The sequence below is a fragment of the Myodes glareolus genome, chromosome 3, assembly GCF_982192425.1.
Source record: "Myodes glareolus chromosome 3, mMyoGla1.1, whole genome shotgun sequence".
Classification (NCBI taxonomy): Eukaryota; Metazoa; Chordata; class Mammalia; order Rodentia; family Cricetidae; genus Myodes; species Myodes glareolus.
In genome coordinates, this window is record NC_142028.1 from 10192757 (window position 1) to 10336263 (window position 143507).

The 143507-nt window shown below is 42.7% G+C and overlaps 6 protein-coding genes across 13 annotated transcripts in view; 3 read left to right on the forward strand and 3 right to left on the reverse strand.

Moving 5' to 3' along the window:
* The first annotated feature begins 831 nt into the window (after positions 1 to 831).
* Gys2 (glycogen synthase 2) lies at positions 832 to 35843 on the forward strand. Its single transcript, XM_087903979.1, has 16 exons — positions 832 to 1166; positions 6972 to 7153; positions 9602 to 9793; positions 11556 to 11738; positions 14718 to 14862; positions 15939 to 16056; positions 16709 to 16829; positions 19684 to 19790; positions 20783 to 20842; positions 21281 to 21359; positions 22321 to 22434; positions 24601 to 24727; positions 29652 to 29747; positions 30615 to 30778; positions 31862 to 31942; positions 34843 to 35843. The coding sequence occupies exons 1-16, from the start codon at positions 1046 to 1048 to the stop codon at positions 35062 to 35064; spliced, it is 2112 nt and encodes a 703-aa protein (XP_087760105.1). The 5' UTR covers positions 832 to 1045; the 3' UTR covers positions 35065 to 35843.
* Positions 35844 to 38612: 2769 nt separating this feature from the next.
* Positions 38613 to 46918, reverse strand: Spx (spexin hormone). The gene is made up of 6 exons (XM_048432857.3): positions 46738 to 46918; positions 46352 to 46432; positions 46170 to 46227; positions 45382 to 45444; positions 43172 to 43255; positions 38613 to 39823 (listed from the first exon to the last, which is right to left on the reverse strand). The coding sequence occupies exons 1-6, from the start codon at positions 46741 to 46743 to the stop codon at positions 39759 to 39761; spliced, it is 357 nt and encodes a 118-aa protein (XP_048288814.2). The 5' UTR covers positions 46744 to 46918; the 3' UTR covers positions 38613 to 39758.
* A 9992-nt stretch (positions 46919 to 56910) lies between these two features.
* Golt1b (golgi transport 1B) lies at positions 56911 to 71035 on the reverse strand. Its single transcript, XM_085687313.2, has 5 exons — positions 70885 to 71035; positions 65919 to 66010; positions 64275 to 64453; positions 61111 to 61192; positions 56911 to 59253 (listed from the first exon to the last, which is right to left on the reverse strand). Exons 1-5 carry the CDS (start codon positions 70907 to 70909, stop codon positions 59215 to 59217), a joined length of 417 nt encoding a protein of 138 aa, XP_085543439.1. The 5' UTR covers positions 70910 to 71035; the 3' UTR covers positions 56911 to 59214.
* Positions 71036 to 71196: 161 nt separating this feature from the next.
* On the forward strand, positions 71197 to 93764 carry Recql (RecQ like helicase). Of its 4 annotated transcripts, none has more exons than XM_048432570.3 (15): positions 71197 to 71233; positions 73131 to 73178; positions 80243 to 80440; positions 81869 to 82048; positions 84179 to 84285; positions 86368 to 86566; positions 86750 to 86916; positions 87612 to 87693; positions 88591 to 88739; positions 88831 to 88948; positions 89420 to 89558; positions 90604 to 90695; positions 91551 to 91770; positions 92065 to 92194; positions 92992 to 93764. In XM_048432570.3, the coding sequence occupies exons 2-15, from the start codon at positions 73163 to 73165 to the stop codon at positions 93133 to 93135; spliced, it is 1941 nt and encodes a 646-aa protein (XP_048288527.2). In that variant the 5' UTR covers positions 71197 to 71233; positions 73131 to 73162; the 3' UTR covers positions 93136 to 93764. The 4 variants fall into 4 exon arrangements, with proteins under 4 accessions (XP_048288527.2, XP_048288526.2, XP_048288530.2 ...); XM_048432569.3 differs by lacking the exon at positions 71197 to 71233 and adding an exon at positions 71240 to 71690; XM_048432571.3 differs by lacking the exon at positions 71197 to 71233 and adding an exon at positions 71245 to 71381.
* On the reverse strand, positions 93681 to 113357 carry Pyroxd1 (pyridine nucleotide-disulphide oxidoreductase domain 1). 4 transcript variants are annotated; one of them, XM_085687311.2, is made up of 12 exons: positions 113201 to 113357; positions 111215 to 111295; positions 109855 to 109974; positions 106428 to 106556; positions 104077 to 104150; positions 100542 to 100702; positions 98832 to 98932; positions 97897 to 98029; positions 96775 to 96884; positions 96118 to 96240; positions 95049 to 95186; positions 93681 to 94153 (listed from the first exon to the last, which is right to left on the reverse strand). In XM_085687311.2, exons 1-12 carry the CDS (start codon positions 113273 to 113275, stop codon positions 93905 to 93907), a joined length of 1494 nt encoding a protein of 497 aa, XP_085543437.2. In that variant the 5' UTR covers positions 113276 to 113357; the 3' UTR covers positions 93681 to 93904. The 4 variants fall into 4 exon arrangements, with proteins under 4 accessions (XP_085543437.2, XP_048288536.2, XP_085543438.2 ...); XM_048432579.3 differs by having other exon boundaries at positions 96775 to 96887; positions 113201 to 113356; XM_085687312.2 differs by lacking the exon at positions 113201 to 113357 and adding an exon at positions 112737 to 112875 and having other exon boundaries at positions 96775 to 96887.
* Positions 113358 to 132591: 19234 nt separating this feature from the next.
* Slco1a2 (solute carrier organic anion transporter family member 1A2) overlaps positions 132592 to 143507 on the forward strand; it is an 82843-nt gene continuing 71927 nt past the window's right edge. For both annotated transcript variants that reach the window (XM_048432562.3, XM_048432563.3), the window contains exon 1: positions 132592 to 132817. The gene's annotated coding sequence lies outside the window, so the exon portion shown is untranslated. The remainder of the gene's footprint in view (positions 132818 to 143507) is intronic.

Below are 143507 nucleotides of genomic sequence, written 5' to 3' on the forward strand. Positions count from 1 at the left end.
AGCATGGTAATATAGACATGGTGACAGTAAACTAAAAAAAAGAAAACACTGTAAAGTACGTGGCTCAAAATTGAGCATATTGTGTGTGTCTTTTAGGAATAACAGTAGTGTGTGGATGTGGGTGGGGGGGTGTGTGGATGTGTATTTGCATGTATGAACAAGCACACTGTCCCACACACAGCTGCACACTGACAAACACAGGGAGAAGCAATATGTGGCATTTACTGGTGGTGCAATCCTGCTGAAAGCTCAGAGCCTCGCTTCTTTTGCAACTTCCTCTCATATTTGAATACTTTCCTCTCCACCGAATTATCAAATACTATCAATCCCGTAATACCTGACATTTAAAATCTACAAATGTGACTAAGATTCATTTCTATCCAGCCATTAAAATGGGGACTGACAATCATCAAAGAGCCTAAATTGCGCTCGTTCTGTGTCATGCACAAAGGCACGGTGGTTTATGCTTTTGTATAAGGAAATAAGGCGGCTCAATAGTCGGCCTCTCAGCACAATGCAGTTTGTCCATGGAGGGTAAAATAAGGAGGAGTACAACTCGGAGAGCCAGAGGAGAGACTGCAGCAAGGTGCCCGGTGCCCCACAGTCTGCAGATGCTGGGAGGGAAAGTCTGCTCCTGTGTCTGCAGATGATGAAATACGTATCTAGGGAGCACTTATTCCAGTAGGAGTTTGGTCTAAAGGACAGGGGCTAAAGGACTGGACTCTTGTCACTCTGTCCTCTGGCTGCCTGCCCCGCTGTGAACAAGCAGGTTTCACTTGCGATTTTTTGGGAGAGGGGGGGAAGGGGAGGTGTCTATGTGGATTTTAACTGTGAGTATTGCCTTCTCCAGACGTGCCCCGAAAAGCAGCAGCACAGGAGCTGGGCACGCTTCGGCCGGCTGCGAGTTCATGTGACCTCACCTTGCCAGTTTGGCCTGCAGAGCAGAATCCAAGGCTGTCACCTCTTAGCCCGTGCTCTGCGCTCATCTTCTGCTACTGCAGTTAGCTGAAACAAGTTCCCAAAGGCACCAGAGGCCAGGAGAAGAATGCTCAGAGGTCGGTCCTTGTCTGTGACTTCCCTGAGTGGGCTCCCTGTGTGGGAAGCTGAAAGACTCCCCGTCGAAGACTTATTGCTCTTTGAAGTCTCTTGGGAGGTGACCAACAAAGGTTTGTGCTGCCCTAACACTGGGCTGTGCTGGGTGTGGAGGAACACGGATTAGGAGACACGGGTGATCCCAGTGACAATGAAATACCAGAGAGTATGGCAGAGTGGGATCTGTAGACGCCTGTAGAGCTCCTAAATTTTTCTCAACAGGCAATGAAAACATAAACCTACGTGCGGGGTGAAGAGGGAGAGAATTGGGCAGGGTAGTGGTGGCTAAATATACACATTTATGCCAACATTTTAAATTAATGTCATGACAAAATAGGAATTTAAAAGTTATTTCTTTTGTTTGTTTGAGCGTTTTCCTCTGGCATAAGAAGCAAATTAGGCAATTCTTTTATTAGATAAAAAGTAGTATGTAGTCAGGACCAAAAAATAACTTACCTCTTTATACTATTAGTGCTTCTGTGAAAAATTCAATAAGTGTTCTAAAAATTCAGGATGAGATTGTATTAGGTTTTAATTTAAATTGTGTTCTATTAAGAAGAATAAAATTAACCTTTCTCCAACTCTATGCATATAGAGAGAATACCAAATAGGGAAGAAAATAAAATTGGTAAAAAAAAAAAAAAGCAAAGCAAAATTCTTTTAAAATGAAGTAAATCAACCTAAATGATTTTCCTAATACAGATACTTATAAGACTATGTGGAAATCGTTTCCTGTCGATTGATGTCTTCTAGTTTAAGGGTGCTGAGACAGGGGGTGGCTGTTCAGTCATGGCTGGCCTGGAACTGACAGAATTTCAAGTGCTGGGACTAAAGGTGTGTGCCGTCACACCTGGCACGAAACTCTCGATTAACAGGCTAAATTCTCCAAGATCATACAAAACCAGGCAGAGAGAAGGGTGGGTGAATGGCAACAACAGGTCTTTGAAATTTGAAGATGGGACCCAAGAATGGGGAACCTATTTCTTTCTTGGACCTGTTGAGAGTCAGCGTAGTGTCCGAGGTAGAATTATATTTGCCAAGACAGGTGAGATAATTCACTCAGTAAAATGCTAATCTTGCAAGCATGAGGCCCAGAGTTCTACCTTCAGAACTCATCTGAAAAATCTGGGTATGGTGGCACATGCCTGATGTCCCAGGGCTGGGGAAGTGGGGACGGGTGGACCCCAGAGGCTTACTGGCCAGTCAGCCTAGCAGAACTGCTAAACTCTAGGCAGCTGAGAGACCCTGTTTCAAAAAGCAAAGCCCTGAGGAAGAGGCCCCTGTTGACCTCTGGCCTCCCTGTGTGTGTGCTCATGCCCTCACACGAGCACCCATGGGAACATGGGCCCACAAGTGCACCACGTGCACCTACACACAAGCTCACGCACACACACACACAGCTGTATTTGAACTCTGTCCTGGTTTCCACTTCATGCTGACTGTCCAAAGTTCTCTGGTATGTATTTAGAAAATACGTAAAAGAAGGGTTAATACTTCTGTTTAGAAGGGCCCAGATGAAGCTCGGAGAACAAGCTCTTCTTCCTCTGTATTAGCAAGGAAGAGCAGAGAGGACCCCATCTTAGCACCGAGAAGGGGAAATGTTACATGCACAACTCTTTCAAATGCCCCTTTCCAGTCACCATTTTTTTTTCTCCAGTTTCTGAGAAAGGCCAGGGCTCCTAGGAACCGGGCCGTTTCTACTACACAGGAATCCATGTGTCTCATGAAAGAAAGGTTTTTCTCTGTAGAGTAGGCAAAAATTCAGTGAGAGATCTTTTGGAGGTGGGAAGCTGGGGAGAATTAGTGCTGGGAATCAGTCCTGAAGAGCCGCGCACAGACCCTTGACAACAGCAGGGTTCTTCTCTCCATTGAACAAACATGAATGGGGCCTTAGAGATCATTCATGAAAGTTGCAGTCCCGTGGGTCCTAGGTGACATTTATGTAGATCTCTGGCTCTAGGGAGGTCCCTGTCATATAGACATGCTCAACTGACTTTTTTTATTTTTTCAAACATTTTATTTATTTTTGTTTCTATGTACTGTATGAATGCTTTGCCTGCATGTGCAGAAAGGGCCAGAAGAGGGCGTCTGTCCTCTTGGAACTACAGTTACCGAGGGTGTGAGCAGCCCTAAGAAAGCTGCAATTGTACCCAGGTAGAGCAGCGAATGCTCTTAGCTGCTGAGCCATCTCTCAGCCCCTGTTAGATGGCTTTAAATGGCCATCTACTCACGTTGACATCTTCAACATATATTTCATATTTTCAATCTAATTTTTAAAGTTCTATTTAGATAGATAGTAATTCCAGCCCTCCCTGACAATTCATTCCTACTGTAGCTCCTCTGAAAAACCTAGCTCGAGGCTGTAGTCCTGTGCAGTTTGTGGTATGATGTGAGGCATCTTTGAGATCATGACCCCCCCCCACTTCATAGCTGAAAGAACACATAGGGGCACCCAGTGACCTCACAAATGGCAGAGATGGGAAAGAACACTTTTGTCTCTTTCGAATCCATATAAAAATTAATTATTAAAATGTCCACTGTCTAAGGAAATGTTCCATAGATGAAAAACTTTGGCTGTCAAATATTAAAGATTTTTGAAGCTGTGGGGTTAAAAAAAATCCTTAGGATATCTAAATATCAGGTACTCCAGGAGTAAAATGAATACAGAATACTCTAGCTATCCTACAGCGATTTGTGGAGGATGAGAAATGTATTCATAGCCAAGAACACAAGACTTTAAAAAAGTGTTTCCTTTTTATTAAATTTATACGTCTGAGTGCTTGCCTGCATGTAGGTTACCATGTGCACAAAGTGTCCATGAAGGCCAGAAGAGGGCATCTGACCCCTGAAAATGGAGTTAGGGATGGTTGTGGTGCTGGGACATGAAATCAAGTCCTCCGCAAGAGCAACAATTGGTCTTGTCCCCTGAGCCATCTCTCCAGCTCACAAGAGACATCTGGGGGGGGGGATAATTCTTCAGTGCCAGCATTTTCCAGTGAATGACATGAATGTGGAAAACACAGAAGGAGAAGGAATCACAGTTATTATAGATTATGCTCAGGCCCCAAAACAACCACTCCTACTTGTTCACACTAGCCTCAAATTGTGGTTTATCCATTGATCTGCATATTATTACAACTACCCAGCTATTTAATAAAAAGCATCAAGTGTCTACTAGGTGTTGATCACTGGGAGAGTAGACAGTCTTGAACAATGCAGAATTTGCTCAGTACTCTGACAGGCACAGGTTCGCGGGAAGATGGTCGTGACTACATTTCCTAACCCACTGTGATGGGTGTGAGGGCAGAAGAACAAGGTTGTGGACTTGTACTGTGTGCGGGTGGTTAGGGTGAAATTCCCAGCCTACTCTAGAGTTAAGGGAAAGTTGTCTACTGGAGAGACATCTGTGCTGAGACCTGTGAACTGAATCACTTTGGGCAAAGACAGTGAAGCAGGCAATAATTCAGACAGTGTTGTGTGTGAGAACTATACTCCCCAAGACTCACTGTGTGTAAACCAAGATACACAGTATGCTCTGTTTACAGACCTGAGAGAGAAAATAGGAGTCTGTGGAGGGAGGAGAGGCTAATCAGGCCTTGATTGTGAAATTCCCGATAAATTATTACCTTAAGATAAACATAAGATCCACAGATGACGGAAAACGTGTAATGCTTTGTTCTCCTGAGTCCAGGCTGTTTTACGCATGATAATCTTCAGTTGTACCAAATCTCCTGCATCGTTTTGTCCTTCACTTCTAATGTGCATTTTTCATTAATTAAATTTGTTCTTTAACAATCCTGCTCACGTATTTTCTTTTTACTCTTGCTCTCACTCTCTTACCTCTCTCTCCCACCTGTCATCTTCCCCTTTCCTTACAGAACATTCGTGCCTTTTTTGTTTGCTGACCACTGATTTTAACCAAGATTGTCCGTGTTTGGAAATATCCACTGCGGACTGATGCGTTAGCTGCTTGGTACACAGCTGTAAGGGTCGATTTTTGAAACAGGCTCTCACTGTCTTGATAAGGTTAGACTGTCTGGCTAGAGAGCACCAGGCATCTACCCATCCATCTCTCCTGTGAGGATCATAAGTCTGTGTAAGACCCTGCATATTCGTGTGGGTCTGTGCAATACCCCGCCTATTCGTGTGGGTCTGTGCAATACCCTGCACAGGACCTCATGCTTGCATGGAAACTCTCTACTGACTGGGTCTAATTTAAGACTTTTTCTGAGAAGAGGACCTGGTATCTTTTTTTTATCAGATTTCCAGATGACCCAGGGATTGATGTAGGAACAATAGTTTATTAGAGAAATGTTCATTTAGATCTGCTGCTCACCATATGGAGGTGATGAGTCTCTATTGAACTGGATTTCTTACATACTCTTGGTATTAATTCTTTATGAGACTAATAATCAGCAAACTGTGTCTTGCACAAGTCTCTGCTGCCTCTGTCAACTGTTTCTTTTGCTAGTTGCTGTGAGTTTTGATGGTATTAAGTGTTAAAATTTTATTTTATTGTGAAAAAGAATGCTTTCTTGATTTGTTTACAGGCAAGCTACTTTTAGCCTATGGAAATGTTACTGCTTTTGAATGAGGACTTTTAATCCTATAACTTCACTGATTTGTTAGTTCTAGTAGATTTTCTAGATAGAAGATCATGCAATCTGCAAATAGCAACAATCTGACTTTCTTTTCTTCAGCTTGGAAACTGGTCATTTCTTTCTCATGTCTTGCTACTCTGGCATAGGCTTCCGTCACCATACTGAAGAGAAGTGATGACTTTATGAGCACTTTCTTACGCAGAGAAACTTTCAGAGTCTCTCCACTGAATGTAATATTACCTGTGGGCACGCTTACCCTGACTTCAACATTGCAGAATGTACAAGTACTGAAATGTCACACACACTATAAAAATATGGTTATTTAGAAAATATAAAAAAAGCTGTGGCTCTTTTTGTTATTCCAAAAGTATCTAGAAAACATGCATTTGCACGCACACATATACATGTACATATGCACACATGCACACACAAATACATACACTCATACACATAGATACATACATTCATACACATATGTGTACACATACACATGTATATACATACAAATACATTCACACGTGCAGACTCATGTACATGAACACACGCATTCCTCTATGCATATACACAAGTTTAACCAGGGAAACAAGAGGGCTCAGCAGATAAATGTGCCTGCAACTAAACTTGGGTCCCACGAGGTGGAAGGTGAGGACCAACATACGCAAGTTGTCCTCTGGTCTTCATAAATGTGCTATGACACACATGCACCCCTCATACATAAAAATAATAATGCAATTTAAAAATTTTATGAAAGCTAAACTCCAACTATCTCATCGGGCTCTTGTTTTCCATGTGGGTTTTTGAGACCACAACAGAAAAACCTTCCGTCATCACACCTCTGAAACCCAATGCCATTTATCTTTTCACGAAACTCTCATTCTCCCCCTGTATCTTTCTGCCCTCGGGGACTTTCAAAGGCCCATCCATTTGCTGCTCCATGTCTTGAGGTATGATCTTACTCTGCTGCCTTGAAGTTGTGGAGTCAGACTGAGCTGGAATATCAACCCCTGTGTGATGACGGGTCCATCTCAAAGTCTCTCCAGGCTTTGCTTTACTCATTTGTGAAAGAAACACAGGATCGTCCCTATAGTGTTCTGTGAGACCTGTGGGAAACTCCTCAAGTGACTGAGAATAGGCCCAACATTGAACTCTTCAAAACACCTTAAATCCTGTTCTTTAAAAGAGTTAAGTGAAATGTGACTTCAAATAGTACAGAAATAGATAGTAATTCATCTCTTGCATCACCAGCTGGAATAATAATAATAGGTTTCTCCTTTTCAGTTGGGGGCATCTGTACTGTGATTCAGACCAAGGCCAAAACAACAGCAGATGAATGGGGAGAAAACTACTTTCTGATAGGTCCATATTTTGAACATAATATGAAAACTCAAGTAGAGCAGTGTGAACCCACCAACGATGCTGTCAGAAGAGCCATAGACACAATGAACAAACACGGCTGCCAGGTAAAAGATTCTGATTGTCCCTTCCCTCTCTACCTCTCAATGAACTGTGATCAGCAAACAGAACATACACACCATCCAACAACTCACAAGAGATCACCATCTGCCTAGCTAAGAAAGGAGAGGAGATTTGCAAGAGAGACAGTGACTGTTCTTCCACAGAGGGCATTTGAGGCACCTTGTGAAGACTAAGATTCTCTAACAGGGCAATGAGTGGGAGCCCCAGGAAGATTCAGAGTTGAGTCAGTCTTAAGAAAGTTGTACATAAAGTGTGGCTAGGTCATAGGAGTTGATGACATTATTCAATACCAGTTTACTAAGTGCACACTTTTGGGCAAACAGCTTCTGAGTTTGTTCCTTTTCTTTTGCTGTGATAGGGCTGGGAATGTAGTTCAATGGTAGATTATTGACTAGCATGCATGAGGCCAGGGATCCTTGTTAGAACCTTACATCTGCAAAAAGTGAAATAATATATTTCATTGCTGAGATAAAATACCCTGTCAGAAGGAAGCTAGGGGAGAAAAGTCTATTATGCCAGTGCCAGGGGATCCAACAGCCTTTCCTGGCCTCCTTAGGAGCCAGGAACACATGACACACAGACATACATTCAGACAAAACCCCCAGACTAGCCATGCCACATGCCTAGCCTCCCAGCACTTCACGGTGTAAGGTAGAAGAATCCCAAATTGGAAGCCCGACTGGATTGCATAACAAGATACTTCTTACATATGATATTAAATCTAATATCTATGAACTCAGAGTCACAAGAAGATAATAAGGGACAGCAAAGCAGAAACAACATGATCCGGACACCTGACTTTCAAATGACCTCACTTAATGAAGAGCAGAACTTGTAGGTGACACAGATAAATAGGTGCTCCCTCCAACTTCAAGCTCAAATGTCAGATGTTATCACCACTCTTTTCTGTGTAGTTTGATGTGTCAATCACACTTTTTGCCATGGGGACGAGTACCTGAGAAGCAATTCACGGGAGAAAATTATCATTTGAGTTAACAATTTTAGTCTGTGTTTAGTTAGCATCATTGCTTTGGGAGGTGTTGAAATGGAATATCACAGTGGTGGGAATATGCGTTAGAGGTTGTTCAGCTCATAGTAGACCCAAGCAAAAAGTACCAAGGAAGGGCTAGGGATTGATAAAAAATACTCCATATTCTTAAAGCTATTTAGTTGGAAATTCATGAGTGAAATCATCCATTGAGTCAGTTAGTACCTTTGTGATCCAAAAGCTTCAAGTTTTCTAAGCTCGAAAACAAGAAACGTATACAAATTTTATTATTTTTATGCAACCTTGTTTTAAAAGCCTTAGCTAGAGCAATAAGACAAGAGAAAGAAATAAAGGGTATCTAAATTAAAAATAATAAAGCCAAATTATCACTATTTTTCAGATGACATGGATCTTATATACAGAAAATTCTAAAGAATACAAACTTCCAAAGGCATTTAACACAAGAACTTGTTATGGAATATTATTTTAACTAGGCATATATGTTATATTTGTTTATGCTGCAGAATATTATTTGAACTGTGTAAAGGTGTGTTACTTTTGTTTATGCTTCATTTGTTTAACAATGTAAGGATGTGTGTTTAATTATGTAAAGATGTGTTACATCTGTTTCACCCTGCCTACCTAAGACACCTGAGCTAGACAGGAGAAAGTATAGGCAAGGCTATCAGGCAGAGAGAATAGGAGAAAGCTAGGCTCAAATATAAAAATAAAGGAGAAAGATGAAGCATGAGAGAAGGAAGAGAGAATGAGGGACATAACCAGGCAAGAAGCCAGACAAATATCATCCAGACAGACATAAATAAGCCGTGAAACTAAGATATAGAGAAGTAAGAAAGGTTATAAACTTCATGGAAAAGGTAGATAAAGACAAATAGGTTAATTTAAGTTAAACAAGCTTGTCAGAAATGCGCCTACACTAGGCCGAGCATTCAAAACTAATGATAAGTCTATGTGTCATGATTTGGGAGCTGGGTGGTGGCCGGAAAGAAAGAGTCTGATACATAAACTTTTGTCTTTGGAGAACGATTTCACATTAACCCTTGGACTGCCACTGTTCTGTGATAAAAACACTCTAACAAGAGTGAGGGAGAAGGGCTCACTTGGCCTGCAGTTTTGGAGGGATGTAGTCCATTGTGGCAGGGAAGACAGGGCAGCAGACAGGACAGCCAGGACAGCGTGCAGGGCAGCCTATAGAAATCCAAGGCTTACCTCTAGTTGGCCTCTACCTACGAAAGCGCCACAACTTTTCCAAACAGTACAATCAACTGGGGCCAAATGTTCAAACAAATGAGCCAATAGAGGACATTTCCCATTCAAATCCTAACCCTCTGCAAATAATGTTTACATCTTCCAAGCCCAAATGTACATTCTTCTCTTATGTTGTACTTAAAGAAACACTGGCTATGTTTTCTTTCTGTATCAGGTGTACTTTGGAAGATGGCTGATAGAAGGGAGTCCCTACGTGGTGCTTTTTGACATAAGCTCCTCAGCATGGAACCTGGACAGGTGGAAGGGTGACTTCTGGGAAGCATGTAGCGTTGGCATCCCTCATCATGACCGAGAAGCCAACGACATGCTTATATTTGGGTCTTTAACTGCCTGGTTCTTAAAAGAGGTACAGTGTGCTGTATAATGACAGAACAGAGAGCAGTCTCCTGCACTGAGGACCCAGCAATGACCCAAGAATTTAGAGATAAGGCTTCTATTGATTGTCATAATGCATTTTAAAAATGATTTCAAGGAAGTATTTGCCATTCCTTAACTAACAACCTTGGCCACAGAATAGTAATACTTATCACTACTTATCTCATGGAATATTTAAATGAAGTCATGCATATGAAACACCCAGCTATATTGCCTGCTCATATAGAAGATATGCAAAATATATGCATAAGAGAGATATGTCACGAAGAATACATATAAATTCTAGGCAGCAGAAAAGACTCAAAACAGTCCATTTTGTCTATGTATGAGTGCAGCTGAACTTAGAGTGACTTCTTGATATTTCCTTCATTCACTGAGGACTGAAGTGGACTCAGCAGCTACTGAGGAGTCCTTAGCAGCAGATTAGTCTAGAGAGGTACAGAGGAAGACCACCAGAAGCCAGTTTCGTAAATGGGTCCAGCCTCTGGTCTCTTACCTTCTCAAAGCACGGTACCAGGATTTCCGCGCGTGCCTCTCATCCCCTTCAGATGGTCAGATCTTAAGGAAGGAGACCCCTAGTAAGGAGGGAGCTAAGGGCACAGTATTGTGATGGTGTTCCCCTTAACACATCTGTCTGATGAAGTCCTATGCAATACTCACCAAGGGCTGACTGGAGAAGGTGGACAGGTGATTTCTTAGTAGTAGCAGAAGGGAAGACAGGGTAGTGATTTGGGAAAAGTCTGTCGTAATGACAGATATGCAGTCCCATGGTATCAGTAAGTGCCACCAACTTTTCCTCTACAGTCTTCCTGTCTGAGCCATGGCTCCAAGTTAGAGACCAGCCACCAAGTGGTATTGTGTGTAGTGTGCTTGTCTTTGGTGTAGGGGTGTGTGTGTGTGTGTGTGTGTGTGTATGTGCGTATGCATGTGTTTAGTGTGGGGGTATATTTGTATGTGTATGTGTGTGTGTTGTTGTGGTGTATGTGGTAAATACGTGTTTGGTGAGGGGTCTGTGTATGTGTGTACGTACGCATGTGTTTGGTGTAGGTGTATATTTGTGTGTCTGTGTGTGGTATACGTGGTAAATATGTGTATGTGTTTGGTGAGTGGGTGTATTTATGTGGGAAGGTATGTGTGTGTGTTTGGTGTGGGGTGTATTTGTGTGTTGTTTTTGTTGTATGTATGTAGTGTGTATGTACTTACTGTGAAGGTGCATTTGTGTATCTTGGGTGAGTATATTTGTGTGGGGGGGTATATTTGTGTGTGTGTGTGTGTGTGTGTGGTGTGCACATGTTTGGTGTGGGATGTATTCACATGCAGGGGTTTGGGTGTGAAAGAAGCTCACACAGGTAGATTCAGTGGATTCCCTTGATTTCCTCAGAAGTATTACTTCTGTTATTGAGTCAGTTACTCAATGAATATTGCTGTCAATTTCGTGTTTATCCAAGTTACTAACAGAGTAACTGATGTTTATTATCTGTTAATCCTATTTGTATTTATTCTGTGGATACAAAAATAAATCTGACCCATTACTAAAAGGGAGGATTAAGACATCAAACCGTACGTATTTGACTAATGAGCCAGTGACTCCTTCCTCTTGCTCAGTCCTCATGCTTCTTCTTTAGACCCCTTTAAGAGGGATACGATTTATACACCTCACATCTGTCCTTCTGCTGTGGGCAATGCTCAAGATCAAGTGACAGTGATCACTAAAGGCTTTCCTTCTGATGCAGGTGACAGACCACGCGGACGGCAAACATGTCATTGCCCAATTCCATGAATGGCAGGCTGGAACTGGGCTCATCCTTTCTCGTGCCAGGAAGCTTCCCATCGCCACAATATTTACAACCCATGCCACGCTGCTTGGGCGGTATCTCTGTGCAGCAAATATTGACTTCTACAACCAGCTTGACAAGGTAAACCACCCACCGGCCCCACTTGTCCCCTTTTCTTCAAGCTCGTTGAAGCCCAAAGATGAAAGGTATTGATCTCTACATTTCAGCTAACAACCACATGGCAGCAATGCCCTTTTAGCTCCTCAGAATTCATGGCGCAGTCTCCCCTGGGTGACAGAGGTGGAGGAAGTTTAACTTTATTCGGGGTACAGTGGAGTACTGAGGCTGAGAGGCCCAAGTTCTGCTCCCTGAGGACAGGGATTGAGACGGACATAACAGAAAGGTGACACTGTACTGCCAGGCACGGGCTCCTCTTCCTCCCCAGATTCAAGGTCTGATGATTGACAGACAGACAGCCGGGATCTTAGGCAGACCCGGAATCTGAGCCTTCTCTCTCTATCCCCTGCATGAGTTATTTATTGAGATGCTTTAAGCAAATGCCTCAGCTTCTTTCTAGAATTCTGGAGTGCACAGGTGAGGTTTTCCAAGGCCAGTGAGCAGATGTCACAAGAAGTGAAGGTGGACACCTCATGGCCTATTTTACCTAGTGCCCAAATCTGTGACCTTAGATCATTTAGTTTTTAATCTTTCTTCAATTTTCAGTTAAACTGTCATGACAGAAGTATCTTCTCAATTTTAATTTTATTTATGTGTCTGTGTGAGTGTGTGTCCAAAACGTGCAAGTGCCCTTGGAGGTCTAAAAAGGACATCAAATGGGCTGGAGAGATGGCTCAGTGGTTAAGAGCATTGCCTGCCCTTCCAAAGATCCTGAAGTCAATTCTCAGCAACCACATGGTGGCTCACAACCATCTGTAATGAGGTCTAGTACCCTCTTTGGGCCTGCAGGCATATACACAGACAGAATATTGTATATATAATAAACAAATTTTTTTTAAAAAAAAGGACATTAAATTATCTGGAGCTAGAGTTACAAGTTGTGAACTGCTCAAGTGAGTACTGGGAATTGAACTCGGGTCCTCTGTAAGAGCAGCACATGCCTTTAGCCATTGAGCGGTCTCTATACCCCCAAAGTATTTTATTTTATAAAGTCAGAAAGATTATCAAAAGCACACATTCGATGGCCATTAATTAAAACAGTGTGCATTTAATATCTAGTTTACTTATCTAGTCAGTTTAGGGCTTAAAGGTTTGATTTCACTATTACAAAAATCAGAAAATTGAAAACTTGAATTTTTAAAAACTTACCCAGCTTAAAGTTTTGGGATCCTATGAATCAGAATGTGTATCTGTGGATGCACACGCGTGAATAGTAATCAGTGTCCAGGGGAGTTGATGCCTCTGTCTCGAACACGTTTGGAATGCAAGGACAGGCCTTCTGAGAGCCCCTGACAGTGCAGACAGCGGCGCTAATGAGAGCTGCCCTACGGAAAGGTCAGCCCACGCGCAGATCCAGGCTTTCAATAAGTCAACAAGGGATTCAGGAAGCCAGGAGACCAAGGAGACCGACAAACAATGTATGGTAACAGTCAACTAATGAGGGCAAACCAGCACCCTGTGGTGAGCACCCTGGCAGTATGTGGCCAGAAGGTCAAGCCTCTGGCCTTACAGACCCCTGGAGCCTGTCATTGAAGACTACTTGGTGGTCTTAGAGATCAGCAATCAATAAAATCTAATAATGTGCAATGGGTGTCTTTTTTAGGAACAAAAAAGCATGTTTATATATATATATATATGCTATGTATTTCAACCCCTCATTCTCGTGAACGGTTCTGTCAGTCACTAATGGATAGCAAGTAGTCAGAAATTAGGTTTTGTGTCATATTTATAAGTATTTTCTTAACTGCAGGAGTACCTGAGTTCACACTAGGTTTAATTTAGGCAATATATAAACATATCAAATTATACCCCTCAACTAAGACATTTAATAGAAACGTGACCCTGGCCAAGTTCCCTGGCCTCTAAAAGGTTCAGATTTCCCTTCTGTAAAATGAAGACAGAACATGTGCGATTTCTGAGAATTAAACATGACAAACAGCAGAGCTGAATGCCGCACTGGAGACACCCGATGACGCCGTATGTATATTTATCATACTTTCTTTTAAAATACTGCCAGTGTCACAGGGAGATATGACCCCAAGTAAGTGAAATGAAAGAAGTTTAAGGGTTCGCTGAGGATTTGGTTTCTGGGTCTTTTTTGTTGTTTTGCTTGTTTTTAGCTAAAATATCTGGAATGTGCCCACAAAAATCTCATAAAAATATTACACTAAGATTGTTATCAAGAGTGACAGATCCTAAAACCTGACATACTATGAAGTGAGCTTACACTCTTTGAAATTAACTTAAAAGGAGTAAGTAACTGAGAAAAGAAATCTCTCATTTTTTCTCTTTCAAATTAAATAGGATAATAATTACACGAACTTTCAGTTTCAAGTTTAGTGTCAGCTTTGTTTAATTTTTTAATTTTTAATTTTATTTGATCGGTATAGGTATTTTGTCTACATGTCTGTCCATACACCATGTGTGTGCCAAGTGCCTTCTGAGGCCAGAAGAGTGCATTAGATCCCCTGGAACTAGAGTTACAGATGGTTGGGAGCTGCCATGCGGGCTCTGAGATCAAACCTGGGTCCTCTGCAAGAGCAGCCAGTGCTCCTAACCACTGAGCCATTCTCCAGTCCCCATTTTTTCAAAACTTTTTTTTTTTTATTTTATGGACCCAATACACTTTTGCTGAATTACTCTGCTACACTGCCTTTTTATAGCTCCTTGTTTGTGGTAAAATATAAAATCCTTGGGGGTTAGAATTATCTGTATACTTATAAACTGTGGAATAAGAAAACATGCAACAAAATGTCAAAATTTTATGGGGATGAAATAACAATCTGGAAGACATGAAGCAAGCAATATTTTTAAAAATACCAGTTTTATAATTTAGCAAGTGGTGTGATATGTACCAGCTGTGAGAAAGAACAACTGTGGACTAGGGGTTCTGTTTTGCTTGTGAAGAGGATGGGGCAAGGAACATGTGTTTGTCTTCCACAGTTCGACATAGACAAGGAGGCAGGGGAGAGGCAGATTTATCACCGCTACTGCATGGAGCGGGCCTCGGTGCACTGCGCACATGTGTTCACCACCGTGTCAGAAATCACAGCCATCGAGGCGGAGCACATGCTCAAGCGGAAGCCTGGTAATCCCGGAGGCTGGCTCTGCCATCTCCTAACACACGCAGCACTCTTGCTTAACTGCTGTGATCTTGCCTGGCATTCCCTTGCTTTCAGATACCACTGGGTGCTAGAGGAGTGTCTTCAATAAATGAATAAATTTTGTCAAAGAACCAAACCAAACAAGTGGAAAACAATAGCCCGAGGACAGAGCAGTGGCAGAGTGGTGGGCTAGGCTGTCTTAATCAGGGTTTCAATTGCTGTGATAAATACAAAGGGACTTGAGGGGGAGAGGGTTTGTTTCAGCGCACAGGTCCTCAACACAACCTGTCATTAAGGGAAGCCAAGGCAGGAAGTGAAGCGGAAACACCGAGGAACAGAAACTATGAGGGACCGCTACTGCTGCTTGATGGCTTGCTTTTTGTACCTTGCTCAGCCTGTTTCTTACACCACCCAGGACAGTTTGCTCAGAGGTGGCACCGCCCACAGTGGGCTGGGCCAGGCTGGGCCTTCTCACATCAATCACTTATCAAAAAGATGAACGGCAGGGCTGTGTATAGACTCATCTCACAGAAGCATTTTCTCAGTTACGATTCCCTCTTCCCAGATATGCTAATAAGTTGGCAAAACCCACCCAGTCAGACTCATTCACACACTCATGGTTCTGAGAGGACATTGGTCAACAAAGTCCGCATTTCTCTCCTGACCTTCCTGTTTCTCTCTGCCCACAGAGCCCCTCTTTGCGCTTACACAAATGCTTTGCTTTTTCCTGTTCTAAGGCGAAGTTTTTGTTTGTGGGGATGCCCTGTTAAAGCGTTGCATGCTGTTGTTTCTGGTTGTTTTTAGTTTTTGTTTTTCCTTACTGCCAAATACCTAGGAAAAGTAAACCACAGTGTCCACTTCTGTTTACCCATCGAGCCTCATATGCTTGTCCTCCCACACTAACTCAAAATTCTCTTTTAAAGAAAGTACAAAGTTTGGGGTTTTATTTATTCAGTCCCCCTAACATTAAAGGTGACAAAGAATATGTATTACCTCTCAGAAAAGAGTCCTGTTTGTTTTTTGTTTTTTATTTATTTATTTTTTTATTTTGCTTCTTCAGATGTAGTAACTCCAAATGGCTTGAATGTTAAGAAGTTTTCTGCGGTGCACGAATTTCAAAATCTCCACGCCATGTACAAGGCCAGAATCCAGGATTTTGTTCGAGGCCATTTCTATGGGTATGTTTTTCTTTATTAAAAGAAAGAAAGAAAAAAGAAAGAAAGAAAAAAAAGAAAGGAAGGAAGGAAGGAAGGAAGGAAGGAAGAAAGGCTGTGGCAGCGCACACTTGTAATCCCAGCACTTGGGAGGTGGAGGCAGGTGGGTCTCTGTGAGTTCGAGGCTAGCCTGGTCTACAGAACTAGTTCTGGGACAGCCAGGGCTACACAAAGAAACCATGTCTTGAAACCACCCTACCCCCCACCTTCCAGAAAGAAAGGAAGGAAGGAAGGAAGGAAGGAAGGAAGGAAGGAAGGAAGGAAGGAAGGAAGGAAGGAAGGAAGCTGCAGAGAAGGCTCGATGGTCAAGGACACAGGCTCCTCTTGCACAGGACCAGGGCTGTGTTCCAAGCATCATATCAGATGGCTCACGACCACTTGAAATTCTAGCATTGGGAGAGGTTCTGACTCCCTCTTCTGGTCTCCAAGGACATGTACAGGCACACACACACACACACACACACACACACACACACACACCTTTTTCAAGGTGTTTTCAAGCCGTGTAGCAAATTCTTCTTTTTCCCCCAAGTCCCCTTAAGTTTGAAGAGACTTCCTCCTGTGGACTTTGGTACTGTTGTTCTGCTTTATTAGAAATTGCTTTGTTTTGTTTCAGTCATTTGGATTTCGATCTGGAAAAGACTTTGTTCCTTTTCATTGCCGGGAGGTATGAGTTCTCAAACAAAGGAGCTGACATCTTCTTGGAATCCTTATCCAGGCTCAATTTCCTCCTAAGGGTAAGGAAGCTCCGGGGCGTGGCACATGGACTTTCTGCTGTGGGATGTAAAGAACCTAGCTTTCAAGAGGGAATTTGATTTTGGTATTTTAAAATGATAACCTTGGGCAGGTAAGATGGATCAGCCAGTAAAGGTACTTGCTACCAAGTCTGATTTCTACCTCTAGAACCCACATGATGGAAAGAGGGAAAGAACCCCAGAAGCTGCCCTCTGAAAACACACACACACACACACACACACACACACACACACACACACACACACGGGGGGGGGGACAGAGACAAAAAGAAGGAAGAGGAGGAGGAGGAGAGAAATGTAACAAAACATTGAAAATGATGTCATTCTGGAAACCTGTTCAGTTTACATGTTGGAGTTGTATGTCACTCACACGTGTCTTCATCCATGACCTAAAGTACACTTTAAAATCACAATTTTGTACTATACATGTTATATGTTAGAAACTCGTTTTAATGCCCCTCTCCTTAAAGGGAGTTTAAAATACAGACACAGCAGTGTCAAGCAAACTAAAAGCTGAAGACCATTTATTAGAAACCAAATGTAAGCCATGCTGACGCACACATTTAATCACAGAATTCACGAGGCAGCAGGGTCACTGAGTTCAAGGGCAGTCTGGTCTATAGAGTGAGTTCCAGCACAGCTAGGGCTGCATAAAGAAGCACTATCATGAAAACTTAAAAGAAAAAAGAAAGGAAGGAAGGAAGGATGGATGGATGGAAGGAAGAAGAAGAAGAAACCAAACCAGATGTAGCCTGTGAGTGATGATAGTGTCCTGATAGATACCACCCTTGGCATCACACCGACAACCCGAATCCAGATAGCTCTAGCTGTGACTGCCCTGCTGCATGTGAAACAGTCAGGTTTCATAGCACTAGCCTTTCACAGAATAGGACAGATGTTGCTCATTCCATTTCTCCCAGCTTTTATCATCTACACCAGCTCCCCAAGGAGATCTCTGATCTCCAACTGTTCATCTCTGAAAGGTTTCACCTCCTGGAAACATCAAGAAGGTTCTACCCCTGATAGTATATTACCTTTGCTCAGAAAGCAGGCCTTAAAAGGTGGAATTCAGCAGAGAAACCCAGGCCAAGGGAGACAGCTGTAGAAAATGGCTTTAAGCCATAGCTATTGATTAAAGTGACTGGTTTCTATTCCAAACCCATCGCACTAAAATAAAAAACAAATGACACAAGAGCGTGAAAGTTCAGAGCTATCGAGACGCAGAGACATTGGGCGTCCGAGAGATGGCTCAGCAGTTGAAGATGCAGGCTTCTCCTTCGGAGCTGCGTTCCTCCACCCACATGGCGGCTCAAAGTCTCCTGTAGCTCCAGTTCCAGGGCATCCAATGCTCTCTTCTGACCTGCTCAGATTCTGTGCCCTTGTGCACACACCCCCACACATACATGCTTAGTTAAAACAAACAAACAGGAAAAGATACTGATACAATCTAAATATTCCTGAGTTCTGCATTATTGTCCCCAAGTTTTTTGGAATATAGTTCTTCTTTTCCTCTCTTAGCAAAAATATTATACCATGTACGATGAAAGACTTCCTAAAACTGCATTATAAGTAAGTGATTAGCAATAATGACACCATGTGCAAAAAAGATTAAAGTGAAATGGATCATTCTGCTTTAATTTTTCCAGGCATATATCCATAAAGCATGTTTTGTAAGTATGCTCATAACTGTATCAAACATGCATCATGTGTAAGGTCATTATTAATAAACCAATCCATACATTTATTAAATGTTCATTTTATTTGTAGACACGAAGTAAATAAAACCTATTGTTATTAAATTAGAGAGAAAAGATAATTATTATACTGAAAGAAACTAAAATACGCAACACAATAGTAGTAGCCTCTTTGATAGTACATTGGCTGCCACCTGCAGTGAGTTTCAAGTCCCATCTCTTCTGTAGATGTCCTGAGTGAACTGTGAGGTTTCAGAGGGCAGAGGCCACATAGCTTATGGAAAGATGTCCCAAACTCAGGACACAGTCTTTCATTTTAGGCCATAAGGATATCCACATGTCCATAGTTTTAACTGAGTTTAGGCTTTTCCTCCAAAGTGTCTTGATATATGCCATTGCCTTTGTGAGAGAGATGTTATGCCTAAGGAATGTATGGAAGAGAACAAGAAAACATAGATTTTTAGATGTTAAAATAAGTATCAGTTTAAATATCAGCTTTTTCCCTAATAGGCTGTGGGTGCTCAGATAAAATAGTACACAATCCGTGCTTCCTTAGTATCAGTAGAAGGAGATGGGTCACATCTAGAGTGTGTGGTGGTTACAGGGGCAGAGGTCAGTTGTGTGTTTACAGTACCCCACACAGCATCTGCTACAACAAAGGGTGAAGCATATGTTTGCTCTATTCCTTTACGTGTTGGCCTAAAAGTCAAAATGCATCATATGGACCATCTAGGAATGAAACAACAACAAGCAAAAAGTCCATTTGTACAACTCAGTAAATTAGATAGAGTTAGAAGAAGAATGAGAAATAAATCCTCATTAAATTTTGGACCTCAACATTTAAAGAACGAATTTTGATTTTTTTTTCTGCCAGGCCCTATGTGTTCTTTAGCCACAGAAAAACACCATGAGTAGCTATTATGATCTATTTTACATATGGGAATATTCGTTACTGACATATCCTGCTTGGAAGTCAGTTAGAAAAGTCTTGGAAAGATATCAGCTCCTGCTGTGGCTCAGAGCTCGGCGTTCTTTCTCTCCTGTGACACAGGAAAACACTGTTTTCCAGGCTTGCGGTCCCTGTGCCAGATGCTTTTTGATCTTTGCTAGGTGACGTTATTGTGTTTTCTGACCCTCCTCAGATGCATAAGAGCAACGTCACTGTGGTGGTGTTTTTCATCATGCCTGCCAAGACAAACAATTTCAACGTGGAAACCCTGAAGGGCCAGGCGGTGCGGAAACAGCTGTGGTAATCTCGCGTTTGTCAGCCTTCTCCAGCAACATGTGAAGGGAGTTTTGCCTAAGTGTACGACCTCAGAGCTGTGCCCTTGAACTTGGTTTCTCTTTGACGACTGTCGCATAAATACTGTGTGGCTCTCTCCTCCTAGCTGCTGCATTGGACTGCGCAGTGCCCGTAATACGGTGGGCGGTGCTAGGAAAACTTTCTAACAAACAGCCACAGAACGAGCGCGTGTTCACTTAGGGGTTTTAAAGATGGGTTGGATGTATACCAAAGCAAGGAGATGAGTATAAGGACTCCCTCTACACTCAGCCCAGATCAAACAGTTACCAAACATTTCACTAAAGTGCTCTGTTCACTGACCCTTCCCTCTCTCAACCGTTCCCCAGTTACCGCAAGCAAAAAGGAATCCCAGCTCTCTAGGCTGTTCAAATGTTTTGTGACCTTAGTCCTGGATTTTTTTCTCAACCAAGCTAAATTAGACAGTTGGGAAATAATCGGAGGGGCTGCGTTAAAAAAATACTTGTAATTTTAAGGAATGCTAATGAGACAACAGCACCTTCACAACAGATTGGGTCTTAGTTCCCTTGCTACTGCTGTGTCAAAGCACCACAACCAAGGCAGCATATAAAGTAAAAACTTAAGTCAGTATTCACAGTTGCAGGGGGTAGAGTCCATGGTGTGGAGCATGGCAGCAGGCAGGCAGGCGTGTGATGCTGGAGCATCAGCTGACAGCTTACATCTTGATCCTCAAGCATGAGGCAGAGGGAGCTAAGTAGGAATTACATGGGCACTTTGACACCTCAGAGTAAAGCCCACTCCCAATGACATACCTCCTCTAACAAGGCCACACCTATGAAATCTTCCCAAAGAGTTCCACCAACTAGGGACTAAGCATTCAAATATCTGAGCTGTTGGAGGTCATTTTCACTCAAGCCCCCAAAGATCAAAATGAAAAGTTGTGATTGCATGTGAATTAGAAATCTGTCTGTGTCAAACAGGGACACTGTGCATTCCTTGAAGGAAAAGTTTGGAAAGAAGCTTTACGATGGGTTATTGAGGTAAGTGCTTAGAACAATTGACACATCAACATCTAAGTCTTCACCATCCACGCAGCCCAATTTAGTCACTTTTCACGCATTTTCTTCTATACATAATGGAAGTTTTGTAGCCTTTGAAGATGTCATTTGAGCACTAGACTTTTACCTTTTGTTTGACAATATTAGTGAACAGCTTGCACGTGGGAGACCATGTGTGCATATGTGCACAGGTTCTCATTCACTGGATACTCATTAATACATCAGTCTGAGACTGAAGGGGATTTTAAGTTCAAATATATATTGACTTAATATAACAAATAAATAGTAAATATTCATATATTAAATCTGTGTTAACATCTTAATAAATAACATTATTATGATAAATGAACTATATATGCCTGGCAGAAAGAACTTAACTAGTGCCAACCATTTTTATTTTAAACACTGTTTTCTTCACAGAGGAGAAATTCCTGACATGAATACCATCTTGGATCGAGATGACTTAACAATTATGAAAAGAGCCATTTTTTCAACTCAGGTAAGAAAAATTTAAAGGAAGTTACAATCTCTCATGATCGTTAAAATAAATCTAGGCAAATTTTTCTTCATACATGTGAAGGAATTTTCCAAGTGAGGAAATTTCAAATCTGAAAGTTGGAAAAATAATTCTTTTTTCATTCCATGCATGTTTGTGGTTGTGAAGCAGGGCATGCATGTGGAGGTCAGAGGACAACTTGAAGGAGTTGGGGTCTTTCCACCACATGGCTCCCGGAGATGGATCTCAAATCATCAGGCTTGAACATTTGACCACTAAACCATTTTACCCACCCAGAACAATACTCTTAGATGGTCACTTGAATGATTTTATTTGTGCTTTTCCGAATTGTTTCTAAGGGATTCTTTAAGAAATTTCACAAAGTCTGCCTTTGAACCTATTTACAAAATTCTTTTTGAGCCAATATACTCAGCTGAAAAATTATTTCCATTATAGCAACAACAACAACAACAAAATAATTTGTGAAAATCTCCAAAAGTACATAACCCCCACCATAGTAGAGAAAATGCTAATGCTTCTCTACTGATGCAAATTGTTGTTTTAAAATGTGCTGTAGTATTCTAGACATGCATGGGGGTCCTGTTAATACTGTGGTTTGCTAGACAATTCCAGTGACTACGTTCCTCCTGGGTGCAGATTCCAAAGTACCTTAGCATTCTAGACATGCCCGGAAGCGTTCATGACGTCTACACCTTTCGCACAGAGGCTGCATGGGGGGGAGGGGGGGGGGCGGGGACCAGAAGCTTTCTGTTCACGGTCTGTGAAGAAGATTCTGGAACTCTTTCCCTTCCCCTGAAATACACAAAGCTTAATCATCAAACCCAGCGTCATCTTAGACAGCTGAGTACCCAGAGGGAGCACGAGATGTCCGTGGCCTTTGCAGAGATGAGTCACAATTCTTCATGCTTCTCACCACCGATGTTTTCTTCCCCTGTTCCCGCAGAGACAGTCCCTGCCTCCTGTCACCACTCACAACATGATTGATGACTCCACGGATCCCATCCTCAGCACCATTAGACGGATCGGACTTTTCAACAACCGTGCAGACAGAGTCAAGGTGGAACTAATTGGTTTGTTATAAACGACTTCAGAATCGCACAGAATAGGCTGAGGCAAAGGCTCAGTTGGTAAAAGGCTGGCCGTGCTTGAGCCTGAGGTCACCCTCCAGCACTCGGGTACAAGCTTGGCCTGGTGCCAAACGCTGGTAGACCCAGTGCTCAGGGAATCCATGGGATCTCTGGAGCTCACTAGCAAGCTAGCCTGGCTTAATTGGTGAGCTCCAGGCCAAAGAGAGACCCTGCCTCAAAAGTAACATGGGGCACTCCTTAAAAACAGCACAAATGTAGGGACATCAAAACACACATGCACACACTAGAACACCTATCGCCACGCTCACATATACAAACAAAAGAATTATGTAGAATATACTTTGGAGGGAATTTATCATAAGCTCTTCATTGTTTTCTGTAAGTGTTTTCTGTAAAAAACACTTAAACATTTTTTAAAAATTGACTGATTCTGCTTCTTGCTTTACATGATTACTCTTAGATCTCTGTCAGCTCTGAGCTTTATCCTAGTATTTGTATTAACTGAACACTGTTAAGAGTAGGCACAAGGAAATTACCTAGTTTTTAGTGATCAAAACATACTCTAAAACTTACTTCAGGAAAGGAGTCTGATAAGTTATGTTTTTAAGTATTTTTCGTTTTCTTTGTGGCATTTCATTTTTAAAATTACGTTTGTTCATTATTTATTTTGTGTGTGTGTGGTGGAGGACAAAAAGTGGCACGGCAGTCGTGACAAGGTCAGAGGGCAACGTCAGTCAGTTTCTCCTCCCGCCTTCGGTTCTTGGGGATCAAGCTCGGGTTGCCAGGCTTAGTGACACACACCTGTACCTGGCGTGTATGGCTGTGTGCCATGCATACAAGAAAGCCAGAGAAGGCATTGCATACTCTGAAACTGGAAGAGATGGCTCTGAGTCACCCTGTAGGTTCTGGGAATCTAACCCAGTTCCTCTGGTGAAACAATTAGTGTCCTCTGCACACAGGCCTTTATGTACATGTATTTTTTCTTTGAGGCAAGCGTGACTTTTGAGCAGAGGCATGAATACCATCTGAGCTATTAACCCAACTCCCCATCCCACCATCGGATTTCTATGTGGGTTCTGCACGCTTGTACAGCCAGCCCTTTATGTATTCCCTCATCTTCCCAGCCTTGTATATACACTTTAATAGCCTTTAATTCAGGAGCCATTTTCTGGTTTCCATTGTCTGGGAGCCTCATCCAGGCACCATGTTCTTTCTGTAGCATCCTTAGTGGCACAGTCTGTTTGCTGGAACTGATGAGTCTCAGTTGGCACATTGCTATCCCTCTAATGTCTTCATACTGGGGCTCACCTTTGGCTTCATTCATCCTGAGTTTGGACAAATGAACAATGATGTGTATTTATCATTACAGTATGATATAGGAAGCTTTGCATCCTAAACACTTTTGTGCTCTGCATATGTCCTGACAATTTTGTCTTCTTCAGAATATCATACAGTGACGATATTTTACATAGAAGTAGATATTTATGATTTGACTTTTTTTTGTTCCTGAACACCGTCACTCCACAGCACACAGGCTTTTATGTACATGTATTTTTTCTGTGAGGCAAACATGACTACTGAGCAGAGATGTGAACAACATCTTTGCAGGGCACTCCACATGTTGTGTGGACTAGAGAGCCTTGGGGAATAAAAGCGAGTTATGGTAGGTGTCAACAGCCTCTAGGTGAGAGGGGATGGTATGGTGTAATCTGGGCAGGACTGTTCCAGCCCCTTCCCTCCCCTGAGGTCTGTCTCCCTCAGCTGACTCATGTGTAGGTCACAGGTGATCCATCCCCTCTTCCCTGCTCAAGTTGGGAACAAACTCACAAACCAGATAGGGATCAACAATTGGGGAACAAGGCTGGAGGAGGCTCAAGGGAAGAGTTTGGTGTGAAAGCAGAGAATGTGAGTGTGACCTCTCCACCCTGTGACCCAGGATTTGGAGATGAAGGCAAAGTTAGTGCAGAACACAGACTTGGAGCTACATAGTGGAGGGAGGTGGAGGATCTAAGATCTTTACAACTTATTTCCCTTCTATCCGTGAACATCAAACACATGAATTCTCTAGGACTGAAATAAAGTAGAGAGGGACTTTGTCTTTGCTTCATTTTCTTCATTATAACTTTCTTTTTTAGGTGATTTTACACCCAGAATTCCTGTCCTCCACCAGCCCGCTACTACCCATGGATTATGAAGAGTTTGTCCGGGGTTGTCATCTTGGGGTGTTTCCATCATACTATGAACCCTGGGGTTACACTCCAGGTATGTGACATATATGATTATGGACAGATTATGATTGGGTTGCACGTTATTTCGTATGTGTATGTATGTTAAAGTTGGCAGGAAGTCTCTACTGAGGCTTTGCTTTCTCTGTTTCTATAAAAAATGATAAGGGATTATACAGAAATGTGTGATTCATCTGTGTTTTCCTTAAACTTTTACTTGGGTGAGAAAGGAGGTGTTCTTGCTTTGTGTATCTCCTTCTAGGATTATTAAAGTTATAGTCTGTGAATTTGCATTGGAAATAGGCAACAATAGCTGTAAAACTAAACAATAAAAAATTCTCAACTGTAAAAAAATGATAAGGGATGGATTCATTCAAGCATAAGTTTTGTGCTTTGTAGATTCTGAGAATGGGGACAAACCTATGAGACTGTGCTTAGAATATACAAGGCCATCCCTCCAATCTCCATCACCACTAAATAAATAATAAATGAAAAAGCAAACAGTTTGCCTGCATTTCAGCATAAAGGAAAGGAATAACTTCCTGTGTCTTCTAGGTAATAAGAAATACCCTTCCTGATCTAGATTAATTCCACTTATTTTAAAACAAAATGCTAAAAAAAAATTATTGACCTACAATTCAAGAGACAACAGAGGACAGGTAAAGGGGCAGTATTAGGTTGAATTATTAAAGAAAAGAACTTTCACAATGTCAATATATTTAATTTTTCATGTGTATAGTTGTTTTGACTACAAGTATGTATGTGCATACAATGTGCATGTAATGCCTTCAGGGGCCAGAAGAAGATATCAGATCCCCTGGAACTGGAGTTATAGTTGATTGTCAGCCACTATTTGGGGGACAGTGGGATCTGAACCCAGGTCCTCTGCAAGAGCAGCATGTCTATGTTTTCATTCTAGAATTTAAATATAGTATCTAGAATTCTATAAGGAGAGACTACTGCCACCCTCACAGTATGAGCAGTCTAAGGGCTCTGAAGCTGTTTTATTCTGATCTATTGTTTCAATCCCATCAAATTACGAGACAAGGATTCTATAGTATTGGAACAAGCACACTGTAAAGGATTTGTTTTTTAATTTTTCCTTTTTTTCTTCATTAGAATTTTCTCTTTCATGTGATTTTGCACCCAGAACTTTTACCTTCCATCCATGTAATTAATCAACAGTAGAAAATTATTAAAACTTTCAGAGACAAAATATGACGACTTCTTGAAATTCAACACAAAAATGCATTTAAATCATTTTTATCCCTTGTAGTTCTAAAGCTTACTATTAGTCTACATTTTTAAAACTGCTTTCCTTCTAAGGAGGATATGTCCACAGAGATTATTTCAATCACATATTTAATAAAGTAATAAACAAAATGCACATTTTACTGATGAACCAGACACATGTTATCCAATCCTGTTCCCAAGATTTCTAGTGTGCAGTGCGATTTTCCTGGAGGGAAACCTACTGTGGACAGAGGAGGAAGAAACAAATGCGCGACTGACTGAGGGGACTGGGAAGACTTGCCCATGAGGGCAGAGATTGTTATAAACCTACCCTGCCTTTCCACTGAATGGTGTTGGTTGTTGTTTGTTTGTTTGTTTGATGTTTTTATTGTTTTTTTGAGGCAGGATTTTTCTGTGTAGCTCTGGCTGTACTGAAACTTGCTTTGTCGAGCAGACTGGCCTCGAACTCCTAGAGCTCCACCTGCCTCTGCTTTCCAAGTGCTGGGATCAAATGAATGCATGACCAACAGCCCAGCAAAGCATCTTATATTTAAGGCATTTCACTTTTATTTTCAGTGTATAAGTGTTTTGCCTGCGTGGGTGCCTGTGCACCACAAGCATGCAGTTCTCACAGAGCCCAGAGCGGCATTGGATCTCCCGGGACTCGGGTTACAGAGGGTTGTGAGACCCCATGTGGGTGCTGAAAAATCAATCCTGGGTCCTCCGCAAGAGCAGCCAATGATTTTAGCTATTGAACCATCTCTCCAGGCTCCCAACACTTCATTTTATAAGACCCCAAATCATAGAGATTTATCTAATGTTCTAAGATGAAGGACAAGGAAGAAGTTATGGGATATAAACAGGGGAAGGAAGCTGTGAGAGTTAACACAGCCAGTGAGTTTTTCTGTACCTTCAAATTGACTAAAATGAGTATGTTAGTGTTTTTCCTGTTGCTTTGATAAAATGTCCTGACAGACAGACAAACAAACAAATAAAAACCCTAAAACAACAACAGAAGCAGCTTATGGAAGAAAGGTGTTTGGGGAACTTGTGGTTTCAGCGGTGTATGGTCTGTCGTGATAGGAAAGATAGGGCAGCAGACATGTAAGGCCTGGAAGCAGGAGTAGAGGGCTGTGTCTGAGCTCAGGAAGAAGAGAGCTGACAGGCAGAGGAGAGAGACTATAAACGCCAAAGTCTCCTCCAGCAAGACTGCACCTCCTAAAGGTTTCATTGGTTCCCAAATTGCACCACCAGCTGTCCAAACATGTGAATCTATATGGCCATCTTCTATTCAAACCGCCAAAGAGACGAGTCACCCTCTAAATTGGTACTTGAAGAAAAACAAGCCTTTCTGTGGCATGGATTTAACTAGAGTACATCATCTCTGGTTTGTTTTTATAACAATAATATGGTGCTGTTCTAACTATAGAAAGCACTCACTAAAGCCAACTGTACAGGTTAAGTTTTTTCCCGTCAACTTGAAATAAGCTAGTTATCTGGGAAGACGGAACCTCACTTGGAAAAAACGCCTCCATCAGGTTGGCCTGTATTGAGAAAATCCCTCCATCAGATTGGCCTGTTTTGAGAAAGTTCCTCCATCAGATTGACCTGTATTGAGAAAATGCCTTCATTAGATTGACCTGTATTGAGAAAATACCTCCTTTAGATTGGCCTGTAAGCAGATCTTTGGGGCATTTTCTTGGTTAATGATCGATGTGGGAGCATCCAGCCCACTGTGTGTGGTGTCAGTCTTTCACAGTTGGGTCTGTGAAGGCTGAGAAAGCCATGGGGAGCAAGTCAGTAAGCAATGTTGCTCCATGACTTCTGCTTCAGTTCCTGCCTCCAGGTGCCTCCCTGAGTTTCTGCCCTGACTGCCCTTCAGGATGGACTGTAGTAAGAGGATATAGTATTACCTAAGGAAGAGTGGGCTGCATTCCGCCGCCTGGCTCCCAGCCGCCCGGCTAACTTAGCCCCCGAAATAACCACACCAAAATTGTATTGATTAAATTACTCCCTGGCCCATTAGTTCTAGGCTCTTATTGGCTAACTCTCATATTTTGATTAACCCATTTCTATTAAATCTGTGTATCACCACATGACTGTGACTTACTGGCAAGATTCTAACCTACATCCATCTCAGACCAGAGATTCATGGCATCTGCCACAGTGCCCTACTTCCCAACATTCTGTTCTGTCTACTCTGCCCACCTAAATTTCTGCCCTATCAAAAGGCCAAGGCAGTCTCTTTATTCAACCAATGAAAGCAACACATAGAAAGAAGAACCTCCTACACCAATGGACTGTGAGACCTAAGGTGAAAAAAACCTTTTTTTCCCCAAATGCTTGCAGTCATGATGTTTAGAACAGCAATAGTTAGCAATAGTTATATACATTGAGTTTCCATGGTTTCCTGGCTTTTACTACAAAATATACTGGTGAATTACTGAATGAAAATGAAAATAAGGGTTTTTGAAATCTCATGACATTTTTAGACAAAAATTTGTGTTTATATAGCTATATAAATTATTCCCGGGAGGAGTCCCAAAATTTTCGGCAGATGTTAAAGAAGTTGGTAGTCCTCATCTATTCCCCTTCTGCTACCTCCCTAAAAGTAAAAAGCACTGCTGTGTGACTGCAGAACTGAGTCAGGAGGAAATACTCACAAGCAGAGGAGACAAAGTCGTGATCTGAACTGAACCACACCACACGACACATAATGACACAACTTTTGCACACATCTCCACACAAGAACCAAGGATATTTCCTTAACTCCACAAATGTATATTACTTGTTTAAAACGTAGATGTTTGGATAAGGAGATGGCTTAAGAGTTAAAGGACTTGGAATGTTGGCATGAGGATCAGCATTCAGAACCCCAAAACCCACCAAATGCCTCATGGGAGTGGCAATAAGCCTGTGATTCCAGTCTCAGAGGAAATAGGAAGGGGGTCCCCAGAGCAACCTGGCAAGTTATACCAGCTATACCAGTTATGGATTTGATTGAGAGACCTTGCCTAAATGAGTAATGTGTAAGAGCAATTGAGGAAATTTCTTTGACACCAGCCTTGCGCATCCACACATGAATGTACACACACACACAGGTTCACACTCTCATACAAAAATGAACAAAGAAAAACCTAGCTATCTTTGAGAGAAAGATATTTTTAGAGATAGCTTAGATTGGAGGAAACAGGTTTTAATTCAAAGGTGAGGGAAGTCTGAAAGAGACCATGAATTTCTTGGACCTCTAAGAGAGTAGCAGGGTTGTGTGCAGAGGAGATTACAGTAGGGGAAAACCTGGCTGTGTCCAATCCCACACCCTCCCCCTTAAAGTCACAAGCAGAGTCACAAGCTCACAATGGAAGAAAAGTCAACCAGAAAACAGGCAGCTGGGCTCAGTCAGTAAAACACAGCGGGTTCCAGCAAGAACTCGCAGACTGGATGGCTCACTTCAGGCCCGGTTCTTCCATGTCCCCCAATTCTATAGAGAGGCCAAGTGACATCAACCCCCATGTTTTAATTTCTTCACCTGTCAGAGAAGGATGAAGTCAGCATCACTTCATGGAACGGTTGCAAATATTACCTGTGTTACAAGTGCAGATAAAGGGTTTATACTATGCAGGGCAGGGAGTAACAATCTACCCCTAGAAAACAGGGCTCTTTCTCCTCCACGTGAAGGTGGGGTTTGAGAGGGGTCTGCAGCTCCTCCTTTGTCCATTCTCTCGCAGCCGAATGCACGGTGATGGGCATCCCGAGTGTGACGACAAACCTCTCTGGCTTTGGCTGTTTCATGCAAGAACATGTGGCTGACCCTACTGCGTATGGTGAGATTTTTTTCTTTCATTGTGTCCTCAGGGTCTTCACAGGGTCTAACGCTAAAGCTGTCCTGTAATGAAATTAAAGTTTATATTTCTCATTTCATTAAAGTAGATTTAAGTAGAAGATCAATAGGGAAGAGTGTTCTTAATGCTAAATATTTTGCTCTCAAGAAGAATTGCAGAAGGGTGGAACTTGGGCAAACTTTGCCTTAAACTTGTTTTTTGATGGTGGTGATAGAATTTTTCCCCTTAAGTCTTAGGAGCAATAAGACAGTGGCTATGGTCTGGGAATATGCATATCAGCCACTCTATAGAGAACACATTTATTCTTTTAAAGATCCATGTCATGGTAGAAAAAAAATCACTTTTTAAAGACTGTAGGACAATTTGCATTTCACTGTGTATCTGCTCATGTTGCATAGCAACAAGACCAGGATGGGTTCTCTGCCTGTGCCTTGAGTCTGCAGAAGGCAGCTCTCCTCTGGTAGTTCTCAGTGAGGTTGTTAGTGGGAACACGGAGTGGAGAAAGGGGAAGCTAACATAGGTTCCATTCTTTGTTTCTGGTTAGCAGCAATTCCTAGAGAATTACTGACCCAGAGGGCTAGATATAAGTTTTAAGGTAAGATTTGTTTTGGTGACAGAAAGTTGATGATGATTTTTAATAATTAGAAGATTGTAGAAAAAATAGAACCTTAGAAGAGAGGAAATAAAGTCGGGGTGGTAGCTTAGACAGGTACTGATGATGGGCAAGTTGTGGTCTTTGGTGGAACCTAGGCAGTAAGTTAGATGTCGTGTTTTGATCTGTGTGAGTGTTCTCCAGGTATTTACATTGATAAAATGGAAGTTGTTTTGATCTCTGTGTGTGTTCTGCAGGTATTTACATCGTCGACAGGCGCTTCCGATCTCCAGATGATTCTTGCAATCAACTGACTCAGTTTCTCTATGGGTTTTGCAAACAGTCACGCCGTCAAAGAATCATCCAGAGGAATCGCACAGAAAGGCTTTCCGATCTTCTGGACTGGAGATATCTAGGCAGAGTAAGAAAGCTCCTCGGGAGCCAGGCAGAGCTCACTGAGATCATATCACCCAATGAAAGCCTTGCCTCTAGTCCCCATCTGTAAACTAAACTAGTACCATGAGTACTGAAATCTCAGGGTGTGTCCCTGTACCTTTTGACTAAATGAGAGTCCTCAAAGCTATAGACCCAAGTCTTCCTGGGTTTAGATATCCATGACATCACATCTTTCAGGATGTAGCATGAACCCAGCATGCACTTGTTTGATGCCTAACAGGCATGTAGAAGTACTTTATGGAGTTGAGAAAACATCAAGAGCAAAGACCTTAGTTGTTTTTCTCTCCACAGATGATGCAGTCATATCCTTCTCTGATGTAGGTGGAAAGGACACTATCTGTGAATGCATTAAGTACAGGCAAAGCCTCCACTCACTTGTTCCATAGGTGTGCAATCATCTAGGTGTTATAGCCTAAAACTGAGTGATTTAATACTAAACAAAGTACCTTAGCTTTCCTGTAATATGGTTTTTTGCATATTATTGAATTCTCCTGGTCAAGAATTGGTGCAGCTATCTGCTGAGTATCTTTATCCAATAATGCTGGTACTCAGGATAACCTAAGTAGTTAATGCTACTCCCTCATTTGAACCAAGAGCAGGAAGGCCAGGGCCTTAGTTCTGTTCCTTATCTGGGTCTGGGCAGGATTAGTGTCCAATATGTCTAGACAAGAAGAATGAAAGTAATTTTCAGTCATGTTTACATTCAAACCAGATCTCAGCATGGCTAACACAACTAATCTCCCACAATGTTTTGTGGTATTTCTGGACATGTATATTGACAGGTAATAAAACCATAGATGGTCAGTTTTTTTTTTATTTATTCTCAATTTGGGACACATAGTTTCCCCAGCTTCAAATATACAACAAGCTATTGGTCAACACAATGTCTGATATGGTCAAATATCACACAAAAAGTACAGTTTTACATAGCAGTTGATATGGATGGAGACAGATTTCCCAGGCTTAGGAAGACAGGACCTTATGCCCTTACTTGGTTACTGAAATACCTCATGTGTTCAGAACATGCGAACTGGCTTTATTTTGACAGTATTACCAGCATGCCAGACACATGACTCTGAGCAGAGCTTTTCCAGACAAATTCCATCTGGAGCCCACCTCACCTCCAGCGGTAAGTATTTAATGTAGTGTATGCTTTTTACAAAAAAATGACATTTCTTATTTGGCGGTTCTAACAAGACCTTTGAATCCGTAAGTAGCTAAATATACCAGTAGTACACCTTTTATGGTGTGGGAACAGTGAAGAATAGAGGCACACAAGCCTAGATGGCTGATTCATATCATCGGAGGCATATCTCTTCATTACAACTCTCTCTGCCTTGATGCTTGGGGGTCGCTGCTAGGTTCTCATTTTCCTGACAGTTACTCAACAATAGAGTGGGTTGATTTAGCAGGACGTAGATTTGCTATCCAAGGAAGTGTTTAAATATAGAATGACCATTTGGCAAGAATGAAATAGAGCAAATTCAAGTTCAGAGGGGGAATTGGACCCTAAGAGTGGTTTTGTTCCATTCATCACAGCCCAAAGGAGTTTTCTTCTAACAACCAATTAGACATCTCTATCAGTGAAAGCATCGTAGTTCACAGGTGCTCTGTTCTAAAGAGAGAGAACAGAGCACACCTGAAGGCAACGTAGACCCAGGCATTTCTCTTTGGCATGATCCATCCTTGCTGGAATCTACACACTGATCCGAGGACTACATATTTTTAACTTTGCATACATCCAAGGACAGGCTCAGAGTGAGAAGTTGAGATCTAGATGTATCCAATGTTTTGATATTGCAATACTGTGCTGTTGTGTACAAAGTTCACACAAGAACTGTACAATCAAGTTAACATACTTTTTAAACAACCACAAAGAAAACCTTACCTTTTTAGAAAATGTTTGTAGTTTTGTGTTGGGCCACATTAATAGCCATCCCTGTTGGCCTCATGTAGCTCGTGGATGGCATGTTGGACACATCGGAATCACTGTTGTATATAAGATAACCTAGGGACATGGACGTATAGTACCGGTTACTCAGGAAGCTGAGTCATGAGGGCATTTGGATTTGTGAGTTTAAAATCAACCTAAGCAACATGGAGCAAGCCTGCCTTAACAAACAAACAAACAAACAAACAGGCTTTGTGTCCTGAAGAAGTATCTTTTGAGCAAATGTACACAAGTTTTCACGATATGCTCAGTATCAAGAGTCAGCAACTTTATCACCCCACCACACACACTATCCATCCCCATCAAGAAGCTACAAATTCCTCAAATCCAGTTGCACTCTGAGTAAAAATCTCAGGCAGGAATCATTCTTACTAAAACAACTTTAATAATATAGCAACAAGCTCGCCTAGCTCAGATTTCCAGAAAAGATGTAGAAGGAAGGATTAGCCCCTAGAGGAGGCAGGAGGATTCCCCTAAACGTCCCCTCTGTCCCGCACTTTTCTGAGAATCCCCACACCCAATACAGGGCGCGCTTCCTGTACCGGACCACGAGTCTGGATCAATATCCTAGGAGTTGAACAGACACACACAGAGAGACTGGATCACTTGCCCAAAGGGTAAATGTCGACTTTATTAGCACATGTCAGGCTTATATACTTGGAGGCAAGAGGATGAGAGCCCCCCTCCCACCTGGGAGTGAGCTATGCCTTTGGTGACATTGTGATCCATGACAACAGCACAGCTGGTGCTCAGCATGTGTTTGCCAAGAGAGCTTCTCAATGATTGGACACATCTGGGTAGTGTCACTAAAGCCTTGTGGTGCCTTCCCACCAACTGTAATGGTGCAATTGGTACAATCTCGAGAATCCGTGAGGTCACCCAGCCACAGGATTTTATATAGTTGTGTCTGTTGGTGGCCTGTTGAGCTGCCCGTGTCCTGGAACTTTCTGAAAGCTCTGCAAGAAGACAGAGTAATGTGTATGGCCATTGAAACTAAAGAAAGACTTAGAGCTGTCACAGACCAGCACTAAATTTTGCCATGGCTTCCACACATCATTTGCTTTTTCTCTCTTTTTCTCAGAGAGGAAGCAGGAAGAATTTATGTGGATAATGTTAAAATATTAAATGATACATTATATGATTATGTACAATTATTATAGATAGTATATATAGTACTTGGTATATTTTAGTGCTTAGTCAAAAATAATCACATTTAATGAGTCTATTTTAACACTGATAGTACCAGAGTCAAAGTTCCTAAGCTCTTGAAGGATCACAGTAGACTACCTAAAAACAATTCAATTTGTATCTATACTGTCTGTGTCATTGAAAATCAAGAAGTCAGGGCTGGGGAGGTGACTCAGCTGTTAAGAGTACTTGCAGCGTTTTCCGAAGATCTGATTTCAGTTGTCAGCACTACTTATGGAGTAATGGCCTGTTAATTTAGGACCAGGAAATCTGATGGTCACATCTGGTATCTGTTAGCAATGTGTGGGGTGTGTGTGTGTGTGTGTGTGTGTGTGTGTGTGCCTGAACATGTGTTTGGATGATAATAAACCTAAGGTGATTTGGAAAAAGATAAATCATGTGTATGGCACATACTTGTATACAAACACACACACACACACACACACGTAATTAAAATCTTAAAAAGACAATTATGTTTATAAAGAGAAAACCACCCAGGTGTGGTGGCAACACGCCTTTAATCCCAGTACTCTGGAGGCAGAGGCAGGTGGATCTCTGTGAGTTTGAAGTCAGCTTCATCTACATTATGAGTTTCAGGACAGTCAGGACTATGTATAGAGACTACTTTAAAACCAAAAAAAAAAAAAAAAAAAAAAAACTGACGATAAAAGAAAACCCAGAAGTCTTTAATTTATTATGTGCTGTGTTCTGCCTGCATGCATGCCTGCAGGCCAGAAGAGGGCACCAGATCTCATTCCGGAGGGTTGTGAGCACACCCACGTGGTTGCACTCAGGACCCCCGGAAGAGCAGCCAGTGCTCTTAACTGAGTCGTTTCTCCCGCCCCGCTGGAAGTCTTTTTTAACATGTGTGTCTTATTTGTCTTCGGCAGACGGATGGGTTTAAGTATCCCAGGCCCTCCTCAGTACCCCCTTCTCCGTCGGGATCTCAGACCTCCAGTCCTCAGAGCAGTGATGTGGAAGACGAAGACGAGGACGAAAGATACGATGAGGAAGAGGAGGCTGAGAGGGATCGGCTAAATATCAAGTCGCCATTTTCTCTGAACCACGTTCCTAAGGGGAAGAAAAAACTTCATGGGGAATATAAAAACTGACCCGGAGCGAACAAAGTCAGAACGGCTCTCCGAGAGAGTGAAAATGCGCGGCTCCTTTTCTCTTCTGAAAATCTCAGTGGAATATGTTCTTTGCCCATGAAGAATGGAAGAGATTAAGTGAATGACAGTTTTGTAATTTGGGATGAAGCATACATTTTAATCTTCAAGTCTTGTTTTCCTTGTAAATTTAAAGATGAGGAAGGTTTTTGAAGTGGCAGGACTGGGGACATTTTAATGAGAGTTAAAAGTCCTGATGTCAAGGCCAGATGGGGTTAAAGAGTAAGACACTACACTACACTACACACACAAAATAGTTAACATAAGTGATCAGAGATTTTTAGCCGCTTTTTTTTTTTTTTACAAAAATCATCATCATAATCCTTTGATTAATATTTATGGAAGCTTCTATACTCCAAGCAAACCTCTTCCAGCAAAGACTGATTCTTAACTATAATTGCATGACTCACATATTTTATATAAAAAAGACTTTGTTATTCATTTGTCATGTGCCTTAATGCCATGAATTTCTATCTTGCTTTGTAGATGATTGTCAAAATCCATAAGAAAACAAACTACCCCAAATCCTATGTATTCCAGTGGATATTTACTACATGACGTCTGAAATCTAGAATTTGTGTCCAGATCGTTGATAACGAGATGTTACCACAACGTGTGTCACCTTACTGTAGCAGGACTTTTGTTGTTTAAATGGAAATTTCAATCTTTTATAGATAATTAATTGCCAAATCCAAATGAATAAATGTGTCACTATTTACAAATTTTATTTTCTTTGATGATATCTTGCTTAAAATGCTTCAGACAAATTAACATGTGTGAAGCACTTGTCATTAATAGTACCTAACATATTGAAAAGAATCTTCCCCCCCCCCCCCAGACAGGTTTCTCTGTGTAGCCCTGGTTGTCCAGGAACTCCCTCTGTTGACCAGGCTGGCCTTGAACTCACAGAGATCTGCCTGCCTCTGCCTCCCAAGTGCTGGTATTAAATATGTGTGCCCCCACTGCCCAGCTGAGAGGAATCTTAAAGAAGAATTACTGAAAAAAGGAGAAATCTCCTTAAATATAGGAACACTCTCTCTAACATTCTGTGATTACTGCAGGGGCTGGTTGAATGGCTGCACAGAAGCAGAGTTGTGTTTCAAATGTCATGAACTAAACACTAACAACAGAACCCAGATTTACTCCTCGTTCATTGTTCATAACTGACCAGCCATTCACTATGTCCCACACACTGCAAAGTGATCACTTCGAATGGCATATCGGTTGGCCATGCTCTGAAAATGCTCTGTACAGAGTTGATCTTCCTAGACCTGGGTTGTTGAGAGTAGCAGTGAAAAGTGCCCCGTGTCACATTGCTGAAAACAAGGGGAGGCTGCCATCCAGCACCTCTTTCCCCATGGAGAAAGTAGAAGCACGGCTACAAACAGAGTCAAGCCAATGTAGAAGATGGCTCTAAGTTCACCTTTTTATATACATTGGAAAGAAGGAACAAGAATGATATAAATCTCAATCCTGTTAAAAAAAAATCCCCCACTATGATAACATTAGGAATCATGGCTTTTGTAAAATATCTAGGTCGTAAAGTCTTTGAGAATGAAGTTAATGACCTTGGAAAAGAGACTTCCCCACCAAGCTGGGGAAGTAGCTCAAAGGCAGACTACTTACTTTTCAGTTGCATGCGGTTCTGGGCTCAGTACCCAATACCAAAATAAGAAAAGAGAAAAGACGAAGAAAGAAGAAAGGGAGGAATCTAGGAAGGGAGAAGGAGAGAACAAGGAAAGAAGGAAGGAAGGAAAGAAGGAAGGAGGGAGGGAGGGAGGGAGGGAGGGAGGGAGGGAGGGAGGGAGGGAGGAAGAGGAGAAGGAAGAGAGGGCCCAGAGAGTTGCCTTGCCTTTCTATCATGTGGAAGTGTAGCCACAGTAAGGAGTTATGTATGGGGAGGCAGCCCTCACCAGATATCCATTCTGCCAATCATTCCAAAACTCGAAGAGGTAAATCTGTTTTTTTTTTAAAACTATCATTGTGGGGTACTTTGCTTCAGTGGTCCCAGCTAACTGAAACCACCACCCTCCTTCCATGGCAACGTCAAGGTGAACCGAGCTGGTTTTACACATGCTGTTATTGTAGGTCTTAGAAATGCTATGTTGATGTTTTTTCAAGGCACAGGGAGGACTCTTCTTGAGGAAGTCCAAAGAGACCTCATAGGAGAAGCTCAACAGTCTATGAAGTAAGCATGGTGACATGACTGTATCTTCTTGCAGTGTTTTTAAGAATCAAATGAATGGAGAAATGAGCTCTTCCTAAAAGAATTAGTCACTTAAAGATTGAACTGAATGGAATTGCATTGCCAAAGTAAAACAATGACACTCAAGGTTGCTAATACACAACCACATGATTTTCACCAAGTACAGAGGGAATGTGAACTGGATACTGATCTGACCAAGGCAGAGCCCCTTACAGAAGTGGGTGTAAACCGGATACTGATCCAAGCAAGGTAGAGTCCCTTACAGAATGGGTGTGAACCAGATACTGATCCAAGCAAGGTAGAGTCACTTTCAGAGTGGGTGTGAACCAGATACTGATCCAAGGAAGGTAGAGTTTCTTACAGAAGGGGTGTGGACTGGACATTGATCCAAATAAGCAGAGTCCTTTTGCCCTCTTGCAGAATTACAATGGTGTTGGGGTTTGGGGAAACATCTACCAGAAATGCAGAGAGAAAAACCAAGAGGCAAGGCTGAAGGTAGGAGGGATGCAATAAGAGGAAGGCCATCTTGCATTGTGCAGAAAGTGGCTGGAAATCCTGCAGAGGAAACTGTCCAGTACATGAACATGTACTGAGGTCAGCAATTTCCAACACAAGTCTCACACATAAACAATTTTTGTCTGTGACCTTACTCATTTCAGTTTGCACAAAGGTGGAAATAAAGAGAATTAAGAACACATGCTGTTCTTGCTGGAAAGAAATCCTTCCAACTGTTCATGTTGGGATTTGCTTGCTATTGTGGTCATGTTGGAGGGTGGGGCTTTTTAAGATGAGATTAAAATCCTTGGGTGTGAAGCTCAGTCACAAACATTGAGCATGCACAAAGCCTGTGTCAAATTCCCACTGTGAACAAAATTTTAAGAAGCAATGAGGTCATTAAAAGTGATTAATGCAGTTCTTCGCAGGCTCAGGAACTGGGCCATTCCACTGGAATGTGCTATTATGAAATGTGACTTCTCCTCCTGTTCTGCCTCTCCCACGTGTTCTCTTGCCTTCCACTTTCTCTGAAACAAACACTTGAGATTGTACTGGCCAACTGTGAGAAGACCCACTTCCTGAGCTAGATGTTAGCAGCATCCTTAGAACAAAGAAACTATTTAAATGAGCAATCCACACCAGGTGTATCCCTTCAGTAACTTAGTAAGTTGGATATGGGACACTCTAGTAAATCCACTTTTAAGTCAAGTCATGACTAGTGACAGGTGCCTATGATAAGGCCACACTGTTTCTAATATTTGGACATTTTTGGCAAAAATCAATGGTACACTAACTTGAATAAAGTTTTATTATTTAATTATGAACTGAGAAGCAGACAAAACATATATACATGGTTTTGATTACTTAACACAGTTGAGTTAAAATTTCAGATTACAGAGATATTCACATAAAAATATTCTATAGCTACAAAGTAACAGTTGTAAGCTGGGGACAATAAGAATCAATACTTGTCACTTGGGCACTTATGGTTAATGACTCTAAACTGATTTGGTTAAAAAATACCATGGTGATCATGCTGTAATTCCAAGTTAGTTATTTTGCTTGCTGTGGGGAATCTCACGCCCAAGCCTCCCACTGTGTGTGTGTGTGTGTGTGTGTGTGTGTGTGTGTGTGTGTTTGGATTCGGAAACAGATAAATCATGCATATGGAGTACACTGTGTCACGGGAGTACCTTAATGAAAAGTCATGATGACATCTCTTTCAGTCACAAAAAGCAGGATGCCTCAAACGATTTTGTACCTTTGTGGGGCATATGCTCTTGCTAACTCCATCACCATCTGCTTATGTGCCAGTGACTTTAGGGTCCAAGTTTCTATGTGGATCCCCATGGAACACAAAGAGACTCCCAGCCCTGGGTCTTCACAGACCTTCCAAGGGTTTCCACATCATGGAGGGTCCTCTGTCTCAGCAGTCATAGATAATACATGCTTTTATGGGAGCATTATCCCAGGCATCTTCTCTTCACCTCCCTCTTTTACTGACTTCTCCTCAATGAGTTATAAAAAGCCACACAAATCCTACCATACTTTCTCTCTTACTGGGGATGGGGAAAGGGGGTTGGGAGAACTGCTGCTGAGTGACACCCGAAAAGGTGATGGGATGAGAAACAAGCTGCTAAGATCTAGCAGGGCCTAACTACAGGGGAAAGAAAGAACATGTCTGCATTCTCCACCCCAGCATTCTAAAGGCCATACAAAACCCAAGCCTACGTAAGACAGGTGATGTCAACCCAAGGCAGTAGAACTTGACAATGTTCCAGCCCAGAATCTCATGTGTCTTACTTCTGAAGGACTAATCCTAGAGGTACTGGTGTCTAGGGTTACAGGTGTGGAAGGAAGGGTGCACGGGCCCTAAATGTGTGGCAATGGTTTTCACCATGAGTAGAACCACACTCGAGTGTGCTCTGGTGCGTCTTCACCAGTCAGTCTTCAGCAGTCTGTCTTCCAGGAATCTGCTTTGATCAAAATTCCCTCCTTCGTCTGTTAGAAAGAAAAACAAACTTAAGGTGAACTCTCACATTCTTAGTTTTAGAGAGAGGAACAGAAGCTCAAGAAAAAGATAGTTGACTTCTAAAGTTAAATCAGTTCAGTGGTCTATGCTATTAACAATTCTACTACAAACTGGCTTTTGATTTGTTTGGCTTTAAAATTTCACATCAGAACACAGTTTATATCCAATATCTATACATCTGGGGATGTACTTGGACTTCTGATCCTCCTGCTCCACTTCTCAAGTACTGAGACCACAGACACATACCATATGCCTTTTTGTGCAATACTGGGGATTGAATCCCAGGGTCTCATGCATGACAGGCAAACACTCTACCAACTGAGCTACATCCCAGCCCCCAAGATCCAAATCTCTACAACAAATAAAAGTGTGATAGGGCAAGTTTAGTGGAAGTGTAAGCGGTTTGTGTGTCTTGCCCTGATTAGCATGCCTCCATGTCAAAACACCTGCCTACCTGCCTTTATAGCCATTCATTTGCATCAAAGTGGTGTGACCTATGTTTCCTGGGTGACATGTCCCTTGCAGGGAAAGGATGATATGGGGGCACACTTAAAAATATTCATCCATCAGGTGATTTCTTCTGGGTAAGCAATGAGATCAAAGGTAAAGGCACTTGTTAGCTGGATGGGAATGCAAAAATATCAGGCCTAGAGTGTCTCAAAAAGAATAGAGAGTAGTGATGCGGGAGAATTGTCTGTATTCTGTCAATCATATTTTAATAAAACGCTGATTGGCCAGGCAGGCAGTATAGGCGGGAAAACCAGACAGGAAGTAGAGGTGATGCAATGAGAACAGGAGAATTCTGGGAAGCAGGGAGGTTCCTCTGCGACTCCTGCACAGATCACCGAAGCAGCAACATGTAAGCTGACAGCTGAAAAAGGTACCAAGCCATATGGCTAACATAGACAAGAATTATGGGTTACTGTAAGGTGTAAGAATTAGTTAATAAGTAGCCAGAGCTAAGGGCCAATCAGTTTATAACCTTATGGAGTCCTGTGTGTGATTTTCTTTGGGCTTGCCGGTTGTGGGGTACTGGGCGGGACAAAAACCCCAACAAACCAGCCCCTTCATGTTACAGAGTAGCAAGATCATGGTACACTGAATATAAAGTAGAAGGGATGGACCCTGAAGTAGGGTAGAGAAAAGTGACTGAGGCAGAATGCATGCCCTAGATTTTACTTTCCCCAAGACTGCCTTCTAGATAAAACAACATCCCCTCAGTCACAATATAATTCGAATCCTGGTCTACCTCAATTACTTATACCCTTTGAAAGATAGATTGTAAATAATGTGCTTCTCTCTAGAGGGAAGGAAAGTGTGGACACATGGACACACATATGCATGAATGGACACACAGATACACAGATGCACACACGCCGAAGGGATAGGGGTGGGTCAGGAAAACATCCCAGTGCAAACTCCACTGGAATTTAAGTTTATGATGTAAGAGTCTTCCAGATGATACATAGAGACTCTGCAATAATAATATTACAGATTAGTGATTGACACTTCATATGGGAATCCAAAACTCCTCCATTTCTTTAGATTAATAAAGCTTTGTTTCTTTAGTTAACCTCTAGAGACAAGCTACCCAGAGCATGCCAACCCACTAGGGCTTGTGAGATGGCATAGCTCATAAGGGCGCTTGTCAAACCTGACAACCTGATTTCAGTTCCTGGAACCAACATGGTAGAAGAGAGAACTGATTCCAAAGTTACCCTCTGACCATCGTGTACACTATGTGGTCAGAATGTGCCCCACATCTAAGTAAATATGTGAAAAAAAACATTTCAATAATAAACACATTTATGTGATTCCCTAAAACACTTGAAATGGGGACCTGGAATGGCATTCCTCCTCTCCCTTAAAATGAACTCTCCTTTCTCTGTTGTAGCCTGGTGGCTGGCTCTGTCCATCTTCCCAACACTCACTCCTATTATCTGTCCATTGCCATCAAAGTTCTTTCCCTAAAAACCTCAAGACTTGGTTATTGTTTTGCACCTTGAAGTTAAAGTCAGTCATCTGGACAGAGCATCCTCTATATATTATCCAGCCTCTTCTCACTTTTCCCATGCCCAGTGATGATGTCTACTTTTTTAAAAAACAAAAGAGTTTTCCAGTAGCTTCAGAGCCAGTCCTGGAACTCACTCTGTAGACCAGGCTGACCTCAAACTCACAGAGATCCACCTGCTTCTGCCTCCCGAGTACTGGGATTAAAGGTATGCACCACGATCACCTGGCAATGATGTCTACTCTTAATAATAGGATTGGGAATGGAGAGATGGGCTCAGTCAATAAAGTGGTCATAAGGACCTGAGTTTGGATTCTCAGCACTCACAGAAAAAGCCAGACATGATAACACATACCAGTTACCCCAGTGGTGGTGTGTGGAGACAGGCAGATCTCTGGAAGCCCACTGACCTGCCACAGAGAACTGAATCAGTGAGTTCCAGGCTCAATGAAAGACCATCTTAAAGACTAAAGTGGAGGGTGATTGACAAGACATCCAATGACAAGATCTAGTCCTCACATATATGTACACACTTCTGTACACATACATATGCATATTACATATACACAACTCACTATACACCTCATTACAATGAACCATCCCTATGTCAGGGTCACACAGCTCATTGAAGTTGACAGAACAAGTGTGTACGCCCAGGTCTGTGAACTTCCAAAGACCTAGCTGATCCATTATTACCAACCCGGTTCTGCCAGTACTTCTTCACCACCTGGACAGAGTGGTTGAAGATGACACCCACTCCTGGCTTAGAAGAAGCTAGACAGGGAGGTGCCGATGACACAGGCCTACAGTCAAAGCTGGCCCTGTCTGTTGGGGTGAGCCATATCTACTGTTGTATGCAAAAGTGAAAAGGGATTGGTGATCAGTACTTTCATTTGGTTTAATTTTGCATAGTGAGCAATTGGATTTTGATTATTTCATATTTTTAGGCTTTAGTTATAAAACAATAAAGCTGATTAGAGCTCCTTCAGTTTTAACTATTGGGTGGAAGCAGGAGGCTAAGAGGAGGTTCAAGGACAGCTTTTGCTACACAGGGAATCTGAGACCAGCCTGGGGTACACAAGACACTGTATTTGAAAGCAAACCAACAAATAAATGTCACTAATAACACATAAGGGGTCATGAAATTTTTATAGTACTCCCCACTCAGGTCAAGGTCACATTTTTGTATTCTTGGGACTAATTTTACCGGGAAGCACATTGGCTTGATAGAAATGCATTTCTGCAGGTCTAGGCAGAGGCTCGGTAGTTCTTAGTCCAGAACTGAAAGAGGTCACCACATCTGTACCTTCTTGTGGTTTCTGCAAGGAAGCCAGCAACAGGGCTGCAGCCTCTGGGAGAGTCAGCAGCTGAAGATCCGGGTTTCGTCTTTCTGGAGAAACAGAAATGTATGCAGCCTTGGTATTCATACGAATACACCAGCATTTAATTTCATGCCCTTCAACATTGTAAATAAATAGCACTCAGATATTTGTGTCCACTAAACCTTCAGGTAAATGGAGCTTGCTCTGCAGTGAGAGATTAGGAAGGCCTCTGTGAGGCCAACTCTTGATCTGTGAGCAGGGTACATTGCATGTTGATTTTCGAAAATGAAGTAGTCATTTATACAGCATTTTATTTAGTGCTGTCCTCTGTGTGTGTGTTGTGTGTGTGCATGCGTGCATGCGTGCACATGCATGCGCCCACATTCATGTGGAAGTCAGAGGACAACTCTGGGGAGTTTCCTCTCTTTTTCCGTATATGCGCCCTCCAAGGGATTGGACTTAGGTAGTAAAGCTTGGTGGCAGGTGACTGCTGATGAAGTCTCGTTGACTTCATGACGATCTTAATAAATTGAGATATCATATTTCTCTTGGAAATGACTTTCAGTTGTTTTTTGCTGTGTTTGTGTTCAGGGATGGAAGAGGAATGTACAGCTTATGCTAGAGAGTGTGTCACAAAAGGAAGACAGGAGGAGGTCAGGTGGTGGTGGCGCATGATTTAATCCCAGCACTCGGGAGGCAGAGGCAGGCAGATTTCTGTGAGTTTGAGTTGAGGTCAGTCTGGTCTACAAGAGTTAGTTCCAGGCTGGGCACCAAAGCTACAGAGAAACCCTGTCTCTAAAAACAAAAACAAAGCAAAACAAAAAACAACAAAAAGGAAGACAGGGTAGGAGCATCCTTACTTCCCTCCTTGGGGCTTAGGAGGGGGCGAAGTTTCTCTCTCAAGGCTTAAAGCAGCTGCCTGGGCCAACAGACTGTGGTATGATTCCATTGGAGCCTGAGTTTCCTACTTTATTTCTCCCAAATCAGTTTTAGATAAACATCTGCCTTCTTGGCCACATATAAGGTAATTAGCTGACTGAAGATACATTTACTAAATATTCAGAGCTATTTTAAATTCCTCAGGTCACACGCAATATAGGTATACTGTGTCAAACTCTATCTCAAATTTAAGTTGTCAGATGACCTACTCCCAATTCGATGCAGACATTGAGTTTAATTGAAAGTAATAGAAAGAGAAGAAGCATATTTACCCTCACAAAATAAGATTAATCACACTGCACACTTGAGGAACATAAAGCAAAAACTTGTGAAGCATCTGCTAGGGTTATGTTCAGTGGTGTTGAAGAGTTTTCAAAAATCAGTATAGCTTTTATTCTTAAAATTTGTATACAAAATTTTACTAAAATCAAATTTTCTTCTTTTTAAACTGCAATGACATTAAGTTCATCAAGAAAAAGGTCCCTGATCCTTTACTTCCTTTTCTTTTTTTTCTTTTCTTTTCTTTTTTTGTTGAGGATTTCATATATCATGAATACTGCATCATTTCCACCTTCTCTCTGCCCCCCCCCACTCTGCCTATGACCCCTCTCAAATTCATGACCTTTTCTTTAGTCATTACTGCTGCCTGCCTGTTTGTGCCCCCCTCTCTTCCCCTCCCTCTCTCCCTCCCTCCCTCCCTCCCTCCCTCCCTCCCTCCCTCCCTCCCTCCCTCCCCTCCCTCTCTCCCTCCCTCCCTCCCTCCCTCCCTTCCTCTCTCTCTCTCTCTCTCTCTCTCTCTCTCTCTCTCACACACACACACACACACACACACACACACACACAGAGTTATCTAGTGTTACTCAGTGTACAAATACTTAAGACTGACCACTAGGGATTGGATAGCTTAACTTGAACTTGGCCAAAGAAAATAACTGATCCTCCCTCAGTCCTTCATACCCGGTTCTATTTTTAATGACTTACCTAATTATGTTCGGTTTTAAATCTTTTGATAGCTGTTTCTAGTAATTTAAGAAGGAGATACATCTGAAACTTCTAAGTAATTCTTTAATAGTAATTGGTGTTTAGGAGGAAAAAAGAGCAAGGGTCTTAGATCCATAAATACCCGGGTGGGCTTCTTGAACCAGGACAATCTCTCTGCCCTCTGTCTGCACCGCATCCCTAGCTGCCTGCTTAGGGGGCGGAGGAGCGTAGGTAGGGTGCCCATCACTACCCCTCGGGCGCAAGGCTTACCCACCTGGAGGCGGCCGGTCAGCGAGCTCCTTCCTACGGCCCTGGTCGGAGATGAAGCGACGGCCCTCTGCGGGGGAGACACGGCTGAGCTCTGACCGCCAAACCCCTGGCCAGGAGAGGCCGCAGGTGGCGGCCTGGAAGGTGACCCTGCCTCGGAGGGCAGCCCCAGTAGGGTTCGAGTATCCCTCTCCCTTTCCTTCCCCTTCTCTCCCCCTCCACCCCCGCCCCTGCACAATTCCTAATTTTTGTTTTCGTCTTAGTTGCTTCTCCAGCGCCAGGTACCTTGTTTACAAAAACAAAAACAAACAACAACAAAAACCAAAACCACCAACGACAAAAACAAGTAGTTTTTTCAGTTAACCAACCAATGCCCCCTCCCTTATTTCCCTTTCTCCTCCCCTTCCCTTTGCCTTCCTTCCCCCATTCTTGAACCCTTCTCCTCCACTTTCTTCCCTCCCTCCCTCTCCCTCCTTCCACCTTCCTTAACAGGATCTTCCTTTGATCTGAAACCTTCTATGTAGCTCAAGCTGGCTCCTGCCTCAGCTTCGAGGGGGGTTCGAGAGTACTGTGAGCCCCGACACGGGGGTCCTCTCTAATGGAGTCTCTCTGGATATCAGGGCATCTTTCTCCGTCCCGCCTGCCCTCGCCTACCATTTCTGGATTGTATGAGATCCCAGCTATTTTCTGGAACCAAATGTAACACTCTTTCCCCAGGCTCCTGCTCGGTGGCATCCGGGATTCCCGGGTGCCTCCCATCACTTCGGTGAAGAGAATGAAGAGTTTGGGACTTACGAGCGCCCTTCAGGTACAGCATAGCTTGGGGGGTCCAGTTCCTCCTTTCAAAGAGCCTCTGCAGCCCAGAGGGGAGAGAAAAGCAGTTAAGGCAGGGTAGTGGCACGCACGGGAAGGAAGAAAAAGCCAAGACGCTGCACAGCTCCCGCCAAAGCTGTCTTCTCTGCATGCAATGCGATTACCTGCGGAGCGCAACTGGAGTTTCCCAGGACAGACAGCACCAGGAGAAGGGCTAAGGCTGTCATCACAAGGCTGCTGGGGCCCTACAAGAAACATCACCCAAACAGGTCCATCTGAATTGCGCCGGAGTTTTTGCCTTCTCCTCAAACCAGATAATAAGGTCTTCACTCTAGTATATGATCCTACCTTCTCGATAATCCACAGAGAGTAACTTTAAAAACTAGGAATATATGATTTTCATAACTTCACCGAAATTAAGAACTGGGGAATACGTTATTTTACTCATCAAAGCCAAACAGTTTCACTCAAGGCATATTCTACAAATATCCTGTCGCTAGAATGCTCGTTAAAGGTAACCTAGGTATAAAGGAACGCTTCAGCGGCTTACCTTCATGTTCTGTCCCTTTCCAGAGCCCCTCAATCTGTCCCTCTGCCTGCGAGTCTGCTAAGCCCCTGTTGCAACCTGGGGCTTTTTAAAACTCTTAGTATGAGTCTGTACAGGGAAGAGGAGACTAAGCGGGTGAGGTTGTCAATCTTCGGAACCAAGCTGATTGATGACTCCTCTGGGGCGATCTGGTTGGCAGAAATAGGACAATGATTGATGAGCGGATATTATTTGTTTAGGAACTGATCACACCAGCCAGGAGACATTCTGACTGGACCAGCATCATCACCTTTGTTTTTCCTGTTAGCCGGCCAAAGCACTCTGTCATCATCATTATTAACGAAAACAGACGGATAACGTAAGGAGCTATGGCTGAAGATGAATCACCCCAGTGAACACGAAAAGGTTAGGGAACCTCAGAGGAACTTGACATCAACCATTCACTCAAGTATCTGTCTAGTCAATGATTTAACAAATATGTGTTGAATGTCCACCTCCTCCTTCAACCCAAGCCTCTCCCTTGGTCCTAAGCTAATCCTCTAGTTTGGGGGTGGGGGGACAGCTATTGACAAACAGTGCTGAGGTTAGTAAGTAAAGGCAGGCAAGATGACATTAAGAGAAAGTGCTGGGCTACTTTAGAGGGACTGAAAGTCAAAGGGGATTAGAAAGAGAAGATTCTATGTGATTTGGAATTAGTATTCCAGCTACTCACTACAGACAATTGAGAAGGAATACGGAGAACAGCAGACAGCTTGGTTTCTATGAGGCGGCGAAGGCAGTAACACTGTAGGGGCACAGGGAAGGGGGCTTGGCACTGGTTAGCGCATATGAAAATGTGGTCACAGATAAAAGGCTGTGATGGTAGGCTCGGGTGGCAAAGAATGGAGAGCTAGAAATGACTCTGGAGGTGAAAGATACAAGATTTCTCGGCAAATGAAAGTTTGAGAAAATAAATAAGTCAAGGGGAAGGCTTAGATTTTTGCCTTAAGCACGGAAAAATGAAACAGTTTATAGGAGCAACAGAGGTTTCCTAAGGAAAGATACAAATCATGAACACACAGAAACCAAAATATGTATTTGACATCCAGGTGGGAACGCAAAACAGGTGACTGGAAATGCCAGACTCAGGAGCCCAGCACAGAGGCCATTAGCTTAGCTTCTGCCTTCCTAAACAAAGAACTGTAAGAATTCTTTAAAAGTGGGGGAAAGACTGGGTGTGAATGAAGCTATAATCAAGAGGAAATGACAGAGCTATGGAAATAAGTGTACAGAAACTCAGCAGGTAAAAATGTAGAAAAAGAGGTAAGGGAGAGCAATCAGGAAATAGGAGTCCTTTCAGGGGGTCTGACGTCGAGCAGGTCAGAGAGTGTGCAGTGATAGTGAGAGCCCAAGTGAGGGGACACGGCTCAGCAGGTAACGGTGCTTGCTGCCACATCTAGTTCATGACTTCAGTTTTAGCCCTAGGACTCACATGGTGGAAAAGAGAACAGAGAGCAGATTCCTGTAAAATTTCCTCTGATGGCATACATGGTGTTGTACACACACAAACACACACACACACACACACACACACACACACAGAGAGAGAGAGAGAGAGAGAGAGAGAGAAATGCAGTTTAAAATTCGAGAGCTCAAGCTAGATGATGTGATAGCCAATGGATTTGGAATTGTGATGGTATCTGACGGTAGAGGCAAAATTGGAGTGGGTTAAATACCAACTAAAATATAAGGAAATCAAAACAAGCTTTGATAACTTGCAAAAGAGTCATATTTTGGGGAGGAAAAATGATGAGCCAGAGTGTTCTAAGCTGTGGGTTGTGGAATTATGATGTCATTGGGTGGTGGAGTTTTTCTTCTGTGCAGATAGCAAATGCCTCTCTACCTTTGTAGATTTCTGCACCCCCAGGCTTCTCTAGCGCGCATGTGTGTTTGATGTAGCCTTTGGCTGGGACAGAAGGCGCCCCGGCACAGTGTGCACAGATCTAGTTTCTAGAGCGATGGTGACAGTGTTAGTGGTGAATTCCAGAGCTCAGGTCTGGGGTGTGATCATCTTTCCTTCCTGTCTTCTTGTTTAGATCAGTTAGATTTGTCATTATCTGGTGATAACAATTATTTGTAAGACATCAAAGATTATCAGGGCAATTGATAACAGAGCATAAAGATAAGAGAAAAAAGTAAAAGATTGTTTGTTACAGAAAATTTTTTTACTATGTGGAGATGTGTCACTGTGTTTGGTTTAATAAAAAGCTGAATGGTCAATAGTCTGGCAGGAGAGATAGGTGGGATTTCCAGGGAAAGAGAGAAAGAGGAGGGGGAATCTAGGCCCGGATTACAGCAGAGAGACTCTGAAGTCAGACATACAGTACAGAGCAGGGGCAACTGAGCCATGTGGTAGAACACAGATTAATGGAAACAAGGTAATTTGAATTATAAGAGCTAGTTGGGGACAAGCCTATGCTAAAGGCTGGCAGAGGCCTGAGACTCTGTGTCTGTCCTAGTCAGAGTTTCTAATGCTGGGAAGAGATACCACGACCACAGCAATTCTTATAAAGAATATTTACTTGAGGTGGCAGCTTCCAGTTTCAGAGGTATACTCAACTATCATGGCAGGAAGCATGGTGGCTGGGTGTATGACAGTGTGCAGGCAGACATGTTGCTGGAGAATTCTACATCTCTATCCAAAGGCATCAGGAATTGGACTGAGATAATGGGCTTATCTTGAGCATATGTGAGACCACAAAGCCAGCCTTTACAGTGACATACTTCTTTTAACAAGGCCACATGTCCTAATAATGAGTGGCATTATTTTTCAAACCACCTTTGGTAGCCTTTTTTTTTCAAACCACCACATTCTACTCCCTAGTCCCCAAAAGTTTGTCACCATAGTAATATCATAATGTAAAAATGCATTCAGTCCAACTTCAAAAGACCCAATAGTCTATAACTGTCTCAAACTTATTTAAAAGGCTATAAAGTCTGTTCTGAGATTCATGTGATCTCTTAACTGCAATCCCCTATAAAATCAAGATCAAAAGGCAGATCACATTCTTCCAACATATAATGGCACAGAATATACATTACCATTCCATAATGGAGGGAAGGGAGCATAATAAGGAAACACTGGACCAAAGAAAGACCAAAAATGAACTGGGCAAACTCCAAACTCTGCCTCTCCATGCCCGATGTCAAAATGTTCTTCAGATCTCCAACTCCTTTCAGTTTTGTTGACTGCAACACACTTCTTTCTCTTAGGCTTGTTCCACTCCCTGTTAGCAGCTCTCCACAGCAGATATCCCATGACTCGGGCATCTCTAACATCTTAGGGACTCCAAGGTAATCCAGGCTTCACCTTCACAGCTTCACTCAAATGAACTCTCCAAGCTTTCATTCAAGGACATCCCTGACACGTGCCTGACCTCAGCAACTTCGTTCAGCATTGGAGGCAAATTCCATAGCCCCTTTCATCTATTCTTAACTCTAGAACCACATGACCAAAGCTGCCAAGTTCTGCTGTTCACTGGAGCTGTAACATGGCCCCTTCGTTCAATAACATCTTCACCAACTTCCTGTTTTTGATGGTTTCCTTCACAGATTGGCTGTCCTGAAATTGGATCTGTAGACCTGGCTGGCCTCAAACTCAAAGATCTGCCAACCTCTGCCTCTCATGCACTGGGATCAAAGACATTCACCACTACACCCAGCTCTAAGCTTTTCTTTAATTCCTTTTCACAAGTTGAAAACTAAGCAGGGTAGAATTTTGCTCTGAGGTCATGACTCCCTGTATGCCATTTCTTAATCTGTTTATTTCCTTGAATACAGAACTTAGCTCTATTCCACTTCCTGGTGCTCTTTTTCTAGTCAAAATTTACATTTTGTAATTTTCCCTACTCAGCTTTTTCCTTTTTATTATACCTCTTCTTTAGAGTTAATACTAGTAACCATATAACATTCTATCCTAGGAGTTTTTGAGATTTCTTCTGCCAAGGGAAATAATCCAAACTCTTCACTTTAACCTCAGACAAAGTTTTCATACAAGGGCAATAATCAGCCACATTTTTCACCAAAATATCACAAGATCAATTTGTAGACAACATCCTCAAGTTCTTGTCCTCTGAAACCTCTTGATCCAGCCCCCACCCCCAGTTCAAATCACTCAGCACCACTGTCTTCCAGGCTCCTACTGATATGGCCCATTAGGCAGCAGTTAAAACATTCCTGTGCTTTCCTAACCCAAACTCCCAAAAGTCCAAATTTCTCTAAACAATAGCATGGTCAGGCCTTTCACAGCAATACCCCACTCCTGCCTTAGTTAGGGTTTCTATTGCTGTGAAGAAAAACCATGACTGCAGTAACTCTTATAAACGAAGCATTTAGTTGAGATGGTAGCTTACAGTTTCAGAAGCTAGTCCATTACCATCATGGTGGGGAATATGGTGACATGCAGGCATCCATGTTGCTGGGGGAGCTGAGGATTTTACATTTTGATCCAAAGGCAATAGAAGTGAACTGAGATATTAGGTGTGGTGTGAGCATATATGAGACCTCAGGACCACCCCCACAGTGACACATTTTCTCCAGCAAGACCATACCTATCCCAACAGAGCAATACCTCGTAACAGTGCTGTAGTGTGAGGGCCTGCTTGTTGGGGTATCTGTTCCCACCCGGTACCCCACAACCGGCAAGTCCCAGAGAAAATTAATCACACAGAGATCTCTATAAGTTATAAAGCTGATTGGTCCATTAGGTCAGGTTTCTTTTTAGTCCTTGTAACTTATATTAATCCATTATCATTATCTATGTTAGCCACATGGCTCAGTACCTTTCTCAGCGTGGCAGCTCACATGTTGCCTCTTCAGTGGCCTGGGCAGGAATGGAGAGGGAGCTTCCTGCTTCCCAGAATACTCCCAGTCTATTTGCTCCACCCCTACTTCCTGTCTGGCTTTCCCACCTATACTGCCTGCCTGGCCAGTCAGCGTTTTATTAAAATATGATTGACAGAATACAGATAATTCTCCCACACCACAGTGCCACTCCCTTTGGGGCTCATTTTCTTTTAAGCTACCAGTGTCCATTGCATTATAGAATAGAACCTTCAAAAATGTGAGTCAAAAGTAAAACTTTCCACTCAGTAAGCTGTGTCATCTTCATCGTTCATTACAGTGGTAGAGAACTGACTACCACAGATAGGTAGTGTGAGGTGGCAGAAATTCATTATTTAGCTCTACAGGGTAGAAAGTCAGCATGGTTAGGTTCCAGTGAGGACTTTCTCTGCTGTGTCCTCATAAACTGGAAGAGGATAAGGACATGTATTTCATCAGTCCCATTGTGTGTGTGTGTGTGGTGTAGGATGTTCTTCTGCACTGTGAATATGTGTCGTTCTCATTGGTTAATAAATAAAGCTGCTTCAGCTTACGGCAAGGCAGGACAGAGCCAGGTGGGAAATCCAAGCAGATATACAAATAAAGAAGAGTGGAGTCTGAAAGACTCGAACCAGCTGCCAAGAAAGGAAGACATGTAAAAAAAATGAGATACAGAGAAACCTTGTCTCAAACCCCCCTCCCCCCCAAAATGAGATAACGCCACAGCCACATGGCAATACGTAGATTAACAGAAACAAAGAGGGAAAGGAATTATTTTGGCTCACAGTTCAAACACACAAACCATCACGGTGGGGAAGCCAAGGTGGTGGGAGCTGAGAGTAGCCGGACCTGTGACGTCCACAGAGATGCACAGCTGGTCTCATGATATCCGTGGGCATGAGAGCAGCTGGTCACATTTCATCCAGAGAAGCAAAGAGCAATGAACACTTCTGTTCGACTCACCTTTTTCCTTTATACACAGTCCAGGATTGGAGCCCAAGGAATGGTGCCACCCACACGGGGTTTCCCACCCTGGAAAACCTGATCAAGACAATCCCCTCCAGTGTGGCCCCATTGGATAAATCTACATTAGAGCTCCAGCATCCAAGGCATGAGGGACATCTGGGAAAAGGGACTGGACAGACTGTAGGAGCCAGAGTGCCGTGAAGTACGCTGTGAAACAGTCTCGCCAAGAAAAGACCGCACAAACAAGACTGTAACAACACAGGATGAATGGTGTACTAACACGAAAGGGGGACATTTACACGGTCCCGCCCCTAGGCAAAGGATGGCAGCTAACTAATGAGTGCTGGGAGAAGAATTAGTCCTTCCCAGGCGTGAACCTCCTTATTGGTTGTCCAAACTAGAGTGACCAGCCTGGAAACCATTTATACAACAAAACAAAAATGGACTCAGCAGATTGTATTTATATATATTTGTGATACACATACATATGTACATAGCAAACATAATCAAAGAAAAAGAGGTTATTGACTTTAGAGGGGAACATGCAAGGGATTTGAGAGAGGGCAGTTTGGAAAGGCTGGAGGGAGGAAGGTGTGGGACAAGTGATATAATTCTATTTCAATAAAAAATACTTCTTAAAAAAAGGAACAACAATAGGAAGGTAACCTCCCAGGGCATGCCAAGGGCTCTGAGCCTCATCAAGTTGACAGCTGATCATCCATCATAGCTAGTGGGACTGGCAAATAGAAGTTTATTTATATGCAGAGATTTGTGGACGGTTCCACCCATCAGAGCAGCTAGAGCTGCTGAAGCGGTGGTTGGACCCACTGCCTTAAGGGACAGATTAAATGAAGCACGATGGGCCAAGGAGCCAGCGTAGTGGGTACAGCAAAGCTTGGCAAATTTGAGGGTCTTAAAGGTGAAAAGCTGTCTTCTAACTTATACATGTATGCTGTGGCCTATGTACTCTCTCTCTCTCTCTCTCTCTCTCTCTCTCTCTCTCTCTCTCTCTCTCACACACACACACACACACACACACACTTAAAGAAATGTAATAAAACATCTTTTTTTTTTTTTAAAAAAACACATGAACGTTTTAGGAAGAAGAGCAGGAAAAGGAAATCACCAAGATCACCAAGAGAAACTCTCAGTCCGTGGAAGATTAAGTACACCCTCAGTTTATCTGGTGAATAGGTACTTCCGGTCCAAGGAAGGATAAGTACACTCTCAGTATATCTGGTGACTTGGTAAGTAGGCGTTTTACGTCAAAGCTGCCATTTTCCATCTTGTTGGACAAATGAAGGGAATGACTCTGACATGTTATCAATATCACAGTCTCATCACGGACAGCATGCCAGATGCTGCTCTGAAAGGCTGGCAGAGGGCACCATCTCCAGGAAGACACTGTTGCCAAAGACAGAGGCTCTTCTGAACCAAGAGAGGGGGCCCCACTGTTTGGTTCAAAATATGACAGGTCAGAATACTGAACTTTCTTCTGCTGACAGTATGCACAGGCAGGTTGTCAAACAGGCTCTTATGCCTTCTTTAAAGGAATATTCATTAAAGAACATTTTTGCCTTTGTCACTAACATAACTTGGATTTTGAAACTTGGCTCTAGGATGCCCAGATTCTATTTGAACTGCAATCGTCGGGCACTGTTTAAAGTGCCATCCCCTCAAGGTATATATATTTGAATTGACTGGATGCTCGGCTAAGGGTAACGTCAGTAGCAGTGCTTACACAATCGCTGAAATCAGAGCTGCCTCACAGCCTCCAGCACATGGGAAGAAGCGCTTAGAAGTTCATTTTTTTTTTTTTTTTTTTTTAGGAAGAAGGCTCCTCATCCAAGCCTAGCAGTAATTGGATTACAACCAGAACCTTACACCTCTGTCTAAATTCCAGGATTTACAGGTGTGTACCATCATGGCTAGCTAATGACTTCGTTAGACCCTGTGAAACCAGAGCTAAGACAAGGCATTACTGGCCACACTGTAACCAGGGCTGCGTACCTATTGCACTTCAGCCCCAATCTACTGCTGTTGAGAGCTGCCACTCCTATCAGCCTACCCAGCGATGAACTGGGACTCACTGGGCCCCTTTAGTCCCCTTCCCAGTGCACATGAAGAAACATCTCCTTTTTCTTCTTTCCCTAATTATCTTTTCAGTGGGGTATTGACACCAGCTGCCAGCCCTGTCTTTGGGGGCTGCCACAGCAGGGCTTTGCATTAACACTACAATCACCGCATCACACTGGAAGGCTCATGCCCAAGGGTTCCACTGCCTCTCTTAAACACTTACACCTGCCAGGGATTGAAGCACGCTGGTATTTACAGAAAATTCACGCAGGGAACAAGTTTACTTCATTACTTTCCCCTTAGAAGAGTTCTTTACCAAATCAACCCTAATTACAAAGTCCAACCCTTTATTTCACAATGGAAAGGAGGTTGACCTGAGAACCAATGATTGACGCCCATTTGGTGACATCAAGAGTGATTTCCATTGCCCTGGCATCTTGCTTTCCTAGGGAGAAAATGCTGCCCTTGGTGATCCATCCTCTCCTCCAGCAAGTTACCCTGTGTAAAGTTCAGGATGTGAAGTAGAGGTTCGCCTCATTCACTGTGGCTGAGAGACCTCTCCTTCCAAAAAACTGACTTCAACACACAAGGGAATGGAGGGGACAACACAAAGATGGATAACCGCACTTCCAATGCTTCAATATTTATGTATGAAAGGCCAGGGATGGATATACGTAAGAGACTGGAGCCTTAGGGATCACCTGCTGCCCAATCAGTGTAAAAGTAGCAAAGGATAGTAGGAGCCAAAAGACCCAGCTGTCTTGGTCCAAGCAGACAGGTAAGGAGAGACATGCTGGTGACATTTGGTGAGGTCCTCACAACTGAGTAATATCACAGGAGTACTGCAGCCAGTAACTTTCACACATCCTACTTCAGTGACCAACAGGACTCAAGTTAAAACTTCTGGCTCCAGGACAAGGTTTGGGAGATGCGCGAGATCATCATCCATCCATCCATCTGCCCATCCATCGATCATTTATCTATCAAATCACCTATCACCAATTGCTGTGGAATAATCATGTACACAGAAAATGTGTTGCTTGGCCGATAGCTAAGCAGGGTTTTCCGGGCAAGAATGTTGGGAAGAAGGTTGGAGTCATTGGACTTGCCAACAGATGCAGGAGCAAGACATGTTAGAGAACAGGTAAAAAGTCATGAGTCATGTAACATGTAGATGGACAGCTATGGGCTAATTTAAATTGCAGAAGCTAGTTACGAACAGGCCCAAGTTCTCGGCTGAGCTTTCGTAATTAATGTCTGTGTGTAATTTGGGAGCTGGCTGGCAGAACAAGGAAAGTCTGTCTACAACTAATCAATCATCTATCAGTCATGACAATGTTGCATTATTTAGTCCAGGCTGGCCATGAAGTCCTGGCAATCCTCTTATTTTAGCCTCCCAAGTGGTGAGATAGATACTTAACAGACTCAAGATGTCCAGTTACCAGTGACAATGAACTACAATTAATATTTAATATGGGACTTAGAGCAGGTTAGGGGTGCACTGGCCCTCTTTTTTCTTATAACAGAATTTATGATGAAAATACTATGGGTGAACATTCACTGCATCCAGGTCACAGGTATTCATGGGTAATGAATTCCTTTCCCCAAATAAAATATTTTGAATTCTGGAATTAAAGGCAGCAACTGCAATGGATTTCCTTCAAAAGCTCACATACACATACTGATAGAAAACCTACAGTGAGCTTGTTATAGTAACAATGACAGTTCTGACTCTTGAGGCTTACAACAAAAAGAAAGGATTGTCTCCCAACACCCATCCCCTCACCCTACAATAAACATATTTCTTGAAGAGCAAAGAAAATCACATTTTGAGGGACACTCCCCCAAATTAATGCTGATAGCATTTTTTTTTTTTGTTCTCCATATTGTGATGTCACTGGGATCAACTAGGAGACACCTGTGAACAGGCTTGTGAGGGAATCTCTTGAAGGTTTGACTGAAACAGGGAACACCTTCCAAGAATGATACAATTACCAGACCATATGGTTGCCAGGAACCAAGGCTGGATCCTCTGCAAGAGCTCCAAACCCCTGGGCCCTCTCTCCATCCACTCAATATTCTTTTATGCACATTAATAGTTTCCAAATGTGTTTTGCTAATTTAGTTGTTGTATGACTGTATTTAAGCAATTTAGAAATTAAAATGTCAAGGCCATTTGACAAACTTGCACTTAGGCCCAATTTTTTAAAGAACGTAGATTATTTTATAAAGCTATTTAAGTTTTAAAATTTCAAAGATAAACTTGACCACCAATGAATAGAAAAGTACCTTTTATTGAGGTAAGACAAGTGTATTTACAATCCGCCATTGTTAGAGTATATAATTTGACCATGAGACTTCTAAAGCAGCTGAACTCCAGAGAACTGTAAGGGAAACATTGCAGGTATGTTTCTGTTACAGAAGATACATTTGAACATGACAGAAACACTTAAGGCTGAGTACTGGAACTTTTCTACCATCTGGGGGAATAATCAAAGGTTTTTTTTTTGTCACAAAGACAGAGGCTGATTTTAGAAGGGGTGGGTGAGGGAACCCTCAACAAGAGGGCTTACAGAAGACAAAAGGCTGGTTTCTTTAAAAACAGAGCCTCTTCAAGGTTCTGACTAAGAAGTGCAGTGTTGGCAAGCAGTCCCAGGTCCACTGCAGACTGACCTGAAACTGAAAGCCATCCCAGTCCTCTGCCTTACTAAAGCCTATGAGTTTCTCACATCTTCTCAGGTTCAGTGTTTCCTGAAACCAGAATGTTGAAAGGGGATGTTTGCTGTAGTGCAAAAACCACTTTGATAGGGTCATGTCTACGTGGATTTAAATGGCAGACTCCTGTTCTAACAGAGTGACACCTAGCCACTGTAAATCACGTGGGCCAAAGCCTGTAAGTCTACAGGGCACCTCACACAAGTCAGTTCTCAAAGCATAGCATTAAATTCCAGGAAGGTGTAACTTTTTGATGAACATCAGACAACGCCAGGTCTTTTATTATCCCATGAGCTATTGAGGTAGGATTCTCCACTTATTGAGTTTTCATAGGTTACACCATAAGGTCAGATGCCAAGTACCAAACATGACAGTAATCCACAAGAATGAACCATCTCACTACAAACCAGTCCTTTCTTCTGTAGACCGGCAAGGCTGGGGATTCTCCTGGCACCAAGAAATTTAAAAACAACAAACATTATAATTGTAATGTCTTGTAGAAATGGTTTGTAAATAAATACAATTTCAATTATGATTTTCTGCATCAAAAAGCTTTGAGACTGCTAAAAATAAATAGTGCAATCATTAGTGGTAAGATAAATAGTAGTACGTCTGAGGAAGTGCTCCCATGTCCAAAAGGAAAACTACCACCCTGGGGAAGGAAGGAAACCATGGTTGCTCCTGTTGGCAGACTAGCAACAGAAGGGAATGAATGACAAGATTGCCCCAAGTCAGCATCACGCATCTGAGGAACCATGGTGAGTTTAGTTATGATGTAATAGTTTTTACATGTCACTGGGGGCATCTTCTCTCCTAACTCAAGATGGAGAACAGTGCAGGCAGCAGATGAAGTGCATGCTCATTTTTGGATGTTACAATAAAGCTGAAAATCATGTTACAATAAGAGGAAAATCATGATGAAATAAACAGCACTCTTCACAGTCACAGAACCAAGCCTTTGACATGCTACAGACTTTCAGTGCCACCACAAGGTATGAAAACCAAGGTGGGAAACTGTGGCCAAATGTCATCAGAACACAGGAGGAAGAACTACAGCATGACATGGGAGCAATCATCTGGTGTGCATCACTTAAGATCTCCAACACCCTTGGCAGAGACTACTCCACGGTCAGAATGCTGTGCTTGGCGTCTGTGTGCAGCAGATAGTACGAACACACCCAGGCCACACTCAAGAGATCTGCGCATCCAGAGTGTTGTAGAGTCAAGAAAGCACTTGGTCAGCTATGACTGAAGAAGTAACAGCTCAGAATGACCTCTGCGTATCCCAAAAAGGAGTATCTAGTTTGGATTTTTATCTGGCTCCAAAATATAAAGATTCAAAAGGATCACAAAAGTTTTATTTTCATGTTTACAAAAAAAGTGATTCACACATGAAACTGGGCTTTCCCTGGGCTGATACACGGAGACGACATAATCTAATCCAATTCAGGCATCATTATTGGCGACCCAGCACACCTAGAAATATCTGGGCCATCAAAATAGACATTATAAAAAAAAAATCAAATGCCTATCTATGTTCCTGAATCTTCTAAAAAAAAGAAAAGTAACAGACACCATGGTTCTCTATGAATGGCTGTTTCCCACGTTGCAGCAAAACTAAGAAACAGCCTTCAAGTCACTAAGCATCGTCAAGGCTTCATCCTCTCCAGCCGCGGATCTCAGATCCTGACCACAAGCCTGCTGTCACTGCTTCTTCGGCAACTGTTGAAACTTTGGAGGGTGTACGTTTTAGACTTCTGGAAGGATTTTACAAGCTAGTTTGTGAAACTTAACTTTGTGCTGGATATTCTTCAAAGGGTTTTATAAATAGTAAAGCATTTAAAGTCTTCAGTTCCCTCGCTGTTATACCATATTGTTGCTTTCTCCAACTTTATCTACAAACTGTAAGGAGAAGAAAGACAAAATTAAAGGGAGCTCAGGCATCGTATAGCACTGAATCAACACTAAATGCTGGTTAAAAACAGCCAGCTTTATAAGACTTGCGGGAAGTCAAGGCATGACTGATAGTGGTTAACTGGATCGTGTCCACCACCATCTTCTTAGGTGTGTATAAAATTGACTTTTCTAAAAGTTGCTTTTGCATGACATGTTATACACATGAATTTAAGGGTGAAACATGAAAAATGCAACACAATGGATAAAGTAATGTATAAAATGACACTGACACTGCTAGCTCAACAAAAAGAAAAGACTGAAATGCCGGCCACTCATGCATTAATGAACCCAATAAGATATTTCCACTGACCATTCCTGTGGATCTTCTGGGCCTATGTGGTCTTTGGACAAACAGATTTAACTCAATTAAGTTCAGTAATAAACAACAGCTATCAACTAAAATATGCTAAATGAGCATTCTGGACATCATACTGAAGGGGGCAAAGACACTGAGACATTCAGTGTTGTCAATATAAACTCATAATTGTCAAATATGAACTTCAAAGAACAGTCATGTAAATGGTTATTGACTTCAGTTACTCCATCCCAAATAGAAACAGTTTGTCTTTGGCATCCCAGATGGTGATGTATAGCTTACAACAGTGTATATAATCATGGCAAAGTAGGGCCCTGTCCAGTTCTAGCCAGCAAGGCCTTTGTACTCACATTTCAGATCTGTTACTTAGGTACTGACTATAGACCCCTACTGTGCTGGCTGCACAATTACACAATTACTACCAAACTCACAGCCATGGACACAATAAGCTATTACTACTACAGGTCTTAGTAAATTCAAATGCCATTCCCTATATAAACAATATTAAACTGAGCTTGGTAATAAGGATAAATGGAGCCAGGGTCCACTTCGCCCCGAGCAAGGTACCAACCTTTGAAATGATCATAAACAGGTGCCTGACAATATTTGTGGATTCACTAGAACCATAAATTTCAGTGGTTAAAAAAAAAATCAATGCAAATACACAGTCTGTGTCAGGATGCTCTGCCTCTAAGACTGAGCTGGTATGGAAAGGACTGGGCTTACAGTGGTGTTCGTTTTCCTTGAAGTATGTGTTAGCTGAGAACTTGGTCAACACTGCAGATCAATGGGATTAACTACCTTTTGTACTTTAAACTAGTTGTTTCTTTCCATATTTTAGGTTTACTTAGTTTTCAGACTAACAAGATGGCTAAAAAGAACTCATTTAGAATTGTCATGAGAAAGACCACATCTCTGGGGTCAGTTAGATATTACCCTTCATTCACCGACTTGGGAAAATGGTTGGCATTTCTATTGTGAGTGGCAGGTGTGATGCTGGACCCTGGGGAAGAATGGCTAGTAGCCATCTGTCTATCTCTGCCCTGAAGGACTCTGATCACAGCTCTGGAGCTTTCCATCTGATAATTAAATCAGGTAAATGCTACGACAGAGGTGTGTATAGGGAAGGCAGGTAAATCCTGAAAGGGTTCAGAGATCCCACAATAGCTGGAGCCTCCATGGCATGTTAGTACTGTGCATCTACAGAATGCACCCTGAATGCAGGAAGGGTTTCACTTATCAATCAGAGTAACACCAAAAATAGAAAACAATACTGAAAATAGCACGCTCAAGCAAAATGTCAGGTTTCACAGATCTACAAATGATTAGTTTCTGGTTTTCCCGGTAACCAGAATCCATGACACAATCATCTATATCATAATGACTTAATCACAGCAATGAGTCAAGCTTCAAGTAAAAAGGCATTACAATATATTTATTCAGTTGGGTGGTCTTTAAAATGTATTGCTAAACATGTGACTACTTACCGATCTGATTCCAGGTAGATTTAGGAGGGATCCAAGGACAGGCACTCTTCTGATAAAACCAACGACCACAGGAAAGAAGCCCCTGGAAGGCAGAAAACAAGGTTATTAGACTTCAGTGCTTTCTACCAGGGGAAACAGCAACTTCAGTCACCAGTTACAACAAATGCAGCCAACAATTTGATTACTGCTAAAATGGGTGCCCAGAGCACAATGGGACTTGGCTGTGTTGTGATCAGATCATGGGCTTTCTGTTCCACTGCTGACGACAGGGGTGTTGGGGAAGGGAGTAAGCAGAAGATACGAGCTGCTGAGACTGCATGCGCGAAACCATGAATCCAACACCAACAGAACACCTAGCAGAGGGTAAGTCTCTCAGCTTGCCAGTCTTTGGTGTGGATACCCGCCCACAGAAGCGAAACAGCCTCTAATTAGCTTATCTGTGGGTCAGTGAGGACACTTCTAAGCTGAACAGTTTAAGAACACACAGATAACATGTACCTGGTTCTTAAAATGCAGTTCATAGGGACGAAAGTACACGAGAGAGGTCAGGAGCTGCCAGTTTCACCTCTGAGCCCACAGGAAGGGAACTGACCCCAACCCAGAGGAACAGCTCTCACAGTCCAACTAGCACATGTTTCAGAGATATACAGCTGCTTTCTTAGTAGTATTAAGTTCAAATGGATATTTTTAAAGGTATCTTTAAAAACACAAACATGATTTCACGTGTTGCTACTGAGGGTTCCATGTATTTGGAGAAAGAACAACAAAGACCCTTAGCTCTAGATCTCAAGCCAAGACCCTCTCAGAATAAACAAAACTCAGCAGAAGCACAAGGGTTTTACCAGAAGCCTCTTTAAACAACGAAGCTGAGGTATTAGTGCAATTCACCAATACAACAATGGCAGTCCTTCTATAACGGCATCGAGGGCCAACCTGGGCCATTTAACTTCACTGCTGGAGACTGCAGCTGCCAACATCCACTCAGTGTCTCACGTTCTCAACTTTTCTTTTGTAAGATGCATTTGCCGAGAGTCGCCCTTCCTTCCTCTCCTTCCTTGGCCCAGTGATTCTTATTCTTAACTCCTCTCCGCCTTCTTTTTCCTTTTCCCCCTTCAATGGCAGCAGGTAGTGTTCAATTGCCTAACTTTATAATGGGTACCAACTCTGAGCTCTTTAACTATTTTTCCTGCCTCCAGTTGTTCTTTCTGAAATGCACCCTCAAATTTTTCTTGTATTAATGCGTTTGGGGCATGTGGCACATGCTATAACATATGTGGAGCGCAGAGCACACTTAAAGGAGTCAGTTCTCTAACTACACCATGTAGGTCCTGGAAATCCAACTCAGCTCTGTCTTCAGGCTTAGTGGCAAACACCTTTAGCCACTGGTGATCTCACTGTATATGTCATTCTGACCATAGAGCAGTCTCCCTAAAGATACCTACCTGGCTCAACTCATTTCTGGCTTAAAAATCTTTGTGTCCCTGCCTCTCTGCTGCCGACATGGCTCCTTAGTATAGCATGATTAATACAAACTCAGAGACAGATTACTAGGGTTCAACCTGAAAGTCAGGGAAGTAAAACAGCCAGTCACTGGCCCTTACCTCTATCTCGGTCTGAAATAGAAATCCTGCCTCCGGGAATCTCAGAATGAGACTGTGTGTGAGAGTTGTTTCCTCCTGTCTTATAATCCTCTCTAGGGCTGGGATTAAAGGTATGCAACACTACTGCCCGGTTTCTATGGCAAACTATTGTGGCTACTGGGATTAAAGGTGTGTGTCACCACTACCTGGTCTATAAGGCTGATCAGTGGGGCTGTTTTACTCTCTGATCTTCAGGCAAGCTTTACTTATTAAAATACAAATGAAATATCACTACACTTCCCCTTTTTGTCTAAAATAACAAAACAAAACATTTTAGTCTAAATCTGACAATAAGTAACTCATTTAGAAAGGTCTGTAGCCAAACAGTGCTGTAATTAATATAGTTTTTGTGTGATTATTCAGGTCTGGGTGACTGTGAAAACAAATGGGCAGTCTGTCTGCAGGCCCAGTCCATAGTGGACAGCGCAATCCCTGGGCTGCTGGTCCTGGGTTCTGTAAGAAGGTACATTGAGCAAGCCAAGGAAAGCAAGCTTGAAAGCAGCTCCCCTCCATGGTTTCTGCATCAGCTCCTGCTTCTAGGATCCTGCTCTGCTGTGAGTTCCTGTATTGACTTCAGTGATGAACAGCAATGCTGAAGTGTAAGCCTAATAAATAAACCCTTCCTGCTCAACTTGCTCTTTGGTCATGGTGTTTCGTCATAGCCATAGAACCCTAACTAAGACAAACTAGTACTAGAAGTGTGGTTGCTGTGACAGACCTGATCGTGTGTTTGGGAGGACTGTGAAAGGACCCAAATCCTTAGGAAGAGTTCAGATAATCATGAGTGGATCCCAGATATCAGACAGCTGGAATTCTGTTTGCTTTGCTTTGGTTATGACTATGCTAAATTTCTTTTCCTCTTGAAGAAAGAAGATATTTTACTGAAGCCCACAGCTGAAGACTTGGATTTTAAAACACTTTGTATTTTTAAAGAGATTGGCTATTTTATTTTATTTGGTTTTTCGAGACAGGGTTTCTCTGTAGCTTTAGACCCTGTCCTGGAACTAGCTTTGTAGACCATGCTGGTCTTGAAATCACAGAGACCCACTTGTCTCTGCCTCCCGAGTGCTGGGATTAAAGGTGTGCGCCACCACCGCTTGGTGAGATTGGCTATTTTAAAGGAACTTAAATTTTAAATATGTTAGAATTTATAAAGGCTGTGGGACTTTTAAAGTAATTTAGGATCTTGGGGATGAATAAAAAACAACTTAACAGTGATGAGCTTAAGTGTCAAGCTGACAAGGGGTCAGTGGTACTGGGTGGTTTTGTGTGTCAACTTGACACAAGCTAGAGTCATCAGAGGAAGGCGCACTGAAGATAGTTAACAAATACTCTATTACCTTACCCAGACAGTACTTTACATTTAGGAAACATTTTTATAGTTGGCTGACCTAAAATTAAAATACTCAGTCTAAACAGCAGTTATTCAGGAAGTGATCCTCTCATGTTAGCCCAACTACCCAGGGTTCTGCAATAGTTATCTGACACACTGGCTCAATAAAAGAGAAGAAAATAATGGCCTACCTGAACAAAAGAAAGAATCCATAAATTTCGAAGATCATGCCTATCAAAGGCCAACCAATAAGGACCACGAACACACCACCCAGGAAAAATCCAGTGGCCTTCACTTTTTGTTTCTGGAAGAAGAATCTGAATGTTCTTTCAAGACCAATTACAAAAGCCAAGCCAGCCACAAACAGAACCTAGGAGAGAAAGACAAGCAACACAAACTGGGTTAAACACCCCATAAAGTGAAGAGCAAAGCAGTCTGCTTGGCATCTGCTGTGTGCACTGCCAGAGTCCTGCGTGTACGTCCTGCAACAAAGCCAGGCGTGGGACGCACATGCTGGAAGTCTTGGCTGTCTTCACCAGCCTCACTCCTTGTCTAATCTCATGCAATGGAGAAAGATGATGAAATGGGACAAAGGGACCACCATCGGCAGCAGTTCCCCAGCTTTGCTGGATAGGAAAGGAAACAGCTTAGTCAAGCAGACAGCTGGCAAGGCCTGGAAGGCCACTTGCTTTAATCTGTCACCAAATGTAGTTCCTAATTCTGCAACAGTCACCTTAGTGTGTAGGGGTTTCTATGGGTGGGTGATTTGGGTGGGGGCTATGCAGTCAGCAGAGGAACAGTGCAAAGCCAGGGAGAAGAGCCCAGCAGCAGAAGAGACACACACATGGATAAGAAACTGTGTATGAAATACTTCCCCCCACTAGCTTTCCTCAGGAAAATTACTCTTTACCTATACACACCAGGCCTACCTGCTAAGTACCACATTCCCAGACAACAGCGCTATTAACACCACCAGATGAAAATACCAACTTTGTTATCCTTTCTCTTTTCAATGAAAGTAGGCCACAACTCCAAAATCATCTCAACATTGTTGAGTGACTTTTCCACCTTCTCACAAGAGGTGTTCCTTCCTCCTGGAACCCAACACATTGATAGGGGGTACACAGCAAACAAGCAGAGTGCATCTTTTTAGTGAAGTCAGGACACCTCAAACAAGCACTCCAAGAAATGACATTCATTTGTTCACTTGTTTACCTGCATGTGGGTGGTGCATGGAGGTTAGAGGAAAGTATCTTCAAAGAGTTCGCTCTCTTCTTTTATCATGTAGGTTCCAGGGATAGGTTGGTGGCAAGCCCTTTTACCCACTGAACCATCTCATAACAAGAGATGTACTTTAAAAAAGCTTTTAGGTTATTAAAAATTTGTTTATTCAATTTAATTACATGCACAGTGTGATTAAACTGAAAAGTTTGGTAAATTTAATAGATAAGGGGTTAGCAAGTCATCTTTCTCTCCTTTACTTTTTGAGATAGCACCTTGCTCTGTAGCACCAGGCTTTTAAACTTGTGGCAATCCTCCTGCCTTGGTTTTCTACATGCTGAGCTTACAGGTCTGGGCCACCATGCCTGGCTAGGTCTTCTGACTCCAATTCCTATTCAGGGGCAGCACTCACTTAACTTAATCCAATGTAAATCATACCACAAACACTTAAGAGTGGATGATCAAGTAGGAACCTTTTAAGTTAATCTTCTATTCACAGAGAAAGCTGATGGGGTTCACTGCTGTTGCAAACAGCGAACCTAACAGTCAAGCAAGAAGTCACTAACAGATAAAACTGTTTGATGATTTTAAAATGTACATATTTAAAAACTTACATTTCCAATAGCCAGCAGTGCTTTGTCAAAAAAGAGAATCATTCCAAAGAACAGGAAAAACACTCCAAATCCTGTTAAGCCCATGCCAATTTCTGCAACACAAAGCACATGGTTAAGGCAGGGGGAAATCAGGTCCCTGACAATCCCACAAACACAGCACAAAATCCCACAGGTCCCAATTTGTAGGTCAGCTTCTTGATGGTATCACGATGTCTAACAAAATAACATGGCATCTGATGTGGGATTCTCCTTTGTATGCTGTGAATATCATTGGTTAATAAAGAAACCTGGGCTTGAGCAGGGAATAGAGGTAGGCAGGGAAAACTAAACTGAAGGCTGGGAGAAAGGAGGTGGAGTCAGAGAGAAGTCATGGAGCTGCCACCGGAGACAGATGTGCTGAAACTTTGCTGGTAGGCCACAACCTCAATGTGATGCACAGATTAATGGAGACGGGTTAAATTAATATATGATTTAGCTAATAAGAAGCTAGAGCTAATGGGCCAAGCAGTAATTTGAATAATACAGTTTCTGTGTGATTATTTCAGTCCTGGGTGGCCGGGATGAACAAGCGGCCCGCTGCTTCAAGCACCAGCTAGATATATGGCCAAATCTAAATCAGGAACAAAATAAAATTTCCAATTCTTAAGCAGGAGAAGGAAAGACAGGTCTAGACTCAACCTTCGCGCACGCGCACACACACATATATATGTCTATAGGTTTTAACTATGTCTCCCACAAATATTATACTACCAATGTTTACATGCTTAAGACTAGAACCTGAAATTATAACCTAGCCCAGGTCTTTTACTTGTTCACAAAGACACTAAGACTTGTTAATCAACTACTAGAGACCAAGGGGTGTTGTAGGTACTAAATACAGTGGTGGACACAGTATAATCAAGGTCTACCCTGCATATAAAATGCTTTATTGACCTTACATTTTCTAGATCCAATCTTTTGTCTGAAATCACAGACACACTCTTGTTACTGCTACAAAGCAAAATCTGTCCATCACTTCTCAGTTATCCTGCTTTAGCTGTTAGAGGCTAACTGGCAACCTCCCTCCTTCCCCCTCCAGAATTGCTGTCTATTTTGTGATCTCTGACTCGTTACTTATTATTTTCCCTTCAGCTCTAAATAGCTAAATTTCAGGCAGTCACACACACACACACAAACAAAAAGCAAAATTAAGCAAAGGTCTGATGAGCCAATACTTTATAAACTTTACCTCTCTCTACATCTCCATGGCCCCATTTTTTATATAATATCTTTCATTTTGTTTCTAAAATTAGCCTCAAAGAATTTATAAGCCCATCTACCATCATTCTAGTTTAAATGTACTTCAGATGCAAATACTAAAATTCCAGGCTAATACTTTCTTGCTCAAACATTTTAGGAAAATTTACTGAAACTAGAAGCAAGTGAAATTCTACTAAGCAACAATTAATTAGGGGCAAATCAAAACAGCCAAATTATCTAAAATGTGACTAACTTCTTGTGTTCATAAATTATCTTCATAACTACACAAAATCGGAGATGTTTGTTTATAGAAGAGGAAACCAAGCCTGTAAAGTCGCTGCTGTGCAAGCATGAGGATCTGAGTTCAGATCCCAGCGGTGGGAAAGGAGACAGGAGGATTGTAAAGCTCACAGGAGGGCTAGCTAAATCAGTGAGCTCTAGGTTCAGTGAGAGACCTTGTCATACACACACACACCCCATGGAGAATGATTGCAGAAGACATCCAATGTCAATTTGGCCACAACTGTGCATGCACACACAGAGTAAAAGTGTTTCCCAAATGGTGCAATTTAAAAATCAAGAAGGAAATTAAATGGAAATACAGTTGCTATGCGCTGAGAACTTGACAGGAGTCAGGCACTGTGAGGTGTTTCCCATGGCATACATGCCATGCAACCCTTCCAGTAACACTGGAATGTAGGCACAATCACATCACTTTAGGGAGAGAGGAAGATGGGAATTTACGCTTCCCCAAATCAAACTATGGTTAAGGATTTGAACCAGGTCTAATTTAACCATTATATTTAAATATTTGTACCCACAGTTTAAAAACATATTTATTAAACTCAAGGGTACAGGACTGCACAAGTTTAATCTCAGTCTAGAACAGCCCAGTAGGTACTAAAACTATTAAGGGTTAAAGAGTGGCCAAAGCTGCCCCATGTGGCTCATCACAGTGCAGTGTCCATTCGCATGCCTAGTGATTCCTTGAAGAGAGAATCAATGGCTCAAGCTCCCCACAAGCAACTGATCACTGACTGCTGTAAGTGGGTGGGTGGACTGCAGATCTAGTCTTCTCAGTCCACTATCCTACTACAGCCCAGACCGACTGTCAGAGGGGCAGCTGCCTGTGGACTCTGCCCGATGAGCACTAGCACAATGCTGCCAGGAATACTGCACTGAATGGGTCCAGGAATACTGCACTGAACGGGTCCAGGAATACCCCACTGAATGGGTCAGAAATCCTCGCCACACCTTTTCTCATCTCCAGATCAATCCATAAGTTCTCTAAGTCAAAAGGCCTATATGATGCAACCATCTATCTGCTAGGCTCATACTTGGGAAAGCATAATATCCAATCTTCATTTTTTTCTGCCCATAAAAAGTAAATTTTGATATAAGCAATCTGAGAGGTTAAATTAGATTACATTTTATTTTTTTAAAGAAGTCTACTTTAAGAAATTTTATAAAAAAACGACCAGTTTAACTTAAGGTCAATCACAGCTGACATTTTAGTGACAGTGACATATCACAGAAACTGAGAGTGGCCCTTCTTTCCCTATCATGCCCTTTAAGAAACAGGTAACTTCAACCAGGTTCCAATCTCAGTAAGTCAAATACACAGCTACATTTGATTCAGTGTGACAAGCCGATGTAACATAGAAGCTGTTCCTATTGCAAGCCTAGGCATTTCTTTAGGCACTGCTGAACGGGGAGAGTACTGTATAGTGTCTTAAGTCAACCATGAGCTGTCACCCACCCTTCTTAGAACTGAAAGCCCTGAATCATGGTGGCATCTCTCTGGGATGACGGGTCCAATCTTGCAGGAAACACAGGTTCAATCTGAACCGAAAAAGCTCTGGTTCTCTAACCACTGGTTGTATCTCACCATCTTACCTCAGGCACTGGATAAGGGAACATAACAGAATTTCACCCTTTCAAGAAATTTGATAAAATGAGGTGGAAAGTGGCTTTTCCTTCAGACTGCAATTCCTTATTTTTGAGACTGAAGGTCTCTCTGCCTTGTGCACATGGTAATTTAAATACCACAGACTTGTATCATTCCCAGGTGTGAATATTTACATCCAGTCTCCTTAGAAGTCAGCAGTACAGTGGAAAGAACAAAGGTTTTCTGAGCCAGCAGTCTTGGGACCATGGCCTTTTCTCTCTCTCTCTCTGTGTGTGTGCGCGCACACACACACACACACACACACGCACGCACGCACGCACGCACGCACGTCTGTGTAAAACTGAATGTCTTACATGCTCCAGTTCATAAATGGTCTATGTCTGTCATTCCATGCTCATGCTATCTCAAACTCAATAAAGCCAACTGCTCTTCCAGAGGATCCGAGTTAGGTTCCCAGCACCCACACGAGGCAGCTAACAATGACTGCTTGTAACTCCAGCTCCAGGTGACCTGTCCTATGGCTGTGATCTCCTCTGGGACTCACATGCATATGCCCATACCACTACAGAGACACATTTAAAAAAAGAAAATCAAGCCACTGTTATCTATATATCTACATCTTACATTAAAATGAAAAAAATCACACAAACGTTACTAATAACAATAGGGAATAAAAGGAATAATTGTATTTTTGATTAGAATCAAAAGAAGCTGATAAGCCAAAAATGAGCAACACTACTGGTCTAGTCCAAATCAAGCACTGCGTGGGTAGGACTGGGCTGCCAAGTGTATAGGGAACCAGAGAGGATCTGTGACATTCCGGTGCACCAGGTCCGGAATTTAAATCTTCACACTCCACTTGAGAATACCTCCAAGGAAGGTTTCGTTTTATTTCAATGGGATGTTAGAATCTTGAAAATCTAAGGTGACTAGAGTAATGAGGGGTGAGGCAGAAAGAGGTCATGTTCGCCAAAAATCTTCAGAAAGAAAACAGTTTTGGTAGAAAAATAATTGAGATGACAAGAAAAGGTAGAAATATGAAAACGATGGAGCCGGTACACAGTTCAATTGGTTCACAGAACACTTGTCCAGTATGCTCTGATCTCTGGGGCCACAAAAAAGGCAAGACGGCAAAGCTCATCGGAATGATGAGATAGGTAGAAAGGGATGCTAAAATAAAACAGGCTACAAAGTATAGTACACAACAACACTTATAAGGAAATCCTTTACCTGTAAAGACTGGCAGGGTCGCTCATACTTGTAATCTCAGAACTTTAGAGGCTGAGGCAGAAGGATTACAAGTTGGAGGCCAGCTCGTACACAAAGAGCGAAAGGCCAGCCTCATTTGCATACACAGTGTGATCCTGATTCCTGACCGAGGAAACTAAAACACCGCTCCCAACAAAAGTCAACGCTCTGACTGAGTGAGCGTCAAGGGACCTTAAAATTGGCAAACTCGGTTGGAACGTAAACAGGCAGAAAACTCAAGTCCTTCCTTGCAAAGTAATTTGGGGGAAGGTTGCTAACAGCAGTATCGGGGAGGCAAATCATCACCGCTCCCTACGCCCCAAGCCACCTCAGCCTCGCAGGAGCCCGAGTGCAGGCGGGCGGTCCCCTTCCCGCCGCCCCGGAAACTTTGTCCGCTGGCGGCTCCACTCGAGCCGCAGCAGGCCGACCGTCCTCCGGTCGGGCCCCCTCTTCCCTCCCTCCCTCTGTCCCGCAGGCCGCCGCCCCACGCCGCGCTCGCTCCATTCATTGCGGGGCGGAGCAGAGGCTGCGGCGGGAGCGCGGCCGACGCAGGGCCCCGGCAGCGCTTACTCTGCGTGTCCGTAAGGGAGATCATGGCGGCGGCGGCGGCGAGGACCGCGGTGCCTCGGGGCCCACGCTGCGAAGCCTAATCCGGAGGAGAGCCACGGGGACGCCGCCCGGGCCCGAGCCGCCACGTCTTCCGGAAACACGCAGCCGCCGCCGCCGGGCCGCAAGGCCGCGCGCCATTGGCTACAGCCAGGCCAATAGTACGTGATCTTGTTGGGATGTGCGCCGGGGCTCCGCGCAACCCCGCCAATCAGAGAGGCGCTGGCTTGTGATTGGTGGAGGGGGCCGATCCGGAAGGGTGGGCGCTGCGGGCCGGTGGCGGGAAGGGGTTTGACAGCCGAGCGGCTGACGGGTGCGAGCCTTGCGCGTGGGGCCGCAGGTGTCTGCGGCGCGGGTGGGAGCCCGCAGTCGTCGCTGCTGTCGCTTTCAGGAGCCCTGGCCCCCGCTGCACGCGCTTCTACCTCCTGGTGGAGGCCGCGGGGCGGAGGGACTCGCTCCGGGTTAGCTTGCGTTTTTCCTCTCGCATTGATGACTGCGGACGGGCCTTTTCATCACTTAACTAATTCTTGGATATACTTGTGCTGAGAGATCTTTTGTTGCTAAGTTACGTAACTGGGGAAGGGACAGGTTTTTGGCAGCGAAGTCCATAAAAGGATTATTTGAAATAATGGGAGGAAATGGACGTAGATCGAATCACTCCTAGCGAAGAAAGAGTTTTCAGGATGGAAAAGACATTTTGCTGCAGTGAATAGAGTCAATCTCTGCTCTGACCTTACAGTTCGTGGACGGACCTTATCTTCTAGGAAGTGGTAAGGAGATGCTGGTATTCATGAGGACGTAGTCTTGATTTACACTCATCCTTAAATTCCTGGGCCATTTATGTGGCCATTCCATACCGTTTACTCTCTTTACTCAACCTCTCTTAACAGCCTTGCACAGGAGCGATGTGATTTGATAAAGCAAACAGGCCAAGTGAGAATAGCAGGGTGCAGAATCTGTTTTTGGAGTGCACCCTTAGATTTAGCAAAATCTAAAATTAAGCAAATTATAACATGCTCTGTGTGTGTGTGTGTGTGTGTGTGTGTGTGTGTGTGTGTAATGGTGACAGATTGTCATTGTGCAAAAGGTTGTTCATAACAGTTCAGGGAAGTACATATTCATATTTAAGTTTTAACCATTAAAATTTAATATAACTCATGTTTCTCCCACATTTAACTGTACAGATTCTTTTGAACCCATAGAATACTAGCTGCAACCCCACCCTCTCTATCTCTGCCAGGGAGCAAAATTTACAGAGAAGTGGAGTAAGCTCTCTGTAGCAGAGAAAGGTTCCTGAAAATGACCTGCTAAGAGTACTAGTTTCTCTTAAGGGTGAATTTAGTGGTAATTCTCTAAAGCAAGTGCTCAGTTAAATGCTAAGTGATTGGTTTATTTATGCTTTTACTTAGTCTGATGTTTAAATTTATCCAACTTCTTATTTGTATGATAAGTCCTGCCAGGCATGGCTGTGCATGCCTTTAGTTCCAGCACCTGGGAGCAGGCTAACCCAGGACTCGTGCCCTCTGTGAATTGAGGTCATGAGTCCTGCCATCTCAGTTTTTAAGGCAGGGTACAGACAGGCTTAGAGGAACTGTGTCATATTGCTAAGGTCCACGTCAACCTGGTGGCAGATCTATCTCCTATTTGGCCTTTTTTGGCTTTCTAACTTTGCAACTGTAGACTTGTTGTTGACTTTCTATTTGACACCGTCATCTATGGGATTTTAGAAGCCGTTTGTGCTTTCTAACGTTTTGCACATAATAGTGACAGACTGTCATGGACTGAGCATTGTTCATTGTATTGCTTTGGTTTGCATTTTGTTTTTTGGTGCTGGAGTTTTAACTGTGTAGCTGAACACCATGAGTTTACATCTCGGTGAACCCCAAACCAAAGCAAGCATAGCCAAGACATGACAGAGTAGAGGAAGATTTATTGCCATGAGGCAGGGAGAACAGGGGTGTTGTTTTGAAAATGATTCTCTCCAGGGACAAAGGAAGGGCTAGGGGTTGCTTAGGGAGGCCTGTTCATGCGCATATGGGGCAGGAGAGCTGGGAAGGACACATTCCTGCACATAAGTGTTTGCGGGTAAGAAAGAAGATTTTGGAATCCGCCCCTGAAAAATGCCTGCCTTGCCTACTCACTAATGCTTGTGCCAAGCCCAACAGGACTGCTGTTAGAAAATGTTACCATATTTGTTCTTTCACTTTCAGAAGGGCGCTCAGCTCTCCAGCTCAGTGTTAGAATGGCGTCTGCCTCAGGTTAGTGGATGCATTATTCTTTGTGTGTTACAGTGTCCTACTTTAATTTGCTCTTTGATTTAAAAAAAATTGAAGAATTCTGATTCTAGAAATAGTTTTTAGAAGCTGCTAAAAACTATTTAAATGCACAACAGAATTTCCCATTTCAGTGTTAGTAAGCAAACGGTCACTGATGGCCAGAGCATTCACCCTGGGCTACTGTCACTCCAGAAACTACTCACCGCCCCAGACTGAATGCTGGTCCACACCGCTCCTCACACTCCCTTTACTCCAACCCTGGAGAGTTACTGTTCTCCTTTCTCTCTCTGAACTTGACGTTTGAGGGACCTCAGACACAGGGTGTCTGTTGAACCTCATATGGCATTATGCCTTCAAGATAATGCGTGTTAAAGTATTTTTCCTTTTTAAGGCCTATGATGTTTCTTTGTATGTATGTGCTATATTTTGTTTGCTCATTCATATGTTGAGAGATAGTTATTTATTTGCCAGACTTGACAACTATGAATAATTCTAATATGGTATTCTGTATAGGAATGTCTTAAGTTCCTCTTCACAATGTGTGTGTGTGTGTGTGTGTGTGTGTGTGTGTGTGTGTGTGTGGTGAATATGGGTGTAATGTGCCACAGCATTTGTGGAGAGGTCAGAGGGCAGTATTCTGGAATCGGTTCTTTTTCCACTGTGGATTCAAGGGCTAGAACTCAGGCCATCAGGCAGGTACAGCAAGCACTACCATTGAGCCATCTCACTAGCTCTCTCTCCAGTTGTTTTGAGTGTATACCTAGAATTGGACCTGCTGCATCAAATGATAATCCCATGGCTAATGTTTTGTGGGGCTGGTGCTCTTTTGCACAGTGGCTGCATTGTTTATGTTCCCATCAGCAGTGCATAAGGGCTCTGAGAGTGTTTTTAACTGATGTCTAAGAGACTGAAAACAGGAAAGGAAGAAAATATAAATATAACCCCAAATGCCCTAATATGAATGCTAATTGGCATCAATTTTATTAGTTTTCAACCAAATTTGTAATGATTTGTACAGTTTTGGAACGTGATTTGAAAAAGCAGATATGGAATACGGATGTGGTACTAAATAATTTCTGTAGCTTATTCTATGTTTAATGCCCGAAATGTGTGGCTGTTTTAAAACTACCTTACTTATTTGAACTTTTGTTCTCCATCTATTTTGATGCCACGTTGAACATACTGGGACCTAAGCTCTGTGTGGCTCTCAGAGTAGGTCTGCAAGTTCCCACAAGCAGTCTCTCCATTATCGACCTCCCCCAGGTCAGCTGTTTCTCATTGTTGCAGGTTTCACATGATCAGACTGTGCTGTGATAGTGAGGTTTTGCTCTTGGTTTGATTGAGGGTGACCCACTGGCAGGGTCAGGGAACTTAAACTAGGAAGGTTCTCTAGTCATTTCTGTGGTGGAGTGGTTATGGCCTTCACTGCATCCTACCCTACCAGCCGGAAAACAAGACTGGATTATCTTTAGAAAACACTCAGAAGGGTTTTTTTTTTCTACATAAGACACACCTGCCCCACAAACGAGCCTGCAACATTACAATTTGCCTAAGTGTAAACAAAGATATATAACCAGCCAAGTTTTGGCTTCGTCTCAGGACTCTGCAGGTTAGTGATCAGTGGTAATAATTTGTTTAGGTCCTTACTCAAGTAGTCTTCAGTTCATGGTAAAGATGAGACTAGCAGGTGCTGCTGAGCAGAGGTTTAGTGTGGTCATTGTTGGATTCTGTGTCTTACTTTGCTTACCCAGACTTAAGCTCTCCCAGTGGGGTATGATTTAAAACTAATGAAATAATGGAGCAGATTCATTTTAAGAACTTAGTCTGCTTCCTCTACTGTTCTACCCATCTGTTGCTCTGTATTTGAAAGCCCCTTTGAAGTTGCCTTTGATTTGTTGTTTTGTGTTTGATGGGAGGGAACCTCTTTGTGAATTTCAGCTCGGGACATTGCTGGAACATCCACACGTGAACCACAAGCGTAGGAACACTAGCATGTGACCCACTCATCTCCACATGCTCTTGAGATGAAGTAGCAGCAGTATGCCCACCTCCTGCTCTTGTCCTTGTTTTCCACGGTGGCTGCAGTCATTGCCTTGGGCACTTGCTCTCACCCCCTGTACCTGTATTGTATGGGCTAGCTTTAGAAATAGTATCATTTTGAGAGTGTCTCAATACCCAGTTTTCCTTACATTCTCTGTCCATCAGGACTTTGTGTGCAGGTCACCAGTGCTGACTTTGTGTACGGGTCACCAGTGCTGACTTTGTGCGCAGGTCACCAGTGCTGACTTTGTGCGCAGGTCACCAGTGCTGACTTTGTGCGCAGGTCACCAGTGCTGACTTTGTGTGCAGGTCACCAGTGCTGACTTTGTGCGCAGGTCACCAGTGCTGACTTTGTTTTGTGGGCTGAGAGTAACACCTGGACGATGCAGAATTTGATCAGAGAAGCGGAAGTGCCATCTGTTGAAAGGTGTTCACTGCACTGATTAACTTTTATGTGACCGTGGGAAATAGTTAAACCCTCTCTGTGTTGTCTGTGTGTCTTACACTAAGTGAGGTGGCTGGGTAACAGGCAGAATGAGAAGAGGCCTAGAACTGGGGAAAGCAAAGGTAAACTACTGTCTGTGAAGACTGACTGCTAGTTCTTATCCCACGACTCGCTCCATGGCTCTCATGCAGTTTGGAAATGGGGGAGACTGTCAGAGAGGTGCTGTACTTTTGCACATAGCCTGCTGAAGGCTAAGGGAACTGAAGGAGGATGGGTTCTGGGCACCCTGCAGGCCCTGCTGTTTTCCTGAGGTTATCTCACAGCTGTTCCAGGTCGGGAAAGTGACCAGCCCTAGGTAGATATGGAAAGGAGGGTTCTCCAGAGCTGCTCAGTGAAGGGGATGCTGGGCAGTGTAGTTCTACCCTGGCCAAGGTAGCACAGCACAGATTCCACCGTTTGGCCTCTGTCTTACTAAACTTACAAATGAAGGTGGTGCAATTGTGCATAGTGAAACTCTCCCTTGTACCGCCTCCCAGAGAGAGCACTGATTTGTCTTTATTCATCTGAATCACATCCTCTTGGTTAACTCGAGACTCACAGTCTGATGTAGGAGGCTAGCTATTTTATTTTAGGTGTTTGGGTAATAGGACAGGAACCAAGAAATCAAAAATAGAAAGCCATAAGTTTGACCAGTAGGCAAGTCATAAGGTGAAGGAGAAAGATGTGGTATGTATGTCTTGTTTTTGCTGGTCAGTGGTCAGAGTTGGTATTTTAGTATTGCTGTTTCCAACTTTCTACTTGGGCATTTTATGGTCTGTTTCTAGGCAAAGACTTCTGTTCTTGGTGTGCATATTGGAGTCAACACTGTCACTCTGTAATAGCTTTATCACAGGAATATGTGGGAATGGTGGAGGTGCCCAGTGGACCCCTGTTCTGGACACAGTCTTATTTCTGTAGTGTAATAGTGATTCACCTTCCCCCTAGTGCTCACCTTCCCCAGCCCACTCAGCCGCCCTTGTCTGTCAGTTTTCTAGTGTGCAAGAGCGGGCCTTGGGATTCCCGGTTTCAGAGCACTGCTCACTTCCTTGGCACCTAGAGCCTCAAGACCAGCAGCATCCAAAGTTTGAGGAACGAGAGTGACAGTTTAACTAGTGGCTCAGTCAGAGTAGGGGGGACACTGCTTCCTAAGGCTGTGAATTGAGGCTACAGCAGAGGAGTCAGTATTCACTGATGTGGAACTGACCATGTGTAGGAGGGCTGCTTGTTTGTTCTGGCCACCCAGAACTGAAATAATCAAACAAACTACATTAATTAAAACACTGCTTGGCCCATTAGCTCTAGCTTCTTACTGGATAACTCTTGTATTAATTTAACCCATTTTTTTATTAATCTGTATATTGCCACGTGGCAGTGGCTTACCCGCAGAGATTCGGCATGTCTGACTCTGATGGCTCCATAGCTTCTTCTCCTGACTCTGCCTTCTTCCAGCATTCAGTTTCGTTTTCCCTACCTACCAAAGTTCTGCCCTGCTATAGGTCCAAAGCAGTTTCTTTATTCACTAATGGTAATCACAGCACACAGAGGAGACTCCCACATCAACCATGTCTCCCTGTGTGTGTGTGTGTGTGTGTGAGAGAGAGAGAGAGACAGAGAGAGAGACAGAGAGAGAGAGTGAGAGAGACAGACAGACAGACAGACAGACAGTACTCCATCCTTTAAAGAGAGGGCAGGGGGACTGCTCCAACCTTTACACTATTGTTACCCAGCTGGCACTAAGCTGATTTTTTTAAAAATGTCTCTTGCTGTTCTCTCAGTCCAGCTATTTCTAAACACTGAGGGGCATGATTAGACTAGTAAGGTCCAAAGAACTGTGTGAGCTGTGGTTAGAAGTACTTTGTGTAAAATGTGAAAATGGTCCACAAGGCATTTTCTACATTTATGTATGGAGGATTTCACAGAAGCATTTCTGTGAAGGCAAGCCCATGTGCAGAGCAAGTGTACCCAGTGAGACACTTCTATCATAGATGGTTCCAGTGTCTTGTCATTTTGCTGCTAGCTGGTCTTCCTTGTCAGAATGGTGCCAAGGAGGAGACCTAGTGAGACCTGTGTGTAACAGGTTAGTTTCAGAGAGTGGATGTTGGTGCCATAGCACAGGCAGTTTGTTCTTACCCTTGTACAAGAATGATTTTGTCCATCTGATGAATTAGTGTCGTCTTTGTTATTGTTAGTGGGCATTGCCACAGGACATAAGTGTCTTCACAGTTAGGGCCATGCCGAGTTCCTATATAGTCCTCCTTAGAACCTGTACCACTGTAACATGAGGGCTAGCTTGTCAGGGTTTCTATTCTGTCCTGTTCCCACAGTCGTTAGGTCCCAAAGAAAATCACACAGAGGTCTCCATAAGATTATAAACTGATTGGCCCATTAGCTCAGGCTTTGTATTAGCTCTTATAACTTATATAGCCCATTATTCTTATCTATGTTAGCCACATGGCTCAGTACCTTTTTCATTGGGACAGGTCACATCCTGCTTCTTCGGTGGTCTGGGCAGGACTTTGGAGGAATGGACTTCCTCCTTCCCAGAATTCTCCTGTTCTCATTGCCCCACCTCTACTTCCTATCTGGTTGACCCACCTATACTTCCTGCCTGGCCAATCAGCATTTATTTAAAACATGATTGGCAGAACATAGACAATTCTCCCACACCATACCACTTTTCCAGGATTCTCCTTGCCTAGCCCTAGACATCCGTCCAGTTTGTCAGTGGCAATATATCATACGGATCTGTACCTGAGGCACTGTGAGGAGCCATGTGAGCATCACCTGTGAGTCTCAAACTAGAATCAGCTCCTTATTGTTTCTCAGGGCCCCCTGCAATATTCGGGCTCGATTTTAGACAGTGCCAGTATGTCACGTAGAATCTTCAAGTTGAACCTGTGTTGATTTTCTTCCTCAGTCTAATAATGAGAATCTAGGTGTAAGGAACTCCTTGAAAGGTCACAGGTTCATGAGGTTGATAAGGTGGAAAGATAATCTTGTACTCCTTGTTTTGCCTTCATTTATAAACCTGTTTGAGCTCATTTTTTCGTATATCACCTTGGTTGTAGTGCTGGTGGACTGCCTTATGGATCAATGTACTAATAAACACAGGTCACACGGTAGCTTAGTTTCTTAGGGCAGGCCACATTGATTTCAGAAGGAAGCTAATAAACACCTGTAAAAAATATGTGGTGGCTAGGTGTGATGGCACACACCTGTAGTTTTGTACTCAGGAGGATGAGAGCTGTAGATCGGAATAGAGTGCTTGTGTGGTTCACCCGAGGTCCTAGGGGCAGCACTGCAATGATAAGATAGCATGTATCTTTGTGGGAGGTAGGTAGGTAGCAGTTCCTGGTTAGCTGTGCCAACAGTGAGGAAGGGAGATGGGTGAGAGGCATAGGAAGGTCAGGCTGCATTCAGACCTGCATGGGTGGGCTGTTTCCTGTAGGATAAGCCGAAACTTAGGAGGAGGACAGCATGGGACTCATCTGATGCTCACTGGGACTCACATCTGTGCTGTCATGTCCAGGATGCTGTGTCCTGCTGAAGAGCTCAGGCCTCAGCCATGCAAAGTTGCAAACAAACCTACCCCAAATTTCCAGGAACACAGAGAAGTTGCAGGCTACTTGCTGTTCCACGAACATTGAGCAGGTACCGCAGGAGCTGACTTCTGAGCCATGGCAACAAGGGCAGCCAGGGTCCCTGACAAGAATGACATTCAGGAGCACCTGACCCTGTGCCTGCCATCCCAGAGTGCTCCTGATGACTGCTTCATTTCTTCCCTTCAGATCATGGCCACAAGATTTCATCCCAGGAAGAGGCATTAAACTACACTGATTGCTTGGGCAGATGTGATCCCATTAGCTTTAAAATGTACCCTGCTTCATTGATGTGGTATCAAAGAGAGTTTCACTGTGACTCGGTCAATACTCAACTTTAATAGTGGAGCTTCACACAGAGACTTCATAAGTTTGTCACCATCGTATTGTAGAGCAGGTTATCACAGCACTGGTTTTCATTTCACATATTCCCTTGTCAAGTTGTGATTGGCAGGTTGCCATCATGCCCCTGCATCAGCTGAGACATGAAGCTTTCATGAAGTAATAGCCCTGTCACCAGGTGGCTTGCTTGGAGGATGTAGGAGACTGTTAAACCAGTTCTGTGTGACACAGTAAGAATGGCAGCCGTCATTTGTTGCATGTTCAACCTCTGACCAGGTCCCTGTCCTGAGCGTCTTGTGTGTTTCCCTCCTAACTCCTCCTAGCAGTGCTTAGGTCTTCATAATCGAATGTTATGGGCCTTCAGTGGAAGGGGAGATTGAGGTGTTGGCTAGGGTTTTGCCGGCATCACCTAGCAGGGAAGGGGACTAATCCCAGGTCCCTGTGGCGTTAGAACACATTCTCAGCCCTCTGCTCTTCTACTTGTAGGCTTGTAATTTAGACAGTGAGGAGTTTCCAGAATCCAGCAGGGAAGCTTACACTGTTCATTCTGTTTCGTCTCTCTGTCCCCATCCTTTCCCCAGCTCTAACAGAGGAACTGGAATCTGTAACCAATGAGCTCCATGCGATTGACATCCAGATTCAAGAACTTACAGGGAGGCAGCAAGAGCTCCTTCAGAGAAAGTCCGTCCTGGCAAAGAAGCTCAAGCAGTGCTTAGAGGGCTCCGACGCCGAGGCGAGCAGCAGCTGTGACTCCTCACCAGCCGCGTGGAATAAAGAAGGTTTGCTAGTCTTGTGCCTTCTGACTGCTGTAGCCTAGAGTCCCACCAGTCCGTGTGGGACAGTCTGTTGTGCCAAGTGCTGCGGGGAATCCGCCAGGTGAAGCGGTGAACAGACGCTTAAAAGAAATCCCACACTAGCTCAGAATTGAGAAATAGATAGTAATTTATTTAGGGGTAAACTCACAAATCAGAATCCTCCGCTTAACTGGTTGAATCACGTGATCCAAAATGAGCAGCCGTCGGAAAAGAACAAGGGGAAGGAAAAAAGGGATGGACACAAGTTCGGTGTCTGCATACATAGTATAAGAGGCCACGCCCCGGTAGGCGGGTAATTACAAACTGTAAATCTTCATACAGCAGCAGTCTGTACCAGGAGATGCAGTGTCAGGCAGACCATTCTTTGTCCAGGACCTGTGATACAAATTGGGGTATTCTCTGCATATGGCTTCAGTAGTAGTTGTCAGTGTCTACAAAGTGAATAGGGTATCAGCTCAATTTTTAAGCATTAACTAAAACAAAGAGAAAAAGTTAGCCAAACCCTTGCCATAGTGAACAAGTCTTCTCCCCATACCCCCTTTTTTGGAGACAGTCTCTACATAGCCATAACTGTCCTAGAACTCATTGTGTAGATCAAACTGACCTTGAACTCACAGAGATCTGACTGCCTTTGCCTCTTAAGTGCTGGGATTAAATGCACAGAATAAACCATTCTTTATTTAAAATCGTGAATAAAGGGCTAGAGAGATGGCTCCGTGGTTAAGATCACTGATTGCTGGGTTTGGTTCCCAGTGTCTACATGGTGCCTCACAACCATCTGTAACTGCAGTCCCAGGGTATCTAACACCTTCTGGTCTCTGAAGGCCTCAAGCACTGACATGGTTCACAGGCATATTTGCAGGTAAACACTCATACGTATAATATAAACAATTAAAAATGTTATATAAAACTTGTATTACTAACTTTGATGGCATATTTTTAGAATTTACATTTTGTGTGTGTGTGTTTGTGTGCGCGCGTATATTTTCTGGTACTGGTCTCTAAATGTAACATTTATATCCAAATTTCAGAGTTTTGTTCAATTCATTCATGCTTGACACATCAGGGTACTGTGTACTCCCTAGTCACCATTCAGATGACCTTCCACATGCCTGACTGAGCACCACCCTCCATGTGGGCTAATTTCAGCTACTGGCAAGTGTTTAATTGGTTTCTGATGTAATAACATATGATAGTCAATATGCTTTTGCTTTGACTACTTAGTTATATTAATCACAGAATTATAAACATTTGGTGGTTCATAGTTGTTAAATATGTATGTTTATGTGATTTGTATTCTGGTACCTTTGTGAAAAAAGTGGACATTTACATTCATATCTCGTTTACAGTTCTGATCATTCTAATCTGTTTAGCCTATTTTTCTCTTTCTAGATTTCGCGTGGTCTGGGAAGGTTAAAGATGTGCTGAAAAATGTTTTTAAACTGCAGAAGTTCAGACCCCTGCAGCTGGAAACCGTCAATGTCACCATGGATAGAAAGGACATCTTTCTGGTCATGCCCACAGGAGGTGGGAAGAGCTTGTGCTACCAGCTGCCAGCACTGTGCTCAGAGGGTGTGTATAATAGGTGGCTGACATTAGAAATAATGTCTCATTAGACTGTCTGTTAGTATCAGTCATCTGTTAACATCAGTGCACTGGAGAAGGACCCTGTTTGAGGATGGGGAGGGATGCTGATGTGGTTGTTGAGAATATGGACTTCATGATGCTAACAGACGTGCAGGTGGGCTGGTGTGAGATCACTCTGGGCCAGATGTGTAGGCTGCCATGTGCAGAGGTGCCTGGCGCCACTGGAGTGAGCCATGTCCTCTCAAGTGGCGTATGGAGAGAGGAGGACTCCAAGTGCCACCCTGAAGTTGAAGGAAAGAGGAACTTGTAGAAAGTTAAGGAGTAGTACAGGAGGGTGTCATCAGGAGAACGTGCTGGGATTAGCCTAGGGACAGGAGAGCTTGCAGGAGGGAATTTTGATGTCTGTGATGTTTGCCTGCAGAAGGTCACATAAAAGTAGGACCTAAAAGTTAAAGGTTAAAGGCCAGAACTAGTCCTTGACCATGGCTAGGAATTTAGGCAGAGACTGGCAGAGGCTGCCATGGGGCCCAGAGAGCAAGTGTGAGTGAAGCTGAGTGACTGGGAAGCCAAGCTTCCGAGGGTGGGGTACTCTAGAAAGAATGGCTACTAGGGAGGAAGAGAAAGGTAGTAGCCTATTTGATGTGCTATAGCAAACTATCTTAGACTGGATATAAATAATTAAAGTTCTGGAGTCCATGGAGGCCAAGATCAAGGTAACAGCACATTTGTTGTCTAGAATGGACCTGACCCTTAGGTGTGGTCCTTTCTTGCTTTGTCCTCACATCATAGGGACAATCCCTTCATTCTTGTTCATCAGAACGTTGATCCCAGACCTCAGCCTCTTCCCCAAAGGCTGTGCTTTTCAACACCAGCACAGTGTGTATTCGGTTCCAATAAGACTTTCATGGGGGTATCAGTAGTCAGACCACTGCAGGTGTTGAGAATTTCTGAACGATGAAGACTGTTTAACTAACGAGTGCATGTGCATAATGAGGGAGAAGGTGCAAATGTGGGGGAGGGAAACTGATGGGGAGCCCCATTCAGGTCCTACTGTGAGTAAGTATGCTGACTCTGTCTCTCCTCTGCCAGAGCAGAGCTGCAAAGTTGTGTTGTGTCAGCATCGCTGCTGCTCTCAGGCTGACTTTATCTGACAGGAAAGTGAATCCCACATGTGCCTGCTATTTGGAGCAGCATGACTGTTCCTTTGGCCAGTTTGGGATGATTTTTCTCTGATACAGCAGTTTAGTATTAGGCCTGGCATGTGTTATTTCATTAAGATTTACTATATTAGTTGTTAAAGAGGGTAACAAATTCATAATAGTAAAATCTGTGTTTCTGTTATCTTAAAAAGTACTTGTTTTTATGTGTATGTCAGCATACATGCATGTATACATGTATACATGCATGTGGAAGTCCTCTGAGCTGAGAAGAGGCATTGAATGAATCTCCTGGAACTAGAGATACAGATGGTTGTGTGCTGTTGGACAATGGTCTGTACCCTGTCACTTATATTTTAAATAAATGCTGATTGACCTAGTAACTCAGGCTTCTTATTAACTCTTATAATTTATATTAGCCCATAATTCTTGTCTATGTTAGCCATGTGGCTTGGTCACCTTTTTTGGTGAGACCGTCATATCTTGCATGTTCTGTGTCTGGCTTCCTTCCTGTCTGGGTGACGATTGCAGATTGAAACTTCTTTTCCCAGAGTTCTCGTTGCTCCACCTCTACTTCCTGCCTGGCTACAGGCCAATCAGCATTTATTTAAAATACAAGTAACAGGATACAGACCATTGTCCCACAGCGGTTGTGAACTACCATGTGCTGGAAATTGAATCCTGGTGTTGGGTGACACTCAGCTCTTAACTGCTGAGCCATCATTCCGGCCCAGTGTTTTATGTTATGATTTATTTGTTTGGCTTACATTCATTTTATTTTGTCATTTATTTTGCCCATCACCCTGCTTTATGAAGCTAAGAAATAGTTATGCCGATCAATATGCATTAGCAACTGCTTGAATAGTAGGTTGGGTCCACAAGGTACAGAAAGTGAGTAGTGCAGCCCATTGTGGTAGGAGTGTGAGGCTGAAAGTTGATTTTGTTTTTTCTCTTTTAGGTTTTACACTTGTGATTTGCCCACTCATCTCTCTCATGGAAGATCAGCTGATGGTTTTAAAACAGTTGGGAATTTCAGCCACTATGCTAAATGCTTCTAGTTCTAAGGTGTGTGGGTTTTCAGATATAAACTCTTAACTGATTTGGGTCTCGGCTGTGTCTGAGTTACCTCTAAGTTACAAGCCCCAAATCAGGAGTTGCAGTCTTCTGCTCACGGGCTAGTTCTGGACACAGTCTGGTTTGCATGCCCCAATCATTTAAAATGCCCGTTATACTTACTAAGACGGGGAAGGAGAACAGCAGCCAAACCATGAAAAGCAGCAGTGTTCTCTGACATGTGAAGTCACAGAGATTTTAGGTTCAGTGTTCGTAAGTAAACTCGTGTTGGGACCAGCAAGCTCCTTCTCTTACACACTGCTTCACTCGTGCTCCTTCTCTTACACACTGCTTCACTCTTGCTTCTTCTCTTACACACTGCTTCACGTGTGCTCCTTCTCTTACACACTGCTTCACTCGTGCTTCTTCTCTTACACACTGCTTCACGTGTGCTCCTTCTCTTACACACTGCTTCACGTGTGCTCCTTCTCTTACACACTGCTTCACGTGTGCTCCTTCTCTTACACACTGCTTCACGTGTGCTCCTTCTCTTACACACTGCTTCACGTGTGCTCCTTCTCTTACACACTGCTTCACGTGTGCTCCTTCTCTTACACACTGCTTCACTTGTACAGCAGCTCATAGTTGAGTGTGGATGGAGAATGCGCAGTCCACGTGACAGACTCCTTCTGTCTAGCACTTCATAGGAAACATTTGCTAACATGTTTTGTGTTATGTACTATAAAAGAGCAAGGAGGGACTGGGAGATGGTTCTGTGAGGACAGTGAGAGCAGCCTGAATTTAGTTCCTGGACCTGTGTAAAACTAGTCATAGAGGCCCCCACTTGTAGTCCTGGAGCTGGGGAAGTGGAGACAGGAGGATTCCTGGAGCTTGCTCACTGGCTACGCCTTGTCTAATCGATGGGCACAAGGTTTAGTGAGATTGTCTTAAAAAATAAAATGGGGAGTGTAGAAGAGGAAACTTCACTCTGACTTCTGATGTTGGCAATATGTAAACATCTACACATGTGTACACCACACACACATGTACTCACACACACAGAGAGCGCACAGAACCTTTAATCTAGTTTAATACAGAAAATGAATTACAGCATGTATGTGTGTGGTGATGGACTATCTTACCCTAATCTGAAAGGACAGACCACTTCCAAGCTATTTGTAAATTCTATTCTCAAACTCTTTAAGAATACACAAATTAGTGTCAGTAGTAGAAAACGGAAAACAATGTTGCTGTATAGTTGCCATTCTTTATCTATACTCTGAACCCCTTGATTTATTCATATGGACAAATCCAAGGCCTCAGGTTTCAGCTGGAAATTTTTGAGTGTATACCACTCTTGTTTTGTCTTTCACTTTTGTGTGTCAGTGGAGTAGGGCATGAGCATGCCACAGTGCACGCGTACGTGGAGGTCAGGACAGCTTACAGGAGTCACTCTCCTGCTACCGTGTGTTTCTGGAAGATCAAACTCAGGTTCTCAGGTTTGGCAGCAGACTCCTTTGCCTGCTGAGCCATCTTGCTCAGCATAGCTCATACACACCTCCAATGAAGAGAGAGAAGAAAGACAGCGCAGCACCGACAGCGTTCTGTCTAAAGATTAATACTATAGAGTGTGCAGTGGGGAGTGGACCCAAGAGTCTGTATTTCAGTAGGTATTTGATAACTCCTTAAAATAGCTATAATTAAAAAAAATACTTTTATTCTTGGGTGTATAATTATAGATGTAGTAAGTGAACTTGTTAAACCTACCATGATGGCCACAGCTATTGTATTTGGTTCACATTTTGGCTCTATTATCAATTTAAAATTGTACACTTTCTTTATTGGAGAATCTTGTCACATTCATGTTTCCTCCTCTTATATGCTAAGTATCTTCAGCCATCTGGAGTGAGTGAGTCACTAGAATACTGTTTGCACAGCTGCCACTTAGAGATGTGGCTTTAGTTTTAATGAGCCAGCATCTGCTTCAGGAAGAGCCCCAGACTGTTGCTTTTTAGTAATGAGCACACATTTTCACTTAGTGTCATGGTCCACTAGTCTGATCTACAATGATTGTGTCTGTTTTGTCTTTAATAGGAGCATGTGAAATGGGTTCATGCTGAAATGGTGAGTAGAAACTCCCAGTTAAAGCTGATATATGTGACTCCAGAGAAAATTGCAAAGAGCAAGATGTTCATGTCAAGACTAGAGAAAGCCTACGAAGCCGGAAGGCTGACTCGCATCGCAGTGGATGAAGTGCACTGTTGCAGTCAGTGGGGACATGATTTCAGGCCTGGTATGCACGTTTGCACTGGTTCTTGCTCAGTTCAGCATAGCACCTGCTCTGTTGAAATTCTCCCCTCTTGTAGTGGGTAGTCTGCAAATAAAACTGGGAGCCTGTGCTCACCTGTGTGCTGTTAAGGGTCTGATTTACTCATTCTCGAGGGTTCAGAGAGATAGACCATGTCATCTTTTTCAGATTATAAGGCACTCGGCATCTTGAAGCGCCAGTTTCCCAACACCTCACTGATTGGGCTGACCGCAACAGCAACCAACCATGTTTTGAAGGATGCACAGAAAATCCTGTGTGTGGATAAGTGTTTGACTTTCACAGCATCTTTCAATCGGCCAAATCTTTATTATGAGGTATACAAAGGCTACACTTCTTCATTGTGCTTTCTTCCATGATGACAGTATAAGCATTTTCATTTCAAGAAGTAATTAGGACATTCGTTGGTGCTTTAGTGTATCTGTGTCTTATGCAGCGTAATTCACATTAGGCCAAACAGAAAATTATACTGCATTAAGTGATACTGTCTTTTATAAACCGTTTGAGCAATTAAGGGAATATTTGTTAGATTCTTTCTTGTAAAATGCTTGAGAGCCCTACTGACATCCGTGTAACTAAATAATAGAAACATACATACATACTAATGAGTTCGCCAGTATTTCCCATGTGGATTTTATCTGATACTTATGCATGAAGGTAAGATATCCCAGTGGCTTTCTGATTATTTTCAAGTTGTGTTAAGGACAGATTTTCTGTTTGAATTTTCATTGCTTTCATACTATGCTTCATGTTTTTATTAAAGCATCAGACAATAGAACAGCATCCATCTTCACAAGTTACCTGCTGTTCCTATGCTTCCTCATCTCTGACAGACCAGGGACTGAAAATGAAGGAGAGAGGCTGGGCAGAGGCAGGAATGGGTCAGACGGGTGCGTCCCTTGAGGCCAGGAAGGGATACTTACCGTGAGGGACTCACACCTCAGAAGCTGTAAGCAGGCACAACTTGGGTGGTACTGGTGAATCCACTTCTTAATGAGACTGCTTTTCGTAGGTTCGGCAAAAGCCTTCGAATGCCGATGACTTTATTGAGGACATTGTAAAGCTCATTAATGGACGGTACAAAGGGCAGTCAGGTAATGTTAAAAACCAATCAACTTGGGGGCTGAGAGTCCGTTTATGAAATGGCATGAATTAGTGATGTGTGACTGATACCTGAAAATGAGATCCAATCCATTCATTTGGTCACTAGCTGTGCATGGCATTCCTGCCACAGTGGGAGTCAAAGCTGGCTGCCTTGCCTGGTGTGGAGTAGGTCCAGGGACAGTATTGTTGACATGTTAGTATCTGTCCTGTACCTTCCTGAGTGAGCAGCAATGTTCTGAAGAGAGAGAAGACACAGTACTTTGTAGGAAGGGCCATGTATATACTTTACCAGGTAAAGCAAGGTGAAGTTAGGAACATCTCTCCTGAATCTCAGGGTGAAGGACTACAGCGGTGACACCGAAGCCTCGCGGCCCTTCAGCACTGTCCGCTGGTTAGGAGAGAGTTATGGTGTCTGGGGAAAGGAGTTCCTGAGTCAAGTCTGAGAGATGCTGCAGCTGTCTGTCCCTCTCAGAGGGCCTGGCTACACACGGGGGAGGGTGTGCCTACACACGGGGGACTGTTACCCCCGCCTCTAGATGCAAAAGCTGCTTTAGCCAAATCAGCAGATTCTTCAAACTCATGTTTCCCAGCATCTCACAGAGTTTGCGCCAGTTTAAGAAGTGCTGTGTAGTGGGGATAAAGTTGCAGAGACACCCTCTTTTGGCCATGGGAACTCCAGCTGGTGGTTCAAGATTCATTTCTACTTAAGGCAAGCTGGATATCAAACCTTGATTATACCCAACAGTCAGTATGTGCACAGGAGCTTGGGGCCTTTGTGACTCATTTCCCATTCTGCCTTGGGACAAATCAGTGTGTTGAGCATGGTCCAGATTAACTAGGAATGTGCTGTGCATATGAACCTAATACTCGGCCATGTTTTACTGCAGGAATCATATACTGTTTTTCTCAGAAAGACTCTGAACAAGTTACCATTAGTTTACAAAAATTGGGAATTCATGCAGGCACTTACCATGCCAATATGGAACCTGAAGATAAGACCAAGGTTCATACTCGGTGGTCAGCCAATGAACTTCAGGTTAAGTATATGTGTTTTCTATGAAAGCCTAATTTACCTTTAACAATATTTAAATGACTCAATTAACTAACCAAGTATTATCACATTTTAGGTGGTAGTGGCTACAGTCGCATTTGGCATGGGAATTGATAAGCCAGATGTTAGGTTCGTCATCCATCATTCAATGAGCAAATCCATGGAGAATTACTACCAAGAGAGTGGCCGTGCTGGTATGTAAGGCTCCAATCCAGAAATAATCTCAGGAGAGTTGGCAGAGGACATGCTTGAGAATTCTGGGTTTTCAATGCTTGTTTTTAGGTAGTAATTTTTAGAACGAGTTTTTTAAAATCCAGGTTTATACTTATATACATTCTGTTGGAATATTAAAAATGGTTTATTATGTATTGTAAGCTATTATGATGTTCATGTCTACCACTTCGAGTTTTAATTAGTAGGTCCACTGTACAACCTAAATAACTGAACTGTTCGTGAACATTCGTTTTTCTATATTAATAAGCTGATTTTTGTTGATCCTCTTTGTAGTCATTCAACATGTAGTCATGTAACCCTCAGGGTAGCTCTTACAGGTATCTCAAAATGTCTAGCTGTATTGTGAAGCTCTGTCAGCCAACTGACGTATACTTTGCATGTTACGGATCTTTGAAAGCAATGATGCAAACTGAGGATTCCTCAAAGCACAGGTCGCGATGACTCGAGAGCAGACTGTATTCTGTATTACGGCTTTGGAGACATATTCAGGATCAGCTCGATGGTGGTCATGGAGAATGTAGGGCAGCAGAAGTTGTACGAGATGGTGTCATACTGCCAGAATATAAGCAAGTGAGCCACGTGCCTTCCTGTATGTAGCATGTCATATGTCGTGTGGTTGTCGAGTACCTACTGCTGTTAGCATAGAACACTGTAAAGGCAGAGCCTACTGTGCTGGACCCCTGACTGCTCTCCTCTAAGAAAAAAGGCTCTGTCAGCTTTTGAGATCCTCCTCAAGGCCAGTCTACTGAAGGCTATGAAGGAAGAGTTTTTCCTTTGGATATGGTGTGTAGTTGCCTATAGAGATTATGGAAAAGTGTGTGGAAAGATAGGCTTTGGGGAGGTAAGTTCAGGCATGTCCATTCACCCTGGTGATGAGTCACTGAATAATCCAGGGTGGGGTCCAGTTTCTCATTAGGAAATACATGGCAGTTTCTGCTTAGCACTCAGCTTCCTTGGGGCCCCAGGGCCGTGAACATCCTGTGTCTTAATACTTGTCACAAAAGAGCTCAAAAGTGTCCAAGTAAACAGTGACCTGCCAGTGATAAAAACCACATTTGCTTTCCAACTGATGCTGCGGTGGTCACAGGGAAGGAGAAAGTGAGAATTTCTATGTCATAGGAGACTCCTATGAAGACTGTTTTCAGATTTAGCCTAAAATATAAGAAACTACTTCATTATCAAAACATTCTCCTCAAAGTGAGACCGGTAACCTCTGAAGTGATGGTTGTCAGCATACTGCTGGGAAAGTAGGAGTCACCTGAGACTCCCTGGGTGGGTCCTTAAGGGGCACAGAGAGGTCAGTTGTGATGGGAGAAGCCTCAGCCCACAGTTGATGGCTCTGAAGCAGAAGGAACCAGGAACCAAGGAATGTGGGCAAGCTCTAGACAGTGTTAAAGGCTCAGAGGTTAGGGCTTCCAGAAGCATCCAGTCTGCCCCCACTTGGACTTTGACCCTGTGAGACCTTTTTATACAAAGGTGAGATAACATACTTGCATTGCCCTGGCCACCACATCTGGGGTTGTGACAGCAGTGGACAGCCAGCAGGACACACGCTCTTCTGAAGCAGGTCCTGAAAGCTGGATTGCATGAGTGATTTTCCCTCTCGTGTCTGCAGGTGCCGTCGTGTGTTGATTGCACAACATTTCGATGAAGTGTGGAATGCAGACGCCTGTAACAAAATGTGTGACAGCTGCTGCAGAGACATTTGTAAGCTTGCTATTTAGAGTCTTAGAGGCTCAGTGCAGTGCGCGCTGCATGTGGGAAGGGTTAGACCCTCCAAATAGAATTAAAAGACAAACTATGACTAGAATTTTCCAGATTCAAAAATGATACAAATGTAAGTCAAATGTGTATGTACACATTTTATATTACTATACTGAGGGCATCAAGGTTTTTAAGAAATAAGGAAAAATTAGAATTCCTCTACATAGAAATACTGTAACATAAGAAAAGGCTACTGTCATGAGAGTCTGTGGTATTGCATAGTCTCTGTTCTTGATACAATACATACAGGAACTTGTGTCCCGGTGCAGTATTCTTGAAAAGCTGAACCTAGCAGTTCTCATGGGAGGACCCTGGGTTCTGGTGCTTCAGTGGGTGGAGTTCTCTGCACTTTTAACTTGACGGCTACAGACACTAATTTGCCAGTTAACAAGACTGTCTTATAGAGGCCAAACTCATGTGAACCCTATGTGTAAGTTAGGATGCTAGTCTAGTATTTGAGGACTTCTATCCAGCCTGGATTGGAGCCCAGACTGGCTTTCAGAGTGTGGTGTAATTGCAGCATCAGGTAAGAGTGTAAAGAGCATCATTTCTCCCACTGATGTCTGGAGCATACTGCAGCTTTTGACAGCAGGTCAACTTTACATTGCCATGATCTCTACATGGCTTTCAAGAGTAGAATTTATTCTATGAGAGTCTAAGGAACATCGTGGTCTTAATTCTGAGCATACTAAAAGAAGTTTGTGTAAAGGGCTCACAGTGTAACTTCAGCTGTTAACCAGAGCTGGCTTCTCACCCTCACCCCTAGATCCCAGTTCCCATCGTTCTCTGTCCTTGCAGTGTTTGAGAAAAGGAATGTAACACAGCACTGCCGAGACCTGGTCAAGATCCTGAAGCAGGCAGAGGCACTAAATGAAAAGCTCACTCCACTGAAGCTCATCGATTCTTGGATGGGAAAGGGAGCAGCCAAGTTGAGAGTGGCTGGCGTTGTTGCCCCGGTCCTTCCCCGAGAAGACCTGGAGAAAATCATCACACATGCTCTCCTGCAGCAGTATCTCAAGTACACAGCCATTTGTCTTCTGTGTCTTCATGTTCCTTCCCTTGACTCCTAACTGGAGCAGAGTCAACAACTGTGCAGTTATTTGATGCGAAATATAGAAAACAGGTTACCTAATAATCTTAGACTTTGATTATGAAGTCAGAAAAGTTTAAAAAAAAAAAAACCACCACCATGGTCCCCCCAAAAGCCCAACCTATTTTCCTTAAGGATTATATTTGTGTTGTTGTAGTGTATTTTTCAAAAGTGTTTCCTATGGCTCCTTCAAACTTTCTGCTTGGCTCCTTTCTTTTACAGAGAAGACTACAGTTTCACAGCTTACGCTACCATCTCGTATCTGAAAGTGGGACCCAGAGCTAGTCTCCTCAGCAGCGACGCCCATGCTGTCACCATGCAAGTGAGGAGGTCCACACAGAGCGGCGCCAGGGTAACTGTTCATTTTCAGTGTGCTCCAGTCTCTGGGCTGCTTTCCTCAAGGTCTCTACTAGGGTTGGTTGGACAAAAAAGCTATCAGTTTTCTTCCTGGGTTTTGATTTGGGACAGATAAGTAGTGGAGGGCTGTAGACTGTCTCATTGTAGAGGTGGAGGGCTGTAGACTGGCCAGGTGGAGGGCTGTAGACTGTCCCATTGTAGAGGTGGAGGGCTGCAGCCACTTAAAGTGTGAGGGCTTAAGTTTAAAGTTTAATTCTGTGAAATGCTTCCCTGATAATACTGGGTGGGACCCTCTGGTTAATAAGTCTCTGCTGGGTTCAGTAAGATAGCTTAGTAATGAAAGTCCTGTTTGCTGTCCTTGTCAGCCTGAGCTCCATCCCTGGAACCGATTCCTGTGAGCCGGCCTCTAATGGAGGGGACACTCTCTTACTCTGTGTGCTGTCCTCTGACCCCTATGGTGTGCATATATGTACACAATAAATAAATAATCAATTTTTAAAAAACATGAAGGGTGTCCTCCAGAGGTTGCAAGCCACTGTTGAGTCTGTGCTGCGGCAGCCTCGGGAACTGCATGTCCTCTCCAGGGTTTTTTGTTTTGTTTTGTTTTTTGTTCAAATATCCCTGTTTTATTTAAGACAGTTGCCCATATTTGAATAGGAATTTGTAGATAGGGACCAGACTGCATAAGGAACTGACTGATACACAAGGGGGATTCTGAGACTGGAAGGCTCACGAGAAAGCTGATCAGCTGAGCCTTCCTTAACAGGGTGCTGCTTTGTCATTCTGCCGCAGGCTGCATCACCTGAAGTCTGTCAGTTGGGGCATGCAGAGGAGAAAGGAAAGAGTTCAGGTGACGTCCAGAAGTCCACAAACAGGCTTCAGCCATCTGGGGCTAAGAACACAGGAGCTAAGAAAAGGAAGCTGGATGATGCCTGAGTGTCACCTAATCTTGCACAAAATAAACATTTCCGTATATTTATGTCTAGATAATTTTTATGCTTAATTTTTGAAACAATTTTGTATTTTATACACATAAAACTATATATTCAGGGCTTACCTGAAGATGTGAGAATTCAAGATCATTTGAAAATTTGAGATCAGGAATTATATTTTATAGTGTACAATAATGAAAAATACATCTTTTATGCAAAGTTGTTAAGTGTGATATATTTGAGGTTAAGTCCATGTAACTGTCATAAGCTCATATGACTTGCTAGTTTTCTAGTGTGACTCCCTTTAAAGCAATACCATGCTGACATAGGCTCACCCTTCCAAGATGGTGCCATTTTAGGCGGAGTAATGCAGATGATTTCTGACTGGAAGAGCTGCTGTTTTCGCTCAGATGGAAACAGTCAGTCACCAGGACCAGGGGTGTCAGCAAGAAGACCCGGCACATTCTAAGTAAATCAAGACAGCAAGCCTCCTGAAGCACTGGCCTTATTCTGATGTTCAAGCAAAGAAGGATCTGGTACACGAGTACATTTGTGTGAGTCAAGGTTTATTGTCAATGCTGTATTAGGAATGTTCACCTGCTAATTAGTCATTAAACTGAGTTCACCGTGAAAGTTCGTGACTCCTTACAACCAGGAATCTAGCTTCTGCATTCTTGATTTGTGGGGCCATTCACGTGGTGCAGGTGTTAGTTTTCCCAATTTGTTTCTTTTCTCCTTATTTTGAAGTTACTATTCCTGAAAAAATTCTAATGTCAGTCGAAATAATCCTCTATGTCGATATCCGGATCCAGGAGACCCTCTCCATATGATGAAAGGTCCATCTGGTTTAAAATTAAATTTTCGAATGTTTCCTCTAAATCAGTTTCACCAATTAAGACAGCTCCCATCATGCGTCCATTCTGCATGACGACTTTGACATACTCTTGTCCTCTGGTGCACCTCAGCATTAACTCGTGATCTGAGCCTAGGCCTTGTGCATTGTATTTTCCCAGCAGCACAACCTGCATGAGGATGAAAAGGTCATTTTTTTGGAGTAGTTCCTTCCAACTCCCCACAGATAACATAATAACCAGTTATCTGGGTCATGTAGCTTAGAGAGAAAAAACAAAACAAAACAAAACAAAACAAAAAAACTATTCTGTAGTTTTGCAATGGGAGGGGCCCAAAGCACGCATTTGAATGGCATGAACATACTCTGTAGATGACATTGCCACAGTCTACAGTCACATTAAAAATCTCATCATTAATATGTTAACACTGACAGCAGAAAATATATGTGGATGATAATGCTACCCAGTCTTTAAAAATGTTGGCGGTGTCTACACACACACACAAAGTGAACCACATTTTCCTGGAGTCATTGCTTAAAGATTTACTATGCAACTAAACCAGACCCTTCCTCAGAAGTGTAGGTATGTTTTCTCTTTTCTCTTAGGTCTAGTTTAGGAAAGAGACCTGTCTGAGAAGGGAGAGAACTAAGAATGGTAAACATCTCTCAGAGCTCCTGGTTCTTTCCTGGTGTGTGTGTGTGTGTGTGTGTGTGTGTGTGTGTGTGTGTGTGTGTGTGTTTACATCATGGGTGTGCAGGTGTGTGTGTGTGTGTGTGTGTGTGTGTGTGTGTGTGTGTGTGTGTGTTTACATCATGGGTGTGCAGGTGCCCATGGGGACCAGAAGAGGGTGTTAGACCTCCTGTAACTGGAGTTATAGGTGGCTATCTAAAGTGGGAGCAGAGAACTGAATTCACATCTTCTCAAGATACTCAATAACCGCTAAGCCATCTTTCCAGTCCCCCAAATATCATTTTTGATAACAGTTTAAACCATAATTATTTGAGAAAAGAGCCACAGTTGCCATACTTTCAAGCAAAAAGAGTATTCATTCCCTTAACCATCTTACCTTATAGTTAAAAAATTTCGTGACGTGAGCAAACAGTTCAAAGCTGAAATCCATGTCGATTGACTGTCCCAAACTAGCTGCAGCCATGCACTTGGCTGCATACCAGCCCATCTGCCGTGCCTGGGTCCACAGTCTCATCTGAAATAGTGGAAATGGTACTTTATGTTACTTTTGGTTATCATATGAATAAAAACTATCATCCATGTGTGTGCATGTATGGCACATTGGGGAGCATGAATGTGAGTGCATGCATGCCATGTGCATGTATGAATGTCAGTGGACACCTTGAGTCCATGCTTGCTTTCCACTCTGAGGTGGGGTCTGTATCTTAGCTGGCCTCCTGACTGTTAGGAGGCATGCTGGGTTATAGTAGCTGATGATGACTCCAGCTTTTACTTAAACTCTGGCCTCCAGGCTTGTGTAACAAGAGCTGTTATACCCGCTCTACTCCATCTTCCCCACAGTTTGTCTTAGAAATTCCCTTATGTGTGCTTCCAGTGACTTTGGTCCAGATCGTGCTATCTTTAGTGGTCACAGTGAACACCAGTCAATATGACTGCATCACAAACATCATAATAACTTAATTAAGTTAACAGTTTTATGCCAGGCCATATCCAGAGCCATCCTGGGTACAGGCCATGGGTTGAATACACCTGACAGGAATTCATTGAACCTGAAATTCCCGTAAGTCTGGATTGTGGGTGATATAAAGCTAATTGTTTTTCATGCAAATCAGAACATAGAAATACGAAATTCACTCAGAATAAGGGATATCTGCTTATTTTGAGCTGTTGTTCCCTTGTATTAGATTATGACATAAAGTTATACTTTGTCCTTGCGGGGTTAAGCAGAAAAGGTAACCCCACAACTCTTTCTAATTAAATGCATTTCCATCTACTGCAATATGAAATGACTTTAAAGTGGGAATCTGTTACTCGTCCGCAAACCACCAGTGATGGCTTCCAGCTGAAGAGGAGAAAAGCTGAAACAGAAACTTGGGTTCACTGGTAGCAACTGCTTTATTTTCACAGGGAATCGGATAGACACATGGTCATAGGTGCAGGCTCACCTGCTGCCAGACTGGGCTCGGCTGCCAGCATGCAGTACAGATGTCTCCAGCAGCATAGATGTCGGGAAGTGATGTGCGCATCTGGTCATCCACTTTCAGGCCGCCATCTTCTCCTAGATCAAACTAAACAGTTTGTCATTAGCATTAGGATGACAAAAACAGAAAGTGACTTTTCATTCTAATGAGCAAGTCAAGCCTGGACATGTTAACCAAGCTCTGATCAGAAAGAAAAGCAGCCACTGAGTGTAGACACCTGGCCAGAATGTCCAGGGATTCACTTCTACCCAACAGACTCAATAAGTCCCAGAATTTTAATATCAAAAATATTCACTAGTCATGTTTACCCCAACCCCAATCAGAAGAACATTCTTCAGCACTTCTAATGCTAAAATGCTAATGTAACAATCTGTAAGATTTACTCTGAGAATTCATAAGGGCAGTCTCTCATCAACCTTTAGATAAACAAATTGGACATCTTTAGATAATAGTTAAGCTAGATTGTAAGTATTTAGGGATGCTAAGTAGAAGAGAATACTGTAAATCAAGTCAGACATCAGCCACAGTGTTGCTCCCATCTTAGGTTACAGTTAACTAAAATGATGACTGTTTGAAAGGTGGATATGATAAAGATTAGGAAGTGGACAGAATTCACCTTACATTGTTTCCGTGGAGGAAAGGGTGTACATTTGGCATGACTCCCGTAGCACTGACAAGGAAATCACAGCCATAGATCTTCCCATTGGTTAGTTCCACATACACAGGCCACACTTCTTAAAAGAAAAAGAAGAGAATTCAATTCTCAAGTGTCATCTTGAGCAGTTACCCTCAATATCGTGTGAACAGAACAGAAACAGAAAGGGCGGGGCTTTAGGACACCTCTTGACTACCCAAGGTCCTCTGTCTAGGACAGCTGAGTGCAATGACATTGTTTTGTGTTTGGCAGCTTCAAAAGTATAGTGCTCTAGGGGGCTAAACACTGTCTTTTGGATGTAGGCAGAGACATTAAGAGTAAATTTAAACTGATGATCATTTTCTAAATTAATTGTGAAGCAATTTGATTAGTATTTCATGTCAATCAGCATTTAATCCTGCTCTTCTTCATGTTTCTCCTCACTGTCCACAACCCCAACTCTACCATTCTTTTTCCTAGAAAAGACTAGAAAATTCTAGAACATTAGCAGCCTAACTGCAGTGTTGGTAATTCACGGACTGTGCCTGGAGGAGTTCTTAAGTGGTGTAGAATGAGACCGGGCATCTGCACTTAGTCCCAAACGCAGAAATTTAAATTTGATCTAGAAGTTATGTTCCTTACAGTTGTGTTACTTATGAAAGCTTCTATTTTGTTTTCATCTGTGATATACTGACTAACTCACTAGGTCAGGTTACAATGGTCCAAATAGTGTGAACCCAAATAAAAGGGAAAGCCTCATAACATGGAATTTACTAGAAAATTTAGCCAAGAGCAGTGAAATAAGGGCCTGAAGTTAACTAATAGTTTCTTTTGACCAATTTTTATATGAAAATGTGAGTTTAAAATATAACACCAGGCAATGGTGGTGCATGCCTTCAATCCTACCACTGGGGGGTGGGAGGGCGGAGGGAGGCAGAGGCAAGCACATCTCTGAGTTTGAGACCAGTTTGGTCTACGAAGTGAATTCCAGGACAGCCAGGGAGGCACAGAGAAGCACTGTCTCAAAAAATTTATGTATATGTATATGTGTGTGTGTGTGTGTGTGTGTATAATGATTAATTTAAGGAACAATATTTTTTTCCTTTTACCTTTATCAACTGTAACTGACTTATGCTGATCCTTTGGAAAAGCCAAGGGCTTTTTCTTCATAATCTTAAACTCCTCTTGAAGGTAGATTTTCTTGACTTCACATCTGGTTTCAATGTGAATACTGTGTGAAAACTGGACAAAATGAATACTGGTCAGCACAGTCCAGACAGTGCCTGCTGAGACACGGATATTGTAGTGTAAGTACAGCACGCTGATGCTCCCAAACACGCCTCTCAGAGTCTGTGTGCAAAGGTGAGCAGAATCAATCCAGCACTTGAAATGCCAAGCATGACGTGACAAGTGGAAGAGGCAATCTGGAAGTCCACGAAATTCTACACGGTTTCACTGCGGTGTGGCCAGCACGCCAAGGGGGCAGCAGGCAGCAGTGTTCGCTAAAGGACTCTTAGAACCCTGAATGTTAAAACTACAAACTTAGAAGTCCCAGGAATTCTGGAGAAAATGATTTCACACTATTCTTATCCCCAGACTCTGTTTAGCCAGCTCCCCTTCTACCCACCAAAGCCTGAAAAAGTTTCAGTGCAAATACAGACACATTTATATTCTTACAATATTTGAATGACAGCAATTTTGTAACTTAAAAAATTGAAAGTATCTATGAAGTGAAAGCAAGTTACCTACTTACTCAATGAAAATATGACATACTTGTTTTGACTCCATCTAATAACCCTTGTAAGCACTTTGTCAGGGTGTTGCAAACATCAAAAGGACCTTCAGCAGAAGACTGAGAACTGTGGTTTATCCCTGTAGTCTGCAGGTAGACATCTCCAGCTCCGCAGTTAGAAGGAAATATTCGCTATTTTGGGTGGGCATCTGGGTCAGTGGGTTTGAAGACCTTTCCTACATGGTATATTTAAATTCAGGTGACCCAGAGATTTAGCATTTGGGTGGGTGGCATTGGTTTATAGAAACATACCTCTTCTGTTCCTTTCAGATCCAAGCCTCCATGCCAGTCTGGTCCAAGGGCACTGCCCACATTCTCAGCTTTAGCTTTGGTTCTGTTTTCCTTTTTCGCTCCTAAGAAATGAACTCAGATGATTTTAAAATGGCTGGACAGAGACCCAGTTACCTCTGAAGCCTTTGGGCAACGTCCTGATTCTCAGGCAGACATGCAGCATGGTGACACATTAGCTGCTTTGTTCATTGAGTGTTCTGTACAGTGACAGAATGAGTGACCTTTCACTGACACTTGTGTAAGCACCCAGTGTGTCTCAGGGTTACACACTTGCCAACTTAAGAGTATGAAAATTAGCTATTAGGGTCTAAATTCTGTCACTTTGTAGCCTCTCCAAAACTTAGAAAATTCACTTAGAATTTTATGAGCCCAAAGCTTGTTTGAGGTCTATTAAATATAAAGTAATGAGTATTGTTCTCAGCGAATTTTGTAGAAAGTAGTCTTGGGCATTGCTCAGTTGTAGCAACTGCTTGACAAGATGCAAATGGCTTGGTTAATTCACTTAATTTAAAATTCCTATGTGTAGGGGCTGGAGAAATGGCTCTGAGGGTAAGAGCACTGGCTGCTCTTCCAGAGGTCCCGAGTTCAATTCCCAGCAACCACATGGCTCACAACCATCTGTAATGAGATCTGGTGCCTTCCTTGCCAGCAGTACATTGTATGCTTAATTAATAAATAAATGAAATCTTTAAAAAAATTCCTATGTGTATTAAATGTCTATTTTTTATTTTAAAATAACTAAGAAAAAGTTGTTCAGATTTTGTTTTGAGATTGGATCTTACATCATAGCCCTGACTGGTCCAGAATGCACACACAGCCTGCCACTGACTTTTGTGTGCTGAGATTAAAGGCGCATGCCATCATACCCTTTATACATTTCTTTTTATTTCTGGTGTGTGTGTACGTGTACTTTGCCTGCATGGATGTCTGTCTACCACTTGTGCTCTTGGTTCCCTTGGAGGCCTGAAGGGAGTGCTGGACCCCTCAGAACTAGGGTTACAGATGTTGTGGGCATCCTTGTGGGTGCTAGGAATCAAACTTGGGTCTCCCGAAAGAGCAGTGGTGTTCTTAACTACTGAGTCATCTCTCCAGCCCCCAATATATTTTCTAATCTGAAAATTTCATATGGGACAGTATGAACAAGGAAGTCAAGACCATGAGGGGCTCACCCACTGAGACAATGTGCCTGAGCTAAAGGGAGCTCACCAACTCCAACTGGACTGGGAGTGAACAAGCATGGGATCAAACTTGTCCCTCTGAATGTGGCTGACAGCTGGGGCAGACTGAGGGGCTAAAGACAATGGCACTGGGATTTGTCTCTACTGCATGTACTGGCTTTTTGGGATCCTACTCTCTTTGGATGTATACCTTGCTCAACCTGGATATAGTGGGGAGGGCCTTGAACTTTCCACAGGGCAGGGTGCCTTGTCCTCTCTTAGGATTGGAGGAGGGAGAAGGGAGGGTGTGTGAAGGAAGTTGGAGGGGAGTGGGAGGAGGGGGGGAGTGGGGATTTGGATTGGTAGTTTTTTAAATAAAATAATAAAAAAATAAAAAAAGACATAGAAGTAAATATCCATGTTCCTGCCCCCTAAATACTGTTTACTGAATTTTCTTATAGTTAAAAATTAGTTTCATCCATGAATGAAGAAATAAGCCAGATATTGCACTTACCTTCAACAGTATATATGGTTCTTCTATGAGCAATTTTAGCCTCTGATTTTTCAGACATGAGCTTGGAAATCAAAAACTCTGCTGCGCCTGCGTCAAAGAAAGTATTCCCAATGGCTTTATCCTTTATGGCCCAAATCACTTCACAGCCTTCAATTTCATACCTAGGAAGAATGTTACAATTTCCTGTGGAAAAGTTAGGGAAAAAAATCTCTGCAAATAATGACTGTCTTGTGCAGCAGAAGTAAAAGACAGAAACTATAAACGGGAGTGTAGTTCACTTTAAGGACAGTAAGAGTTTAGCTGGGCAATGGCAGGTGGATCTCTGTGAGTTCAAGGCCAGCCTGGTCTACAAGAGCTAGTTCCAGGACAAGCTCCAAAACTACAGAAAAACCCTGTCTCGAAAAACCAAACAAACAAAATAAGAGTTAAAGTAGAATACATACTAAAGCAAGTTTATCAGCTTTACAGAAAGAACCCAGTGATGACATGTACTGAGTACTACATAACATACATCACAGTGACTGTCCTCTCAGTGTTTGGTGGACAACACAGACATAGAAATGTGCTCCAAGGGCTCTAGGGTACTTTCTGGCTGTGATGTAAGCAGTGACAGATGTATGTATGTATGTATGTATGTATGTATGTACGTACAAACAGATGATATGACATAAGGGCACTGAAAACACTGCTTCTTTTGTTGACTTTCCTAGATGCTCATGTAAGAAGGTTGGAAGGAGGTTTGTATGTAACACCTTCATGCAGTTATAAACAACTACCACCTGCTTTAAATTCTCTCACCCAGAACATCTAGCTAAAGAGATCCCATTCAGAAAAAGGTAAGAAATGTGAAGGGAAAAACACAGGCCTTAGGAAAGCAAGCTGGCTCTCACCATTCACCAGCTAACCAAGCTCCCAGCACGTTATTTATCTAGGTTTGGACACTAAGAATGCTGTGTGCATTCCACCCGCTCCCTGATGGACATTATCATTCAGACAATTATGAAATTTTGCAGAGACTTTCTGCTTTCAGTAAAAGGTTAAGGTAAAACTAATGTATATGTGGACAATCTTAAACTGGATACACAGCCCTCTCCTCCTATGTTGTAAAAGGAGCAGAGGGCCGCTTTCCACCACTTGGCTCCCGGCTAGCTTTACCCAAAATAATTACATGGAAACTGTATTCATTTAAACACTGCCTGGCCCGTTATATCTTGCCTCCTTTTGGGTAACTCTCACATCTTGCTTTAACCTATATCTAGTAATCTGTATTGCCACTTGACTGTGGCTTACCAGCATGAGTCTAACCAGCGTCCGCCTTTGAGAGAGGAGCCATGGCGTCTACCTGACTCTGCTTTCCTTCTCCCACTATTCCTTTCAGTCTACTCCGCCTATCTAAGCTGCTGTCCCATCAAAAGGCCAAGGCAGTTTCTTTATTTAACCAATGAAAGCAACACACAGAAAGAAGATCCTCCTACACCACTCCTACCACAGGACACTTGGATTTTTCAATAAAGAGTGTAACATATTCTTTAACATTTAAAACTTCCATTGTTCTCTCATGTGCATCATGTATGTAGGTGCATGTGTCAGAGCATGCACGTGAAATTGGTACAACTTTATGGAGCCCATTAAAATTGTTTATTTTTGTGTGTCTGTGTGTAAGCATATGTATCATGGTGTGTATGTGGAAGTCAGAGGACAACACTGAAATTAGCTCTTCTATCTTTATACGAATGGGTTTTCCCATTGATATGGTACAAAGTACTGCCATCTTTATTTGTAGGCTGACAGGATGACTTTTCAAGACAAATTACTAGTCAGATGATAGACAAAGGTTTAGTGCATGTGACTCTACAATACCTGAAGTCACATTCTGATACATGGGTAAGACTCCAGTGCCCCATCCTGGCCAATGAACACTCATAGTCACCAAGTTTCTGCTTACTGGGAGGACAGCTGAGTTGGTCCTTCTCAGGCTGTATAGCATTGCTCATCAGAAGAAAGCAGAGAACATACTTGCGGGTAACATTTCATATCTCACATTTAAGCATGCTTATGAAATGTTTTTCTTTTTATAATCTGGAAATCTTTGTATTCCATTCATACTTCTAGAAGTAATGTCACAGCATACAATAATGTGGCATAGCATCCCCATGACTGACTAGCAGGCCACATTACATCTGTAATCATGAGAGACTCCTGGGCTAGCTCTCCCCAAAGAGTACCCACTAATTCACTCCCCGTAATGCTAACAGGGCTCTCCAGGAGATACCAAAGCATGGTGCCATCACAGACGGAGCTATTCCACTTGAGAAACCACTCTACAGAAATACATTCCAGGTATTATGACTTTATGAAATTATGGAAATTAGTTGTCATGTGTCTTTGGAAGGGACAGCATCAAACTGCCTTTGGAAGATCAGCAGGACAGTAACTGAGATAAAGTAACTGAGGGGACAGCATTGGCCTCTGGAGTATGGAATGGCACAGAACGAAGGGGTTGCCTGTCACTTTTCATCATGAGTAATGACTCAGATCACAGAATGAGGAGCAACATGGTAAGAGACCTTCCTCCCACCAGAGCTTGCCAGATAAAAAGCTGTAAGTTAACTCAAGTAACAATCACCAGTCTCCAAAGGACATCAACAAGGAGTTAAATGCTGTGAGATTCTGAGCAGGAAAAAGATTTCATACCCATTGGATGCTTCTGGAAGTAGCTAGAGGAACATGTGCGATCCCTCTTCACTTCTCTGCTCAGCTCTGCTTTTGGGTGGACTCTAGTTTCCCTGCATAGCACAACTGCCACAGTCATCCGAGGGATCACCACCCTTGTGCACAGGTGCCCAGTGGGGTGGCTGTCCTCTAAAAGACAGGTAAGCCAGGCTGGCAGTTGGGATGGATTTCTTGAATACTTGAGATTTCCTAGTTTAGACTCAAATTTGTTTTGATTCCAAGTTGGTTTGGACCAAACTTTCTAGCACGAAAACCATTCACTCTTCTTGTCAGTCATGGCTTGCAGACAAAACTCCTGAGGAAACAGTCTGTCCCGCAGCTTTCAGAGCAACATTTCTGTGTCTACGGAACTTGAAGTATCTTAAAATGAAAACACTTATATTAATGTGTTCTCAAATATTTCTCCAGACCAAAAATCCAGAGCTGGGAATATCACACATCCAATCAGCATGACAAATGCTGGGTTTTGCCACCTGGACAGGCGATGCATGAGCAGCACATGATGGGTAGTAGTGATTACTAATGGCACGCACATGTACACATGTAGATTATTAGACAGTGCCCAAACACAGAACACATCATGAGTCAGACCAGCCCAGGTCAAACACACCCTACACCCTGTATATTTAGAGGAATATTTCTGCAACTTGAGTTATACAAGAGTTAAATAGTAAGGTGGGTTTTCTCTTTGAAAGCATATGGGAAAGTGTGTATATTTCTCTTGGCTTTTTAAGATGTGTTTTCTCGTCTGCCCAAAGCATCATCATTTTTACAATATCTGTGGTATAAGAGACACACTTACACCAGCTCAAGCGCAATGCCACCATTCCCGACGATCATTATCCTCTTGGCTTTTGTAAGCTGTTTCTGAAATTCCTGTGTTAGGAAGAAACAATAAGGCAGCATTTTGTCAGAGTAGAGGCATCGCCGATACTATTCTAGACATGGGTGTTTTACAGTTTACAGTGGGACAATAAAATAAAATGTAATGCCCTGTCCCTGGACACTTCCTCCCAATTGGCATTAAGGCCTCGATTGCTTCCAGGTGGCCGTGACAGCAGCACCTCTTGCCTTTGTGTCATCGTGTGCTGTCTGCATCACCACATCCTCGCGCTTGACTCCACATCTGTCTGCGGCAGGCTCCATTACAGGCCTCCCTGCAGTTCCTCCCTTCTACAGCTCCCAGGACTGAGACTCAGGGCACATGGATTAGGAGTCACTGGCCTTAGCAGCTCCTAACAAGATGACCTGGGATCAGCTACTTAACTTTCTATGTTCCATGGTGTCCACTCCCAGTGTTTGTGTCAGGATGATGGGACACGTATGGGACACGACATATACAAAGCTTAGAGTAGCAGAGGGAGAATTCCTAACAATTCAAGAAATGTTATCATTTTATGACAATGCCTCTTGCACCACCTTCCCTCATGATTAAGATGAACTCAGAGTAGCCTGTGGTCCTCCTGGCACTTCACAAATACAGGTGTCCCTTGCTTTAGAATGACTTTAGAACAAAGAATTCATTTGTCCCTTCTAAGTAACTACCATCATTAACTTCACTTAAAAACATACATCACTGACTAAAACTGGCTTAAATTCTACAAGACAAAACCATGAAGTTTTAATTTGCTGCTCATAAAGGGTCAGGCCTTATAGAAGCTCTATAAAGAACATAGACACAGAGATAAAAAGCACACATTTAAACCATACATGGATATAACCAAAGGCTGCTCATTCCTATCCTAGCCACCTAGACCCGAATAATCCCAGAGAAACTATATTAATTACAACACTGTTTGACCTATTAGCTCAGGCTTCTTCTTCTTTTTTTAAATTTATTTATTAATTACATATACAAAGTTCTGCCTGCATGTATGCCTGCATGCCAGAAGAGGGCATCAGATCTCATTACAGATGGTTGTGAGCCACCATGTGGTTGCTGGGAATTGAACTCAAGACCTCTGGAAGAGCAACTAGTGCTCTTAACCTCTGAGCCATCTCTCCAGCCCCTAGCTCAGGCTTCTTATTACCTAACTCTTACATCTTAAATTAACCTATTTCTATTAATCTGTGTATCACCACAAGGCTGTGGCCTACCAGTAAGGTTCAGGGGTGTCTGCCTCCTTCGGCAGCTACATGGCATCTCCCTGACTCTGCCTCTCTCTCTGTAGATCTCTTCTAGCCTGGCTCTATCCTGTCCTGCCATAGGCTAAAGCAGCTTTATTCATTAACCAATAAAAGCAACACATATACAGAAGTACTTCCCACATCACACGGGTACTGAGTAGTCACCCTAGAATAACCATACTTGGGGTGCACTGAGTGGTCACCCAATAATAACCATACTCGGGTGCACTGAGTAGTTACCCTAGAATAACCATACTTGGGGTGCACTGAGTGGTCACCCTAGAATAACCATACTTGGGGTGTACTGAGTGGTCACCCTAGAATAACCATACTCAGGGAGCACTGAGTAGTCACCCTAGAATAACCATACTAGGGGAGCACTGAGTGGTTACCCTAGAATAAGACACCTGAAGAAAATCTTTAACCACTTTATAAACAATATGGATCACACAAATGCAGTGTAATCACATCCTTGCTGGGTGTGGAGATGAAACCAGAGAGCTTCTTGATAACAAGAGCAGCTAAGCCTTGTCATAGTGAAAAAAACTGTGCCATGCTTCATGGAAAGGTAGCCTTATGGGAGGGTTTGCTTCTTATAGGGCAGAGCAACAATTCAGGCAAGTTCTGGAATTCCAGTCACAACGATCTTGGAAATATTATTATTAATTGTTCTGGGGAATTACTGGGAAATCTGGGAAAATGACTGTTATACTGTTAGCTGAAAATCTCATTTTCCCAGTACAGAATGATGAATGTGTGTTGATGTAAAATGTAGTGCCCAGCACGGTCTTGGTATCTTTGAGTGTCACAGCCAAAAGAGCAGGGAGTCAGTTTTAGCTAAAACCATGTAATCATTAGCCAAAGTGAAGCTGGCAACAGTAAACACAATCATTCTGTGGCCTCTGAATGGTGGGTGGGAACTGCCTCTCGGAGACAGTGCAGACAGTGCGGAGTCAACGTCAGTGAAGCACGGCCATTCACAAGGGACCCTCTTTCCCTTTCGTAGACCCGCCCTTCAGACATCACCTGAGCACTGTCGGTGTCACGGATTCCTAACACGTATGGATTTCCCTCACAGATCAACTTTGGCTTAGCTCCAGCACACAGACAGAGTTTCTTATACACATGCTGATGACCGTCTTCTGTGATGATACACTGTGAACACAGAGCAAGAAAAGCAAAAGCAAACAGTTGAGACAAAAAAAAAAAAAATGGGTAGCTGATGCTCAGTGACAGAGTGTGGGATTCCCTTTGTGTGCTGTGATTACCACTGATAAATAAAGGAACTGTTTTGGGCCTATAGCAGAGCTATAGGGGAACAGCGCTAGGTGGGGAAAACTAAACAATGTTGGGAGAAAGGAGGCAGTGTTAGAGAGAAGCTATGGAGCTGTCGCTGGAGACAGACACACTGAAACTTTGCTGGTAGGCTATAACCTTGCGGTGATGCACAGATTAATGGAGATGGGTTAAATTAAGATGTAAGAGATAGCCAATAAGAAGCTAGAGCTAATGGGCCAAGCAGTGATTTAATTAATACAGTTTCTGTGTGATTATTTCGGTTCTGGGCGGCCTGGACAAACAGCAGCTCTTTTCAACAACAGTGCTTATGAGGCAATCGAGGGGGTGTACATTCTCTAGTGCAATGAGCACTGGTCATAATCCCTGCCGAGAGTCTGATGGGAACTGGCTTTCCTCCTCTGGGAAAAAAAGAGGTCTGCATTAACAGAATCTCTTGATTAAGCTGACTTCAAATTAAAATGATCATTTTTCCCCCTGGGACAAGTATATGTATGTATGTACGTATGTGTATGTATATGTGTTCGTGTATATGTATGTATATGTGTGTGTGTATATGTGTGTGTGTGTGTGTGTGTGTGTGTACTATCTTGAAGAAAGTTACTAGAGGACCTTATCCTAATCATATCACACCTTGATAATCTTAACATCTGCTATGGGTTCAAATGATTAGTGCATTTTGAAGTTATAATATGCCTTTTTAAAAATAAAATATTAAAAATGGAAATAAAATGGTAATATATATATATAATTTATATCATTAAATGTAAAAGTTTTGCTTGTATTTACTAGCTTTACTATTGAGGATTTTACATGTGCTCACTTTTTAAAAAAGTGCTTTTGCTGTGATTTTGAGACAGGGTCTTATACAGATCAAGATGACCTCTACGTTCTTGTGTATCTGAGGATGACCTTGAAGTCCTGATTTTCCTCCAAAGTGCTCAAGCCACAGATGTGCACCAGGCCCGGACACAGAATTGTTTTAATCCATATGAAAAACATGCTAAGCTTGAGAGCTAGCACATCCTGGCTTCCAAGTTATTTTTTATTAATGCTATCAACATCAGTGAGTCTACAGGTACACAGTAAATCTGCTGATTTTGTTCCTTAATGTGGAATGAGAATCCACGCATAACTGGTATCCTTTAGAAAGTGAATAACTGGTAAGTCGCAGTCGCTGTGAAAACATGGACTGGAGTGAGCGCACCTCTGAGTCTGATGTGCGGTTTGTGGTCCGGCAATCCTAGCGCTCACTCCACACTGAGGCTTTATTTTACCCACAGTACTTTTCACAGTAACCCAACAATCCAACACAGTGTCGTTCAATTTACACAGAAACTTCAGAGCAGTCTCCCTTCAGAATCTGGCCAGAATTTGGTCTGACAAACAGAAGGCAGAGGCACTGACTAAGGTTAAAACTGATTCACATTTAAATGGTTTAAAATACTAAACCTTTTAATTAGCTATTGCTAACCTTTTGGACACAGATAAAAAAGTCCAAGCTGGCACGGTGGTGACACATCTGTTGTTTCAGGTCTCAGTGGTGAGACAAGAGAATCGGGTTCAAGGACAGCTTGACCTGTATGAGACCAAAGTCGGCATTCCCATACAGCATACAGCTGACATACAAGAGATGGAGACCAGAATCACACTTGGGAGGCTTTTGGGCGTCACCGGGAGATGTTCAGATTTGTAAGTGCCCTGTTTACTACACCTTTGAGGGCTCACTTCCACTTGTAAAAACAACTGAGCTATTACTTGAACTCTGTGCCACTGTAGCCGTTTGAATGTAACTTACCTCCATTAGCTCATACAGAGTGGCACTACTGGGAGGTGTGGCTTTGTCGGAGTAGGCAGAGTGCTGAAGGAAGTGTGTCACTGTAGGGGTGGGCTTTGAGGTCTCCTTTGCTCAAGCTATGTTAAGTGTGGTACAAAGTTGTTTCTGTTGCCAGGGGATCAAGATGTAGAATTCTCAGCTCGTTCACCGGCACCATGTCTGTCTGTAAGCTGCCATGTCCCACCATGATAACAATGGACTAAACCCACAAAACTGTAAGCCAGCCCCAACTAAATGTTTTCCTTTGTAAAAGTCACCATGGTCATGGTGTCTCTTCATAACATTCGAATCCCTAAGTAAGACATCTGCCATAACAAATAATTCTTGCTGTTATTTGTATAGAACTCTGGTTCTTTTTCACGAAACAAGGCACTTATCTTTTGTTTTTAATAAATCATGTTTTACTAGTAACTTAGAGCTTACAGAAACAATGGCAAACCCCTCTCTCCATCCTTCCTAAAGCCCACTGAGGATACAGCATCCCTGGCACACCTCATGTGTGCACGTGTGTCCCTGTCGACCAGGCTCTACATCATTTTGGGCAACTGCAACTAGTTTGTAATTGGTTGTTAGCTAAGAGCTACTTTCTCCGCCTCAGTTTAACTTCAACATTATTCTTGGACATAGCTTACTTAAAATTCTGTATTGTCCATACATCTACCATGTCATATGACTAGAAAATAAACCTGACATCACTCAATCTTATTTACCTATGCTTGCCTCCTTTTCCACATCCTCATCCTTTTGACAAATCCGTATCCTCCTTTCCTTTCTTCAGGCTACAGTTCTTAGAGTAGTGTCTTTTTACAAGACCAGTGCTCTCACCCCTGAGCTACGGAGTCAGCCACTAGAATGCCTTTCTCTACCTGTAAGACTCTTAGCTTGCCATCTTCAAGACACCAAGCTCAAGCAGGTCACCCTCTGTGAGGTCTTACTAGATCAAAGCTCTGAGCTTTGATGGTGATTTCATGACTTGCCTCTTGCACACTAGTATAATACAATCACTTACTATTAATGTCTACACTCCCCATGACACTGACAACTCACAGGAGCAAGCGTACTCCTGCTGTCTGCCACGCCTTTTGTTGTACCAGGGACACAGTGGGCATTCTACAGCTACTGGCAGACGCTGCGGTGCCACACTTCCTCATCAGAGAACCTTTCCCAGAGGGTATAGTCTCAAACAATGGGGATCAATGCCACTAGCCTCTACAATTTAGGGGATTAAACAATGGTGATGACAGAGGTATGCTTAAAAGAAGCAGAACAAAACCTGGGATTTAACATTAAGAAAAATCATTTAACAAGAAAAAGTCTCACATGTTCTTCACTCTTCAGCTCTCTTCCTCCCGACTCTATGACCTTAATGTTGGGAAAGCGATTTTCCAGCACGGTACTTGGCTGTTCTTCAACATCAAATTCTTCCAATACTTTAGAGACCTTTACGTGATCAAACAAGAAATGCACATTTAAAGAAGGTTTTCCTTTGTCCTATACAGTACTGTTTCATGCTCACAAACACGAAGGTTAGCCCACTGCATTGAGGGCACCTATGTCCCTCAAAGACCCACAAGTTAAAGACCTGGTGGTCTTGGTAGGAGGTGGTGCCTAATGCAGAGACGTCAGGCCCTTAGATGAGAGTATTGCGACCTCGGTTTCTCCTCTTTGTCCCAGCCTATATGAAGTAGGCAGCTTTGTTCTACAACATACTTCAATGGTACTGACTACCCGTACAAGCAAGTGTGTTCGTCCTGCTGTACACCAAGACCTTGTGCTGTACCCAGGACACAGTGGGCATTCTATAACTACTGACAGAACCTGAAGTGCCACACTTCCTAATAAAACTTTTGACAGAGGATGATGCCCTCAGACATTCTATCATGGTGACAGCTGATTAGCACTCGCATTGTACAGTAGAATGGGGACTGGGGTCAGGATCTTATGCCTTGAGCTCAACTGTCCTGTCGCTACTGTGCTGTGGTTTTGTTATTGCTGTTTGTTTGGCCTTTTGTTTTTGTTTGTTTGTTGCCTCTAAAAATGTCAGCTAACACAACTTACTTTACTGATGTTTAACTGAACAGTCAATGTATTTTCTTAATGTATTCTGGCTTCTCCGCTCTCTTTACCAGGTAACTTTTTTGGTCATCTTTAAATCCTTCTTCCCCGTTCTTTAAAACCATCACTATCTCTTTGGATTCCCTCTGTCCTTTCTGGCTTAGATTCCTGTGGAGTATTTCATTCTCTGTCCAAACCCTTTACTTCTCTGCAACCCTATCTTCACCCGCAAACAAATCTGGAAACATGTATAGTTCAACCTCCCTAGCTTGTGTGACGGACCACAGGTCAGTGCTGGAACCTGGCTGCAAACATTGCATGAAAATATGATCGTATGAGTTGTAATTTCGAGCTTGTCTTCAGAAACTTTTTACATTTTTCTGAGTTAACAAGGACCCCAGAGACACATGTGAACCACACATAGTGATATTTACCTTATTAGGGATAAAAGTTATGAAAAACTTCAGAATTTCCTAATTCAGTTAAAAAAAAACTGTATCTAATATACACTGAACACACAGAATTTTAATGGAAAAAGCTTCAGCTCTCCCTAACACAACAAATTCAATGAAAGGGCAGTATTTTACATCTCGAAAGCATTAAACTGAGCCACAGTTTTTCTCACCTGCTTGAAGTTTGTAACTGCTTTGATAACAGGAGAGGCTGTTACCAGGAGAATGTCCTCTTCAGGAAAGGTAACAGCCAGCTGAATTTTAAAGAGAAATAACAGGATAAAAAAATATTTTCAGCTATTACTGAATTGATGTCAGTATGATGACAATGCTGTCTAACTAATAAAACTTCAGTGTTTCACATATGAAAATCGGTTATTCTGAGTTCATAATGGTGCAGCATTGGTACTGTTAAACTCTGACAGTGCTAAAATAAACAATCTACGCATGTTAAAGGTGGACAAAGACCTGGAGAAGCAAAATCATTACAGCAGTCTTTGGTTGACTCATTTCACATACCAATTTAAAGTTATGTGGCTATTACAAACTGCCTGTTTTCACTTATTTTAAATTAATGTTTTTACTTTGTCTTCACCGAGGATAAAATTAAAACAAGTCTCTGATATTACAGAGAATCTTGGCGTGAGTTTTCCAAAGCTTTGGCACTCCCTCTCTGACTGGTACATATTCAGGGAAGACAAAGCCGTGTTAACATTAGCTTAAGAACACGCAAAGACTTAATGTGCTGTTGTTTTACTATCTCCACTTCTTCCTCACTTTGCAGGGGGAACACTTGTTCATCTTGGACTCTACTTCTCTGCCTACTATTCCTCACAGCCCATAAAGCCGAGTAACATGTAACATGCCCTTAGGACACGTAAGCGACCTTTGTCTCAGCTTATTTGAACTTCCTCTATTTGACAATATTATCTTTCCCCCATCTTTGTTTACTTTTCATATTTTGCAGTCTATCTGTGTTTCCATTGCTGAATCAGGTCCTCAAAACTATCCTACTGAGAACCATCTACAAGTCAGCCTCCAGGCTCATACAGCTGTCAGCAGGTTGCCACTATCCCAAACACTAGCTAATCACACTTGTTTTCATTTGAACACTTTTCGCCACAGCTCAAAACCTTTTGTTTGGAGATTTTTGTTGAACTCTCAGCATGCCATAGAGTCCTATAAATTCTGAGCCCAGGCAGTCTTCCTTGCTTCTGTCTCTCCTGAGCTTCAAATTAATTATGTCATGCTCTTCTCCACTGCAGGTTACACCGTGGAGTACGCTATTCTTCTCTAACTGCTAAAACCGTATTACACTGCCTAGAATAAGAACTCTAGGTGGGTAAACAGAAGATGACCTCCAAAGATTAAAACCTCAACGTATTTAAATTTCTTCTACTATTTCTTGCGACTGAAGTGGTTAGTTAAGCCACAAAATAATCTAGCCCTTTTTGTAATACGACTTATCCGATTCACTTACTTATCGTAGTCAGAAATTCTACATTTGTAGTCCTTTGACCTAAACTTTTGCTGGAGATGAAATCTTATCTTGGAAATTCAAGGTACTACATTAGAATTAATTTATTAACTAAGGACTTGGCACCTACCAAGAAACTAAGTTTCACGTGTGAAGGAAATAAGACAAATGGGTGGATTTTCTGTCCAAATACCAAAGCCTCTTGTCGGTTTGCGTACCATTCCGCCTGGAATTTGGTTTGGCTCTGGCTTAACAGTTAATCATGCACTTCCCACTGCTCGGGTTTGCCCGGGGTCTTGCAGACCAGGAACCGAAAGGCTCCGTCAGCCCCGAGCGCAGCATCCCTCACACTTCAGCCCCTAGCGCTCCATCAGCCCGGAGTGCAGCATCCCTCACACTTCAGCCCCTAGCGCTCCATCAGCCCCGAGCGCAGCATACCGCCCACTTCAGCACTAGCGCTCCAGGAGCCCTGAGAGTAGCGTCCCGCCGACTTCAGCCCCCAGCGCTCCAGGAGCCCCGAGCGCAGCATGCTGCCCACTAGTAGCAGTCTCCCGCTCAGCTTCAGCCGCACAGCGGAGGGGCGTGGCAGAGGCCGGAAGCCCGACCACCCAAGGGGACCAACCGCAACCTCCAGTTCCCCGGCTTGCGGAGTCCGGAAGGGGCGGAGCTCGCGCCCACGAACCTGTTCGGCACACGTGACTCCGGCGATGCCGCCTCCCACCACCACGAACGGCCCCACCGATCGCGCGGCCTCCATGTTCCCGGGCGGCTGGTGACCGACTGGGCACCGGCGACCTGTGACCTGCGAGCCTTCGTCCACCCGGAAGGGAAGCTCCCCGCATAGTCACTTCCGGCGCCTGGTCCACGGACTCTGGACTACGGATGCCCGGAAGCTTCATACTTATTCCATTTGAGTATTTACCGCGTAACTTGCATTTGAAAGTTTGGACATGTCGCAGCCTTCCCGGGTTTTATAACTGTTACTACACCCACATTTTAAACTCTCTGTGGTAGAAGCTGCCTTCGAGGATCTTCATGCAACCCTCTCTTCTCATTCTGCAGGGGAAGAACTCTTAGCTTCTGAAATCGTCTCGATTGCCTCTTTGCACCTAACAATAGATTTGGGGAAGCATGATTCTTTATGACAATCAAATACTATCGAGTTGTTCCGTAAGAAATTACCCTCCAATTCTCAATTTTGAGCTCAGTAAAGATGTGCAGTAAAATAGAGTTGTTTGCCACCTCATCCAATGGACATTTCAGGTATCAAAAAAATATATAATTTTTTGTTTGGTGTTCATTTGTATGAGGAATGCCTTTGAGAAATGACTGACTTATTTTCAGGATTTTCTCCGTAGTATTCTCTATTACCTTGCTTTTATCTTTGTGGTTTCATGGCTTATTCGGTAGGAACCTTACTGTTACATTGAGGTATTTTTCAGTTGACTCCATCCAATGCTGCTTGTTATTGATGCCCTTTGATTCTTTAACCTCTGAGGATAGCCCTTTTTTGTAATAGGAAAACTTGTATATCTAATTAAAGATATTTACTGCTTCTCCTAATACTTGTTCTTTGCCCAGTTTGCGCAGTTCACTGCTAGCTTCTGTGTCTAGTTTAGACAGCCTACTGGCAGGAAATAGTGTGTTCTGTTTGCGTAGCTCTCACCTCCATCTTTTTACAGAACATTTGCTGCTTTCAGCTTTGACCGACACTTAGCTCTCGGTGCCCGTTGCTTTCTTTCCTCTCTGAGCAGGTGCACATATACTTTCTGCAACCCCTTTTCCTCATTGAGCTATCGATCCTCGTCAATAACTTTAATAACCTTAAATTGACATAAGGAGTTGTCTCTATGTAGTCCAAAAATATCTTGCGGTCTTCTGAATTTAGACCTACCCCATTTTATTTCATCCCAACTCCCCCAGCGTCTTAAGACTCTTAATTCTAACCCAGCTATTGTTGAACACAAAGTTACAGAAACATAAGTTATATGAAAACAGAAGCCATATATTATGAATTATGAAGAAACATCCCTTCCAATGTAAGACAACATTCAATTTGACAAAGAAGTCACAGATAAACATCTTTCTGACCTACATGGTTTTTGTTTCACTTCTGTTTTACTCATCAACATAAATAGAAATGTTAATCAATATTCAAACTGCATTTATTTATCATTTGCTATTATGCTCTACCTAGAACACAAATAAACAACAACAACAAAAGACAGTGAAGGGATGTTCAAGAATAAAAAAGAAAAAGTGGATTTTTTTGGAATTTACAATAAAATAGCCAAAAAGTATTATATATATATATATATATATATATATATATATATATATATATATATATATATATGGTTTTTATAGGCACTGCACACACATGATACACAGACACACACATTCAGGAAAAACACTCATATACAAAATAAAACTAATTTAAAAAGGTATACTGCTATGCTGCTAAAGACAATTCTTCAGTTTTTAAGAAATTTTATTGTGTGTGTGTGTGTGTGTGTGTGTGTGTGTGTGTGTGTGTGAGTGTGAAGGATGCTTTGCCTACATATATGTATGTGTAGCATGTGTGTGCAATGCCAGCAGAGGTCAGAATAGGGAATTTGCTTGCCTGGAACTGCAGTTACAGATGGTTATGAACTGCCATGTGGGTACTGGGAATAGAATCTGAGTCCTCTAGAAGAGCAGCCAGTGCTCTAAACTACTGAGCCATTCTCCAGGCCTTCCTTGGTTTTCTCAAGAATTCTATACAACATGTCTCTGTGTACATGTGTGTGAAGATCTTCAGTCAATGCCTGCTATAATCTTTGATCGCTGTCCATCATAATTTTTGAGAAAGGATCTCTCACTGAATCAAGAACTCACCAATTCAGCATAACTGAGTAACTAGTGAGCTGTAGTGATCGGCCTGTCTTCCCCAGCCTCAGCCCTGAGTTTGCAGGAGTGTACTGTTCCACCCAGATTTGGGGCTCTGGGGGTCCATACTTAGGTCCTCACGCTTGCATGGCAAACACAGTATCAACGGAGCCATCTCTGCAGTTCATCATTCTCACACCCACCTCCTCCTCAGGCTCAGGGGTCTCTGTGAAGAGAAGCTGGAAAGGTCGTAAGAAGCAAACACCGTGAATGACTGTGCAGAAATTGTGTGTTAGAGACGCAACAGAGCAGTTGCACACACGAACTCACAAAGATCGTAACAACATGGAGTGGGAAGGTGAACAAGAAGTTCCACCCCCTAGTGGAGGAATTGTCAGTAACTGATAGTTGTTAAGAGCAAAGTTAGCTTTCTTTAAGAGTATGGTTCTATGGTGATATTTAAGACAATCATCAGTCTGACTACAGGGCAAGGCCAGTTCGGGCACCCTCTCCTCTGTTGCTTAGGGTCTTAGCTAGGGTCATCCTTGTGGAGGCCAGGGAATTTCTCTAGAGCCAGGTTTTTTGTAACCCCATAATGACTCTCTCAATCAAGGTACCTCTTTCCTTGCTCTAATCCCTGTCATTCCTCCATCTTGACTATCCTGCTCCCTTACCCCTCCCTTTCTTCCCTCCTCTTCCCCTTCCACCCTCCCTTCTCCCCCACCCCGATGCTCCCAATTTTTTCAGGCAATCTTGTCTATTTCAACTTATACCTTATTTCTTAGTTTCTCTAGGATCATGAACTATAGGCTCAATATCCTGTGTTTATAGCTAGTCTCCACCAGAGGGAGATGGTGTGGGATTCCTTTCTGTATGCTGTGAATACCGTTTGTTAATAAAGAAGCTGTCTTGGGCCTGCACAGAACAGAATAAAGGTAGACAGGGAAAACTAAGCTGCTGGAAAAAAGAAGGCAGAGTCAGGAGATACCATATAGCCGCCGCCAGAGGGGAAAAACACAAGTTGTCAGCTAGAACCTTGAGTAGGCCACAACCTTCGTGGTAAAATATAAAATACTGGAAATGGGTTAATTCTAGATGTAAGAGCTAGCTAGCAATACACTTAAGTGATTAGCCAAGCAGTGGTTCAATTAATTATTTAATTAATTTAATTAATCACACAGTTTCTGTGTGATTATTTCGGGAGTTTGGGCGTCCGGGAAACAAACAAGTGACCTCCTACTATAGGCAGAGACCCACATAGGAGCACTGGACTGAGCTCCCAAAGTCCAGTTGAAGACTGGGAGGAATGAGAATATGAGCAAAGAGGTCAAGACCATTGTGGGTACACCCACTGAAACAGTCTACCTAGTTTGTGAGCTAATGGGCGCTCACAAACACCAGTGAGACTGGAAAGGAACAAGCATAGGATCAAACTAGACCCTCTGAATGGGGTGACAGTTGTATGGCTGGGGCAGACTCCAAGGCCATTGGCAGTGGCACCAGGTTTTATTCCTACTGCGTGTACTGGCTTTTTGGGAACCTATTCTCTTTGGATGGATACCTTGCTCAGCCTAGATATAGTGGGGAGGGCCTTGGACTTTCCCCAAAGCAATGTGCCTTACCCTCTCTGAGGATTGGAATGGGGTGGGGTGGGAAGGTATGTGGAGGGAATGGGAGGAGGGGAGGGAGTGGAAACTTGGATTGGTATCTATAATGAAAAAAGATAGTTTGTTTTCTTTTTTAAAAAAATAAAAATATTTAAAAAATAAAAGAGTATGGTTCTTTTTGCTCAAATTTTGTCTGGGGCAGGAGGCTACAAGGGCAGAGGGCAGATAAGTTGGGATGTGAAACGAATGGGTTTGAGATGCGTGGTGTGAAAGGCACAAAGAATACATAAAAAGAAAGTTAAATATATGTGTGTGAGAGAGGAATAAATGAGAACAAAAGATATAATAACATTTTAACACTAAATACTTTGTATTACTCTGTATAATAGCTCAAAAATCAGTAAAATGAAATCTATAGTCTAAAAAGTAAAATAGAAAAAAAGGTAGATAACAGTAAAAATTTTGTAATCAATATAAACTTTAGCACAAAATGCATGCAAGGATATATATGTACTGTAAACATATTGTGTGTTCATAAATTTTATAGAACGAGGTCTAAGTCTTCTCACCCTGGGGGGGTGGGAAGAGGCATGCTGGTCCGAGCTGCTCTGGAGGTCCTGAGACAACTAGAAGGACCCTTTGCATGTCATTGCACCGCACCACTGAGTCTCTTCCCATGGGCCTGCCAGTCCCTTAAACAGGAAAGCCCCCCTCAGAATGGCTGTTTGGATGAATAGAAAACCAACATAAGCAGTAGGTTGGCTCAGTGGTCCCTCTGGCCACTTAGGGCCTTTATGATATTCCACTTTACCTAGGGATAAACTCCGCCCATCCTCTGCACTTCGCGCTTTGTTCTTTTGACAGAGATCACAAGGCCTGGAAAAAGGGGAACCAGAGCAAGCCCCAGGTAACAGTGTTCTATACATGAATATTTTCTCAAGTTCACATAGACAGATGCTAAGCTTTCGGTTACTTCTCCTTTTTAACTGCTGCAAATTGTGCTGGATAGATTTGTGCCAACTTCATACAAGCTCAAGTCATCTAAGAGGAGGGGAACTTGATTAAGAAAATGCCTCCGTAAGAGTGGGCTGAGGGAAAGCCTGTAGGACATTTTCTTAAGAGGTTATTGCTGGGAGGACCCAGCCCACTGTGGATGGTGCCATCCCTGGGCTGGTGGTTCTGGGCTCTACAAGAAAACAGGATGAGTAAGCCATGGAGAGCGAGCCAGTAATCAGCACTACGGCATCCCCTCCTGCCTCCAGGTTCTTGCCCTGCTTGAGTTCTTGTCCTGACTTCCTTTGAGGATGAACGGTGCTGTGGAAGTGTAAGTCCAATAAGCCTTTTTTTCCCCCACATCTTGCTGTTGGTCATGGTATTTCATCCTAAAAATAGTAACCCTAAGTAACAAAACTATTTTCACGATTTTGTGAGACATTTGAGTTTTAGGTATCGAGAATTATCAAATCAGTTCAAATACAATAGCGTTGATTAACACTGAGAATGCCAGACCCAACGCAATAAGATAAAGCAATATTCTTATTTTATAACAGGCATTCAGAACTTGATTTTTCTAAAAGCAACAACACCACTGCTCGCTTGAGCTCATTGGGTAGCACATTACTACGGAAGCCTGCTGTTTCTCTGCCTGATTTCTGAGTCTGTTTTCTTCGGGTCAAGCTTTTCCTTGTTCTATATGCTTTAGTAGTCACTCAAGGAACTTTTGTCCATCTAGCATCTCAGCTTCCTTCAAAACTGGAGGCATAACAATAAGTCATTGTTGAAACTTCATCCCCTTTGGATTCTAGGAACAGCAAAAATAAGGCAAGATAACTATCCTCAGATAAGTGTATCCTTGATGGTGTGTGAGCTGCACCCTAGAGCAGAACTCACCCTTAGGAAGCAGGTTGCTTCTGTTAATTGATGTGGGAGTGCCCTCTGTGTGCTGTAATTACCATTAATGAATAAAGAAACGGCCTTGGCCTGTTGATAGGGCAGAATTTAGGTAGGCAGGAAAAACAGAACGGAATGCTGGGAGGAAGAAGGGCGGAGTCAGACAGAAGCCATGGATCTGTGGCCAGAGGCAGACATGCTGAATATTTTCTCATAGACCACGACCTTGTGGTGATACACAGATTAATAGAAATGGGTTAAATTAAGATGTAAGAAGTTAGAGCTAATGGGCCAAGCAGTGATTTAATTAATACAATTTCTGTGTGATTATTTTGTACATAAGCTAGCTGGGCAGCTGGGAAGAACAAGCAACCCTCCTCCTACAGATTGGCACCCAACGTGGGGTGAATAAGTCGGTCCTCTTTCTCCAACAGTTAATCTTCAGATTCTCCAGAGAAAATCAGTTCCATGATTTTGAGCCAAATTTGAAGTAAGCTTTAATTAAATACTGCAAAGGAAGATGAACTTTCACCAGGTCCACCCCGGGGTTCCAGGCAATAGCCTGGCAGTCATGTTTTGCAGAGACTTAAAAAGGCAAAATCCATACTTCAATATACTTCTCATGAGGTCCAAACAGGGACAAGCATAAATCCTGACATATTTCCTGTCCATGTACTTCCTACCTATGTACCTCCTGCAAACACATTTGTTTGGGAGAATGAAAACTTGTGGCTTGTTATTTCCCAAGAATTACATCTCCCAACACTCCAGAAAGTTATATGGTCCATGGGCAAGTGGGGCTGACTGGTTAATGTTGACTCTTTTCCGTCAAGTCAGAGTGTAGAAAACTTCTAGGTTCCTTGCAGAAGCTTTCAGACCATGATCAGTCAGGCCACACTTTGCCCACGATTGCTAAGTTCACACATCTCTAACCTTTGCCCTGGTTCTTCCTACAAGTAAACGTTCAAGCTGACCTTGAACCTCTGATCCTCCAGGCTCCACCCCCCAGTGCAGGGATTGCAGATATATAGCCACACCTCTGGTTTTATGGAACTCAGCGCTGTGCGAATATATGTGAGCTCTAGTCTCAGCCCCTACATACACCATATTTAGCTAAGGTTCTGACTGACACAGTTCTGATTGGTGGGCAAGTGGCTATGAGCCAGGAACTAGGGGAAAGCCTTTGCTCCACAGGTACCATCACTGCTGACTCTGGAATGTGCCTGTGAAATTAGGGCAGAGCAACCAGAAGATTTAAATACATAGACGAAGCCACCAAAGGATCCAAGAATAAGAATATAAAAATCTAGATCCCAGAAATAGGAATGTAGAAATAAAGAAATATAAAGTTGTAAGCCTAGGAGAATGAGAACAGACAATCAGCAGCTCACTCAAAAGCTTAAGGATTAACCATTAACAGTGGGTTTCTCTGCTTTATAACCCATATGTGTATTTACAAGGCTGAAGCATCTCTCTGCAAACCGAGTGCTCGCCTACGAATATGAGCTGAGTAAACTTATAGGAGATAGATATATGACCTCTGGGTTATGCATTATCCCTGCTATGTGAAACTGGGAGCATCAAACGGGAACACACAGGGCTTCAGTAAACACTACATGGAAGTACCAAAGAAGACAATAGGTTAAGTTCAAACACTAGTTTAACTGAGATACTCTGTTAATGAGGATTCTAAAGTAAGGCAATCTGTATCTGAGTTTTACCTTGAGATTGTAAAAATTCCTTTGTTCAGACCTAATGCTTGGTGCCCCTACTATAAAAAGGTGGGTTCAGAAACCAGCCTTTGCCACAGCCTTACAAAATCCATCTCTGGCTGTGGTCTCAACTAGCTAATAAACTTTTTGTACCCCATGGATTTATTTTATTTTATTTTTTATTTTTCCCTGGAATCTGGTTTCTGGAATAAAGCTTGCTTCTGGTTTATTAGACTTTGGTGGTCTGTCCCCATCTTTGTGCGACCCCTGGACCCAACACCAGTATTGTGTTAATGGTGTGAAGGGAAGGGTGTGTTGACCTTGATGACGTGAGTTTGATTCTTTACAGCACTCCATGACTGTACTGGCAGTTAATTGCTCCCATGAATCTTGCACGAATGGCTCCTTTAGTGGACTTACCCTGAGAGAAGATGTGGCACATTTATGAGACATAAATCCCACTCTGCCACCCTTTCTATATTGCGATTACTCAGCATGAATGAAGAGTCTGTCACTGTGAAGATTTTCACACAGAAGGCAGCAAAGAATGACTATATAGTAGGTTAAAGATTATTGAAGATAAATTTTCACATTTTATGGAACTGCAACATTCCAACCCCTTCCATCGTTGAAGCATCAAATAGTCAATCAACTTCTGTTTCCTAGGAATTCTTATTTATATTGACCTTGAAAAGAACATTCTTTTCCTTTTCGCTTAAATTCACTCTAGTTGGAATTTTGTGCTCACAACTGATAGAAATGGATCAATTTTTCTTCTTAAAATTTTAATATTTTTTATTTATGTGTATATGTGTCTATATTGACACCATGTGTGTACAGTGCCTGTGGAGGCAAAAAGTGGGTATCATATCCCCTGGAACTGATTGTGAGTCACCAGATGTGGGTGCTGTACACCAGATCTCTGTCCTCCAGAATCATATCCTCTTAACTACCGAGTTCTCTCCAGCCCCATTGATCAGTTTTTCTATTGTTTATTTTAGATTAAAAAAAATCTTCTGGACAAAAGCATCTGTAATAGGAGGCCGTTTTGGTATAGGAGTTCCTTCTGTTTGTGTGTTGCTTTCATTGGCTAATGAATAAATAAACTGCCTTGGCCTAGTTGATAGGGCGGAACCTAGGTAGGAGGAGAAAGAAAACAGAACTGAATGCTGGGAGGAAGAAGGGCAGAGTGAGAGAGAAGCCATGAATCCTCCACCTGAGATGAATACCCGTTAGAATCTCCAGTAAGCCACTGCCACGTGGTGATACACAGATTAACGGAGATGGGTTAAACTAATATGTAAGAGTTAGCCAATAAGAAGTTAGAACCAATGGCCAAGCAGTGTTTTAATGAATATAATTTCTGTGTGACTATTTTGGGATTAAGCTAGCCAGGTGACTGGGACGAACAAATGGGCCCTCTCCTTACAACACCTCTCCTTACAACACCTAGCAGTCCTAGCAGCCAGGACTTGGAATAATCACACAGAAACTGTATTAATTAAATCACTGCTTGGTCTATTAGCTCTAGCTTTTTATTGGCTAGCTCTTACATCTTAATTTAACCCATTTTTATTAATCTGTGTATCGCCACATGGCTGTGACTGACTGGCAGGCTTTGGCTCATCTGTTCCCAGCAGCAGGTGCGTGGCATCTCCTTGACTCCTCCTCCTTTCTCCCAGCATTTGGATTTGTTTTCCTTGCCTAGCTCTGTTCTGCCCTGCTAAGCCACTGGCCGAAACAGATTCTTTATTCATTAACCAATAAAAGCAACACACATACAGAAGGACATTCCATACCAAACATCATTTAATGATGGGAGGGGGGATCACATTTTATTTCAATTTCTTTTTTGTGTATATGTATATATATGCATGTGCACATGTATATTTCTGGGGTTCATTGTTGATCTGATTTATATGGGTCAGCAATTTTCTGTTTTATATTTTTTTGTAATTCTTCTACACAATATTATAAAAATAGAATCAGGCAACGAAATAATCTTTTGGAATTGCACCCTTTCACTTCCCTTCATCATTTGGTGATCTCAGTTTTGGCATGTATCCATTTGTTAAACCTGTTTGAGACGGCCTTCTCTGATGCTCCTTCAGGAGAGGACTGGATGGCTCGCACTCAGAGTCAGGGCTATGGAATCAGTCTCATCTCTGGCTTCCTTGGTAGCTCAGTGATGGATTGAATCTCTTGCTTATTTCTGGGGAAGGACTCTGCTCCCAGGTGGTCCCTTCAGTGGGAGTTGCCTTGGTACTGCTGGGAGATGCTAAAGGTCTTCATGCTCCAAGACTTCTGTTGACTTGCCTATGTGATGAGGCATGTTCTGTGTATGTGTTGCTTTTTAATAGTTGATGAATAAATCTGTTTTGGTCAATGACTTAGCAGAGTAAAGCCAGGTGGGAAATCTGAACAGAGATACAGAGAATCAGAGAGATGACATGTAGCTGCCAAAGGAGACAGACACCTGAACCTTACCAGTAGGCTACAGCCTCATGATGAAACATAGATTAATAGAAATGAGTTAATTAAAGATATAAAAGCTAGCTAGGAATATGCCTAAAGTATTGACCAGGCAGTGTTGCAATGATTACACTTTCTGTGTAATTTTTTTCAGGTCTGGGCATCTGGGAAACAAATGAGCAACCACAACCTACATTCATGGAAACAAGTAAACAGTGCCTTATTGCTGTGTTGCATGGAAGGTCGGGCTTCTCCTGTGAAACAAGCTGGGTGACAGGCAAGGCAGTTAATTCTGACTCCTGTTTTTCCTTCTGTGATACCACCACAAGAAGAATTCTCTTGGGAAAGGGGTGAGCCTGGGATCTTTCCTTCACTTCTGTTGACATCACCCACATTTTTTGGTATTTAGCTAGAAAATAGAGGTGAATGTCTCCAACTTTCCTGTCCGGCCAGGTTGCCCCTCCCCTGATCCTCTAGCTAAGGAGAACAAAGATGTTTTTGTTATGTTTTTTTTTTTTTTCCTGTGCTCAATCTTATTTTTGGATTCCCGGTTTCTCCAGCAAAACTGGTTATACAAGAGAAAGAAAACAAAACAAAACAAAAGCAATTAGGGCGCTTCCAGGGCCTGACATGTCCCCATCCACTTATCAGTTTATCTTGCAGAGACAAAGCACTGTGAATTTCATGTGGTTTTTCTGGACTACAGAGTACTAATCTTACATTCTTTAAAGGTCATTTAAAGACATAAAAATTGTCCTTCCCTTACAAGTCACACAAACAAAGATTATGGGCCAAACGTGGCTCGCAGGTTGCTAGTTTACTTAATGCGCCATTGTTGCAGTTAGGGTTTCTATTGCTGTGAAGAGACACGATGACTACAGTAACTCTTATAAAGAGAAACATTTAATTGGAGCTGGCTCACAGTATCAGAAGTTTAGTCCATTATTGTCATGGCAGGGAGCATGGCAGCACGCAGGCAGACATGGTGCTAGAGAAGGACCTGAGAATTCTACATCTTGATCCACAGATAGCAGAAGGAGACCACACTGGGCATAACTTCAGCATATGAGACCTCAAAGCCCAGCCTTCCAATGACACACTTCCTCCAACAGGGCTGCACTTATTCCAACAAAGCCACACTGCCTAGTAGTGACACTCCCTATGGGGTCATTTTGTTTCAAACCATCACGGCCATCTAGACTATACTGCCCTCAGTGGAACTCCTCTCACCCCTTAGGAGGTTATATGTAAGACTTTTATAGTCTGTGTCTGAGGTCTCTATAATCTGAAAAATCTTTGTCTTCTCATGTTGATTATCTCCTCTGATTCCCACTCAAAAGGTTTGCTTTTCCACTGTCTGTCAAGATTGTCATTGGACTGCACACTATGTGGATGGAGTTTCCTTCTGTCTCCACTGACAACCAGAACATGGACTTAGAACCTTCCTCTGGAGATTTGGCTCGGTGAAGGAGCCCTTTCACAGCTTCCCTTTGCTGCTCCTGGGCTAAGGAATTAAATCTAAATGCTTCCTAAAATTACTCTCATGTTAGAGTAACCAGAGGTGGCCTGTGATGAGGGCAGGGCCCTACCAGCTTGAACCTGTCAGTTTCCTTTCCTTCCCTCTGTGGAGATCCACAGTGTGCAGAAAAGCACGCTTTCTTGGAAGGAGCTGTGTGCCCCATAGTGTGAGACTTCATGATGCCCTCATTTGATGTGAACTAGAACCAAGGTCAGTATCTTATTTTACAGATTTACCCATGACCCATACATGGCATTACCCACACCCACTGTAAGGTCTAAAGTGTTTCTGCCATTTTCTCAAACATCCTAGTAAACTTGGTATTAGTCTTTTAAAAAAGCATTTCTTTTTATTTATGAGCATGTTTCTGTCTATGCATGCAGGTGCCTTTGAAGGTCAGAAGAGGGTGTCGGATATCATGGGGAGATGGAGTTACAGACAGCTGGGAGCTGCTGAGTGTGAGTGCTCGGACTGGATTCCCATCCTCTGGGAGCTGTTGAGTGTGAGTGCTCGGACTGGATTCCCATCTTCTGCAAGAAGAGCTAGTGTTCTTCCCTACTGAGCCGTCTATACAGTTCCAGTGTTAAATCATTCAGATTTAATTTCTTTGTAATGCCACATCCTCTTTTATACTTATTTTGTCATTGTATGTTATTAATGCGATATGGTTTGCATTTATTTTATCTTTTTTAAAATTAACCTTTTACAGATATTGAACAAATCAAATCATTTTACAAGACTTAAAACAACATAAAATCCTGCTCCTTAGACGCAACTATTTTCACAGCTTTTTGTCCTCTTTTTTATTGTAAAAGGATAAAAGCTATATGGGATTCTGCTGTTTTTAAAAGATGTTCTTGTGCTGGGCGGTAGTGGCACACACTTTTAATTCCAGTGCTCAGAAGGCAGAGGCAGGCGGATGACTGTGAGTTTGAGCGCAGCCTGGTCTACAAGAGTGAGTTCTAGAACAGGTTCCAAAGCTACACAGAGAAACCTTGTCTCAAAAAACCAAAACCAACAAATGATGTTTTCTTAACTAATTCACCGTACAGAACTCATTTTCCCACATACCAACACATACACAATGCAATATTCCTTTACTTGGGGCTTCCATTTGATACACGACCTTGCTGTATAACCCCTGCTGGCCTGGGAACTTGCTATGTAGCCCTGCCTGGCCTGAGAATTTGTGTAGTTTTGCCTGGTTTTGTCCCTCCTGCCTCTACCTTCTGAGTTTTGATATTAATCAAGAGCCTACACTGAATTTTACAAAACTTCTTTTTGATACATTCAATGCAATTATCATTCTAAGATCAGCGTTCAGTGTTTACACGTATCCCTCCTTTCCCCAAGTCTCCAGATATTCTTTATGTTGGCTTACTCCCTCATTTGTGAGGAGTTTTTTAGTGCCAAATGTATATACAAGACCCTCGTTCAAAGTTCGAAGGGGTACACACATCAGGCTACACTGTTGTATATAGTAGGGCTAAGAAACCACACAGAATCTCAACTCAGGGCAAGAGGCAACTACACCATCTTACAATCTACCTTTTGTTCTGCCATGGGCAGGACGGTGGCCTTTGATACATGTGTGTTCAAGGAGGAAGCATTATCTCTGATTCAAAAAAAAAATGAGGGTAGTTTACTAGAACAAAGAAATGGGAAGAACATGTTGCTTGTAATAGAGTGGCATTTTTATCAGAGATAGTTTCCAAATGTCAATAACCTTTTGTAATTCAGTCAGTTTGTCATAGGATAATGACTGTATTTTTAAAAAGTCTCTCAGAATAATGACTATTATAACAAATAATCTGGTGTCCTAACTGCTGAGAGCCCTATCTGAGAAGTTACTATGGAGTTTTCTAGACCTTCCCTATGGAAACCATTGACCAGTAAGTCCTTGGTGTATCTCCCCCAAAGCGTTCTCAATGTGCACAGGAAGCATCAGGTAAGATGGGGCAGAAAGAATATAAGAGTCAGAGGACAGAGAGGAAAATCGTGAACTGTTATCTTCTGTACATGGCATGGCTGTTGCACATGCAAACTCACAGCAGCCGTGGTCACTTACAGAAGACATACACAAAATCAAACCACTTAAACTTTCTAGCATGGACTCAATATCCCTGCGTGAAGGATATTGGCAGTGAATGGCTTCTGGGGAAGCAAGAGTCACTTTTCTTTAGAAGTGTGGACATTGGTAGATTCCTCATGCCTCAGTGATGACAGCCCCTGACATATGCATATGGCCAGCATTAAATAAATATGAAAAAATGATATGAAGTTAGGAGGGAAAAGCAAGGGAGGTTCATGGAGGAGATGGAGGGAGAAATGAAGGATAGATATGATCAGGCTATATTGCGTGTATATATGAAAATTTCAAAGAATAAGTTGTGTAATATTTTTGTTAATTCTTTGAGAGTTTCATAAGTGTTTTGATTAAATTTACACCCTCCTCTAACTCTTTGCAGGTTCATCTCCCCTTCTTTACCCACACTATTTGTCTCTGTTCTGTTTTGTTTTGTTTTTCCCCAAGACCAGTTAAAGCTACTTGTGTTTGTAGTTTTAATTCTACAACAGAATTTTTGAGTTTGATGGTGGAAAAGTACATAAAATTTGCAAAATTTAATGTAAAGCTTCATAGCTTCTGTTTTGAATGACAATTATAATTTATATAAGTTCATTAAGTTGTGTAGAATTTGGATCTAGTTAATTTTGGTATGTGATGATTTTATTTATTTGCAAGTTTATGTTTTAAATTAATAAAGTTTATTTTAAGAAAATAGATCAATTTGTGCTACCCAAATATTCTTAGATGTGTGGACATCCAATGGAGTGTGGTCAACTTACCAGGCACTACACTCTTAGAGAAAAACTGTCCTTTCTCTGAGTAGCTGGTAATTGCCCAATAACTCCATAGAGGTGGGATTTCACACCCAACTCTACTCTCCATGTTGAAATTTAATCTGGATTGGACGTGCACAGGTTTGCGCATGCTATTGTAATGACTGTTGAGTTCACATGTGTAGCTGCCCTACTGTAGGTGGAAGATGCTGTTTCCTTGTAGTCAATCACTGTTGCTGGCTCTTACACTCTTTCCACCTCCTCTTCTGCAATGAGCCTTAGCTTTGGTGTGTGTGTGAAGGGTGCAGTATATATGTTCCCTTTAGAGCTGAGCATTGTGCCATCTATTTTATTCTCTGTATCTTGATCAGTTGTGGATCTCTGTGCTAACCACTATCTACTGCAAACAGGAGCTTCTCATATAAAAGATGAAAGATGCTTTTATCTGTGGGTATAATGATAACTCATTAGGAGTTTGGTGAGGGAGAATTGTCTGTATTCTGTCAATTATGTTAAAAGAAAACCACTGATTGGCCAGTAGCCAGGCAGGAAGTATAGGCGGGACAACCAGACAGGAAATAAAGGCGGGACAATGAGAACAGAAGTATTCTGGGAAGAAGGAAGCTCTCTCCACAGTCCTGCCCAGATACAGAAGAAGGAAGATGTGACCTGCCCCACTGAAAAAGGTACTGAGCCATGTGGCTAACATATACTAAAATAATGGGCTAATATAAGTTATAAGAGTTAATAAGAAGCCTGAGCTAATGGGCCAATCAGTATATAACTAATGCAGACTTTCTGTGTGATTCTTTTGGAGGGTTAAATGGCTGTGGGAACTGGCCAGGATAGAAATCCCAACAAGAAGGCTCTCATGTTACAGGAGTTAGTTTAATAGCATGTCTATTTGACAACACAGAGGTAGTAGGTTCTCCCCTAGGGTCTATGGCCTGTCTAGTCATAGGTTCTTAGCCCAGTGATGAAACCAGGGATGGGTTTCATCTTGTGGAGAGTACCTCAAATCCAGTCAGAAGGTGGTTGGTTACCCCCATGATCTTCATACCACTATTGCACCAATGGATTTGTCTTGCCAGGCTCATCAATATTGTAACTCACAGGGTTCACAGCTGGGTGTGATTGGTGATTATTTGTTTCTCCCAGTAGCATGCATAGCGCCTTCTAGCACTATGAAAGACAGTTATATATGGGAAAGTGAAGAGTCAATTTATATTTCTTTGCAAATATGATCCTATATGTGAAAGACCCTAACAATGCCACCAGAAAACTCCTACAGCCAATAAAAATAACATTTTCCTTGACAAAGTCAACTATAGGAAAAATTCAAAGCAAAACCGTAAAAATTGAATCAGGTCATTTCCTTGCTTTGTAGCCTCGGAATTTGATTCAGATGGCATGGTGCTGACTGTCACCTGGCCTGTGCTCACTACTCCCATTTCTTGTCTCTTGGTGAGTCTCCTTCACCAGCGCCTTTCTTGTCAGATATAGGTGCTTGCTTCCTTCTCCTTCAGCCTTTGCACTCACAGCTCCACACACTTGGAAGGCGCTGTCTCTAGATGTCTAAGTGCCTGAGTCTCTTTATACTCATTTAGTACAAGCATTGTTTGCTCACAAACCTTCCCAAACCACTACACAGTGAACTCCTTGCCACTCAGTCCCATCATTTTGATTTTTTTCCACAATTCTTGTGCCTTTCACAGGCCATTTAGTTAAATCCTTTCTTCAGATCTTTGGGAGGAACATTGTCAGAAGCTGACAATGTTTCAGAGGAAGGAACACGGTGGGAGGAGAGTATCAGGCAGGAGGAAGACCTAATTTTTCGGGCAGAAGTAATTTTTTTAGAGTTTCTTTAGAAGAGAAATGTCATGTGTGAATTCACATCCTGTCACCACTTTTTCCTGAGCATGGTCCTCCAAGGCCTTGCAGTTCTAAGAGGTGATTTGCCAAAATTACAACAGAAGAAGGAAAGAGCACATGCAATTCTCTATAAGATTATTTAAAGCCATTGACTGCCCCTTTTGCTAACTAAATGGCAGTTATTTTATTCAGTTACCCAGAAGGAGCACAGTGTAGAACCCTGAAACCAAACTAAACACCCACCATGTGTTTGCAAGTTTGGAAGGTGTGTGATCTTGGGACCATCAGGGCCTATCTATACTCAGTCTTCTGCAAAGGTGGGATCATTACAGTAGCCACTTCCTGTCAGTGAGAAGATTGAAAAAAGCATTTAGCACTCGTGGGCTCCTCATCTAATTGAGCACAGAAGCATTCAGGAAATGTTAACTTTTGACCAGAGAAGAGAAAACCCTCCAGCCCATGGATAGAGGCGAAAGGTGGAAAATCACAAGTCTACTCTGGGTGAAGTGACTGGAGAGATCAGTCAGCCTCCCACTCTGGAAACAGTGCCCAGCTTCACCCATGGACCTTGATGCTGTGCAGGCATTTGGGGAGTCTGTTTTCCTGGAAATGACGGAAGAAGGGAAATGATGAGAGATCTTGGAGCAGCAGCTGAGGAACGGGAATGGTGACACCTGAGACCAAAGGAAACTGGAAACAGTTTCCAGCTGATTTGGTTACATGTCCTTGTGCAAGAGACTTGCTCAACCATGTTCATAGCAGCTTTGTTTGTAAAGACAGAACCTGGAAACAACCGAGATGTCCCTCAACCGTGGAATGGATTAAGAAAGTATAGTACATTTACACAACAGACCATTACTCAGCTGTTAAAAAAAGAACACCAGGAAATTTGCAGGCAAATGAATGGTACTAGAAAAAAAATCATCCTGACTGAAGTATCCCAGACCAAGAAAGACAAACGTGGCAATACACAGATTAATAGAGATGGGTTAAACTAAGATGTAAGAGTTAGCCAAAAAGAAGTTAGAGCTAATGGCCAAGCAGTGTTTTAATTAGTACAATTTCTGTGTGGTTATTTCGGGTATAAGCCATCTGCGTGGCCGGGACAAACAAGGGGCCCTCTCCCTACGACGCATACAAATCTTTTAAGAAAACTAAAAGTACAGGCAAATTAGCTAGCCCCAAATGACAACTAGTCAGTATTAGAGCTGGAATGTGAAGCCTTTCCAACCTGTAGCATGTCATAGTTCTCACCGTAAGATAGCAATCTATTGTTATATCATCCTAAATTTCCCGGGAGTGTGACTATTCAGTGGACTGACCTAGACTCTAGTCCAACCTAATCTGTGAGTGCCGATGCTCTCAAAATAACCTCACAAACATCAGCAGCATCCCGGGAAATGAGTGTTTGCCTGCATCCACTCAGTCTTTCCATTTATTCCTAGTAAGCTTGTCTTAGCCTCTCCAGATACACTGAAATCGAGCATTTGTTTAATGTACATCCTTTTCATTGTATTATAAATAACTTTCTTTACTCACGTCAATGTATGTCGTGTGTCCCCAGGGAGGCAGAGTCACAGGAGGTTGTGAGCTGCCCAGTGTGGATGCTGGGAACCCAGCTTGGATCCTCTGAAAGAGCAACAAGTACACTTAACTATTAAGTGAATGAGATTGAGGACATAACCGTTCCTAGGTCTGGTTGAGAAGAAGGCTTTTTGTAGATATGAGGGGGGGAACAGCCAGAGGCATCTGGAAGGGTCCAGACTGAACAGGGCCATGGTGGGGGCAGTGAGAGAGGAAGAAAAGAGAGAGAGAGAGGAACACTAAAAGAGAAAGAAGAAAGGGGCCCAGTGGACCAAGAGACCAAGAACAAAGAGACCAAGAGGGCACAGAACCAAAACAGCTGAGTTACATAGGGATCAGAGACGCTGGGGGAAGGAAAGTGAAACTCAGGCCTGGGTTGGAGAGTTAGGGCTGGGGGAACCACGGGTACGCAGTGAGCCTTTGTCTCAGGTCTTTTTGGGGACCTGACGCCAAGCATCTCTTCACGATCTTCATTTTTTTCGTTTTATACATTTGTTATACTTTCGTGCGTGTGTGTCCCTGTTCATGTGAGTGTAGGTATGTGTTCTCATGGACGCCAGGGGCCAGTTTTAGGTGCCATTGCTCAGGCACTTTGGTTATTGAGATGGGTCTTTCATCAAGTAGGTGAGGCTGGTTCTACAGCCAGTACCAGGATCCGCCTGACTCCCTCTCAAGTGTTGAGATTGTGAGTGTGTAGACCCACACATCAGCTTCGGAAAGGTAGGTTTTGGAGATCAAAGCCATATCTGAGGCCATGGGCTCTGAGGATGGGAGAAAGGGGGCACAACTCCACTGAGTTTTTTTTTTTTTTAATTACTTTGTGCCCCCAGCGATAGGTAGAAAATTTCTCCTTCCTTCCTTCCTTCCTTCCTTCCTTCCTTCCTTCCTTCCTTCCTTCCTTCCTTCCTTCCTTCCTTCTTTGTTTCCTCCTCCTCCTTCCTTCCTCCCTTTCTCCCTTCCTCCCTCCCTCCCTTTCCTCCTTTTCTTACCTCCCTTTTGTTGTTGGCCCTTGCCTCCAGCAGTAAGTTTCTGTTTCTCTAAAACACAACCCATTCTCTTCACAAGCTGTGGGGTTCTCTGTACTGGCCACACCATGAAGCACAGAGGAGGTAGGGTCAAATTTTACCCCAGCTGATCAACAATTCCAGAAGCAGAAACATTATCTCTGCCAGAGAAGGAGTGCAGAGACATGTTTGGAACAAAGGAAAAGGGGAAGAGGGCGACTTGCCAAGTAGGGTGTCCTAAATGCAAGAAAACCTCAAATCCATTAAAACTGATGGTTTTCTGCTCTGGGGGTTCCTCTCCTGTATAAGAAGCCTGCAAGGCTTGCCCAAGAACATGCTGACTAACTTCTCTGTCCTTTAATTCTTTAACTGATGGAGACACAGAAGCCACCTGGCAGCCATATCACTCCTAACTTTTCTCTTTGGCTAGCTCTCCAAGCCTCTGTGCACATCTTTATTCATTGAGTGGGCAGTTATCAATGTACAGGAGGCTTATTAAAGGCTTCTTAATCAGAAAAGAAAACAAAGACAATCTGAGGGCCAGTAACACAAAGCAACAGCAGGGAGTTTTCTGTGGTCTTTAGACAAGATATTCCAATGGGAGCCAAGGCCACTGAGGAGTTAACTGAAATCACAGCTCAGGAAGGCGGAGTCCCAGGCACCAAGTGGCTAATCTTGGAGTCTGTTTCCAAGATTATAACCTGTTTTATGCAACCCTCAGAACCAAAGAAACTTTAACAAAGGATTAAAAGTTATGTAAACAAAGATCCCTTTATTTACCCCTCTGCTTCTCCAAGGAGCAGGCGGCTCCTGCCTGCTCTCTGCAGGGCTTCTCTCCTATCAGTCACTCAGTAGGTAATTTGCGGCAGTATTGATGATGCATTTACAGACCAGAAGCACCTGTCAATGGAAATGGTGAAGAGTGCTCAGGTAAAAGTTGCTCATTTCCTCTGATTGTTGTGGGTGAAATCCAGCAATTTTTTTGCTTGGGAAAACGCAAAGTAGATTTAATCCTAAATTATAAATTTAAGATTCCTTGAGTTTTCTAATATTTGGTCTTTAAATTCCTGATAATGACAGCAATATATTCAGTATTGGATTTATTCTGTGCAATGCAGCATAATTGTTTGTTCCCACACAAAGTCTGGTGTACCTGGAGTTTTTCAATGTGTAGCTACAAGTGGTTTAGAGGATAAGGAGAGAGTCTAACTGAATCTCAGCAGTGTTGCTTTCTGTCTGCTTTGTCAGTGTCCTGGAAGGCCTCCCCTCCTTTATCCAGTTCCTCTACATCAGTCTTTCAAACTCCTATAAGTCTTGTTTTCTTCATACCCTTCAAGTCTAAAACCCGGAGCTCTGACTGCCCATATTGTCCACACACACTGGCAACAGTCACACTCATAGGCATTTCTGTTAAAAATGACAAAGCAAGTCAACTACTTTAAAACAAGCAGAAATAAAAGCACAGCTGGTTGCTGGTTTTCTCATATTTCTTTCTGTATTCACGAAGAATGTATGAAAGCATATGTCATTACATGTAACTGTAGACATGCTTTCTTTCTTTCATGAGTTTAAGACCATTTGATATGCAGGATTTGTTGCTATTTTCATTTAATGCTGCATCCTGGAAAGTTTTCTGTGTCAGCATGCATATCTAAATCATCCTTGTCCTTAGGTGACAACAGGTGTGTCCCCCAAAGTGAGAGCACAGAAGCCTGGTGTCCTGCAGTTCACAGCCCCACCAGTCCACACACTGACATTGGGTATTGGGCATCTTTTCATTTCCTTCATTTGCTGTGTAAAACTGGAGCATCCGTTGTTTGGGGCACATTTCCTCAGCACCTAATCACCCCTGTAAATCCTCACCAAATGTGTTTCTTTCCCGTTTACAGGATTTTTTTTCTCCCACGTGAGAGTCACAAACTTTGCTTTGCATATACGTTCCAGACCTTTCTCCAAGACATCATTTTTACTCTGTCTATGGCGCGTTTAAGCCTGTGTGTTATTGGATCATTGTGCAGTAGATCCACATTTTTCATTATTTATTTCAATCAACTTCTAATTTTTTTAATCTGGAAGTCTCTGAGATGCTTCAACACAAATTTAAGACAAATTGAAAAGCTTTTGGAAAATTTTGCGTCTAGATTGATGAGACATTTTCTCCATGATTTGATAGTGTTTAAAAAATGAGAGTTTATTGTCCTCTGAGCAGGAGTATTCACTGTAAACAAAGGAAACAGCTTCCTAAGGTGTAGGGTGTTGCCACTTCAATGGCTTTGGAGAACATTTAGAGCCTTTCTTCTACAAGCACGTAGGTATTATGTTTTTAAGAATGCAGTGTAATCCCCGGTAGGAAAATTAAGTACAAAACAAAATTATTTGGCTCCCACTACATAGGACATTTTCAGGAAGCCTGGCCTCATGAGATGTTCCCTGGGGAAGAAGCAGAGTGAATTCTTTGATAAAGGGGGAAGGAAAGAATGAACATTTCAGAAGGTGAGAGATAAGACTTTCATCTGAAAGGTGGGAGAAGAAATTACACAAGAGGAGGCTGGGAAGACAGACAAACATGCTGTCTAAACTGTGGCACATTTCAGATTGGTTTTGTCAATGTTTTGTTGGGAGGAAATTGAAAAAAAAATTTCCTTAGACTTAATAATTCCCGTGTGGAAAATGTTGTGGGTACTAAATATTCACATTTCTTAGTTAGAACACAGGTTTTTAAACTATCAGTGAGCTTATAAAGCTAGTAGACATAATGAGTTTTATGGAGCTGGCAAGATGACTCACTAGAAATGAAATTTTGCTTCCAACTTGAAGATTTGAGTTCAAACCCTGGGACCTACATGGTGTAAGGGGGGAAAAAAACTGATTCCTCCAAGTTGTCTTTGAACCTCTACCTAGCAACATATACCCACGAATGAATGAATGAATTTTGAAAGACCCCTGTGTTCAAAGAGATGGAAATTTTTAGTGATAATTGAACTGTTCTGTGCTCCTCGCTCCATGAGGCAATGGCAATGTTCCTTCTCCTGAATTCAAGTCCAGTGAGCAGGACTTTAAGAAGTATACTCTAAGTTTCTATCTGTCTCCTGCAGTTTGGAGGACACTGGCGACTGGTGTCAGACTTGGGTTTAAGGAATCCAGTCCAAAGTTTAGGCCTGGACACTATCTCAGTTGGTAGAGTAATCGCCTAACATGCAGGGAGCCCTGAATTTGAACCCCAGCACAGCATAAAATCGGGTGGTGGTGCTCTCCTGTCCTCTCAGCACTCAAGAGGAGGAGGCAGGAAAATCAGATGATTAAGGTCAGAGCTAGAGAGATGACTCAGCAGTTAAGAGCACGACTTAGACATAGACACGTTTCCAGAAGACAGGGTTCGGTTGCCAGTAGTGTATGGTGACTCACGATCACCTCTAACTCCGTTTCAGCAGATCTAATGCTCTCTTCTGACCTCAATAAATACTGCATGCATTTGCTGTTCAGACATGCATGCAGGCAAAACTCACATATGCATAAAACAAAAATAATCAAAAATCTTAATTAAAAAAGTTCAAAGTTATCCTCAGCTAGTGAATTTGAGGCCTTCCTGGGATACAAAGAATGCCATATTTAAAAATGGGTATGACTGATGCAGCCATCGGGTGAAATGAAGAGGAATATATTTAGTTTTAAGATTTTATTTATTTGTTTGCTTATTTTATGTGAATGGGTGTTTTGTCCACAAGTATGTCTCTGTACCACATGTGTGCATGTAGGGATCCTTTAGGACTGGAGTTACACATGTGGGTGCAGGTGATCAAACCTGGGTCCTCTGTAAGAGCACCCAGGGCTATTAACTGCTGAGTCATCTGTCCAGCTTCATGAACAGAGTCTATATTTTAAAAGGTTCCCTTTTCCAGTTGGGACCAGAGGGATGACTGGTAGGAGTTTGGGGCTCTCTTAGAAAAGAGCTGAAGTGTATGGTGTAGAGATGAAATCTCAAGAGCAAACACTCTACAGCTACAACTGCAGGAGGAATTGTGTGCAGCTGCTAGGAGCCTTGCTCCTCATGGGTCTAATGACCTGGGATGGATGTGTGAAGTCTCAAAGGAGTGGAAACCCAGGGCCACTTCTATTAACACAGTATCCACAGTTTGCACACACAGTTTCCCAACCATATTTGTTTCCTTAAGTTTCTAATAATGGTTACAATAATTGCCAGTTTGTTCCCTTATCTCATTCTCCTTCTGTCCCCAGCTTTCCCACCAGTAATCATTACCTACTTGGTTCTTAGTTTTAATATTAGAGGCCTAAGCAGTACAGCAAGCAACAAAGGATGTTTTCCAACTAGGCACACCTACAGATAGAACAGTGTGCCTGGTTGGCAGCATTTACGGTTACAGAAGCATGTAAAGTAAAAGAGAATTTTGCCTATAAAGGTTAGTGAATACCTCTGGTCAGATCTGAGTTCTCAGATTCAACTCATCAGCCAAGGCTTCATCAATTCATTCTTCATTCTATTCTACTCTGTCTCCTAGGAGAGATATACCAGGTTTTCTCCTATCATCCTGCACACTATGTAGCATAAAAGCCTATTACTAACAGTTGTCACTGCTTATGTCTTGGGTTCATGTCCCCTTCCTTTCTGCAGGAAAAGAAGGAGTGTTGACTCCTACAGTTTTGGCACAGCTATAGAAATGAGGGCATTGTGGGTTTCTAGGATTCTGTTTCATCATTCCCTGTTCCTAGACTGTTCCCATTAACTCTTGATATCATCTATGATTAGCATTTCTCCTAGACTCTTGTGGTTAAAATCAGTCTCTCCAAAACAGTTTATAAAAGTTCGTAATGCCATGAACTATTGTGACTTCTTCCAGGCTAGTCACAGGTGTGTTGGAAAGGCAATGTCCTGTTCTTGAGAATCCTGAATTTATGGTTGCCCATCAAACATCAAAGGCTTTGGGAGTTGAATCAGGTTCACTGTGTGTTTTTAACAACATCTCCTCTGGCTCACACAGAGAAGAGTCACCATGGGAGTTTCCCTAGTGAAATAGCCCTTTCATCTATAGCTCTAAGGAAAGGAAACTAGAGGCAGCTAGCAGGATGATTTGTGTAAGGAAAGCAAGGACAGTGGGCAGCACGTATGCTCCTAGGGTCACGCCCAGAATTATACAGTGAACTATTCATCAGCCTTGCCAAAAATGGGTTAAATTCTTCCAGGCCTTGCCAAAAGGAGAACTTGTTCCTGCTATTCTCAGGCCTTGTCCCCCGAAGAAGTCATGTTGCTCCTCGCCTGTAACAACCAGAGGAAATGCTGGTGAAGAATAAGGGCTGGATCTTCACAGCTCTTACTAATGCTACCATGAACAGAAAGAGACATATTTAAACATTGGCCCTAGCCAGGGGAGGCAGGGATGATATGTCTTTTTCACCAAACCCTCCTGTGAAAGTTGATGCAGTAGTTTTGTTTTTTTTTTTTTTTTTTTTGTAGAGACTCAGATGGTTGTGAGCCTTTGTGAGTGCTGGGAACTGAACCCAGATCCTCTGCAAGAGTAGACAGTGCTCTTAACCACTGAGCCATCTCTCTCCACTACGTTCTCTTTGTTCTTTGGAAATCAACAGAAAGTATCAAGGCCAGTTTGATAATCAGAAGTAGAAGTGACCCAATACTCATATTGGAGAGAGAAGGTCAAGCTATGTTTTGACATTACCACATGAAGAAGGCTCATTTGGTCAAGATAGCTGTACTTGCAACCCATTTCTGTAAATGTTACTTGTGGCAAGTGTGAACATGATACATGCAGCATTTTGATGGTCAAACATGTATTTGGTATGAATGTCTGCATGGAAGGAAAGGAATATGAGACCATGGATGGGAAAGGTCAGTCAGGACTCAGTCATTGGGAGGCAAGAAATGTCTCCATTCTCCCACAACGTCCTGTACCACAGCAATTTTGCAAACTATTTAAACTATAAATATGTTTCAAAAATTTTAAGAACAGATCTGGAGACTTTTTCCTGTAAATACAGCATTTGGGGGGCTGAGTCAGGAGCATGGCTAAGAGTTCAAAGCCAGTCTAGGCTGAAGAAGTGAAACCCTGTCTTGATAAAAATCTTTTATACAAGTTTCCATTCTTCCTCCCTTTTTTAGATACCATAGAATGAGTTTAAGGTTCTTATTTGCATGCATAAAATACAAACAAGTGAGAATAACTTGGAAACTGTACAGATTGCACATGTCTAGGTATGGATGTGTGTGATCATTGTATGCTTCTCTACCCAGGAGGTTTCTTTATGTGATTGAAAAATTCTCAGGTATGGATGTGTGGGAATCATTGTATGCTTCTCTACTCAGAAGGTTTCTTTATGTGATTTAAAAATTCTATAAAGCTCTTAAACAATCTTTGAGGTAATGCTATGAACATCTCAGAGGAAGTCTTTCATCTCTGTAAGGGATATCTTTTTAAAAAGTTCTAGTGACATATCATTTCTGTATGTGTGCTCCTGGTCTCTAGTCTGCAAATCTTGGTGTTAAATGAAGCTAATTGGTATGGCTACTTAATAGTTGAAGTCATCATGCACTATACTGTCAGAAATATGCACTTTCATAAATATAGCTTTGATTCTGTTAAAATGATGTTTTCCTTTATTTCCATAAGAGAAAAACCTTTATACATATAAAGAAGGACTCAGACATCAGACCATTTCCCATTTTCTAGTCAGAACACTGATTGTTCACTAAGTTATTGCTGGATTTCTCTGTGTTAAGATGTCCTCTTTGAGCCTTCATCCAGCAACTGATGGAAACAGATACAGAGATCCACAGCCAATCACTGGGTTGAGCTCCAGGAATCCTGTTGAAGAGAGGGTAGAAGAATTGTATGAATGGGCAGAGGCAGGAGGTGTTAAAGTCATAACAAGAGAACACACAGAAAAAGCTAACGTGGGCTCATAGGAGCTCACAGAGTTGGTACCGATAGCTAGAGAGACAGCATGGGACCAACCTAAGCTCTCTACAAATGTGTGACAATTGTGTAGCTTGGTCTACTTGTGGGTCTCCTATGGTAGAAGCAGTACCTGACATATTGGATGGCTTTTAGGAACCTATTGCTAATGCTGGGTTGCCTTGCCCAGCCTTTAGACAAAGGGAGGAACTTAATCCTATCTTAACTTGATAGGCCATGCTATTATTGACACCCATGGGAGGCCTGCCCCTTTCTGAACAGACTCAGAGGAGGCGTGGAGTGGATCGTGGGTGGATGGTGGTGGGAGAGAGGTGGGGGGAGAGAATGGGAGGAGAGAAAAGAGGGAATTTCAATCAAGATGCAAATCAATGAATAATTTCAGTTATTTATATATTTAATTAATATATATGTATATGTATGTATGTAAAGATGTTCTCCTTGAGTATGGGGAGGCAGCTCAGCTGGCAATGTGCTCACCATGCAAACAGGAGGAACTGAGTCTGGTCCTCAGAGTCCATGTAGAAAAGAGCCAGGTGTGGTAGCATGGCTTTGTCATGGTGGAGAGGTGCGGCTGCGTGCGTCCTGGGGCTACTAGCTAGGCAGCCAATCTCACCTGAGTTTGTGTTTATTGGTGGATAGTTCCTAACATGTTCCTAGAAAACATTAGAAAAGAGAAAATCTTCTTTATGGGTGGTCACAAAAAAGAGAGAAGCCCATAAAGCTTTTCTGACGCTACATCTACAATAAGAAAAGCACAGCGTGACCAGAATGATGAGGACGAATTTTTAAATGAGTCAACTTCATATCCTGTTACCTTCAGGTCTCATAGATAGAAAAATGATTTATTTCAGGTTACTGATCACCGTGACCAAGCCCTTTGTGGGAGGTAACACAGTTATTATCTATCTTGGATGATTCAGCTAATGTACCCAAAAAAGAACCTGAAAGCGAGGTGAGGGCAGTCTCAGATGTTAAGGAAGCTCAACATGTTGTATCTAAAAACAGCCACCCTGTGCCGCCATTCAACTGCAGTGTATGCTTACAGTCGTGAGGTAGAGCGAGGTTGCCTCTCATCCAGATGTGTTCCAGAACCTAGGCCTGCAGCATTTTACCAGATGTAACTATTAGAATCTCCCAAACATCTTGACCTATGAGTGTTTTTTTCTTTCTTGCTGTTTTGCTCAAAAGACTTGGAAATAGGCTGGGACCAAGCGTGAAAACTGTTGATTGATGTTTATCTTCAACATCCCATGATTTGAACAATCCCACAACTTTCCAGAGTGCAAAAATGCACTGTTATTCTGTCAAGTGTTGTTATTTACTGAAGGCCTCTGCTGTTCTGTGTCCTGTCTTCTCATTTCTTTACATGTATATGTGTACATCACCATTTCACGTACAAAGGAAGAAGCTGAAGCCAAAGAATGCTAGGAATGTACACATTGAAAACATGCCCAGGATGCTGAGAGAGCCTTGCTTTGTTCTCAAAGCCTGCACCTCTCAGCATGCCATTTGCTCAGCATGCCAGTGGCCAGACTATTATTACTTTTAATGCCTTATTGGTAACTGACTTTTGACTCTTTACCATCTTAATAGAAAATCCGCTGTTTGCTTTAATATTTGGAAAGCTGAATACACTTAGGTAGAAAGTTCCGTGTAAATACTAAACTCAATATCAAATAAAACTCTAGAGCCAGACTTGGAATCTTTTCATACTCCAAGGGCTGGTCCTGTTTCCCAACCACTTCACCCCTCAGTATTTAATTCTCTAGGAACCGTCTGGAAAGGGCGTAGGGGCTCCTAGGTACAGCCCAAGACTCTCACCTTGTTGAGGGAGCCTCAGAGAAGAGAATTAGCTTCTATTGACTTTTTCCTATCTCCTCCCAACTGACAGTCTAACCCCAAGGTTAGAATTTCAGGATCTTCAGTTGCAAAGTGGGAAGTGAAGCTGTCAGTCTGTGTCAGGCCTGCTTATGTGAAACAAAATGGCTGTGAATGTGTGCGCAGCCCAGAGCTGCACAGAGACGTTGGGGAGTGGCCAGGACTCCTTGGTGCCTTTTTCAGCTCACTTGGAGCCTTCCTTCACCATTTATCCTGTACCTTGTGCCTATCTCTTTACAGCTCTTAGCTCCCTGCTAACTAACTTCAGTTACTATTTGGTAAGAATTTCCCCTACCAGAGGGATGTTTCTTTTAAAGACTCTTGGATTTTAACGTTCTTCTATGTGTCAGAAATTAATCCTCATCCCTCCACACCAGTCCCTTGGTTTTGTTTTGAGGCAGGTCTTTCCGGAAAAGCACAGGCAGGCCTGCCTTAAACAATCCTCCTGCCTCAGCCTTCCAATTGTCGGGGTAGTAGGTGTGAACCATCATGTCCAGCAGAGAATGGATTTCAAAAAGCTGCCCTATTATAAGAATCAACACATGTTTTCTGCCATGTGTAGTACTGTGGGGGTTCACAGTTTTGGCTCCAATCCATCTGGACTAAAGGTCGGAGAGTTCAGACCTATTCTCGTTCCTCGAGGATGAATAACAGGATGTTTGACCAAAGGTGCGGCTACTGGATGCTTTGTTCCTCAAAGGCCAGACAACAGGATGCTTGACTTAGCACGTAGTTACCAGGTGTTTTGAGATGTAAGAAGGGAGTTAGGCTTGCTTTTTCTTTGTATCATGAGAGTCTTGTGCCCTCCCATTTTGGTTGGGGCATAGAAGGACTGAGAGTAATAAACTCGGGACTTTACAGTATCCACTAGAAGACCTCCCCACTCTATCTTCTGCCACTTGTCTATTTCTTTCCTCAATACACACTCCCTTTCTTATGAATGTACAGACCCATGAAACAGGAGCTGACATACAGCCTACATTTAAATATTTACACATACCTATCTGTTGTCTGTCTGTCTATTTATCATCTATTGATAGAGTGAAATACACATGCACAACAATACACACATAAATAAAATTAACTTCACATGTTCGATGGACTCAATTTCCCTTTTTATAATGCCTGATTATGGAGCTGACTTAAAACAAGCTTAATTTGTTAACAGTTTGTTATATATGTGGTGTGATCTCAGTTGTCAACTTAATGAGATTCAGGATGACCTGGAAGTTCAGTCTCTGCATGCTTGTGGGGGATTATCTTGACTAGATTAGTTCAAGTGGGAAGACCCACCCAAATTCCTTGGATGGTATGCTGGTCAGGTTTTTATATAAACTTGACACAAGCTAAAGTCATCTGCGAGAAGGATACCTTAATTGAGAAAATACCTCCATACAATTCAGCTATAACATTTTCTTAATTAGTGATTGATGTAGGAGGGTCCAGCCAATGGTGGGTGGGCCCACTCCTGGACTGGTGGTCCAAGGTTCTACAAGAAATCAGGCTGAGCAAATCATAGGGAGCAAGCTAGTAAGCAACATTCCTCCATGACCTCTGCATCAGCTCCTGCCTTCAGGTTCCTGCTCAGTTTGAGTTCCTCCTGTCCTGACTTTTTTCATGATGGATGGTGATGTGGAAGAGTAATTGAAACACACCCTTTTTTCCCCCCAAGTTGCTTTAGGTCATGATTTTGCCACAGCCTTGGAAACCCTAACTAAGATGGGATCCTTGACTATAGAAGGAGGAGAAAATGAGCTGAATACAAGCATCCAGTGCTCCTACTGTCTCCTACTGCTGATGCCATGTGATCAGTCACATGACCAGCTGCTATAAGCTCCTGCTATTTTGACGTCCCTATCACAATGACCTGACCTCCTCTGGAAGCACAAATCAAAGCAAACACAAACAAACACATACTCCCGCAAGTGCCTTATGTCAGGGTATTTTATCACAGCCTGAAGAAGAGTAGTCAAGGCGTGTGGTAAAATTTCTGCCGACTTAAGTTATGGCCTCCTACTCTTCTAATCTGCTTATAATGAGGATTTTCAGGGCTAGGATTGGGGATCTTTGTTCTAGAGAACAGCAGGAATGTTCTCACAGGAAAGCAAGTGGATTTGCAGAGCCTGGATCTTATATGGTTCTGTCAAATTTTTGTAATTCTAGATGTGATTGTACAGCGCAGACGTCTTTGTGTCTCTTGGCTCTTGGGGCAGGAAACGATCTGGGGGGAGGTGGATTATTGTCATTCTGTTTCTCTCTTTGTTTATCTTTGGGGCTTTCTCCAATATTATTTTATGCCCAGTTAGGCTGCGACCTTTATCAGGTTTCCATTCTTCAAGCACAGAAGTTCACTCTGCAATGCCAAGCCACCCTACCCTTTCTTTGTTTAGACAGTCATCCTGGCTAAAATAGTCATTGCTGATTAAACACAAAAAACACACCAGGTACTTTACTTTAGTCCTAATCCTTAATAAAATATGTGAGAAAGGCATTGCTACCTATGCTTTAGAAAGAGAATGTAAAAAGGTTACACTTTTTAAAATTTCACTGTACTCTACAGCATTATTGTTATACCAAAACGCATTTCTGCATTTATTTACTTATCATTCACAGATGACAGTAATTCTACCAATATGCATCAAACACTTATTTTGTGAAAATAATGAACTTAAATATTGTGAGGATTATAGATCGCTCTCATCTAGCTCTGACCTCGGGAATTTTGCAGCATAGACAGAGCAATAACAACTGAGCGTAATGAGTAGAAACTGTGGACTTCCCCTAGGTAGTTTTGAGGT

Excerpts from the sequence above, each read along its gene's own strand:
- Gys2 (XM_087903979.1), top strand. The coding sequence starts at position 1,046 with ATGCTCAGAGGTCGGTCCTTGTCTGTGACTTCCCTGAGTGGGCTCCCT. Across the intron at positions 7,154-9,601 it reads TGAACAAACACGGCTGCCAG|GTGTACTTTGGAAGATGGCT; the intron begins GTAAAAGATTCT and ends TTTCTGTATCAG. Across the intron at positions 31,943-34,842 it reads AGCCCACCTCACCTCCAGCG|ACGGATGGGTTTAAGTATCC; the intron begins GTAAGTATTTAA and ends TGTCTTCGGCAG.
- Recql (XM_048432570.3), top strand. Across the intron at positions 84,286-86,367 it reads TAAATGCTTCTAGTTCTAAG|GAGCATGTGAAATGGGTTCA; the intron begins GTGTGTGGGTTT and ends TGTCTTTAATAG. Across the intron at positions 86,917-87,611 it reads GGCCAAATCTTTATTATGAG|GTTCGGCAAAAGCCTTCGAA; the intron begins GTATACAAAGGC and ends TGCTTTTCGTAG.
- Spx (XM_048432857.3), bottom strand. Across the intron at positions 46,228-46,351 it reads ACTCCAGTTGCGCTCCGCAG|AGGCTCTTTGAAAGGAGGAA; the intron begins GTAATCGCATTG and ends TCTGGGCTGCAG. Across the intron at positions 39,824-43,171 it reads CTTGCAGAAACCACAAGAAG|ACGAAGGAGGGAATTTTGAT; the intron begins GTACAGATGTGG and ends TCTTTCTAACAG.
- Pyroxd1 (XM_048432579.3), bottom strand. The coding sequence starts at position 113,275 with ATGGAGGCCGCGCGATCGGTGGGGCCGTTCGTGGTGGTGGGAGGCGGC. Across the intron at positions 96,888-97,896 it reads GTCAGTTACAGTTGATAAAG|AAGTGTGGCCTGTGTATGTG; the intron begins GTAAAAGGAAAA and ends TTTTCTTTTAAG. Across the intron at positions 94,154-95,048 it reads CGAAATTTTTTAACTATAAG|GTTGTGCTGCTGGGAAAATA; the intron begins GTAAGATGGTTA and ends ATCCTCATGCAG.
- Golt1b (XM_085687313.2), bottom strand. The coding sequence starts at position 70,909 with ATGATCTCCCTTACGGACACGCAGA. Across the intron at positions 61,193-64,274 it reads GGATTCTTTCTTTTGTTCAG|GGGCTTCTTTCCTGTGGTCG; the intron begins GTAGGCCATTAT and ends TCTGCCTTCCAG. Across the intron at positions 59,254-61,110 it reads ATCTACCTGGAATCAGATCG|TTTGTAGATAAAGTTGGAGA; the intron begins GTAAGTAGTCAC and ends TTCTCCTTACAG.